Source organism: Chanodichthys erythropterus, chromosome 5, assembly GCF_024489055.1.
Source record: "Chanodichthys erythropterus isolate Z2021 chromosome 5, ASM2448905v1, whole genome shotgun sequence".
NCBI lineage: Eukaryota > Metazoa > Chordata > Actinopteri > Cypriniformes > Xenocyprididae > Chanodichthys > Chanodichthys erythropterus.
In genome coordinates this window covers 619,377-763,555 of record NC_090225.1, presented here as the reverse complement: position 1 = coordinate 763,555, position 144,179 = coordinate 619,377, and the positions used below count along the sequence as shown (strand labels likewise).

The following is a 144,179-nucleotide window of genomic DNA, read 5'->3' as shown; positions in this document are numbered from 1 at the left end:
ACTTTCACTTTGAAACCAGTTTTCAAAAGTTTACATTTTCAGGCCCCCAAAACGCTGCTGTCATGTAAATAAATGGCCAAAAGCCATAAAAAGTTTGATTTTTTTTAGTTAAAAATGGTGTGAAGTAAATGGCTCCTTAGTTAATAATCAAACCCTGGTTCACAATCCATTTTACTTACGTAATGTGACATGTTTTTCTGAAAATTTATTAAAAAGATAACTAAAAAAACTGTGTCAGAACTTGATTTTATCCACTGGGAATTGATTTGACCATGAAAAGAGTCAGTCATTTAGAGGAAAGGGGTTGATGATGTAATATGAATAACAGTCATTTTAAAGGAGAAGCAAATTAGTTTGATGAAAGCTTATAAAGATATAGATTTGATCATAATATTTGTTAAACTGTTCACAATAAGACCAGGCACATACACGGCAAAATCAAATCAGCTCATCTCAGAGTACATATGGTCCCTCTCTAAATAGTGTTAAAGTAACACTAAAGCAGAGTTAAAGTTAATGAGATAATTAAGCAATTAATGAAGTGATGATTGTGCATTAGTGATGAACACCTGCTGTTAACAAGCAGAATCACTGAAGAAAAGAGAAACACAAGAACTTCAACTGACTTCAGCCACAGCCTTGGGTCAGAGGTCACTCTTCCACCATAAATCGATGCATACAGCCGTCTGCCGGAAGCTAGTTATTATAGTTAATAAAGTTTTAAGTATGGATATTTTACTTACAAAACCCATCGCTTCTCTTCAGAAGGTCTTTATTAACCCCCTGGAGTCGTATGGATTATATTTATGATGAATGGATGAACTTTTTTGGGCTTTAAAATCTTGGCCCACATTCACTCCCATTATAAAGCTTGGAAGAAGATACACCTAGGATGGCTTGAGGGTGAATAAATCATGGGATAATTTTCATATCTCTTTAAGAAAGCAAATCTAATCCATTTTGATTTACGTGGCCCATCCAAGGACTTGATTTACAATGGTGATATTTAAAAAATATGATTGATTGATTTTAAGTCTGATTATGAGGCCTAGACTTTGAAGCTCTGAATCAGGACGCTGGTTAGTGTTTACTCACTGACTCCCGGATCTTTGCCCCATTGTCGCCCCTCAGACCCTAATCCGCCCCGGATTAACTACCCTCACATGGCATCCATACAGATCCGGATTTCATTTCCCCCGTGCCTGATGCGAGGAGAGTTTAGGATGAGTAGAAGTGAATACTTTACCTAATGAGCTTTTGAAGCAGGACGTGAGGTTCTACATGAGTTAAGGGTCATATGACCCAAAATCTGGCATAATGCTTACAAAACTCCCAAAGTAAAGAAAAACCAAAGAACATCTCAATCGTTTGAGAGCAAAAGGAGAGTTTTAGTCAAGTTTCTCCTGAGATAAAGACTCGTCTGTCTCCCGTTTCGGAAAAGCTCATTTTCTGGCTGTATAACGTATCTCTGTTCTGTGTATGGAGTTGGTGTGACAGTCTTGATGTTCACGGATTGATGGGCTCACCAAGACTCCAGCCTCCTCTTTTGAGGCCGAGCCACATGGTCCAACACTCCCAGCAGACACCGGCGCTGCAGGACACAACACCCACTGACCAGACAAGCTGGCACACAGATGGACACCGAAATACACGCGGAAAACACAATTCCACATTATCTTGATGGGGTCATGCCCAGAGCTATTGAGAATCCACTTGTGCTAAAGCAGAAACAACAAAGATAAGATCACGGTCATTTATAAAAATGCTAGGAAAGTGCAATTCCCCGAAGCATGACCGCATTGTTCCATTACACGCTCCTGGAATAATTCTTCGCATCAAAAATACTGCATCATCTGTCCCTGTCAACATAAACGATTTTTCAGTTTTTCTCATAAAGACACACATTCCCACAACTCTTTGGGTATCCAGGTGCAGAGTTGGGAAATTCTGCTGAACTTTTGGGGGTCAAATGTTTTAGAAACTCTCAGCGGGACACAGAGCTCGTAAGTCTTGTGTTTTAGCAACAGCAACAAGTGAAAGAGAGTTTGACTGCAGGATGATGGAGTTCATCGTAATCGCTTGTTTGTTGATTGAGATGATCTTGTAAGTAGTATTTTTTTTTTCTCTTTAGAAAAGAATTCCAGATCTGATTGGATGGTGGATGAAAGTTTAGGAAAGAGGGAACATGATTTATATAGAGTTTGTGAGAGAAAACTATATAAATACATGGAAAAAAATAGAAAAAATACTAGTAATAGAAATCTTATGAAAACACATTCAGGTTATTGTTTAATAAAAAAGGTAAATATAAATCCTATTTTTAGAACCATGAAAAAAGTTTGCATCAAAGTGTTTATAAAAATGTTGTAGTGATTTATTTTAGTATAAATACCTTTTGTTTTTCATTTTTAAATGCTATTTACCCCTCATGTTGTGTTCGGGTTCATTTGATCCGGAGAGGATTTTCCCTTTTTCCCGTTATCGCATTAGACTCAAATTTACAGGGTCTAATAACTTCACAAAAATTGTTTGATACCTTTTGTAATTTTTAAGTTTTTTTTTTTTTTAAATATTGTAAAATGACCGGCCTAAAAAATTGCTTATAAATCTCTTGTTATGCTACATTATCACCAAATATTGGATTCAATCTTTTTGTCAGCTTGTTTTCTTTCAGTTTGGACAGGAGTTTTATTTATTTTTGGAACTGATCGTTTTATCTGAGCTTATACCTCAGTTTTTGAGTGAAAAAAGTGTTTTTTTGTGTATAATTTTGTAAATTTGACAAAAAATATGAAAAAAAAAAATAGCACTTTTTATCACACAAATGTGCTTTAGTGTTTAACTAGAAAATTTATTTTGAAATGGTTTTATTTTGTTTTTATTTATCACAAAATGGCACAAAGTCACACTTTGGTGTTCATGGTCAAAAATGAGCGATCTGCAGAAAAATAACTTATAAATCACTCATTACGCTATTTTATCACCAAATATAGGATTCAATCTTTTTGTCAGCTTGTTTTCTTTCAATTAGGACAGGTTTTCTACTTATTTTTGAAACTGATCAATCATAGACCTCCTTTATCTGAGCTTATGTACCTCAGATTTTGAGTGAAAAAAGTGTTTTTTGTGGATAAATTTGTAAATTGTACAAAAAATATTTGATGACTTTTTATCACACAAATGTGCTTTAGTGTTTAACTAGAAATTTTATTTTGAAATGGTTTTATTTTGTTTTTATTTATTAAAAAATGGCACAAAGTCACACTTGGTGTTCATGGTCAAAAATGAGCGATCTGCAGAAAAATAACTTATAAATCACTCGTTACACTATTTTATCACCAAATATAGGATTCAATCTTTTTGTCAGCTTGTTTTCTTTAAATTAGGACAGGTTTTCTACTTATTTTTGAAACTGTAGGCCTCATTGATCTGAGCTTATATTGGTTAAAAAGGACCATCCATTGAAGATGAATGAGGGAGTCAGTCAGTGTTCAGGAGCGTTCATCATGTTCATGTTCACATATGTACATGTGGGCGAGCAAAAATAAAGGCCTCGGATCTGTGCATGTGTGGATACACACACACACACACACACACACACACGTTCATGAACTATTTTGAGTATTACAGGCTTTCTTTCTCACAGAGATGAACTTTATCCTCAGATCAATGAGGCTTATGATCAATCATTTTCAAAAAATAAATACAAAACCTGTCTGAACTGAACGAAAACAAGTTGACAAAAAGATTTAATCCGATATTTGGTGATAAAATAGCGTAACGAGTGATTGATAGGTTATTTTTGTAGGCCGGTCAGGAAAACCACAAGTGTGAATTTGTGCCATTTTGTACAAAATAAAAGCATTTCAAAACAAATTTCCTGGTTAAACATTAAAGCACATTTGTATGATAAACAGTGCAATTTTTATTTCATATTTTATGTAAAAACTGACAAAATTATCCACAAATAATGCTTTTTTTCACTCAAAAACTGAGGAACATAAGCTCAGATAAATAAGGCCTATGATCGATCAGTTCCAAAAATAAATACAAAACTTGTCCTAAATGAAACAAGCTGACAGAAAGATCAAATCCAATATTTGGTGTTGATGTAGCATAACGAAAGAGATTTCTAAACAAGTTTTTGCAGATCGGTCATTTTTGACCGGGAGCATCACAAGTGTGATAGTGTTTTCCACACAGCACAAGGGTTAAATAAACTCCATAATATTTTTAATTGCAAATCTAAATAAATATGAAAGAAAAAGGAAATGAGGTTTCAGTATATTGACCCAGCTGGAATGTTTTTGTGTTTTTAATGTGAGGCAGTGGGGGTGACGAGGAGAATAACAGGACACGTTTCTCAAGAGTCAACCCTCCTCCGGCTCAAGGTGAGAACACCTCCACACTTTAATCTGAGGACTAATGTAAAATAAACAACTGATCACTCGCTCCAGGAAAATCAGATGGTGTCTCCATTTGGGGAAACAAAGGCTTCACACGGTCTTTGATTTATATCTGTTTACACTCACATAGATCCACACCTCCACCACAGTCTGTCTAACGGAGAGCTCTGCAGCGAGAACATGATGGAACTGAATGATCAGCATCAGCAATCCTCTCTTCATCAGATCTGTCTGGTGTTGTTGGTTGTTTAGGCACAAACATGAAGTCAGATATATGATATTAACTCCTGCTGTCTCTCTCTCTAACTGTGCCAGAGAATTTCTCTCGACCAATCAGGACTGTACGAGCAGAAATAATTAAGATGAAAAATTATTTACATTTATAAACACAGGCCATTCTATTCCAGTTTTTATTACAGTGACGGAATGGAAATATTGTCCTGGTAATTTAATATTTTACCCATATTCTGGTGGAAACACTGAAAATGTGTTTTTTAATAAATGATGGTGTTCATCAAAGTCTCTTCTGATGCCAAAAAATAATTAAAAATCAAACATTCAACAAGATCTCTCTTAAATCTCTCTCTCGTGTGTGTGTGTGTGTGTGTGTGTGTGTTTTCACACTCTCACCGTCTCTGAATATGTGCTCATGATGTCCACTGGTGTGGCCAGTTGTGTGTTGTCACAGTAAATTACTCTGACACACTGGAGGAGTGACGGCTCTCGCTGGGTGGGATGAATGAGGAGGGTGTGTGTGTGTGTGTGTGTGTGTGTGTGTGTGTGTGTGTGCTGTAACAGTATTGGGTTTGATTCTGGCCCTCATCACAGGACAACAATTTCCAACAATTCATCTGGACTCTGTAGGAGTTTAATTTCTTTATATCAATCACATTAATATCTTAAATCGCCCATCATAAATTAATGCTGATGTTTCAAAGAAAATTAAGCCAGTCTGAATTGACATTTTTGCAAATTACAGTGTGTACGGAAAGTATTCAGACCCCCTTAAAATTTTCACTCTTTGTTATATTGCAGCCATTTGCTAAAATCATTTAAGTTCTTTTTTTTCCTCATTAATGAACACACAGCACCCCATATTGACAGAAAAACACAGAATTGTTGACATTTTTGCAAAAACTGAAATATCACATGGTCCTAAGTATTCAGACCCTTTGCTGTGACACTCATATATTTAATTCAGGTGCTGTCCATTTCTTCTGATCATCTACACCTTCATTTGAGTCCAGCTGTGTTTGATTATACTGATTGGACTTGATTAGGAAAGCCACATACCTGTCTATATAAGACCTTACAGCTCACAGTGCATGTCAGAGCAAATGAGAATCATGAGGTCAAAGGAACTGCATGAAGAGCTCAGAGACAGAATTGTGGCAAGGCACAAGGTTACAAAAAATGTGATACATTGTTTTTTTCAGGATTATTTGTTGAAAAGAACAGCATTTATTTGGAATAGAATCTTTTGTAACATTATAAATGTCTTTACTGTCACTTTTGATCAATTTAATGCGTCCTTACTGAATAAAGTATTAATTTCTGCTAAATGTATTAATCTTCTGACCCCAAACTTTTGAATGGTAATGTAGATATTTATATTTAAACAGGTCTGGAATCAGTATTTCACAGTGTAAAGGCTCATCCACAGCAAAGATGAGAATAATAACATTACCGATAAACATATAGCCTAGATTTAAAAATCGTTCTAGATTTAAAACTATAACAATAACGGCACAGAGGAACAATATCGTTGGAATCACTTTCAGAACGATTTTTTTCCTGCTGATGAACGATAAAAACTTTGACAGCCAATCAGAATCCATGTGATTTTAAAAAGCTTGAGAATTTAAAGGAATATTTCACTCAAAAATGATTTACTCCCCCTCAAGCCATGCTAGGTGTATCTGACTATCTTCTTTCAGAAGAACAAAATCGGAGGTATTTCCAAGCTTTATAATGGGAGTGAATGGGGGGCGAGATTTTGAAGCCCAATAAAGTGCATCATAAATATAATCCATACGACTCCAGAGGGTTAATAAAGGGTTAATGATGGGTTTTTGTAAGAAAAATATCCATATTTAAAACTTTGTGTCTCGCTGGCCTCTATTCTCATGAGTCTTCAGTAAATGATCTGTAATGAAGCTGATGCTGTTCATATCGATGGCTTTATTTCATACAGTGTTTGTGTTTTCCACTTTCCTCCTCATCTGCTCTTTCATGTCTATTCATAGCCACACGGCAGTTCTCCCCCGAGGATCTTCTAGTATTTAACATGCAAATCCTCCATTCCTTCTTTCTACTTGCTGATAAAGTCATTAAATCTAACTTTGCCCGCAGTGTTTTCAAACAAGTTGCAGTTTGGCATAAATTCAGCGAACACCTGAGGGTAATGTCGAGGGAACATTGTGTGCCAATAACATCAGTGCAGAAGTTCGAACAGGCTTCTGCTCGCCGTAGGTGAAGCCGGCGGGAGATTCGACTCTGTTGTGTTGTGTAATCGAGTCATTAGGCGGGCAGAAAGTTGAGCAAAGGGGAAGACGACGGTGTAAATCTGTCATTCGTTCACCTGCAGACTTGCATGCCGTGACCTGACGTCCGACTCAAACTCAACCCGCTCACAGACGAAGAGAAATATCACTGAAACTCATACAGTATGTGAGGTTGTATGATCTCTCCACACCTCCTCCTCTGAGCCTGGAGAGCGTGAAATGAGCAAACACTGCCCATAAATCTTTCAAACCCCCTATTTTTCCACCTCACCTGTCTCTCTCCTCTTTCCACTCCTCCGAAGAGAGCGAAAAATCTCGTCTTAATCCAGATTAAGTGATCGTGGTTTCTCTGCTTCTGAAGGTTGTCTGAGCGCCGCTGGATTAGTTGACATGGGGGTGTTTTGTTTGACTCAAACTTGGGCACAAATGGAAGTGGAAAATGTGAGGAACGTCTGTAAAAAAGGTCATCCTGTCAAGAGTTTCTGAGAGAAAAACCGTCTTGTGTAAACATAATAGTTATATGATGCTTTCAGAGTACATGAACGTTTGGACACATGTTTGTATTATGATGTTTTCCCACATTTTACATCAAATCCTCAAAACTATGGAATAACACTTTTAAGTATGGAAATTACCAAAAAATATGACATGAATGAAAACTCCAATATATGTCTATATTCCAGCTATATTTGTAAATAAATTGAAATATTTAGTTGCTTGTGTCCAAATGTTTGACTGCTACAAGCAAACAAACTTTTCTTCTTTCAAACAAGCGAGAGAACTTTTAAAGATGGAAGAGAATTTTCATCGTTTAAATGTTTTATTTCTCATACACAGAAATAGAGAAGTAGTCAGAAGACTTACAATTAAAGACTTATAATAGACTTATAATTAAATAATGCATTATTGCACATTTATGGTGTTACTTTTGTTCTTTCAGGGAAAGTTTTCCCAAACTGGGCTGCTGTCAGTTGATGAAAAGCTACTCATAAAATTTTAAATTTAAATAAATCACTTTAAAAGTTACTAAAAAAAGGTCAATATATGTAATTTGTTTACCTGCATGTCATGTGACCATTAACCGACATCAGAGCCATGTGAATGTGTTGTAAAATTTGCTGAAATATTAAAGGGTTAGTTCACCCAAAATTTAAAATTCTGTCATTAATGTCATGTCGCTCCACACCTGTAAGACCTTTGTTCATCTTCAGAACACAAATTAAGATATTTTTGATGAAATCTGAGAGCTTTCTCTCCCTTCATTGTCAGCTATATCACTTTCAAGCCCAAGAAAGATAGTAAAGACATCATTAAAGTAATCCATGTGACTCCAGTGGATTAACCTCAGTTTTATGAAGCAACATGAGTGCAAAAAAACCCACAGAATTTGCACACTCTAAAAAATGTTGGGTTGTTTCAAATTAACCCAATGGCTGGGTTTCTCCATATTTGACCTAAATTTAGGTTGAAACAACCCAGCATTTTTAGTGCTCCAGTATGCATTTACTAGGGAGTGTAGCGGTTCTCAGTAAAAAACACAAACCGTATCGATCTCCGCACACGGTTTGGCACGCACTCGCACCGCGGTTCATCTCATATCTGACGCATATTATGCATCTATAATATGGTTTGTTTAAGCCTTGTCAATTTAAAAATTCAAGCATAAGACACGTAAGAGAACTCTTGCGCGCTGTGAGAAGATTTGTGCACTCATTCAAAGCGTGTGTACATTGCGCAAATATTTAGTTTCAAGTCTTTCGCTTGAACGGACAAATTCACAAAAACATGATGTCGGCATGCCTGTCTTGGCGAGTATCCTAGCAAACATAGTAGGTTATGTCTTAAGTGAACGTGAACACTCGAGATGTGTTCAGTGTCAGTGTACTGATCCATGCATTATGTCTTAAAGTGACAGCAGCCTAATATTCCTGCTCTTTTTAATGTCAATCAAACAACAAAAGACAAGGAAATCACTCACTGCTCTTGACTGAATAGGTTTTGTAACTAAATAAGATTATATGCAATGTTGTTTTCCATTTGATTAGCTACTTTATTCAATTTCTGTCACTGAAAATTACTGTTAGATACGTGACAAAACCTGAAAAGCACTGTTTATTTTAGTTATATCTTTGCTTTACTGTATTTATTTGTGCTAATCTGCGGCCTCTGTGTTTTTAATGTTTTAATGAAGGAACATCAGCAGTATCTTCAGTCTAGCCGTTTCTCTCTCCTCATTGAGGTGCAGCCAGGTGCTGCTGTCACAATACAATCCACGTCTTTGCCAAAACACCGCTGAAGAGGTTCATCATGAACCTTCCCCTCCTACTTCTCTGCTTTTGACTACTTCACATTCTCTAGCGTCTCGCCGAGACTTTGCAAAGCTTTTATGCATCTCCTGATGAAAGAGAGCTGAAGTGGAGCCGCATTTACACAGGAGAGAGATGAGTGTGAACATCAGAACAGACAAGCGGAATAATGCATGGGAATAATGAGCTAACATAACTGTTCAGATCTTGTGAGTTGTGTTTTCCTGGGCTAAACTTGCTGACATAATGCTAGGGGGTGCTGTTTGGTTGCCAGGGTGTTGCTATGCAGTTGGTGTTTTCCAAATTGTTTTTAGTGCGTTGTTATGGGGTTGCTAAGGTGTTAGTTGGAGTGTTATAAGTTTGTTTATAGCTGTTATGATGTTATGACAGTAAATACATTTATGGTGTTACACTTGATTTATCAAACAATCCTGAAAAAATCAAATTTTCCACAAAATATGAAGCAGCGCAACTGTTTTTAACATTGATAATAATCATAAATGTTTCTTGAGCAGCAGATCATCATATCAGAATGATTTCTGAAGGATCATGTGACACTGAAGACTGGAGTAATGATGCTGAAAATTCAGCTTTGATCACAGGAATAAATTACAGTTTACTATATATATTCACATAGAAAACAGATATTTTAAATAATATTTAATAATATTTCACAATTTTTACTGTATTTTTGATAAAATAAATGCAGCTTTAGTTAGACTGTAATGTTGCTGTTTGAGCATAAACATCTGCAAAGTCACGACGCTCAAAGTTCAATGCAAATATTTACTTTTACAGAAATCCGGTTTGAACAATGTAAGGCTGAACACTTTCCTCATTTTGGCTGCGTGAGATTCTCCAGCTTTGTTGTTGTTGAGCTGTTAAAGCTCCGCCCTCTTCTGGAAAGGGTGGGGAGCAGCAGCTCATTTGCATTTAAAGGGACACACACAAAAACAGTGTGTTTTTGCTCACACCCAAATATAGGCAAATTTGGCAAGCTATAATAAATGATCTGTGGGGGATTTTGAGCTGAAACCTTACATCTTGTTAAAGGGGCATTATAGGTCCCCTTTAAAGCAAAGTTTTCATATTTAGCTTACACTAACTACATTACATTTATCTGTCAGGATTCATTTTTCAGTTTTTTTGTTTGTTACTGAGGAACAGTAAATGTTGTGTTTGTGTTGGATCATCACAATGTAAATAGATGATTGCTATAAAAAACAGTTTGTAACCACCACCTCTGTTGACTAATTATCCTGCTAATGACACATGGGGAGTGTTTGGGGTTTGTGTCGGGCCTGTTTGTGACAGTTTTAGTGCTAAAGTTTAACCACATTTCCTGCTTGTTCAGACAGAATGAGTGCAAGGATTTGCTCGGTCAGCACAAATGCGTAACCTGCAGTCCTCACATTACAGACATTAACTGGGAGAGATGTGGAAGCTTGTTTCTACCATGAAATAAAAAAGGTAATTGTAACTGTTTATCAAGAAATAAAGTTGGAATTGTGAGATATAAAGTCAGAATTGCGTGATATAAAGTCGGAATTGCGAGATATAAAGTCGGAATTGCGAGATATAAAGTCAGAATTGCGAGATATAAAGTCAGAATTGTGAGTCGGATTTGCATGATATAAAGTTGGAATTGCGTGATACAAAGTCGGAATTTCATGATATAAAGTCGGAATTGCATGATATAAAGTCGGAACTGCATGATATAAAGTCGGAATTGCGTGATATAAAGTCGGAATTGCGACATATAAAGTTGGAATTGCGTGATATAAAGTTGGAATTGCGTGATATAAAGTTGGAATTGCGTGATATAAAGTCGGAATTGCGAGATATAAAGTCGGAATTGCGAGATATAAAGTCAGAATTATGAGATATAAAGTCAGAATTGTGAGTCGGATTTGCATGATATAAAGTTGGAATTGCGTGATACAAAGTCGGAATTGCATGATATAAAGTCGGAATTGCATGATATAAAGTCGGAACTGCATGATATAAAGTCGGAATTGCGTGATATAAAGTCGGAATTGCGACATATAAAGTTGGAATTGCGTGATATAAAGTTGGAATTGCGTGATATAAAGTTGGAATTGCGTGATATAAAGTCGGAATTGCGAGATATAAAGTCTGAATTGCGAGATATAAAGCTGGAATTGCGAGATATAAAGTTGGAATTGCGTGATATAAAGTTGGAATTGCGTGATATAAAGTCGGAATTGCGAGATATAAAGTCGGAATTGCGAGATATAAAGTCAGAATTATGAGATATAAAGTCAGAATTGCGAGATATAAAGTCGGAATTGCAAGATATAAAGTCAGAATTATGAGATATAAAGTCGGAATTGCGAGATATAAAGTCGGAATTGCGAGATATAAAGTCAGAATTATGAGATATAAAGTCGGAATTGCGAGATATAAAGTCGGAATTGCAAGATATAAAGTCAGAATTATGAGATATAAAGTCGGAATTGCGAGATATAAAGTCGGAATTGCGACATATAAAGTTGGAATTGCGTGATATAAAGTTGGAATTGCGTGATATAAAGTTGGAATTGCGTGATATAAAGTCGGAATTGCGAGATATAAAGTCTGAATTGCGAGATATAAAGCTGGAATTGCGAGATATAAAGTTGGAATTGCGTGATATAAAGTTGGAATTGCGTGATATAAAGTCGGAATTGCGAGATATAAAGTCGGAATTGCGAGATATAAAGTCAGAATTATGAGATATAAAGTCAGAATTGCGAGATATAAAGTCGGAATTGCAAGATATAAAGTCAGAATTATGAGATATAAAGTCGGAATTGCGAGATATAAAGTCGGAATTGCGAGATATAAAGTCAGAATTATGAGATATAAAGTCGGAATTGCGAGATATAAAGTCGGAATTGCAAGATATAAAGTCAGAATTATGAGATATAAAGTTGGAATTGCGAGATTTAAAGTCAGAATTGCGAGATATAAAGTCGGAATTGCGTGATATAAAGTTGGAATTGCGAGAAATAAAGTCAGAATTGTCAAATTTCAAATTTATTTATATAGCGCTTTTACAATTGGTAATTGTTCAAAGCAGCTTTACATATTAGAAAGCACAGAAAAAGAGAAGTGGTTAAAAATAAACTGTACAAGCAAGCGTGGTAATATGTAACATATACAAGATGGTGCTACATTAAGCCAATGTCGGCTGACTCCCAGGGGTGGAAAAAACCCCCTACGAGAAAAACCCAGCGTGCTAGCACTGGGAAAAAAGTCCTAGGAGGGAAAAAACCCCTTGGAAGATATATATATGTAAATGTATATGGAGATCAAAATCTGAATTATACATTTTTATTATAGAGATTAAAAATAGATTATATATAAATATATATAAGCGGATACGGAGATTAAAAATCTGAATTATAGATGCAGCCAGAATTGGATCTTTAGGCCCATTGTCTCCTGGGCTACGTTGTAGTCAGGTCCAGACACAGGTTCTCCATCTGATCTGGATACGGCCTGGATCCAGCACCCGGCAAACCTCAGGATAAGCAGAGAGACAGATATTAGCGGAGATGCCATTCTTGTTCTGATGTACAGGTATATCTAGTGTTATAGGAAATGTTCTCGGTTCCGGCCGACCTAATTATTGCAGCGTAACAATCCTTTAACGGATTTGAAAAATGTTAATGTATTGATCATGTGTTATGTGTATGCAAGAGCAAAGAGATGTGTTTTTAGTCTAGATTTAAACTGACAGAGTGTGTCTGCTTCCCGAACAATGCTAGGAAGATTGTTCCAGAGTTTAGGTGCTAAATAGGAAAATGATCTGCCGCCTTCAGTTGATTTTGATATTCTGGGTATTATCAACTGGCCTAAATTCTGAGATTGCAATAGACATGAAGGACTATAATGCATTAAGAGCTCACTTAGGTACTGGGGAGCTAAACCATTTAGAGCTTTATAAGTAATTAACAAGATTTTAAAATCTATACAATGTTTAATAGGGAGCCAATGTAATGTTGACAGAACTGGGCTAATATGGTCATACTTTCTGGTTCTAGTAAGAACTCTAGCTGCCGCATTTTGGACCAACTGTAGTCTGTTTAAAAGCCGAGCAGAACAACCACCCAGTAGAGCGTTACAATAATCTAGTCTTGAGGTCATGAATGCATGAACCAACTGCATTTTTAATATATTTGTAATTGTTCCGCAATTGTGAGATATAAAGTCAGAATTGCGAGATATAAAGTCGGAATTGCAAGATATAATGTCAGAATTGCGAATTATAAAGTCAGAATTGCGTGATATAAAGTCAGAATTGCGAGATATAAAGTTGGAATTGCGAGAAATAAAGTCGGAATTGCGAGAAATAAAGTCAGAATTGCGAGATATAAAGTCAGAATTGTGAGTTATAAAGTCAGAATTGCGAGTTATAAAGTCGGAATTGCGAGTTATAAAGTCAGAATTGCGAGATATAAAGTCAGAATTGCGAGTTATAAAGTCGGAATTGCGAGTTATAAAGTCAGAATTGCGAGATATAAAGTCAGAATTGCGAGTTATAAAGTCAGAATTGCGAGAAATAAAGTCGGAATTGCGAGAAATAAAGTCAGAATTGCGAGATATAAAGTCAGAATTGCGAGTTATAAAGTCAGAATTGCGAGTTATAAAGTCGGAATTGCGAGTTATAAAGTCAGAATTGCGAGATATAAAGTCAGAATTGCGAGTTATAAAGTCAGAATTGCGAGATATAAAGTCAGAATTGCGAGAAATAAAGTCGGAATTGCGAGTTATAAAGTCAGAATTGCGAGATATAAAGTCAGAATTGCGAGTTATAAAGTCAGAATTGTGTGATATAAAGTCAGAATTGCAAGAAATAAAGTCGGAATTGCGTGATATAAAGTCGGAATTGCGTGATATAAAGTCGGAATTGTGAGATATAAAGTCAGAATTGCGAGAAATAAAGTCGGAATTGCATGATATAAAGTCGGAATTGCGTGATATAAAGTCAGAATTACAAGAAATAAAGTCGGAATTGCGTGATATAAAGTCGGAATTGCGAAATATAAAGTCAGAACTGCGAGATTAAAAGTCTCAATTACCTTTTTTATTTTTTCTATTTAGTGGCAGAAACAAGCTTCAATAGAGAAATGCTTGTTTGGACATTAATACAATTTTTATTTGTGTTTCTAACTGTTATGAAGGGTAGATTAATCAGAAACTGATTAGTCATTCATGTTAATAGCTTCATTATGAAGCTCAGTTTGTTTGTTCATCAAGAAACAATCCATGATGTGCCGTCAATCTGAGATGAATGAAAGCAGCTGTACTTTCTTCAGTGTTGTTATAGAAGTAGTTAACTCGTCTCGGCTTCTTCTTATCCCTCATGTGAAGATCACAGCGCGACTAGATTGTTAAAACACACTTCAACACCTTGATAGCACAACTTTATCAGTCTTTGAGTTTAATTGTCATCATTTCAGCACTTCCTTAATGTCCGGAGGGACTTTCTTTTTTTCTTTGCAATGTATTTCTGTCATGTTATAATTAAAAGAGCAGAGGTAGATGACTCATATCCTGAGTGCAATATGAAAGAAATGTGAAAAAAAAATAAAAAATGTGTGTGTGTACAAACGCCCCAGGTCTTAATATGAACCATATAAGTTAACTGTGGAAACATGTTGGTTTGTATGAAGAGATGATGCAGTGATAGACTGGAGGAAGCTCCGCTGAACTTACACAGATTCATTCTCAATCTGAATAGAGATAAGGTCTTTAAAGATATCCCTTTAGGAAATGCTGTTCTTTTGAACTTTCTATTCATCAAAGAAACTGAAGAAAAAGAAACATACAACATTCAACATTGATAATAATCAGAAATGTTTCTTGAGCATCAAATCATCATATCAGAATGATTTCTGAAGGATCATGTGACACTGAAGACTAGAGTAATGATGCCGAAAAAGCAGTTCTTTTAAATTGTAATAATATATATATATTTTTTAAAAATAGAGTTTTTACTGTATTTTTTGATCCAATAAATTCAGACTTGGTGAGCATAAAACATTAAAAAGTCTTACCAAGCCCAAATGCAGATGCAAAAAACATTTCAGAGCTTTGGTTTGATTTTAAAAGAGTAATGACCCAAATTCCAGTATTTTTCTTACATAAAGCTAATAAGACTTGAAATATATTTGTATGGACTACTTTTATGAGGTGTTTTGTTCTTTTTTGGAGCTTGACAGATGTGGTCATATGAACTGTCTCATGGAAAAGAACTGCATAAATGTTCTTCTTTGTGTTCCCCAAAATAAAAACAACAGCATATGGGTTTGGAATGACATAATAGAAAGTAAAAAATGTCATTTTAATTTTTAGGGGTGAACTATCCTTTTAAGAACTAGAGTGCAATAAAGTTTTGGTTCTAATGGAAACCTTTATATTTAACAGTGTATGTAGAATACTGATATGTTAAGGGTTATATCACACAGATTAAAGAAATCTTTTCCAGGTAACTTACACCTACAATCGTTTAACCGTGGTCAGTGCACATAAAGGCATGATAATGAGTCTCCTTAATTAAGTCTTTGTCTTAAATGGCTCATAAATGTCAGTCCTTGGTGATTTGTAGAGGTGACGGTTCTTAACCTCTGCCCTTTCCTGTCACCTCCGTGCATTAACAGTTCCTCATCCTTCTGCCCAGAGTCGTCTCTTTCCAGCCCTAGAACTGTGTGTGTGTGTGTGTGTGTGTGTGTGTATGTTGAAGCGTCCAGATTCTTCAGATGTCTGGGCTGCTGCTCTCTGGAGTGCTTGAAATAACTTGCATGCCTGTCGCAAGACCTCTGCAGCCGTGGAGAGCAGCACGAGCGAGAGTGTCCGATTTCTCATTTAGGCCTGATGACTCGGTTAAAATTTACATATATTATTAGGAACAATATTGGTGTAATTTATGCAAGCTTATGCAAACACTGAAGAATGGGTTACACTTTATTTTATCTGTGCACTTTGGACATTCTACCAACGATAAGTAACTTTGCTATTACATGTCAACGAACTCTCGTTAGAGTATTAGTAGACTGTTAGGTTAGGGTTTGGGCTAGTAGAATAAGTTAACTAATGAGTCTACTTATAACTCTATTTAAGTGGAAGAACTCAATGCGTACAGGCTGAAGGTAAACGATCAGGACTATTGGGGATTGTTCAAGGTGTTCCCTAAGGATCTGTGTTGGGTCCCCTTTTATTTACCGCTTTTATCTACATAAATAGTCTTAATTGTGATATTCAGGATGCAAATTTTAACTTTTATGTCGTGTATTGTAGTGCGCCCTCTAAACAGCAAGTCCTGCATAAGCTACAGTTGGTTTTTGATGTCATGGCTTCATACACTAAAACTGGTTTTGAATGCTGATTAAGTTATTTTCAAGCTCGAAAAAATAGCAAATAATCTTATTCCTCTCCAGACCTTACAAGCAAATGTGATTGAGATAGCAAAAGAGGAAGAATTTTATATATTCTTCAGTGAGCTGTGGATGTGACGACACTCAGATTCATATTTTCAGAACAAATTGATACTTGAGGTGCAAAAATAAATTGGAAATCACGGGTCATGTGAGTCCAGGTCAGATCTTAGATTTATAGACAAATCAATCACGGATCTTTCCTGGAATAAACAGGGTTCCCAACTCAATATCAGTCTTGACTAGAGACAAGATCCATTCAGATCAATGGATTTGGTTTGAAAACTCACAATGAGATCTCTGCTACTTTCTTTAAATGTTGTCTGAAAGGAAAATAAATGTTCTGAGAATTTTTGAAGCCATGTCATGTTTTGAGTGTTACATCTGTGTGTTACATGTTTTGAGTGTTACATCTGTGTGTTACATGTTTTGAGTGTTACATCCGTGTGTTACATGTTTTGAGTGTTACATCTGTGTGTTACATGTTTTGAGTGTTACATCTCTGTGTTACATGTTTTGAGTGTTACATGTTTTGAGTGTTACATCTGTGTGTTACATGTTTTGAGTGTTACATTCGTGTGTTACATGTTTTGAGTGTTACATCTGTTACATGTTTTGAGTGTTACATCCGTGTATTACATGTTTTGAGTGTTACATCTGTGTGTTACATGTTTTGAGTGTTACATCCGTGTGTTACATGTTTTGAGTGTTACATCTGTGTGTTACATGTTTTGAGTGTTACATCTGTGTGTTACATGTTTTGAGTGTTACATGTTTTGAGTGTTACATCTGTGTGTTAAATGTTTTGAGTGTTACATCCGTGTGTTACATGTTTTGAGTGTTACATTCATGTGTTACGTTTTGAGTGTTACATCTGTGTGTTACATGTTTTGAGTGTTACATCCGTGTGTTACATGTTTTGAGTGTTACATTCGTGTGTTACATGTTTTGAGTGTTACATCTGTGTTACATGTTTTGAGTGTTACATCCGTGTGTTACATGTTTTGAGTGATACATCTGTGTGTTACATGTTTTGAGTGTTACATCCGTGTGTTACATGTTTTGAGTGTTACATCTGTGTTACATGTTTTGAGTGTTACATGTTTTGAGTGTTACATCCGTGTGTTACGTTTTGAGTGTAACATCCGTGTGTTACATGTTTTGAGTGTTACATCCGTGTGTTACATGTTTTTAGAAACATCCGTAATAAATGTTTTATATTTTTAAAACCAAAACTGTTTGGTATTCAGTTGTTATATACTATGGAAGCTTGTTTCCGCCACAGAATAAAAAAAAAATGTAAAAGATCATTTTGAGTTTTTTTCTCAGAACTGTGACTTCTGAGAAAAAAGTCAGAATTGTGAGTTTATATCTAACAATTCTGACTTTATATCATGCAATTCTGAGAAAAAATGTCTTGTGAGATAAAAATCGCAATAATTATTTTTATTTCAGCTTGCATAATCTACACACTGCAAATGAACATAACCCATCGTTGTGCTCAAGTTTATTGCACTTCTTAAATGACTGTGTTATCTGGTTCCTAACTGAAACCCCTAAACAAGGTTTTGTTCTGCCTACTGTAGCCGTGAGGAAGCGCCATATAACGCTTGATGGACTGCAGTTTGAGACCGTCACCACAACCACTAATGGCATCACTAATGCTGCACCACAGGGCAATTTACTGGTAACGCTTGCTGTCCAAAAGTGCCAATCTCACAGTCAGGAACACCACAAGTTCCTTAACTGGGTTTGTCATTCATATGCATATAAAAGAGAGACCAAAAATCATATTTACACAGCTCTCCCCCTCTTACAGTAAGTGTGGCTGGTGAACCAAAACCATTTTAAATACATATTTTTTCCTTATAGGTTTGATCCCAAGCTAATGGTGCTATCAAGACCTTGAAGACATTAAGACTTTTTGAGCCAGTAAGCAACCGCATGGTAAGTGAGTTCTGCATGGGTAAGAATCATCACTTTAACTAGTTTGAAAAGCCATTCTGAACTTATTGAAGTCATCCATAAAAAAATAAGTTTCCAAAAAGGGGTTTTCACAGTCCAATCCTGCTCCTGGAGAGTTGAGCTCCAATCCTAATCAAACACATCTGAACCAGCTAATCAAGGTCTTCACTAACCCTGCGTCCCAATGTCAGTGTTGCCAGTCTGCGTTTTTCCCGCGGAATTGCTGTGCCGCGGGTTGAAGCGACTCCAAATAACATCATATTTAGCCCCTGGAATGTGAATTTTAATCGTGGATTTTACCCCTTTGAACTGCGATTTTTACTGGGAGACCCCCACTGAAATTCAATCGGGCTAATTGTGAGTAGCAATTGGGCAGGTTTTGTTGTGAAAACCTGGCAATCCTGCCCAATGTCCGTACTATCCATCCTAAATAGTATGTGAGATTTAAATAAGTGTGTCCCCAAGCACAGTATGTTGAAAAGAGTATGCCAGAAGTCCACTATTCCCGGTAGATTTTTGAAGTATGCATCCGTGCACACTATAAAGGCTATATTGCCTACAACCCATTGCGCTTTGGAGGAGGATTCAGTTCAGAACTACAAACATGAGTAAAAAGTGTTTAAAAACTACAAAAGATGGCGAATGTGCGCGACCGACGGGTTTAGATAGGTGTTTGTGTGGCCAGATTAACCTGGTAAAAAAAATATTTATTTAATGGTCCCACTTTATATTAGGTGGTCTTACCTACTATGTACTTACATCAAAAACTAAGTACAATTTACTTATTGTGTTCATATTGTATTGCAAAACAGTTTTGCTGCTATTGAGGTGGTTACGGGTAAGGTTAGGTGGTATGGCTAGGGTTAAGGTGTAAGGGATGGGTCAACAGTGTAATTATAAATGTAATTACATAAATTAATTACAGATGTAATTACATGCAGGTATTTTTAAAAATATAAGTTCAATGATTCAATGATTATTGAAGATTCCAGTATATACCCATAAGGAGAACATTGTTGTATAAATTTATATTTCCTTGTTTATTTGGCTATTTATATATATGTTAATGTAAATTGGATGTTTTCTTTTCCCTCCATTGTGTTATAAAGGACATACTGCATTTTTTTTAATTATTTTTTTTTTATTTTTAGTATGATTATGGTTGTGTGTAGTGCTGGTTGTTCTTGATGTGTACAAAAAAAATGTTCAATGTAAAAACATGTATGTACACAATAAGTGCATTGTATCAAATGATTAATTTAAATATAATTACATAGTAGTTAAGGCCACTTATATAAAGTGGGACCTATTTAATTTTATCCATGTTATATTTTATCTGTGAACTTTTAAAAAAGTTAATTTGGTCATTAACTTGTAAATGCAGGGATTAATATGAGGAGAGTCTCCGCATGAAAGACTCTCGAATGCAGATCAACGTGCTACTGCTTTTCTCTCCAATATGGTAGGAAATGAAATGAAATGTGGACAAGATGATTGACAGGCCAGTTTCCAGTGACAGGATGTGTGTCAGGATTCTTCACAAACAGAGCACATACTTTTAGGGGGGTGTATAAGTAGGTGAATTGGGGCGCAGCATAAATCTTCCAGGTAAGTGTGTTGGGGCAGTTGGAGCTAAACTCCCTCCAGAAGAACCATTTTTGTTTCCCTAAAACACGTTTCAGTGAAGAGTTTTTAACTGAAAACCTTTTTTGTGGAATGGAAAGATTCCATAGATGCCAAAAAAGAACCTTGATTTTTAAGATCAGGACTATGTGCTCGCTTGACTTTCGTATGTATCATTACAGGTGGATTATTGCACAAAACATGTTAAGAACACCTACACAGACAGACATTATCCTCCAATTGCTCCGTTCTCTATAATTTAAGTGTTCAAGTATTTGGCACACCTTAAGTCAAATTGCCCCAAACACCGCTTAAAGTGTTTTCTTAATGATTATAATGAATATTTATTCTCAGGAATGTTGCCAGGGAGATGATACTGTGCGTGACATAATGTTTTGCTAAGAATTCTTGCCCTCACAGTGACGTGGGGAGTGAATGTTTATTCTCCGTGTGAATAGTTTTTCTTTTCGTCTCCTCTCCGAGTAAAGCAAACTCTGCATTTTGGTAGGATTGTTTTGAAATCAAAAGCTGACCAAACAATTGTCTGACATAAATCATAACTGGCTGTCAATAGACAGAAGGGCGGCACACAGCAGGCTGGTCACGTGACTCCCCGTGGAGGTAGAATAACACCGGAGTGTCGACGGCCTCGCTGAAATAACTCAACATTAGCATAACAGCAGGACTGGGCTGTAATGAGGGTTTAGCATCTATTCGCTGTGTTCTGATACACTGACCTGAAGAAAGGGCCAATCTTTCTCAAGACGTGTTTGAGGCCAATCTTTCTCAAGACGTGTTTGTTTGTCAAATCAGCTTAAATAATTAATGTGGTTCAGATAACATAATATTTTGAGTTTCTGTTGATTAAATCAATCGCCTTCATTGCATTAACTCAAATTTTTAATTTCAATGAACTCAAAATTTTAAGGCAACCCGGTAACTTACATTTTTAAGTTAAACCAACAATAATTTTTTTTACAGTACTTCACTGCTAGTGTAAAAGTACGAGTATTATGCCTATTTAATCAATCATGAAAAGAATATATCTGTGTAAAATTGTTAATTAAACCATTCTTATGTAAATAGTTGCATTCAATTAGATAATTTACATGATAGTTAGTTAGATAGTAGTGTGTTGAAACTGGTGATTATGGTAAGGGGCGGGACATTTCCCAAACACAAATCACAACACACTGCTCCAGCTGACCAATCAGAGCACAGAAGGAGGGGCTTCATAGGGACTGGGAAGAGAGGAGCTGCAACAATGGAGAATAGGAGGAAAATAATCAACATTTAAGCAGGAAAACCTGTTCTAGTAGCATAATATATTCCAAATGAAGTGAACAATGCTAAATGATCTAGCTTATTTCCAGATTTATGACACGATGCTGATTTCTGACAATGTGTTATTGCATTAAAAGTGCAGTATGTAAGATTTATGTCCGCTAGAAGGCTATTCAAAACTAAGGTGTAGCTTGATGATGCCAAGTTTGAGCGCGGAATCTTGGGACATGTGGTCTTCACCTCAACGGACAGTGGAAAAGAATAGGGATAGGACTTCGGCAGAAATCATGTTCATGGATGTGATTATAAACGTTAATGTAGTGTGAAGCAGAGCAGGAGCGAGTGTTGTGGAGCTGAACGAGGAGCTGGAGCGATTGATCAACACACGCCTCACGAGCAGCGGGACTTTTATTATGACACAGTCGCCGGCGCCGCTGCCGCTTTTCCGGTCATGAGTATGAGGAAACGCAGCTCTGTTTATCATATTAGATTCATTTGAGAGTGTTGAAAATGATGTTATAACGTTACTCTGTGCGTTCGCTCGACGGCTGCTGAGAGACACTGTTACACACTGCAGTAAGATAGATCCATTTTACAATATCATATTAAATGCTGGATGATTGTGTTGATAAATGACATGAAATTAATTTTAAAACGTATTGTATGATGGAGAAAATGCTGTATTACTGTAACTAAAAATAAAGCTGCATCAGATTATGCTATGTTAGCTACTTCACAAAATAGTGTTTTTCTCTGAGGCACGGTAAAGCATGAGACGCGCCAAAAATCACGAAAATTAGATTTAAACAATAAAACTAAACGTGTTGAGCTATATAATAATAAATAGTTTATAAATATATCAAAACAGTTGTCTATTAAAGCATGTCAATATTAACGGTGTTTCCATGGTTTCTACAAAATAAATGCGGAAACCGAGGGTAACGCGGGTATGACGCAATTGACAGGCGACTCCTCACACGTCCCGGAGCCTTGATTAAAGGGATAGTTCACCCAAAAATGAAAATTTGACGTTTATCTGCTTACCCCCAATGCATCCAAGATGTAGGTGACTTTTTTTCTTCAGTCGAACGCAAATTATGATTTTTAACTGCAACCGCTGCCGTCTGTCAGTCAAATAATAGCAGTAGATGGGAACTTCAACTATAACAGTAAATAAAACTTGCTTAGACAAATCAAAATGAAACCCTGCGGCTCGTGACGACACATTAATGTCCTAAGACACGAAACGATCGGTTTGTGCGAGAAACCGAACAGTATTTATATAATTTTTACCTCTAATACACCACTATGTCCAACTTCGTTCAGCTTCCTGTTAGTGAGGTCAAAAAACGCGTTGTGATGACGGAAGTGATGTCTCGCCCATATACTTCAGTGAGCGCGAGACATCACTGCCGCTGTCAGAGCGCGATCAGACCTCACTAGCCGGAAGCTGAACGGAGTTGGACATAGTGGCGTATTAGAGGTAAAAAAATTATATAAATACTGTTCGGTTTCTCGCACAAACCGATCGTTTCGTGTCTTAGGACATTAATGTGTCGTCACGAGACGCAGGGTTTAATTTGGATTTTTCTATGGAAGTTTTTTCGACTCTTATTGTTCAAGTTCCCATCTACTGCTATTATGTGACTGACAGACGGCAGCGGTTGCAGTTAAAAATCATAATTTGCGTTCGACTGAAGAAAAAAAGTCATCTACATCTTGGATGCCCTGGGGGTAAGCAGATAAACATCAAATTTTCATTTTTGGGTGAACTATCCCTTTAAAATTGCAATTTTCTCACGATTTACAAACAGTTGCAAACATTTGGGATATTCTCAAGTGAACAAAATATATAACTCTGGCCTAGAGGTTTTTGGATATTTTACTGCAAAAATCTTACGTATTGCACCTTTAATATACTAGTGTTCCATGAACTGTTTTCTCTGTTGGTCTGATCCTAACATCTTCAGCTGGACGAATGTTGCTCGGAGGAAAGTGAAGAACAACCTTTTTCAGTTCTGTCTCTTTCTCTGTCCTATTGTGTTTGCTAAATGTGGCAGGCCTGTAAGACAGCCATAAAAACAATGTAAATCTGGCTCGGACAGGCGATGGGGAAGCGTGTGAAAGACTGTATAGTACATCTTTTATTTCACACCCCTAAACCTGTGGCCTGTCCCCTCCTTTTCCCGCTTCCCTCTCATTGCTTTCCAAACTGTCACCTTTTATGGGAGTGTGTGATGGCTTCACTGTGTATGAGTGAGAGAGAGAGAGGGAATCTGGGCTAGAAGGGAAAGAAAAGCAGTGATCGAAGGCCTCATTCACAGAGGAACCTCTCTCTTTCTTTAACAGCCTTATTAGCTGGAGTGAATGGGAACGTTTCTTTTATGAGGAAGGGGGAAAAACAGGAGGCTCGGGCAGCCTGGTGTAGAGCAGAGAGGGAGAGGCACATTCGCCACAGTTCCCTCCTCCTCCCCTAATCCCGCTCTCCTCCACAACTCTTTAGTTTTCTCCTTCGGATCGGTGAAAAGGGCCTGTCCAATGGAGAAGACAGTTTGGAAGGGGAGTGTGGAGCGCGGCAGGGGGCCTCTCGGTCTGTGACATTTAGGGGTCATTGATTAGGGAGCCTCCCCGTGTGAGCGCTGGGACACTGAGGGCTCCATGGGGGAGCTGCGCGAGGGAGTCCATCAGCAGTGCTGGGAACATAACGGCTCCGTATGCAACAGTATGGATGATATGTGGTGCAGCTTACACTGAGATTATTACAAGTCATTACACAGCTCTTTTCATGAAAGGCATGTCTGTCAAGCTCCAAAAAAGGAAATAATAATAAAATAATAATAAAAATATGCCCTGATTGATTGGTAGTTTTGTTTGTGTGAGATTAGAAAATAGCTTTTATTGCTCCTGAAATAATTCATTTATGAAAAAACATGAAGAAGAGTAAATTATGAAAGAACTTTCTGTCTTTTGTGGGTGAGGTGTGAAACTAACTGCCTTTTTGAGAGATTTAATAGCAGAAAACATTAAGAATTGAATCTGAAGCAGTATAGATTCATACTATGATGTTGAGTCAAACAAAAAGAAGAAAAAATGACTGTATTATTATTATTTAAAGTGTTTTAGATAGGCTACTTTATGTTTAGAGGATTTTAGACAGAAAATGTAAGAATATTCACTAATGGCCAAAGGTTTGAATAATTGAGGTTTCTGAAGTCTCTTAAGATTGCATTTATCTGATCAGAAATACAGTAAAAACAGAAAAATTGTAAAATATTTTTACAATTTAAAATAAGTGTTTTCTATGTGAATATATTGTAAAATGTAATTTACATCCACTAATCAAAGCTGAATTTTCAGCATCATTACTCCAGTCTTCAGTGTCACATGATCCTTCAGAAATCATTCTGATATGCTGTATTTTATTTTATTTATTTATTTTTTTTTTATAATATTTGAATATTAAGTAAATGCAGCCTTGGTGAGCACAAAATACTTCTTTTATAAACATTAAATTTAGTTATTCCAAACTTTTGACCAGTAGAGTAGTTTTTATAGTTTGGACTACGCACTTAAATTAAAAAACTTAATACACTCTAAAAAATGCTGGGTTAAAAACAACCCAGGTTGGGTTAAATATGGACAAACCCAGTGATTGGGTTGTTTTAACCCAGTGGTTGGGTTAAATGTTAGCCCAACCTGCTGGGTAGTTTTATTTAACTCAATTATTGTTTAAAAATGTCTGTATGTCTAGCTTAAAATGAACCCAAAATAGTTTGGAAATTAAAAATCAGACACGTAATTACTAGAGGAAACAATAATAATCAAAGGGTGAACATTTATTAATAAGCAATTTAATAAATGCTTATTGTATAAGTATTATTCATTAAGCTTATTAACCTGTTAGCGGTACACAATAGTTCAAGAACAGCGTGTAATTTACTTTTGGTTTGCCTTTTTTAGGCGTTTTAGGCAAATTTTACAGGAATGCTAAGAGGTTAATAAATGTTCATTTCCAACATATTTTGGGTTCATTTTAAGTGATCAATACAGTCATTTTTAAACAACACTTGAGTTAAATAAAACTGCCCAGCAGGTTGATCAAACATTTAACCCAACCGCTGGGTTTGTCCATTTTCAACCCAACTTGGGTTGTTTTTAACCTTGCCTAGCATTTTTACATTTCCTTACTTCGGTAGGCTTGGGTTGTTTTTGCGTTGTTTTGACCCAGTGGTTGGGTTAAATGTTTGTTGTTATTTAAACTCAACTATTGTTTAAACAATAATAATCAAAAGGTGAATATTTATTATCAAGCAATTTAATAAATGCTTATTGTTTAATTATTATTAATTAAATGTATTAACCTGTTAGTGTTACACTGTACCGCATATAGCATATAATATAACATATTTTGGGTTAATTTTAAGCAAGCAATACAGCAATTTTTAAACAATAGTTGAGTTAAATAAAACAGGTTGATCAAACATTTAACCCAACCACTGAGTTTGTCCATTTTCAACCCAACTTGGGTTGTTTTTAACCCAGCATTTTTTAGTGCACCCTGTTGTTTTCATAAGGCAAAGCATATCTCAACAAATAATGTTAAATAAATCTTGTCACGGTGCAATTTATTAACACTTTCAGACATTCTTTGTATGATAGAATGTTTTCAAATCTTAAATTCATGAAATGGAAAGAGTGTCATGACCCAAGTATGCATGCAATTTAAATGGCCCTGGGGTCTCCGAGACCCCCTAAGGGTTAATAATCCGACAGATCAGCCACTAGGTGGCGCCGCTGCAGTGAATGAATGTCATTCTGCATCGCTGGAGCTCAGAGGAGGAGGGAGACCCCAGTTCCGGACAAACTTTACAGGATTGCGCAGAACTGGTCGAGCTGCTCGTAGGGAGCCCGAGCTCTGCGGTCTGTGATTGGAGGAGAAAGACCGAGTCCAAAAACTATCAGCCAGGAAACGTCTCGAGTTTCAGGGGGGAGTGACATTTCTTCAGGGGGTTGGAAAGAGAGAGAGAGAGAGAGAGAGAGAGAGAGAGAGAGAGAAAATCTCTGTAAACCTGACAAAGCGTCTGAGAACAGCCAGTATCCTCAGAGACTGCGCTCATGTCACTGGATGTGTATTTTGGGATGGATGTTTTATTCTGTGTTTGTTGCGCGGTCGCGTCTCGGGTAGCTGAAGGCTGCAGCGCGTTTGCACGAGCCGTCTGGTGAAGCGACAACAACTTGGTTTACGGACGAAAAAAAGTTGCTGGGACGCGTATTTTTTTTTCCTCTGGAAGGATTTACTCAAACACGCACGGATACTATCAGTGGGTCGCGGTTGGCATGCGATCCTGTCGCTGGTGCGCTGCTGGATTTGGGAATAGGGAATAGTTTTGGTCGCATTCCTGTCTGGATTCGGCCCATGAGCTCCCTGTTTATATGCGGATCCTGAACTTCACTATCTGCTCCTTCTCTGTAAGTTACTTTTAGATTTAAAGCATTGTCTTTCATGAAAATATAACTTTTGTTTAGTTGTGACATTATTTCAACTTTACGCGCAAATCTTTTTTACGCGAAAACGATTAATAGTACATTAAATTAAATGCTGAATCTTCAGTTATGTGGAAATGCCATATCTTCATATGTCTTAACTATTTTTATGATCTTGTCAGAAGGTTATCAATATGTTTCACTTGGTGCATCTAAATGTTTTTGCCTTTTAAAGATAAAAAAGATAACTTTTTAAAGATAACTTGCAAGTTGTAAAATTATGAGTCTGTGCTTAGAATGAAACATAAGGCCATTTAAAAATGTAATTGTACATTAAAGATGCAAGCAAATGCTAATGCAATATGTGATGTAAAATCATAAAAAGTAAAAGTTGCGAATATTGCATGAGGTCAAACTTATTTAAATCCACCACTTAGGCTTGTAGTTCCTCCTAATTAAGTGTCATGAGCAAAATGAGGATTATAATACATTCATAATCATTTGTAATTTGAACGTGCACATTTGGAACACTTCAAGATTCGATTCGAATTCGATTTTTTAGGAACAGAAACGTCTACCTTTTTAAAGTGTCGTTTAATAATGTCAATTAAAGCATCATCAGGATGCCTCGAAATCTGTGGAGACAATAAGATTTATAAAAATGCAAAATATTGACACAAGTTTGCTTTAGAAAGTTTTCTTTGCCATGATTAAGAAGTGGGTTTTGGATTTTCCTATTAGTGATAAACTCTGAGGCAAACCTCTAAATGTTGAAATTAACTAGAATGTTGGGCTATTTGTAAAAATCTAACTCTAATCATAATATGGATACTAATTAGAGTTTATCTAATGATAAAACCAGTCTCTTCACATTAAAGTGATCTCCCGTAATAAAATCATGATAAACTCATTAGGGTTTTGTTTTGTAATGGGCCTCAATAAAGAACAATTCAGATGTAATCAGAGGACACAGTTCTGCCAATTCCAGTGTTTTTCTTCTGTGAATACTGATTTGAATGTGAATCGGATTCTGATTAACCTCGTTATATGCCGCGATTTATTTTCGAGAAAAGTTCTCTAAAGGTGACGTCATGTATTGGGAAATATTTTCCAAAATCATGCTCGTGCATCAAACCCGCGCATTGTGCATATCCAGCATAAGCAAAAAAGCGCCTTAAAAGTGCATTAATTTTCAAACCTGTTATATTCATTCCATGGCGTATGATTAGAAACGAGGAGCTCGTGTTACAGCATCAGATCCTGCATTGCTCACCTCTCACAGCTCCAGCATAACACCGCAGAAGAATCCGTCAATCATCTCAAATGCATTAAAGCTTTCTATAAATGCACGCGCACGATCACAGAACAGATCAATACCGCATTTACGCGCCAGATCTGCAGAGAATCACGTGTGCGTTCACTGACTGACTGACTGATTCCCGCGGTTTTAATTCCAATTTCAGTGGTCGTGTTTTGAATGTTTGAAATCACCTTTTCGCTTGTGCAAATGAGTCGTTTCCTTCAGAATAGCAGAAAATACTGGGTTAAAAACAACCCAAGTTGGGTTGAAAATAGGCAAACCCAGCGATTGGGTTGTTTTAACCCAGCGGTTGGGTTAAATGTTTGCCCGACCTGCTGGGTGGTTTTATTTAACTCAACTATTGTTTAAAAATTACCCTATTGCTCGCTTAAAATGAACCCAAAATATGTATGTATATATTATATGCGGTACAGTGGAACACTAACAGGTTAATACATTTAATAATAATAATAATAATTAAACAATAAGCATTTATTAAATTGTTTAATAATAAATATTCACCTTTTGATTATTATTGTTGCCTCTAATAATTATGTGTCTGATTTTTAATTTTAAACCTGTTTTGGGTTAATTTTAATCCAGCCATATAGTCATTTTTAAACAATAGTTGAGTTAAATAAAACTGACCAGCAGGTTGGTCAAACATTTAACCCAACCGCTGGGTTAAAACAACCCCAAAATAACCCAAGCCTCCCCCATAAGGAAATGTAAAAATGCTAGGCTAGGTTAAAAACAACCCAAGTTGGTTTGAAAATGGACAAACCCATCGATTGGGTTGTTTTTAACCAGCGGTTGGGTTAAATGTTTGATCAACCTGCTGGACAGTTTTATTTAACTCAACTATTGTTTAAACCCAAAATATGTTGTAAATTAAAAATCAGACACATAAAAACTAGAGGCAACAATAATAATCAAAAGGTGAACATAATATTTATTAATAAGCACTTTGTTAAATGTTTATTGCTTAATTGTTATTCATTAAATGTTAATTTCCAACATACTTTGGGTTCATTTCAAGCGAGCAATACAGTGATTTTTAAACAATAGTTGAGTTAAATAAAACTACCCAGCAGGTTGATCAAACATTTAACCCAACCCCTGGGTTAAAACAACCCAATTGGTGGGTTTGTCCATTCTCAACCTAGAATTTTTAGAGCGTACACTCCAGATAAAATAAATCACTGTTTACGTAATTAGGCTGTCTAATCTCTATGAAGCAGCAGTAGCTCTCGAGGCAGTGGCTGATGAAGGTGTAGTGTGTAGGTGTCAGACAGTAGGTAGGTCTAACGCATCAGAGCTTTGGTATGTCTGTGGCAAGGCTCGTTCAACTGCATTTTGACACGTGGGCCTTTAGTTCGTTCAGTATCTCTCTTCTCCATAACCATAGACTTATGCACTGTCTGTAAGTTATAGTCGTGCTTCAGAATCAACTGATTCGATATTTCGGGATTTTTCTAATGGTTTTCCCCTCATCTTCTCTCTTTCTCTTTGGACCCTGGACTATTAATACTGCGCTCCTCAGCCCAGGTGATTGGTGAGAATTCCAGTGAGTGACCGACCGTGCAGCCTGCAGTTCATGGTTGGGTGGAGCCCCTCAGATGGGATCCGTGTCCAGGGGGAGGCCGAGGAGGGGGGGACGGGATGCTGACGGGATGTCCGCCCGGGGGTGGCTTCTGGGTGCGCTCCTGCTTTTGACCCTGGCAACGGCATCTGTGGCGAGGCCGTCGTTGAGGATTGCTGAAGAGGTGAAGACCACGATTGAACCTGAAGGTAAGGAGTGATGGATGCAGGAAATCTCAATACTTCATTGGTGACAAGAAAACAGATGCTTCTTTACAATCACAGCTGCACCTATGTGTGAAAATATGTTGTTTTTATTGGGGGAAGTCTTGGGAAAATAAGGCATTTGGGCGAAAACAAAACATTGCAGAGCGGAATTTCTTGTGGTAATAGGTAGGATTCCTCATTGCTTTATAGGTCATTAGTTAGTGCAGATTTATGGGATTTAACTTTTCATAAACGGTTGTGTTCAGCCCTTCAAGACAGCCAGGAAAGTTCTGAGGAGGTGCTGGTTTGCAGTGAAGTGTGGTTTGGAGGTTTTATGAGTTGCTGTATGCAAACCCTCTTTTGCATGGAACATGTCTTTGAAACTCTGATAATTATGTGGAGAAAGTGGTTTAAGCATATATCGGGCATCTTTGAACTGCGAACCCTGAGGTTTTATAATGCATGGAATTATTCTTCGTATGGTATATTCACAACATCTCGTTCCAAAGAGTCGCTTTTGGGATTTTTGTGGCTCCGATCGTAATGTCTCTTTTCCTTTCTCCCCACATATCTTCTCTTTCTCCATCTGTCTGAGTTTAATGTTGTTCAGAGTTGAGGACCACACACATACCTGCTAGCTAGCTTGGCATGCAGACGCAAACCAACCCGTATTAGTTTGTTTGGGAAGAAAATAAACCATGCTTGCGTTCAGATTTGAGCTGAAATGAAACAAGAGATTTGCTCTTTTTGGAGGTTTCCTGACTTCCTTTTAACGGGATGTGGTTTGTCATCGTCTTCATTCCCAACTCAGAGGAAAAAAAGTGATTTTATTTGATTCTTTGGCACTTTCTGGTGCAGTGGCATGTCTTGGCCCATGTTGCACCATCCAGTAGTAGTTGTGATTATTGCTGTTAATGCTAAGTGGCCTGTTATGTTGTGTTGGATGAGTCTGCTTTTGTTCTTCTAGCTTTAATCATTATGTTAATTAAAGAGTTGTCAAACACAATCACCCCACCCCCCACCAAACAACACTGTCCAGATACCCTTTGACCTCAGGGTTAAAAGAGGTCCGTACATGCCCACAATAGGGTTAAAGGGAAAGTTCACCCTGTCTTTATTTACTCACCCTCATCTCGTTCCAAACACGCATGACTATCTTTCTACTTGGAATACAAAGCAAGATATTTTTAAGAATCTTTGCTCTTTCCATTGAATAGAAGCATATTGTTATTGATGGCTTTTGAGGCCATTATTGGACCTAAAAGAACAAAAAGCAGTATTTGAAGTCTTTTGGATTTGTAGTCAAAATCTTGATAATAATATCATGATGTTAATGTTTATAATATCCGTAGAAGGAAGTGGAATGGTACAAGGGTGAGTTAATGAAAGAATCTGCTTTTTGGATGAACTGTTCCTGTAAGAGTAAAGCCTCGCTTAACGTCTTAAACACAAAAAAAGTTCTGTTGCACAATATTGCATTGCATTGTTCTGCCATTTATCTTTTGTCCAAAGTCAGATGCTTAACTTTTCATCTAACGCTAAGTGCTCTATGTTGTGGAACTTTGTAAGACGATTTGCACTTATCATATGATGGAAGATTACGGGAGGTCATGTGATGGAGGATTAAGTGGCTCGAGTGGAGTCATGTGATGCGGATAGGTTTTGGTGAAAGGTGGAGAGCTCTAGTAGCCACACCAGTTTCTTGTCTTACAGACGCAACTCAAGTAGTCGAGTGCTTAGGGGGGGTTGTGCTAAACATGTTTACTCTTTGTACCAAAGAACAGTATATGTATCAATTCGACAGAAAACCCTGCCATTAAATGCCCACCCCTGGAGGGAAACTACAACAGCCCCCACTTGATGCATGCAAAGCCCACCAAGGGCTTGGTTGTGTTTCTGGGAGGGGTAATTGTTTAAGATAGCATATCAGTTTTTAGAATTCCTGCAGAGTTTCGCATGAGCTAGTTTTTCTGTTAAGGGAGAGTTATATGATAGAAATATTACATTACCTTCCTGAATCAGCAATGTTGCTAACTTAGTACATGCGTCGCTTCAATTTAGACGTGATAAAGGCTGGGAGAGTGGTTGGAAAACAACACATTGTGAAAGTGTGGGAAAGCAAACTTGGATCAAATGTAATCCGACAGGGCTTAGAGCACAATAGAGTTGAAGATCTTCGCCCTTTATTTTGTCATTCCCGGTCGCCCCATAAGGTTTGTGGTTGGAACCAGAGGTTCTGGCTAGGCTGACCCAATGGTGGAAAATGTGGACTCGTACATGCTTGGTTCGGATCATTGTTATTTGGATTGTGTGATTTATTTATTGTCATTGGAGTGGTTTTGCTGGTGTTTAGTGTGCGTGTGTGCCCGGTTGGTTTGGACAGAATTAGACACAGTCAAACGGGGCTTTGATGATGTTTCAAACATTGGCTGGAGATCCAAGCGAATCTTTCCGGCCATCACTCTTTTTCCGGAATCAGAATCGTCCCCAATTCCTTGCTCTCTGAGATTTTAGCCTGAGGGTTTTTCTCTCGCAACCCCAGACGTTCCTGTTCACTATGGGAATACTCAAACCCGTACTGTCAGAACTATGAGAGATGCTCAGCCGGTCGCTCAATCTGGGTAAGCGCGCCTTAAAGTGTCCACCTGCATACAGTTGGGGGTTTCCTGGGCGAATCATTCTCTGTTTATACTAAAAGTTTCTAAATCATGATAGTAAGTCCCTGTAATAAAAGTGTCAGCTCACACCCTTTGTTTATTGTGTTTTCTCGGGCGACCAAAGCCTCACTCTCCCACTAAACAAACTAAAAGTGTATTTTTTTATGTGGCAATTGGCTGCTGTCAACCCTTGCAGTGTTTTTTTGTTGTATATATGTCATTTATTTAGTTTATTTTCCTATTTTTGTCCATTTTTCCCCCTTGCAAATCTTTAGCCATTACTATGTGGTGCATTCTGAGTGGTTGTTAACACGTTTTTAGGTAGTTGATAGAGTGTTTTGGGTGCTAGGTGCTCTGTTAAAAACAAAAAGTTGACTAAACTTAAAAGCATTTTTGAGTTTTCTCAACTTCACTAATTGTAGTTGTGGCAACCGATCTTTTAAAGTTCCCCCAAATTAAACTGCTAGCAAGTACTAGTGCTGCACGATTAATTGTTGAAAGATCGCGATCTTGATTCAAACACCCAGACAATCTCATTCCTAATTGACAATGATTCGCCTGTGACTATTAAACAAATATAATCACACGGGCACATTCAAACCTGCATCGGTGCTGCTGCTGAGCCAGAGAGAGCCGTACGGCTTCACAAACAGCTTCTTTTGAACATCACACTATGGTTGTGTATGTTACAAATATTCAAATGATCACAAATGGGATAAAAGTTTATATTTCAGATATAAACACTGATGTCTACGGTAGTGATCAAAATAGAGCAAATTACCTTGATGCTTTAAATAAAGATTTTATCAATTACATTGTTACACCAGTAGGTGGTGACTGTTAAAAAAATGTTTTTGTCTTTGAATCATTCATTCAAGAGATTCGTTCAAAAACGCTGATTTATCCAGTAATGATGTATTTATGAGTGAGTCATTGAATCATTCATTCAATACAAATTTTTTATGTTTACATTATGACTGCAGCAATTAATATTTTGTCAGAACCTCTAGTAAATTACATGCTATTTTGTTTAGTTTGTCTGTTCAGAATCATGAGAGAATCATGATCTCTATTTGAAACAAAACAAAATCATTATTCTCAATAATCCAACATCAAAGGGTTAGTTCACCCAAAAATGAAAATAATGTCATTAATTACTCACCCTCATGTCATTCCACACCCGTAAGACCTTCGTTAATCTTCAGAACACAAATTAAGATATTTTTGTTGAAATCTGATGGCTCAGTGAGGCCTGCATAGGGAGCAACTAACCCTTTAAGACCTGAAGAACCGTGAGCGTATTTCATTGGAATCCATGAAAAACTTAGACACTAACTAGCACACCTCTCCTCAAGAAGCTGCATAATTGATAGCACAGAAATAGTATAGAACAGCTTATATAATAAAGTTTAAAGTTAGCAGTTAAATCCACCACCAAATTCCAGTGTTTATATGTGACTCCAGAGGATTTGGAGGGAAAGTTGGCCAATGAGATTTGCCCGGATGCTTGTGTGTCGGTCTGTTGCCGTGGGCACCTCTGAGAAGCCTGTGCTTTTGGCTGGGCATGCCATTGTCATGACAATAAAGCTTGCAGAAATTACAATTTGAAAGGCGATTGTGATTAGTAAAGAAAAGGAGTGGCTACGGAAGAGTGTTGGGATTTAACTGGAGTAGAAACGGGAAGGGGTGAGAAAATAAGGAAGGAGGGGAACGTGAAACGAGTAGAGTTAACTTGTGTGGGTTTTCTTCTGAACCCCTGTGATCTAATTAACAATGTTTGCTAAGGAAAGCTTCACTATTACTGTTTAAACAATTCCCAAAATAACTACTAAACATGTCCCACACCTTTTGTCCTGTAGAGATGAAATTTGTGTTTATTGAGGACAGATGTGTTAAGACTTTGTGGACCAGAATGTCATCAAGACTCGAGGGTGACTTTGGCCTTTAAGCAACCACCTAAAACACTATTTACTTTGTGTGATTTTAAAGGGATAGTTCACCCAAAAATGACGCTTCTGCTGTAACTCGACTTGCGTACAGCTGTCTGCTGGAAGCCAGTTATTATGGTCGTATGGATTATATTTATGATTGATGGATGCACTTTCTTGGGCTTCAAAATCTCTCCCAGTTGTGTTCTCCTGAAGATAGTCATATACACCTAGCATGGCTTGAGGGTGAGTAAATCATTTTTGGGTAAACTATCCCTTTAAGTAATGTTTATTCAAAATAATGAATAAACCAAAAGATTTTGGCTTTAATGTTAATGGAAATAGATTTGATAATTTAAGACATTTTTTATGTAATTACATTTGGCTTCAACATTTCTAATAGTTCCATCATGAACACCTAGATGTTTGCAACTCCCTGGTTTGGAAATACGGCAATAGGCTGTATACCTCTGTTATCAGAGCCATTTCATCATCGCATCTCATCCGACTGACCCCGGGCACTCAGTGAAGTCGCCAAGCAGCCGGAGACAGAAGGATGATAGTGTGAGAATTGGACAGACTGGTTCCTGTCACTGTTTGGTCGAGAGCCTAATTATCTGTTCTAGCAGAGGCGCAAATGAGACTTGGTGGAGCGGACGGGAAGTGCGAGACAGTCCGTATCCGTCACTCCTGACGGGACGTTTGATAATAACCGCCACGCACGGCACTGGTGTTCCCAGGAAAACACAGGAGAACAGATAGAGTCACACCTCAAGAAATTGAGTTTTACCGCAGTCGACTAAAGACTACGTTTATTGTGGCAGAGTAGGATGTTTCTCTGACCTTTCCCAAGAAGAAAAATCTGGAATTTGCAGGATGTCAACAGGTTGTGGATTTGTGGAGGGGTCTGTGTCTTGTGGACGGCAGGGGGTCGGTTGGCAGGGTGAGAGGTGAAAGGTCAAAGAGCACATCAGAGGTAGTGTTGATGGTAAAGAACAGATGTACTGGACCTGAAGAATAAAGGGAATGAAAGCATGTCAAATGTTTAAAGATGTTGCGGTTGCATCAAGTTCTTGACTCGGCAGAATGGACCAAATTTATCGCAGTGCTGTGAGAAAAGTTTGCTTAACCTTTGAATTACGAAGTGTCCATGAATTTGATCATTTGATCAACTAAAACTGGTTGAAATTGGCTGGTATGTTGCTGGTAAAGCATGGCGCTAGCAATGCCAATGTCAAAAGTTATTTCGCCAAAGTTGCCAAAGTTTAATTCCCAGGGAATTGTACTGAAGTGGTAACACTTTACAATAAGGTCCTATTGGATAACATTAGATGCATTAAATAACAATGAGAAATACATTTGTTACAGTATTTATCAATTAGTTTTAGTTCATAACAATTTTCATTGTTCGTTCATGTTAGCTCAGGTCCATTCTATAATATAAACTTGTAATGTATTAGTAAATGTCGAAATTGGCATTAATTAGCATTAATAAATGTAGTTTTCATTGTTATAGTTCAGTACAACTTTATTGTAAAGCATTACCATAACATGGAAAGTCAGTCTAAATAAAAGTGTCTGCCAAATTCATACATGTACCAAAACCATAAGTAATAATTTGGATGTGTTGGAGAGCTCTCTTGTCTTATTTCTGCATTTTTGCATGGCTTTTTCCACTTTCAGCATGCACAGCTTAATCTTTTGCACTGCTTAATTGGTTCAGTACCCATTAGCATCTTATCTACTCTCTATTTATATACTAAAAGTTTAGTGAGACTTGAATGTCCACTGGTCATCATCCAGAGTTTCCTAAGAGTATATGTAAAAAAACTGATCCACATGTGTTGGCTTTCTAACAGGACTTGAGTGAGAGCAGGCCTCGTTTTTTCAGGTTGTCTTTAATCGTACAATAGAGGGAAATGCGCAACCAATTACAGTTAAATAACAGTTGGACAAACAGAGGCCTCCGGAAGAGCAAGGCAATGAATACCGGTCCCATCAATCAACGGCAGAGTTCGTTCTGAGGCTGCACAGTCGCGAAAGGCATAAAGGAAAAGGTAATTGTTTCCGGAGTAGGAACAATACAGGAACTAAACTTGCGTAGGGCGATGTGCCTGGGGAGAGAGTTTAGACCTTCAAGCACACTCCAACCCCCCTTGAGGACTGAGCGCAAGTCATATGACTTTCCCTTCCTGCGGTGTGTGTAGTTCACACTCACAATAGGACAAGAATGTGCAGGAAGATAGGTAGGGTTGGGAGTGTCTGTGCACAATTATTTCTGATTCTTGACAAGTCCGACCATGTTTTTCCATACGTCTTGCTTTCAATGTTTATGTCTTTTTGTACACTTATAAAGCTGTTTAGTCTGTCTTAATTCATAGTTTCCGCTCAGATGCATTGGGTTATTGTTATATCTGCAGAAACATGAGGTCTCCTTCATACAGGGTCAGAAGCTTGGATCATGGTGTACTGGCCAAATTATTGGAGAATTAGTCTTGGGGATTCGCTGAACGTGTTTGTCAGTGAGAGAATGTGGCCTGGGTTTAATCATTCGGCTATGTTAATTGCTCAGAAATGTAATATCTGTGCTCGGATTGTAGATTGTTCAGTTCTCCTCTTTACTAGAATGTGTTGATGGCTTTAGTTTGAGGCAGAAAGTTTTGACCTCATTTGAGTGTGTAACAACATCAAGGCGCTGTTATGATTACTGTGCAGTGCGGTGTTAATCGTTGTTTATCATTCTACCCAAAAGATCAAGTGAATTAAACGGATAAAATGTCTTTCCTGAATTCCTCTCACTCTCTCTACAGCTCATTCTGACTTTCTGATTGAGTGTTTGATTTCTGTCCGTCTTGGCTTTGCTCTCAGTGGAATCTCAGGTGAACTGAAATGGATATAGATGGTATGTTTTGCTTGAACTAGCAAGTGGTCAACCAATATGGGTTTTATAATTTACCGAACACACAATCACACATACACTGGTTTCCATGTTTTATGGGGACTTCCCATAGATGTAATGATATTTATACTGAACAAACTGTATATTCTGTCCCCTAAAGCCCTGGGTATACTTTGTTTTTTTACACGTACGCTAATGTACGCGCACAATTGAATGCACGGCCTTGGAAAGTACTTCATTTAACTTGTAACGTATGTATAGTTTTGAGCAATCTCTCGCCACGAGTTTTAACCCATGTAAACATCCTTGTATTCTTTCATGCTAGAGTTGAGGGTACTTTCTAACCTCTTCGCACAATCTCTCGTCTATGTCGGCCTCCATTGTCGCTGTAGCTTGCATGAGTTCCTGTTCTTTTTATGCAGTTCTTCTTTGAGTACCTTTGTGAATCGACGCCCCCAGAGCACGGTTGCCACCTTGTGGATAAACTAATTACGTTTACGTAATTACTAACAAGTACGCTTCTGGTGGCGAAATTCACGTCGTGCACTGTTCGCTGACCCTTGCGTATGCATAAAAAGTGAACTATACTTTGGGCTTAACCCTATCTGTAGTTTTTCAAAACATTTTATTTAGTATGATTTATAAGCTGCTTTCCTCATGGGGGACCAAATGTCCTGATTTTTTTGGTCCCCCATGAGGAAAGCTTATGATTTCGTATGATTTCCAGGCACACACACACAGAGAAAAAGAGAGAGAGAGAGAGAGAGAGAGAGAGAGAGAGAGAACGTAATAAAAAATAATATAATAAACCAGCAATAATGGATTAATTCTAATGTGTGAGGTCAGGGTTGAAATGACAACCTGTCGGGAAAGGAAAACCGAAGGCTCTGTTTATGAAATGAACAAATATTGGGTCCTATTTCTCAACTGGCACCTCTTTCATGTCAACGCACTGCTAATGCCACTCTCTTTCCCTTTGGTACAGCTGCATGCTTCCAGAAACGCTCTGTATACACAATTCACAGCTAATGTGGACACTCTGAGGTGTCTTTATTTGGGATAGGCTTTTGGGTGAGCTGTTATTTAATTAATAATCTGAAGCCTCTTCTTCGCACTCTCACTAGGCACTCTAGGGATGTTGTTTTGGTGCAGTGTTTTTCATCTTACACTCTTGGTCTTTGTCTTTTTCTCTGCACCCTATCACCCCTTTCCTCCTGCCCTCCTCTCTTTTCCTCTTCGCTCTGCAGAGCCTCCAACCAAAAACCAAAACTCTAAGCCCACCCTGTGCTCGGTGCACCCGGGTGAACTGCTCAAGCTCAACTGCCCGCTGCCCGAGGCGGCCGCCATCATCTGGACCAAAGACGGCTCCTCGCTGGGTCCTGACAACCGCACGTTCATAGATCAGGAGTGGCTACAGATCCGCGACGCCACCCCTAAGGACTCGGGCCTGTATGCGTGCAGTGCCGCGGGCTCACAGGCCGGCGACGTGCTTTGCTTCATCGTAAACGTTACAGGTGAGGCGCTTGTCTACCACAGGTGGCGCCATCTGCAGAATAAGACTTTCATATTCGCAGATGAGCTTTCGGACGCCGTCTCTGCCTGAAATTGAATGCCGATATAATTCTGTTTGTCTTGTTTTCATTGCATTTTTACAGTTTGTCGCTCACTTTACAGTGCAGAGAGGTGGAAGATGTAGTCTTTAAGATCGCTTTGCACGTCTCAGATTTGTTTGTATTGTTTTTACCGCATTCGTTGGCTCTGTAAATTGAGTATTAAGATCGTATTAGTTGAAGTGCTTATTGTTTGCTTATGTTTTACTCCTTTTGTTATTGTGTTTTACAGACATTTTGTCTGTTTTAACATGTCACGTTAAAATATTTTTTTGAATATTATGTCTTTTTGACAGTTTGCTATCTATCATTCATAGTAGCTCTGATCACAATCGTGAAATTTTAATGAAAAATTGAAATGAGACAGCTTATGTTAATGTGTCAAAAATAGCAAATAATTGAATAATAATTGACGGTTAGAGGAACAAAGCAAGGTTACAGTATTCCCGGTACTCTCTGCAGATGCCATCTCATCCGGTGACGATGAGGACGACACGGAGCGATCGGACGATGTTGGGGCGGACGGCGAACAAATGCGTGAGTATCGGGACTGGGGGCCGATCAGCAGTTGTCACAAAGTTCCAAGAAAAATGTACTTTTATTCCCAGTGATATTTAGAGAAAATAAACAAGTGCTAGCTGTAGATGTAACACGTTTGGCGTATTGTTTTTTTTATTAACGAAGGTATACATTTTTTGCTACATTTCACTGAGGCAGTCTGCAGCGGAGTCTGATGTTAACTATGTCATCAAGCAATTCCAGCACAGACACATTCCCAGAATTCCAGGCCCTCTTTCCTTCTTCCTTTGTGTCTTTGTGCCCTCCCTTCTCAGGTAGCTAGTCAATAAGAGGCCTGTCTGTAATTTACCTGCTAAGAGATTGGGCTCCACTTTGAGAATGGCAAAAGGGAAAGACCTGAGGTAGAATATTAGTGAAGTATAGAAAAAGGAGAAATTGTGAAGATGTTGAAAGCTTTGTTAATCAATGGAGTGCTGCAAGGATGATGTGTTTTTGTAGGCCCGTAAGTTACCCGTTTCCCTTTGACAAATAACCAGTTTTGGATTATTGCATAAAATAAGCTCTGTGACCAACAAAAGTTTGATTTATGTAATAAATTTCACAAATAAACCCAACTTTTATGAATTTTGAAGCCTAAATACAATCTTCAGAAGTAAACTTAGGCACCAAATCACACAAACTACTATAATCACAACAAGGCTGTAAAAGCAGACAATTGAGTAGATGTGTTTTCTTCATGATGTGTAGTGAACGACCTATGCAGTCCCATTACAACAACCTTTTTAAAAAATCAAGTTTGGGTATTGGAGTGGGGGTACTGATTAGACCTTATTTCAGGCCAAAAATCAAGTTTGGGGTATTAATTAGACTTTTTTAAGGCTAAAAATCAAGAGTGGGTTATTGATGAGATCTTATTTCAGGCCAAAAATCAAGAGTGGGGTATTGATGAGACCTTATATTAGGCCAAAAATCAAGAGGTATTGATGATACCTTATTTCAGGCCAAAATGTAAGAGTGGGGTATTGATGAGACCTTTTTTAAAGCCAAAAATCAAGTTTGGGTTATTGATGAGACCTTTTTTAAAGCCAAAAATCAAGAGTGGGGTATAGATTAGACTTTTTTAAGACTAAAAATCAAGAGTGGGGTATTGATGAGACCTTATTAAGGCTAAAAATCAGGAGTGGGGTATTGATGATACCTTATTTCAGGCCAAAAATCAAGTTTGGGGTATTGATGAGACCTTTTTTAAAGCCAAAAATCAAGAGTGGGGTATCGATTAGACTTTTTTAAGGCTAAAAATCAAGAGTGGGGTATTGATGAAATCTTATTTCAGGCCAAAATTCAAGAGTGGGGTATTGATGAGACCTTATATTAGGCCAAAAATCAAGAGGTATTGATGATACTTTATTTCAGGCCAAAATGTAAGAGTGGGGTATTGATGAGACCTTTTTTAAAGCCAAAAATCAAGACTGGGGTATTGATGAGCCTTTTTTAAGGCCAAAAATCAAGAGTTGGTTATAGATGAGACCTTATTTCAGGCCAAAATTCAAGAGTGGAGTATTGATGAGACCATATTTCAGGCCAAAAATCAGGAGTGGGTTATTTCTGAGCCTTTTTTAAGGCCAAAAATGAAGAATGGGTTATTGATGAGACCTTATTTCAGGCCAAAATTCAAGAGTGGGGTATTGATGAGAACTTATTTCAGGCCAAACCCCCACTGACTTTGGGATGATAGAACCTTAAGTTCAAAAATTCTAACTCGTTTCCAGTTTTTTTAGTATGCAAAAGAGAAGCCGTGACAGGTGAGGAAAGGAAATTGACTACATTTCCACTGTTGAAACGAGTGCCATATCCAAGAAAATCTGTTTTGAGTTGTGCAAAACTAAATATTAAAGAGGGTTGTTGGAAAGAGGGGTGGAGCGAGGTTTTTCAGCTAATGGGCTCTGGTTTGGATCTGCACCAACACTTTTTGTGTAAGCTTTGGAGGTCTGGCCTTTGGCCGTGTACGAGTGGAGTTGAGGTGGGTGTGTGGGGGATCGGGGTTGGGATGGAGGGGTGTTTAGCATTGTGCTTGGGGCGGTTTCGGGCTCAGTGGGTTGGATTTCTGCCCAGCTGAACCACTCAGAACGCTTTGATATTTCTGTGCAAAGGGGCCTCAACAACAGCCGTCTCGAAAACACCAATTTTTCCCCCTCTCACGAGAAAGTTTCCTTTATTTGTGAGATGTGTTGCTCTCTGACGAGGTGTGCTGGAGTAGACAACACTGGGATTGTTTAAAGACTTAGGGTCTGGTTTACATGTTGTGTTTTTTTGTTCTTTCTCTGCTTAATTTGATAGAATTACTGTTTACTGATTGATCTTTGCAGATAACGGTGGTATTTGTTAATAGTCCCTTGTAGATTCCAAGAGTTTTTGAAGAAATAAAGCTTTCTGGAGCTCACCTGTCTTGGGGTGTCCCACCACATCCGACCCTACCACCCCAATGTCTGAGGGTCATACCCATCTTCTCAATGAATATCTGAACCGTTAACAAAGTTAAAAGGCTTACAGATATGCAGTCTGCTGTCTGCCAGGGCGTTGAGGTCAAAGAGAATGACCGTTACGAAAGAATTCCCACGAGATGAGATGAAAAAGTTGGGTGGTGAGGAAAGAAAACAGACGGACAGATAGACGTTGAAGGAAAGCCAATGCTTTAACGCTGAAGGGAAGATGTCTGTTTACACGTCTCATATCAAGTCATTTGCAACCTTCCGGTTAGCATGTCTGTCGAACAATAGAAATTGGATGTGATGGTCCAGTTCCTTCTTGGCAAGCCGCTGTGCTTTTGGACTGACTTGTTTTATCCTCCTTTTCTCTTGTGTATTTTCAGAGCAAAATGGGAATATGTTTTTATTTAAGCCGCTCACTGTGAGTTGCAGGGTTCCATTAAGCAGATGGGCGGTGCAGTCATGCAGCGCTGCGAGTGTGAATAACTGTTTCGATTTACATCCGTGGTCATGGCTTCCTGTTTCTCCTTGCTGAGATTCAGACGCCTCCTGCTTTCGCTCTCTTGGCAATGATCTAGTTCTTTTGGGATATATACATTGCTTTACTTTATTGATTTGCCATTTCTTTGTGTCCGTGTATTTGTTATTATTTATTAATATTATGAATTCATTTTTATTTGTATATTTTCTTTAGTTTAAGTTTTAGTAGTCAACCGTACAAGTGAAAAAAGCTACTGTTTTTTGCTTTGATCTTGAGTTTTTCCATAAACATAGATGCAGATGTCAGGGGCTGATCTATGAACGGCTGAAAGCAGATAAGAGAGGGGGTGTAGATAATAAACCTCCAGTTTTGCATGGATGTTTTATGTGATGCATATCAAAGCTGCATGTAATCTGACATCAAAGAAGATATATAGTGCACTGCAAGCGTGATTCTTGATATTTGGATGATGTAAATGGTTGGTTGTAATTGTTTCTTCTTGCCTGCAGGGGCGCCATATTGGACCTCACCGGATAAGATGGAGAAGAAGCTGCACGCTGTCCCGGCGGCCAACACCGTGAAGTTTCGGTGCGCGGCAGCAGGAAACCCCAAACCCAAAATGCGCTGGCTGAAAAACGCAAAACCCTTCAGACAGGAGGATCGCATGGGCGGCTACAAGGTAAGAGATCTTCACTAGTATGAGAATTTGAACTTATTGCATGGTCTTCAACATATACATTTAATAAGGCTTAATTACTAGTGGTTTTTAGAAAACGAATGGGTACCTTTTGAGTCAGAATTGTTAGTGTAAAACAGTTGGTGAAGCACTGACTCTTGGTTAAAGTGTAATAGATGTGTGTGGCGATTGGCCGATGTACCCCGATCAGCGTCTGTTTGCACTTTCGTCTCTGAAAACACAGCTGATCCACACAGAAGGTCACTAATGATTGAGCTGCTCACGCTCGATTGATCTGGACACTCAAAAATGAGCTCAGCGTCTGACTATAGACCATGAACTGGTTCATTCGATAATCTAGACTTGAATTACCTTTTATTAATGTTACTGACAAAATTACAATTTTTCTGATAATTCCTAAGTTTGAAATATATTAGTTAGTTTGGCTTTATATATATATATATATATATATATATATATATATATATATATATATATATATATATATATATATATATATATAAACATTTTATAGCCTGTTAGTGGGTTAGAGGAGGTCAGATTTGAACTGCATTACTAAAAAAAGAAATATCTAAATATTTCCATTGATTATCTTGGTCATGATTGGTGCAGCTAATGAAAACTTTTGGATTAATAATGAAGAAATATTATAATAATAAATATGAATTATTTTTAATAACAACAATAACTTTCAACATATGTGACCCTGGACCACAAAACCAGTCATTAGTCACATGGGTATATTTTTAGCAATAGCCAACAATACATTGTAAGGGTCAAAATTATCGATTTTTCTTTTATGCCAAAAATCATTAGGATGTTAAGTAAAGATCATGTTCCATGAAGATATTTAATAAATTTCCTACCGTACGGTAATATATCAAACATTTATTTTTGTGAGTGGATATGCATTGCTAAGGACTTCATTTGGACAACTTTAAAGGTGATTTTCTCAATATTTTCATTTTTTTTTGCACCCTCAGATTCAGCTTTCAAATCTCAATTTAAAAAAAAAAAATATTTCCTTATAACTGGTTTTGTGGTCCAGGTCACATATATGTATATGTGTTTTTTTGTAAACAAAAAAAAAGTAATAATTCAATGTGTCAGCAAAGATTTGAATTCCATTTTAGAGTATACAAAAAGAAAATCTTCATGAAAAAGTCACCTGTAAATAAGATATTAAATGCTTCATAAAATAAATGAATCATTGGATAACGTGCATAAACTAGAGTGCCTGAGGTAAACGAACCCTTATTTTGTCATCATTTGTCGGGTCTCTAAAGGCCGAGGCTCGAGCAGGGTTGTGGAGTGAAAGTCTCCATGGAAGAGACGCTGGATTTTGTGGCCTGCAGTCACGAGAGCGGCATTCCTGAGGTGGGGGCGGGAGCTCGCTCGTCTGTCGGCACGGCGATATTACTTTTCCCATGGTGCTCTCGCTCGAAAAACCCTCGTCTTCTGAGCCAATTTCTCTCTCTCCTGTTTGTTCTGTCAGTGCTGCTGTCAGATTTGCCCTCCATTTTGTAAGACGTCACACACAGGTGTGAAATTGAGGATAATAGGTGCTGAACTAAACCTGTTCAGAATGTGTCCTGGAAGTTTGTTTTTGATTTTTCCTTTTCCTGTTCAGGTCCGGCTCCAGCACTGGACTCTAATCATGGAGAGCGTGGTTCCCTCTGATAAAGGGAACTACACCTGCCTAGTAGAGAACGCCTACGGATCCATCAATCACACCTACACGCTGGATGTAGTAGGTGAGTCTTGTTTACATTTTCTCAGCAGGCCTCTTTGGATACTGGTATACTGGTATATCTTTAAGCGGACAACACAGCAACTGAAGTGGAGAGGAAAGAGAAGGGAAATTCTGTCTCTTATGCTTACCATGGCTGCATTTATTTGATCAAAAATGCTGTAAAACTGTGAAATTGTTGTTGTGTGGCTTTAAAAGACTTGGAAGGCTTAATTTTCATTTTTGGGGTGAACTGTCCCTATAATTCGTTGCTGTCTACACTAGTTGTTTGAGTAGACCTGCCCTATCTGACCTCAGAACCAAGCTATATTTTTGCATGCACACACCCTTGAACAAAACACAGACATGCAAGGCTTACACACACACACACACACACACACACACACAAACACACACACACACACATATATGCTCCCTATTTAGGGCCCCTGTTCTGGGTAAGTAAAAGCAGTCTTTCAGAAGGTCTCTGTTTTTCTTTGCTGTTTTATTACATGGCTGTAAAGCCCTTTTGTGTCTGGCTCAGTCTAATACTCTCATCACAGAGAAAACAGAGGAGAAAAGAGGCAGAGGAAGGGATTATGCTGTTTTTCTCTTGTTGTTTTCTTCACTTTAATGTCAGACTAACCTACCTGGGAAGTCAATGAAAATGACAAGATGAGAAAAAGGTTGAGAGAGAGAGAGAGAAAACATTTTCCCTGTGTCTCGCTGACCCTTCGAACAGGTCAATGAAAGTTGCGCCAGTCTGAACTGGCCTGCATTTCAAAGCTGGACAAAGTACAAAGCGCTGACACTTAAAAGAGCCAAAAAGACTCTAATTATTGCTGTTTACTGTGGATGTCGGCCAGATTCCAGCGCAGAAACTTCTACTGTAGATAACTTCCAACAATAGCCCCTTATACTAATTTGTGTGCACATTATATACTCATTTAAGTTTAGGACGCCCAGTCACCCTCCACTGGTACTGAAGTTTTCACCGTAACTTTTTATGATTTGACTTTTTTAACTTTAGTTAGTGTGTAATGTTGCTGTTTGTGCATAAACAACATCTGCAAAGTTACAACGCTCAAAGTTCAATGCAAAGAGAGATATTTTCTTTTACAGAAATCACTGTTTAAGGACTACAACAAGCTTCTTCCCGGATTGATGACATCACAAACCCTAAAATTTACATAAACCCCACCCCCGAGAACACACAACAAAGGGGGCGGGGCCATGTTGGGCTGCTTTAGAGAAGAGGAAGAGTTGTTTTTGTAAATGCCATCATTTTACGCCGGACTGCTTCACAAACGAGGGTCAATTCAACACTAAAGATGAACATGACGGCACATGCTAGTGGATGAGTTGAATCAATTCCACAGCAATTACATCAATTTATCCACTAACCATTCAGAAACGTCTAAAAGTTGTAACTTCTTCCTGAGTCTCTCCATCAGTGTCGATTCCGGTTTGAACAATGTAAGGCTGAACACTTTCCTCATTTTGGCTGCGTGAGATTCTCCAGCTTTGTTGTTGTTGAGCTGTTTTTTTTTTTTCTGAAAATGCAATGAAAAAGGCTAAAGTTAATGAGTTTTTGCTCACTTTGGGAGCATATTAATACTTAAATACATCTTCTGTAATATAAACCAGCAAAATCTCTAGTGATTGACGTTTCAAATGTAGTAACACATCTAGATATGGATTTTTCTCTCAGCCAATCACATGCCACAGTCCCCTCCCATGTATGCTAAGTCAGCAGCTTACCCAGAGTTCAACAGTCTCTCTGCAGGATGCCAGATCAGCCTGTAAATGCCTGGCAGATTATGCAATCAATCGATTGTGATTTGGTGGAGAATGCGGGCACTTGGCTTAACGTGTGGCTGACTCAATGGGTTTTTGGAGGAGGATCTGACCCTCAACCTGGTTTCAGTTGGGTTTTTGGAAAGTTGCTCGGTTAGGGTAGTGCACAAGTGGCTAGCAAGTGTTTTAGTGTTTTTGCACAAAATCAATCTAAAACACTTGCTAGCGACTTTCTGTCTTTCTGTATGGTATAGATCTTTGTGTGTGAGCAAAGTTTGTCTTGTTTCTCATCTGTTCTTCTTCTTTTCTTTTCACTGCCCATCTGTTGGGCATCTTTTATACTCTGCATCCCTTTAACCCCAGCCTTTCTCTTTTTCGTGCACCATTGTTTTGAGCTTTTCTTGTGCCCCCTCTTGTGCCCCTCAGTCCTAAATCCTCTTACATCCCCCGCAAACATTCGCTGCATGTCTGTGACGGTTGACCTCTCCACATCTCCTGTGTGACATCATGCTTGTGTGTCTGTGTACATCGGGGTAACCAGGAGACGCATCAGAATTACAGGGCGAGAGTAATGTTGTGTTGTGAAGACAATGATGTGTGTGTTAGTAATGTGGTTTAGTCTGTTTAGTTTGTGATTTTTTTCTCTGGAAAAAGTGATTCGGTAGTTCTAACTTTATCTAAAGCAGGATTATTATAGTTAACCAAAACTAAAACATTTCTGTTACTTGAAATAAACGTTAACTGAAATAAAATATTAAAATAAACTTATTTTATTTCAGCCAAGGAAACATTTCTTATTTTTATTTAGTTTAACTTGATGTATTAAAATTACTAAAACTAACTATAATTTAAAATACTAGGCCTATATAGACATTCATAAAAATTACAGACACAAGAAAATTGCTAAAAATTAAGTCTAAAAATATAAAAATAAACACTTTTCAAACTAATAACAAATGAGTGCTGTCAAATTGATTAATCGCAACTAATCGCATCTAACAATAAAGTATGTAAATATATAATGTGTGTGTGTATGTGTGTGTGTATATACATATATATATATATATATATATATATATATATATATATATATATATAGACACAAGCTCACACACATATATTTACAAACTTTTATGTTAGATAATCATGATTAATCGCATTAAGTTACACATACTTAAAAGTTACACATAATTACAAACTTTTTCTTAGATCAGATTAATTGCATCTAATCGATTTGACAACACTATAAAAAGATAATATTATCTTAATTATACTAAAATAACCCTGCAAAGTGATTGTCCTAATAATAGGAAACTTCACTACCAAGTATTTTTAACTTATCATAACAAGTTTACTCATCGTTGTGGCATTTTGGGCAACAAAAATCATATCTGATCATATCTAAGTGGGAAAAGGGAATAAAAAACGAGAAGGTTCCTGATACACCAATGCTGCAGGAACCGCAGCTGATATGCGGTGGACACTGAACATCTGTCTTATTTCCCCCCCCACTTTGCCTTTCTTCATCTGTGTTTGTTCAGTCCTTATCTGCTGAGATAATGCTAATGTTTTGTGAAGTCTTAACAGCAGTCTGATATGACAGTAGGTGTGGTGATCTGAATGCCAAATGTTCACGTATACCTTCACTATCTTACTGCGCAAATTGGGCTGATTAATAATAAAGGTTTAGAAAAATTAAACCCACAAACAACTACACTGAAGAAATTATATATTAATGTTCTGTTCCAAAAGCTTGTAAGCTTCCTAACTAGACACGGGAATTGAAAGATTAGTGAGTAAATATTTTTTGCTTTACACGTCAATTTGGTGAAATCTTAGACAGAGCTGCATGTGTTCATTGGCAGAGAAGGCATTCCCAGAATGCAGTGTGAGCAGCAGCATTATCCAATGGAAGTGTGTCATCCAAGGAAATGTAGTAGATGTTATTCAGTACAACACCTCAATCTAAATAAAATCTCAGTCATTTGGAAGCAACATGCTAACATAGATTTTAAGTTATTGAGTCTCTTGTGCAGTTATTGTGAAGAGAGGTGGTTTTGTTGCACAAATAATTAAATGATCCTAGTGAAGCTGTTCAGAAAGAGCATTTCAAATCTCTTATGAGGTTTTATTTGTCTTAAAAGGTACCTGCCTATGTAGACACTAACAAAAGTTTGGAACTATGGTGTTGTGCTGTTGCGAGTGTTTGTTGTTAATGTTCAGTCAGAATCAAAATAGTACATACACTAATGTGGTACAGTGTTTTGAAAGAAATTAAAATACTTTTATTCAGCAAGAATGCATTAAACTGATCAAAAGTGACAGTAACAGCATTTATAATAGTGATGTCAGATCGATTAATTGCATATAACATACAACTTTGTATATATATATATATATATATATATATATATATATATATATGTATATATTTGTGTGTGTATATAAATATATATACATACATATATTGGTGCAAACTGATTAATTGCGATTAATCACATGTAACAAAAGTTAATATATACATACACATATATTAGTGCTGTCAGATCGATTAATTGCGATTAATCACATATAACACAAGTTTTTACTTGCACACATATATTAGTGCTGTCAAATCGATTAATTGCAATTAATCGCATACAACAAGTTTTTACTTGCACACATATTTTAGTGCTGTCAAATTGATTAATCACGATTAATCGCATATAACAAAAGTTTATTTATACATACACATATTAGTGCTGTCAAATCTATTAATCGTAAATAATAGCATATAACATACAAGTTTATATATACATGCACACATTAGTGCTGTCAAATCGATTAATCGCATCTAACATTCATTTCTGAAGGATCATGTGACACTAAAGACTGGAGTAATGATGCTGAAAATTCAGCTTTGATCACAGGAATAAATTACACGTTACTATATATTCACATAGAAAACAGCTGATTTACATTGTAATAATATTTCACAATATTCCTGTTTTTACTGAATTTTTGATCACATAAACACAGCCTTGGTGAGCATAAGAGACTTTTTAAGAGAAAAATGTAAACTTTTGAACGGTAGCATTGCCGTACATGGTAAATATTCGCATAACAATGCTCATTCTTCTTGGTTTTTATCAGAGCGCTCTCCTCACCGGCCCATCCTTCAGGCAGGCCTGCCGGCCAACATCACTGTTCATGTCGGAGGCGACGCAAGGTTCGTCTGTAAAGTTTACAGTGACGCTCAGCCTCACATCCAGTGGCTGCAGCACATTGTGAAGAACGGCAGCCGTTACGGTCCCGATGGACTTCCCTACGTCCGGGTGTTGAAGGTAGGCTTGGTTTTAATGTTCAAGAGAACCTAATTTGGGTCTTTTATTTTCAGATGTTTTTATGCAGCTGATTTCTTTTAGAAAGGAAAACACTCTTTACAGGAGATATCCCTGTTTTTCTTATGCCATTTAATGGGTGGTGCTCCCTCCCTTTCCGCTCTCCTAACCTTCCTAAAGAGTACGAGAGATTGTAACAGGTTCCCATATGTGTGTTTTTGTCCCTCGTTGCGGCACCCTCTAGCGCTCGGGCATAAACAGCTCGGACGTGGAAGTGCTCTTGCTCACCAATGTTACGGAAGAGGACTCTGGTGAATATACGTGCCGAGTGTCCAATTATATCGGTGAGGTCAGCCAGTCCGGTTGGCTCACTGTCCTTCCAGGTAAAACCAAGAACGAGACGTTGATCCCCCGGCGTTCCTTCCCCCTTCTGCTGGTGTTTTGGGTTGTTTTTTTGTCGTCCTGGTGATCCTGGGAGCCGTTGTGGTGTGGTCTGGTGTTTTATTTTCCTTATTTTTTTGGTGGATCTTTCCTGGTGCCCCTGCCATCCAGCCAATCAGCCATGGAAACAAGCCTTTGGTCTGTCATTGCCACTGCCTTCCTGTTCTGTTCTGTGTCAACTTCCCATGTCTGTTTTTCCCTTTCCTTTATCACTTTCCTTTATTTTCTCTCTTGGCGAAAGGCAGTGGCTTGTTTTCCATGTTTCTTCACTTGTGTTTGCATGAACCCTTGAGGATCTGATGGGTTCACTTGCGTTGGGATCTACGTTTATGGCGATTTTTTTTCCTGCTCTTCCTGTTTGACGATCTTCTCTAACAAAGTGGAACATCTACCATTTCTGTAATGCGTAGATGGGAAATACAGCATTGAACATCTCTTTTTCTCTTCTTGGTATTTTGGGTCTGATTTGTTTCTTTTCTTCTTTCTTCCCTCCCTCTTCCAACATCTCCATCTTCCTCTTCTCCTGCGTTTCCTCCTCTGTTTCTCTCAGACGGCAGGTGTGAACACTACGGACAAAGAGATCGAGGTGCTCTACCTGCCTAATGTAACTTTCGAGGATGCGGGCGAGTATACATGCTTGGCGGGTAACTCTATTGGGATCTCCTATCACACTGCTTGGTTGACGGTGCTTCCAGGTATACACTCGTCCTCTACTGCTTCTGTACACACACTTCCTTTATGTCGACGTCACGTTGGTTGATATCGACGTTCATTGAGAGGAAACCAGAGGCACTTGGGAAGGTGTTACTTTAGAGTTTTTGTTAATATTTATAATTTTTATAGATTCTGTTTTCACTTTAACCCTCTGGTGTTCTTCGGTCATTTTTTACTTTTTGATTTTTTTTTTTTTTTTCTTATAATTCTTTACTTTATCGGACTGGAACGAAACTTGTCAAAGCTATGTGAACGCACAAAAAATCATGGACCTCATTTGAAAAGGTTAAATGGTCCTGAAAAAAATAGTCACACGTGCTCCTCGCGGTCAAAAATGAGCGCATTGGAAATGAACGGGAAGCAAATTTCATCTAGTGGAAACTTTTGGTACTGCAGCCAAACAAAATCTTACTGAAAGCTCATTTTTTTGAGATATCAAGCTTAAATTTGGAACTTAACTTACAGTTTTAGAGTAAAATTTGCTTTGGAAAATATATATTGTATATTTTTATGAAAATAGTATTTTTGTGTATTTTTCGTAACAATAAACGTAAAATTCTATAACTTTTTTTTTAAGTTCACTTTTTTAAACATTTCACTTCAGCAATAATATGCCAAGTGTTGTCTTCGAAAAAGAGACCTAATTTAAGTCAGTGCTCTAAAGAATTCAAGATCTACCACAGTTTAAGTTGGAAAATTTAATTTCTATGCTTGAAAAGTGAATAAATGGATTATAACTACTGCATAAATATAATTTAGTACAATAAAATGCAACATATTAAAAAAAACATTATCGAGCTAAAATATAATACAATAATTTCATTGAAATAAAAAAAGAGCACAAAGAGCACCAGAGGGTTCGATTTAGTTAAAGTTTTAGTAATTTTGTTGTTAAGTTTTTGTCATTTTTTAATTTAATTTTATTAAACTAAAAGATAATGAGAAATGTTGATTATATATTTTATTTTGTTTCAGTTAAGGTTTATTTTGTTATAAGTTACATAATTTCTTTTAATGTTTTTAGTTTTAATTAACGATAATAACCCCAGCCATTTTTCTAAAAATTGTACATTCTTGATTGCTGAACATTTGTTCAGCTTTGTAATTTATTAATTTTTTCATCAGATGTAAGAGTTATGAAATAATCTTTAAAAATCTCTAAAACTGCACCCAAGTGTCTCGAAATCCTTGTTTTTTTTTTTTTTTTTATCCTCTTCCCAACTAACATTTTACTGGATGCATGTTTGGAACGACATGTTTTGAAAGAATAGTTCATCTGAAATTAAAATTATGTCATTATTTACTCACTTTCATGTTTTTTTATGACTGACTTTCTTCAGTGAAACGAGAAATTTTCCAGATAACGAAAGAACTTGTGCATGTGTGAATGAGAGAGGGGGAATATGTTCTTGCACAAAACTATTGTATGACTATATTTGGCACAAATCATATGAACTAATTTAATGCTAATATTCCTAAATTCTTTTTCAAAATCTCCCATAGTGTTTAATTGAAGAAAGAGTCAGATGGTTTTGCAATGACATGAGAGTGTTAATGATGATAAAATGTTGGTTTTTAGGTGAACTATTCTTAAAAGTCTTTAAGCTCTAATAACTGTTTTATTCTCTAAAGAAAGTCTAACCTTCTCAAATGCTGGACTTTCTTAGTTATTAGAGCCACTTCACAACCAGTGTGTGTTTGTGTGTGTGTGTTTGAGTGTGTGTTTAAATGTACATGTCCACAAATTTAGTGCAGGTTTAACTAAATATTAGTGAAATGTTTCGTAGTTTTTGAAACACAAGGGCTGTCTGTCATCATGCACAAGGCAGTGTCAAGTGCGCACACTAACATACATAATGCAACAGCGTGAACCTCACTGCATTTTAATAAGAGTCCATTTCCTGACAAGGAAACAGACCAAATCTTTGACCGCAAATGGCACCACTTACTGGTGTGCAGTCAGACAGACATGTGTGTGTGTGTGTGTGTGTGTGTGTGTGTGTGTGTGTGTGTGTGTGTGTGTGTGCGACTGTATCCGTGAAGTGTGTATTTCTGAAGGACCTCAAGTGTCAGGAAGTACTTCAATACTGTGGTCATATGCAAACCATTTTGTAAGCATGTGTACGTTCACAGTGTCAGGAAATATACTGTGATGGAAAGAAAGATCACCGAGGAGATCTCTTAAATATCTCTTAGATCACATGAACTGCTGTTCACATTACTGAAGTTGATATTTAAATGAAAAGTTTCCTGAACATCTAAATAAAATCTCTGTCAGAGTGTCTTTTAGTAGTTAAGGAAAGATATTTGTAGATGTTTTTATAGTTTGAGTCAGAGTTTGAAGTGAGTGAGTGTGTGTTCATCTTGTAAGTCACCTTCATCTTTTCCTCTTTTTCTGTCTTTGTTATCTTTGGTGTAACCTTAATGTCCTTCATAAGCATCTTAACACTGTGCCGTGTCCAACATTAAGGTTTCTGGTGCAACATTCATCAGGCGTGCCTTAGTTTGTTTCCTCACATCTTAGTCCGATCCTTCTCGCTGCTCTACAGCCGAGCCAGACGCCATCGAGACGGACTACCCTCCGGACTACGTGGAGATCGCCATCTACTGCATAGGCGTCTTTCTCATCGCATGTATGGTGGTGATCGTGGTGGTTTGCCGAATGAGGACGTCGGCTAAGAAGCCTGATTTCGGGAGTCAGCCGGCGGTGCACAAGCTGACCAAACAGATCCCTCTGCGGCGCCAGGTAACAGAAAGTAGATAAAGAGTTCCAGAAAACTTATACACACAAACACTCACACTAATATTAGAAGGATTTGTCTTTGAAATGTGTAGTTTGGTGGTTTTATGTTTAGTGATTTGAACCAACGTCTTATTTTAAAGTACGCTCTTTAGAGTTTAATATTGAACTCTAGATTTTAAAGAACACTTTATGCCAAAAAGGTTCTATATAAGGAGAAATGTCTTGCAATACACTTATTTTAATTTATTATCTTCTGATAAAGTATTACAAAATGCTTAATTTATAAAATGTAATAAAAATAGTAAATTAATTAAAATTATTATCAGAATTGTTAAAAGATAATTGAGACTGAAGTAATTGAGAAGATAATTATATAAATTATATTATATAAAAAAGTTTGAGATTGGTAAGATTTTTAATGTTTTTAAAAGAAGTTTTGTGTGCTTACAAAGGCTGCATTTATTTAATTAAAAATACAGTAAAAACAGTAATATTGTGAAATATTATTACAATTTAAAATAACAGTTTTCTATTTAAATATATAGTAAAATGTAATGTATTCTTGTGATCAAAGCTGAATTTATGATTAAAAATACAGTAAAAATGGTGAAATATTATTACAATTAAAAATAGCTGTTTACTATGTGAATATATAGTAAAGTATAATTTATTCCTGTGATCAAAGCTGAATTTATTTGATTAAAAATACAGTAAAAATTTTGAAAAATTATTTCAATGTAAATCATCTGTTTTCTATGTGAATATATAGTAAAGTGTAATTTATTCCGGTGATCAAAGCTGAATTTATGATTAAAAATACAGTAAAAATTGTGAAAAATTATTTCAATGTAAATCATCTGTTTTCTATGTGAATATATAGTAAAGTGTAATTTATTCTTGTGATCAATGCTGAATTTATGATTAAAAATACAGTAAAAATTGTGAAATATTATTACAATGGAAAATAGCTGTTTTCTATGTGAATATATAGTAAAGTTTAATTTATTTCTGTGATCAAAGCTGAATTTTCAGCATCATTACTCCAGTCTTCAGTGTCACATGATCCTTCAGAAATCATTCTGATATGATGATTTGCTGCTCAAGAAACGTTTATTGTGTACAATATATTTTTTTAGGATTCTTTGATGAAAAGAACAGTGTTTATTTGTAACATTATAAACGTCTTTACTGTCACTTTTGATCGATTTAATGCAATCTTGCTATTAATTTCTTTCCAAACAAAATAAAAATAAAAATACTTACTGACCCCAAAAGCTTTCTATTTCAGAAAAATAATGTGGAAAAAACCTGTTTTCAACATTGATAATAATCATAAATGTTTCTTGAGTAGCAAATCATCATATTAGAATGATTTCTGAAGGATCATGTGACACTGAAGACTGGAGTAATGATGCTGAAAATTCAGCTTTGATCACAGGATATTAATTATTTCATACAATATATTCAAATAGAAAACAGTTATTTTAAATTGTAACAATATTTCACAATATTACTGTTTTTACTGTATTTTTAATTAAATAAATGCAGCCCTGGTGAGCAGATGAAAAATCTTACTGATCCAAACCTTTGAGCTGAATGAAAGTGTTCCAGTATTCTAGTTTTTAAAAGTTTGTTAATTTCAGTTTTGTACAGTGGTGATTTATTAGATGTTGTATTTTACTGAATAACATGTCAAGTTCTTTTGTTGAGAAGTTGAAGGTATTGAAAATGGTGGTAAGTTGGAAACATTCTTTAAAACCATGAAATTTCTTACATATTCTTAAATTTATGAACTGCATGGCTTTTAGGTAAAGTTACTTCAATACAGCCTGATACTTTTGATTTTATGCTATAATTTGTATAATGTCTCAGTCACAGATTACAGTAATGATGATGTTAAGGCACACACACACATACAGCTGTTAATAGTAAATGACTCCGTCTCCAAGACTCAGGTGATCAGCCATCCGTCTTTCCCTTTACAGGTGTCCTCTGACTCCAGCTCCTCCATGAGCTCTAGCACGCCATTGGTCAGAATCACCACTCGCCGTAGCTCCGCCCACGATGACCCCATCCCAGAGTATGACCTCCCCGAGGATCCGCGCTGGGAGTTCTCAAGAGACAAGTGAGCATTTATTAAATTCAAAGTGTAATCTTGCATCTTTTTCACTCATAAATCATTCTTATACACTCACAACCCCATTACGTCTAATTATTAACCTGTGACTTATGCAGGCGCGACGTACAATCAATCATTCACAACACATTTTTCCATTATTAGACCATCATTCTTGCAGAAATCAAATTTGTCATATTTTTCTGGAAGATATGAGCAGCTGTTTTGTTAGCATCACATGTTCTGAACCAGAAAAACTCAGACTCGCAGATTAATGTTTAATTGTCATGCTTAATATTTACGGAATGCTTCCGGCATCACTTGGAGATTTACAATGGATCGTGTTGCCAAATCCTTACAGATTTCTAATTAATGACTAAGAAAGCCTGTTTAAGCAATCTGTGACTAACATGGTGGTTTAAAAGGTACTTTGATTGTCTCGAGGATGATTTGTAAGCAGTTTGAGAGTTTAACATGCTATTATTCAACTCCAAACTATAACCAAGTCTTTATTTATTAAATTAATCGTGGAAACTCAACAAATGCATGCAGAGTTACTCATTTTATTTTTGCAGGATTATTAACACCATCATGCAGTGGATAACAGTCCTTACGTGCATGATAAATAATGGTAATTCTATAGGTGAAGGGAAGCACCGTTTCATGGAATTTTTTAACTTCCCACCCACTACAGGAATTGTTGCTCTTGGGCAGACGAGCTAAGACTTGTTTTTTTTGCGAGGAACGCAATATCTAGGAAAGACAAGATTTGTTAGAAACCATTTACTTGATATTAGCCAAACTTAAGTTATAAAGTTAAGCTATTAACTCTCTCTGTCTCTCTGCTGTCTTCATCCCTCATGACGAGCCCCAGGGCACATGCCATGCCGAAGACTGAGGAATGTTAGCGTTCGCGGTCGGCATGGAGGATAAACATAACATTGATTATCTGTGGTGGGCTGGAGTAGACAGAGGCCGCCATTGACCGTACGGCACAGAGGGGGATTGTGTTATCATAGCCACAGATCGGCCCCGGGCCCCGCTGCGGGTGTGAATGTTTACATAGCCCAGTGGTGGAGGGGCCGAGGACAGACCCAGCACCTGTCAATCAAAGGGTGACTGAGGGCCAATGGCAGGGCAAGAGGTCGAATGTCACAGTTGCCGTGAGGGATGAAGATGAAGTGTGTGTGGTTGTGTTTTTATGTGTTTATTTCCAAACTTGATCTAATTAGGGAACGAATTTGCTGGAAAATGCCATTGAAAGTTGGATAAATCAGATGAAATCTCATTTCTCAAAAGGATAGGTGGTTCATAAATATAATAAATATGTTTCAAATCTATGTCCTTGCAAAAAGTACCTAGTTTTTGTTGAAGGGAGCATGACATGAATTTTATTTGCATTATTTTAACATGTTCCACTTGTAATGTTAAAGGATTAGTTCACTTCAGAATTAAAATTTCCTGATATTTGCTCACCCCCATGTTTTCTAAGTAGAAAAGAAACGTCTCGGTTACAAAGGTAACCCTCGTTCCATGAAGGAGGGAACGGAGACGTACGTCGGACAGACCGACGAATAGGAATCTCGCTAGAGAGGCCAATCTACTTCGAGTGTAACTAAACGAGCCAATGCACATTGGCATGCAATCATATGCATCAGCTGCTCGCCTCGCAGCGCGGGTATATAATGAGCAGCAGGTGCGTTGCATCTTCAGGTTTTCGCTGAGGAGCCGAACCGGATAGGCGGCAGCATCAGCGGGGTACAGCGACTGTGGCGACGGGACGTACGTCTCCGTTCCCTCCTTCAGGGAACGAGGGTTACCTTTGTAACCGAGACGTTCCCATTCAGTCGGTCACGTTCGACGTACGTCGGACAGACCGACGAATAGGAATCCCTACCAAAGCGCCACAGGAGCTGCCCCCTTCCAGCGCTCTGTTGCAAGCCACCTGAACCCCCTTGCCTGAGGATGGTGGGACAGGGCTAACACATAGAGAGTCGATCACTGCTGTTCCCCAAAACCCATTCAGTGAGACTATTGGATAACGCTGGGAAAGCGTACCCTTCGCTGGGAAAGGAACGCTGCGGAAGCCACATCCTTCCCCGAAGGAGTTATGTGGAGAAGTACATATGGACTAACCCTGTAGGGCTGTGCTACATATGGAAGAGCTGGGGTGACTCCAACCCGATGAAGGGTAGGTTCTCCCAGAGGGAAAGACACGGGCTTCGTTTAGGAGCAACCGTGGAACCAACCATATGGGATCCCCGTAGGGTCACACATATGGAACCCAGCCTAAACCCGGTTCTCAAGGATACAACGGAGTATAGGCCTGGCGCCAGACGCTCCGCCACGTCGGCTGCCGAAGGGATATCGGAGGACTCGACAGGGTCTGCCTTGTAGGGACTCTCTGGAGAAAAGAAGCGCATGTAGCGCAGCAAGCCGACACTAAGCCGGGGCCTCTCCGTGCCTCTGACCTGTGGCGAGAACATGGGAGGAGACCGGCTCGACACGAAGGCTATAGTATCTAGCGAACGTGTTAGGTGTCGCCCAGCCCGCAGCTCTACAAATGTCTGTCAGCGAGGCGCCACGAGCCAGCGCCCAGGAGGATGCGACACCTCTCGTGGAGTGAGCATGCAACCTGAGCGGGCAGGGCACACCCTGAGCTTGGTAAGCCAGGGCGATGGCATCCACTATCCAGTGGGCCATCCTCTGCTTGGAGACAGCCTTTCCCTTCTGCTGGCCTCCATAACAGACAAGAGCTGGTCTGAGGTCCTGAGGCTTTAGGTTCTGTCTATGTACAGTCGCAAAGCGCGGACTGGACAGAGTAAAGCCAGGGCTGGGTCTGCCTCCTCCGAGGGCAGCGCTTGCAGGCTCACCACCTGGTCCCTGAAGGGAGTGGTAGGAACCTTGGGCACATAGCCAGGCCGGGGTCTTAGTACCACGTGGCTATCACCCGGCCCGAACTCCAGGCACGATTCGTCGACCGAAAATGACTGCAGGTCCCCTACCCTCTTGATGGAGGCCAATGCCACCAGCAGCAAAGTCTTCATAGACAGAATCTTTAAGTCTGCTGACAGCAAAGGCTCAAAGGGAGCAATCTGAAGTGCTCTCAGCACCAGAGTGAGGTCCCAAGAGGGTATGGAGAGGGGACGAGAAGGATTTAACCGTCTCGCCCCCCTAAGGAACCTGATGACCAGGTCGTGCTGACCAACAGATTTGCCATCTAAGTGGTCGTGGTAAGCGGATATAGCAGCAGTATGGACTTTTGAGGGTGGAGGGGGACAGCCTACGCTCCAACCCTACTGCAAGAAGGAAAGCACGACTCTGATCGAGCATCTTCGGGGGTCTTCCCGGCGAGAAGAGCACCACTCGACGAACAGGTTCCACTTTGGAGGCGTAAGCACGTCTCGTAGACAGTGCGCGTGCCGAAGTGATGGTGTTAAGTACCTCAGGGGGTAAGTCACCTAGAACCTCCGCATCCCGTCCAAGGGACCAGACATGGAGTTTCCAGAGGTCTGGACGCGGGTGCCAAAGAGTGCCCCGTCTCTGAGAAAGAAGGTCTTTCCTCAGAGGGATGGGCCAGGGAGGGGCTGTCGCGAGGAGTGAGAGTTCTGGGAACCAGGTCCGGTTGGGCCAGTAAGGCGCAACTAACAAGACCTGCTCCTCGTCCTCCCTGACTTTGCACAGGGTCTGTGCAAGTAGGCTCACTGGGGGAAACGCATATTTGCGCAGGCCCCGGGGCCAGCTGTGAGCCAGTGCATCTGTCCCGAGTGTCCCCTCGGTCAGAGAGTAAAACAACTGGCAGTGGGAGGTTTCTGGTGAGGCAAACAGGTCTACCTGAGCCTTTCCGAATTCTCTCCAGATCAGCTGAACCACCTGGGGGTGGAGTCGCCACTCTCCTGGCAGCGCAGCTCGTGATAGCTCGTCGGCCACACGGTTGAGCACACCGGAGACATGAATGGCGCGAAGCGACCTCAGATGCTTCCGACTCCACAGGAGGAGATGGCGGGCGAGTTGTGACATGCGACGGGAGCGTAGACCACCTTGACGGTTGATGTACGCAACGGTCGCAGTGTTGTCCATACGGACCAGTACATGCTTGCCCTGAAGCAGGCCTTTGAGGCGGCTCAGAGCAAGGCGTACTGCCAGCAACTCTAGGCAATTGATGTGCCAATGCAGATGGGGTCCCGTCCAAACCCCTGAGACTGCATGCCCGTATTACGTGGCACCCCAGCCGGTGGCAGAAGCATCTGTGAACACCACAGCATGCCGGGACACCTGTTCTAGGGGCACTCCTGCCCGAAGAAACAAGGGGTCCGACCACGGACTGAAGGTTCGGCGGCACTCCTGAGTGATTGGCACCCGGAATGTGCCGCGCTGCCACGCCCATCTCGGGACTCGGCCGTGAAGCCAGTGCTGAAGCGGTCTCATATGAAGCAGACCGAGCGGTGTTACAGCCGCAGCAGCCGCCATATGCCCCAGGAGCCTCTGAAAGAACTTCAGTGGGACCGCTGTCCTGCCATTGAATGTATTCAGGCAGTTCAACACTGACCGAGCACGTTCCTCTGTGAGGCGTGCTATCTGCTCGACCGAATCCAACTCCATACCGAGAAAAGAGATCCTCTGCACCGGGGCAAGTTTGCTCTTTTCCCAGTTGACCTGAAGCCCCAACTGGCTGAGGTGTCTGAGCACCAAATCCCTGTGTTTGCACAACTGATCCCGGGACTGTGCTAGAATGAGCCAGTCGTCGAGATAGTTGAGAATGCGAACACCCCGTTCTCTCATGGGAACAAGGGCTCCCTCCACGACTTTCGTGAAGACGCGGGGAGACAGGGCCAGCCCGAAGGGTAGGACTCTGTACTGATATGCTCGACCTTCGAACGCGAATCTCAGGAATGGCCTGTGTCGCGGAAGAATTGAAACATGGAAGTACGCGTCCTTCAGGTCAATCGCTGCAAACCAATCTCGGGGACGGATGCACTCGAAAATGCGTTTCTGCGTGAGCATTTTGAATGGTAGCTTGTGGAGGCTCCGATTCAAAACTCGCAGGTCCAAGATCGGTCGTAACCCGCCGCTTTTCCTGGGTACAATGAAGTAGGGGCTGTAGAACCCCGACCTCAAATCGGCTGGAGGGACCGGCTCTATCGCGTCCTTCGCCAGTAGGACTGCGATCTCCGCACGCAGGACAGGGGCATCGGCATCTTTCACTGTAGTGAAGAGGACGTCCCTGAACTTGGGGGGGGGGGAGCCGGGCGAACTGAATCGCAAAGCCGACCCTGATGGTCCGAAGGAGCCAGCGAGACGGACTGGGGAGCGCTAACCCGGCTCGCAGAGACCGTACAAGCAGGACCAAAGGGACCACCGGTGTACCCGCAGCAGGGCAGCGAGGTGGAACACAGGGACGCGGCTCGGGGGGCTCTCTTTGTGAGGCGGCCCGAAGCGGCGTCACAGTGTGCTAGGCAACACTTACCTGGCTCCACGGATGGACAGAGGGAGCAGTCGAGGCTTTGGCTGCCCGCTGCTCGCTGCTGTCCGCTGGCGACAGAAGAGGGGGATGAGAGTGGTGAGGTTTTTCTCCTCCCACTGCTCTCCAAACCCTCTTCAGACCTGGAAATGGAGGAACTGCTCTTTAAAATTTGGGTACCGCTGCCTCTTGGGTCAGTGGCGGAACAGAAACAAACCCAATAAAGGATTTACCACCTGGCCCTCCTCCAGGGGTGGAAGAGCAGCCCCACCCATCTCTGGGTCGCCCGACTCAGGGGTGATTCTCACCAACCAGTTAAACAGCTGCAGAGACGGGAGGCGTCATCTCCCCGCAATGGATACAGCAGAGCCTGCTGGGCCGGAGTTTCTTGCAGGGGACGACACCCTTGGCGACGAGCAGACTGAGGGGCGGCCCAAGAGGAACTCAATGGTTTGTCATGGGAAGCTCCCCTATCCGCTACTAACTGAGGAGAACCGCTGGGCTCAGTCCTCGACAGTGTCACCGAAAGGCCACCTCGTAAGATGGGAGCATTGAGAAAGCATTTAGCTTGACAACCTCTCACACCTCACAAGGTAAGCCAGGGGGCACTTCTGGACCACGGAGGTGGACATCGTCTGGCTGAGGGCCTGCGCCGTGACTTTGATCACGGTAGTCAACAAGCGCAGCTCAACCCCAGCACAGAACTACCCTCATGCAAAAAGAGTGCCTTGGCCTCACATGCAGGGTGGGTGTGGTCTGTGTACAGCCACCCCATCCAAGAGGGTAGTGAGAGAGGAAAAACTTATGCAGATTGGCACCTTTGGCATTCCATATTTATGGCACCAATATACCCCCATACTGCCAAGTTTTCCATGCACATCTGGAAGACCCAGGAAAGCATGGCTGTAAACTCTGAATCTGAGTCAGCATAAGCACACACCATTACAGTGGGCAGCGTCACCCTCATTTCCAGAGCATAACAGCACTCTCTCCGATGCTGCAATCGACGTCTGTCCCTCAGCTGGAGCTCTGAATGAAATGCTAGGTTCCCCTATGAAAAGGACCAGCAATCCAATCCAGAAACTGCACAGCTTGCAATGCGCTAGAGAGGGAGGGGCCCTAGGGGGTTGGTTCCCCGAAGGAACCCCTCAACCTCATGTCACCCAAGCCATATCAGCAAAGTAGACCTCTTCTGGTGCACCAGAGAGGGCGCTACAATGGAGATTACGCAAGGGAACCGCGCATCTAGAGCGCCGAGCGAGCGCTGGGTTGCCGTGACAACCCGCGCTGCAGCCCGGCAGCTCGACGGCACACGACACGCAGAGGAGCGAGAGGTTTGCTCTCGCTGATCTCCGCGGTCTCCCAGAGTGTCGGGCAGAGCCGCGGCTGTGCTTTTACACACAAGCGGCAGCTGGCCAACAACAGAGGGGACTCAAGCTTCCCGGAGAAAGAAGAGTCACGACCGGCGTGTCGACGTGATCATGTTCTCATATGAAAACATGAACACCCACGAACATCATTTCAGCACGCGCCCAGACATGCGAAACGGTGATCGTCAGTGAGGACAGGAACGATCGCATCCAGAAACACAAGTAGGATGTCGTCTTTAAAAAGACGCGAATCTACTTGTGTAAGCTCTTTCAGGGACTTTACTCTTTTAGAAGTGCTGAAGCACGCAGGGGAACGGCCACCGCAACACAGACAGGGATTGTGTGCAGCCTGTCATGTGCTTTCTCTCTCTTTGAAGGCGCTCACTCTTACCAACCGTAAAAACGGCTTTTCAGCGCTCAAAAGCGCACCGTACCGGCCGTGAGAACAGCCTTCTGACGCTGTCAAACAGCTATTTGCTCAAAAACGGCAAACGAAACAGAAAAAGAGAGGACGTCGACCCCGCTGCTGTGCTGTTCGCCCGCACTCGGAAAAAAAGAGAAGTTCAACCAAAAGCTTGACTCGTCTTCTAGCAGACACTCGCTTGCAGAGAACAGGAACAAACACCGTTCGGCTCCGAAGCGAAAAGCTGAAGATGCAACGCACCTGCTGCTCATTATATACCCGCGCTGCGAGGCGAGCAGCTGATGCATATGATTGCATGCCAATGTGCATTGGCTCGTTTAGTTACACTCGAAGTAGATTGGCCTCTCTAGCGAGATTCCTATTCGTCGGTCTGTCCGACGTACGTCGAACGTGACCGACTGAATGGGAATGAAGGTTTTTGAGGGAAAACATTCCAGGATTTTTCTCCATATAGTGGACTTCACTGGGGTTCAACGGGTTGAAGGTCCAAATGTTTCAGTGCAGCTTCAAAGAGCTCTACATGATCCCAGACGAGGATGCGTGAAGTGGACGCTAGTGCAAGACGAGCATTTGTGGTTAAAAAGTATATAATTGTTATTTTTTTTTTAGAAAATGTCCGATGGTTTCTCTAGATAAGACTCTTATTCCTCGTCTGGGATCATGTAGAGCTCTTTGAAGCTGCACTGAAACTGACATTTGGACCTTCAACCCGTTGAACTCCAGTGAAGTCCACTATATGGAGAAAAATCCTGGAATGTTTTCCTCAAAAACCTTCTGAAGAAAGAAAGACATGAACATCTTAGATGACATGGAGGAGAGTAAATTATCAGGAAATTCATTAATCTTTCAAAAAAAGTTTCTTTGCGACTCTCCATTGCACTGTGCCTCATTTACAAAATCTGCTGTCAAATGCTCCGAACAAACATAATCCTCCGATGTGATTCGTGCAATGTTAAAATAAACCATCCACTTGCTCCTGATGCTGAGATCCTTCAAAATCTGAACAGAGACACAAACCAGCTGTTTAAACTGGACGCATCAAAGCGGATGTTCGTTCACTCTTCCATTTGTCCTGTTGTCGACAGACTCAAGCGTGTGGAGTATGTCAGAAACTGAACACACATCTACTGTATCAGTGTAGACATCATCAGTGAATTTAATGACTGCTATCCAGTGTATGCAAATGTCAGCAACTAAATGGCAGTGGGCGGGGCCTATGATGCAATGATGTATAACTATTGGTCAGTGTCTTGCTCTGGAGGCAGTCATATGCAAATGTTTTGCCCCTGTGATGTTACAAAATCAGAAAAAAACAAGCCCTTTTTGGAGCTTGATTAAATAAATGCTTTGTTTGAGGAGGGCGTTTTTAAGCTATGAATCTTGCAGAATGATTTAATAATATAAAGACCTCTTATATGTCAAAAGATCAAACACTGTAAAATCGTAATAAAATAATATGGACTGTTTCGGCAATGACTTTATTATTGGCATTAGTTCTAGGACTACTTGTTTGGTTGAACAATGCATTTTTTTTTGTTCGATGTAATACACTTTACCCCTTTAAAAAAAGGTGGGCGTCTCCTAATTGATGTCTAAGTTACAACACTCTCTTAATACATGCTCTAATTTTTTTTGCACTTGACCAGAGCACGCTAGTCAAGTGTTAACCCTGGTATCCATCCCTCTCTTACACACTCTAAGAAAGTCTCTAAATCCCCAAAGGCATATTGTTACTCACCCCAGAGGAGCGTAACTCTAGATCTCCCAGCCAGACATTCAGCTGTCACACTCGCTAATGTCTAATGTAAGCTTTGCAACGGAAGGCAAAGGGCATCCACTTAACACCTACGAGTTACGTAAACACAACAGAGCAACACATGCACTCGCAACGGTAAATGTCGCGAATGCTTGCGTTTAGAGATTGTTTATCGTTGTCTCCAAACCTAGATTTAATTGCATCTGGTGACTGAAAATGTCTGGATGGATTGCAATGGGCATAAATAACTTCTATCAAGAGCGTTGAGTTTCTCTGTAATGTTTGTGGTCTTTGGTTTGTTTGTGCAGGTTAACTCTGGGTAAACCTCTTGGTGAGGGCTGCTTTGGGCAGGTTGTGATGGCTGAAGCTCTTGGCATCGACAAGGACAAACCTAAAGAGGCCGTGACGGTGGCTGTCAAGATGCTGAAAGGTAAATGTTTCTACATGAGTAAAATTGCACCCTGTTGAGCGTCCTCGGTCAACATTTACTCTTAGTTTGAACAGTATCTGAAGGTTTTTATTCATCCAGGCCTTTGCAGAATTTGTGTTCGGGCCATTTTTGCATTTAATTTAATTTATTTGAAAACATTTCACCGCTAATGGCTTCATCAGATGTGGGATGGTGGGAATTACTTGACATTTAACCTCATCGGCTCATAAATTGATGTGGGCGTCACCTTTCAAATGGTTCGAATTGCTTTTTACAAGGGAGCTGCCTCTCCGATGCTGTGAATCACAAAACTACTGGTTCAGATATGGATGGTACACGAGTGAAAGATCAAAGCCCGGCAGATACAGGCTACAAATCACACCAGCTCAGCAGACGGATAAAATTCACATGTGATATTCTACAGACCGCCACTTTTACACTGTTTTATGCAGTTAAGTGTTCGAAGACGAAGGGATGCAAAACATGTCAAGAAATCTCTAATAGCGTGTGCCTGCCCAGACGAGGCATTTGCTAAAACAGCTAAAAAGTCTTTCAAAAACACCAGACGGACAGACAGAGCACCACACAGACAGAATAATATTGTCATATGAACCACATGAGGCTAAAATATCAGTGAAAACCTGGACATTTTTCAACAGAAACAGTGGTGTTATGATCCCAGCAACACGCAAAGACAACTCACTGAAGCATCATCATGTCCTAACACTTGTTTATAACCATTTATGATTCATAACGTCAGGGATTCATATATAAATTTATATACTGACCATCTGCCATCTTGTAATTGTAATAATTAATATATTTTATTTAATTTTATATATATATATATATATATATATATATATATATATATATATATATAAATATATATAATATTCAAATTAAATGGAATACATATAGTTTAATTAGAATATTAAATAGTAAAAATAAGTATATATATATATATATATATATATAGCTGTAGATATCAGTATCGGATTTAATCAATTAAATAATTCATATATATATATATATATATATATATATATATATATATATATATGTTTAATTAGAATAATAAAAAGTAAAAATGACATATATATATGTATATGTGTATATATATATATATATATATATATATATACACATATACACACACATAGTATGCTAATTATACTTTATAATTATTAATTGTACATTGAATTAATTTAAACTGTTTTACACCTCATTACTTATGTAGTTTTTCATTTATATATTTTTATATTTACTTCTATTAATACCTTCTATTTGTACTTTAACAATTACTTTTTGTAATATTTTAGACATAATAAATGTGATTGTATATTGATGTCTATTTGGAGGCGTCTGGGCACATTTATCACAAATCGGCCAAATATCAAAATATTAAAAAATCCAAATTGATATTAAAGCTACTTGAAATAAGCTAAAGCTGCTTTTCCACCGAAATTACCTGGAATAATTTGTCCCAGGAAGTTTTTTCCCCCAGATCTGTTGCTGTCTGTGTTTCCATCGCAGTCTAAAGAAATTCAGCTGGATTTTGTTCTCCGCATTTAAGCTTAATGCATTTTTTAAACTCTGTTGTTGATTTGAAAAGCAAACTACTGTTACTGCACCGCAACAGACTTGTAAAAATGGAAATAAAATGCTGAGTGAACTCAACCAATCAGCATGTTCAGCGACTAAGTCCCACCCCTGAAAGTTCCTGAACTTTGAAAAAGTACTACCTCGTGAGCAGGGACTTTCTGAGGGGGAACAGCTTAAGAGTGTTTTAACTGGTTACACATTTACAGTTGAGTAAAAACTAAGAAATGAACCAGACTAGTTAATGCATATGATCTGAGAATGTGCATACGTTGAGACGGGGAGAAAGTGTGAGACGAGGTCTTTACTGTAGAGGCCTGCGCAGGGTTATTTGTTGGTGCTGAGTGATGCTGGTAGAGCTCGGGTCAAGAGGCCGCATAGCTGACCCGGCGCTCTCCAGCTGCACGGCTCTCGCTCTTCACCTGCACAAAGAAAGACCCTCACACTGAAAGAAAGAAAAGAGAGTGGGGGAGGGAGCGAGCGTCTCAAAAGAAGTTTTAAAAGATGGAGAGCGGGCTGAGGGGGCAGGGCTGCGCCGGAGAAAACACTTGAAACAAGAGCCCGTTCACTGCTTACACCTGGCTTAATTACTGGAACCTGAAAAACATTTAGAAACTTAAAGAAATGTACGTCCTGCCACGCAAATCAGTTTTTTTAGAGAAACGTTCGTGATTCTAGTGTGGAGTGCACAGCATTCTTAGGAGAAGAAACTGGAGTAAGATAAGACAGGAATGGCGGTCAGTGGATTGTGTCAGGTTCGCTCCAGTGGTCAGCAGGCAGATAATGAAAAGGCGACTGTCTCTAAGGTAATTACTCTAAATGGAAGAAACGCTTTTTAATTGTGAGGCAATGAAAGGAGAGCTGTGTGGCGGCTCTTCAGTGAAACACTAAACCACACAGACAGACAGTTACACTGGGACACAGTCTGGCCAACCCACTCATACAGGGATCTTACTTTTGCTTTATGTGTAATGTGCATATATATGAATATCATTTACTACAGTATACATGCAGAACACTGAGCAGAAGTGCATTGCATTGACCTTTCATTTTTGGATTTAAAGGGTTAGTGCACCCAAAAGTGAAAATTCTGTCATTAATTACTCGTGCCGTTCCACACCCGTAAGACCTTCATTCATCTTCAGAACACAAATTAAGATATTTTTGATGAAATCTGATGGCTCCGTGAGGCCTGAGCAATGACATTTCCTCTCTCAAGATCCATTAATGTACTAAAAACATATTTAAATCAGTTCATGTGAGTACAGTGGTTCAATATTAATATTATAAAGAGGCGAGAATATTTTTGGTGCGCCAAAAATAAAATAATATCTAGTGATGGCCGATTTCAAAACACTACTTTAGAGATTTATGAATCTTTTGTGTCGAATCAGTGATTCAGATCGCGTACCGAACTGCTAAAATCACGTGACTTTGGTGCTCCGAACCGCTGATTCGATTCATAACGCTCTGAATCGTCCTGAAGCAGTGTTTTGAAATCGCCCATCACTAAATAAGTCTTTATTTAGTTTTTTTGGCGCACCAAAAATATTCTCGTGGCTTTATAATATTAATATTGAACTACTGTACTCACATGACCTGATTTAAATATGTTTTTAGTACATTAATGGATCTTGAGAGAGGAAATGTCATTGCTCAGGCCTCACGGAGCCATCGGATTTCATCAAAAATATCTTAATTTGTGTTCTGAAGATCTTACAGGTGTGGAACGACATGAGGGTGAGTAATTAATGACATTATTTTCATTTTTGAGTGAACTAACCCTTTAACTGCCAAATTTTAAGATATTATTACTGAAAAAAAAAAAATAATTAAAATACAAAATAAACATTTTTAGATCATACCGTCACCATTTTGTGTATTTAATCTAAGATAATGTCAGAAAATTATGGAGTGCCACAATGCTCCGTGTTATTTTCAATATATATGCTGATACTTGGTAATATTATAAGAAAACATGGAATTAGTAATGCAGATGATACTCAGTTATATATTTCAACACGGCCAGATGAGGTCTCCGAATTATCCGAACTGGCAGAGTGTGTTAAAGATATAAAATATTGGATGACCAGTAATTTTCTTCTGTTAAATTCAGATAAGACTGATATATTCCCAAAACCCTTTTCACAGAATATCTTAAAGTACAATTTTCATTTAGAAGAATATACTGTTACTTCATCCTATTAGCTAGAGACCTGGTGTTATATTAAACTGCAACTTGTTTCATATGTTACAAAAACAAAAAGTGATGCATTTTCTGTAAAGCTGCTTTGAAACGATATTGTAAAAATCTCTATACAAATAAATGTGAATTTCCCAGTTTAAGACACCATTCCATTCTGAATCATTTATCATTGTTCTGATTCACATACTATTTTTACAATATAGTTTGCAGAATACAGTATATACTGTCAAGGGCTACAGGAAAAACGAACAGGATTTATTTAGGATTGTTCCAAATCATGTGGATTATTAGATTTTGTGACACAACAAAATGTATTTTAAATTTAAAATGTCTTTGTTTTTTTAACCTTTCTAGATGATGCAACAGAGAAAGATCTTTCTGACCTGGTGTCAGAGATGGAGATGATGAAGATGATTGGCCGGCACAAGAACATCATCAATCTGTTGGGGGCGTGTACGCAGGACGGTGAGCGATTCATTTTAACCCTAGCCTGCTGCGTCATATTTGATACATTCATTTCTAAGATCAACATAATCAAAACTTTGCTGAAAAACCTGATGTACATAATCGAATTACAAAATAAAAGGCCTTTTAATATCATTCATCATTTTTCTACTTCTGACTTCATCTGTATGAAAGAGTGTGGGATCTCTGACAACATCTCTCTCTCTCTTTCTCAGGTCCGTTATATGTCATAGTAGAGTATGCGTCTAAGGGTAACCTTCGGGAGTATCTGAGGGCCCGGCGGCCCCCGGGAATGGAGTACTCGTACGATATAGCGCGAGTATCGGATGAGCCTCTGACCTTCAAAGATCTGGTCTCCTGCACTTATCAAGTAGCCCGTGGCATGGAGTATTTAGCCTCTCAGAAGGTATCAGCACATCACACCATATACACATGTCATTTATCTTTTCATATATCGATGAATGTCACTTACATAGACTTTAAGTGCTGCTGGTCTCAACTACTTCATCAAATCTTGGAAGGTTATTCAAGAGTTTTTTTTTTTGTTTGTTTTGTTCTTAGAGTTTCTGATTTCTATGGAAGCTTGTTTCCACCACGGAATAAAACTATTTAAAAGAAAAGAAACTTTTTTTTTTTTTGTCACAATTCTCACTTTTTTCCTCAGAATTGGAAGATATAAACTTGCAATTGCTAGTAATAATGAGAATTGCGAGATATAAACACACAGTTCTGACTTTTTTCTCACAATTCTGACATTTTTCTTGCAGTTGCAAGTTTATATCTCACAATTATGACTTTTTATCTGGCAATTCTGTCTTTTTCTTGCAAGTCTGACTTTTTTCCTCACAATTTTAACTTTCTTTCTAGCAATTCTGACTTTTTTTCTTGCAATTCTGACTTTTTTCTTGCAATTCTGACTTTTTTCCTCACAATTCTGACTTTTTTCTTGCAATTCTGACTTTTTTATTGAGATTCTGACTTTTTTCTAGCAATTGCAAGTTTAAATCTCACAATTCTGACTTTTTTCCTCACAATTTTAACTTTTTTTCTAGCAATTCTGACTTTTTTTCTTGCAATTCTGACTTTTTTTCTCGCAATTCTGACCTTTTTGTTGCAATTCTGACTTTTTTTCTAGCAATTCTGACTTTTTTTCTTGCAATTTTAACTTTTTTTCTAGCAATTCTGACTTTTTTTCTTGCAATTCTGACTTTTTTTCTTGCAATTCTGACTTTTTTCTAGCAATTCTGACTTTTTTTCTTGCAATTCTGACTTTTTTCCTCACAATTCTGACTTTTTCTTGCAATTCTGACTTTTTTCTAGCAATTGCAAGTTTAAATCTCACAATTCTGACATTTATTCTCACAATTCAGACTTTTGTCCTCACAATTTAAACTTTTTTTCATGCAATTCTGACTTTTTTCTTGCAATTGTGACTTTTTTCCTCACAATTTTAACTTTTTTTCTTGCAATTCTGACTTTTTTTCTTGCAATTTTGACTTTTTTCTTGCAATTCTGACTTTTTTTCTTGCAATTCTGACTTTTTTCCTCACAATTCTGACTTTTTTTCTTGCAATTCTGACTTTTTTCCTCACAATTCTGACTTTTTCTTGCAATTCTGACTTTTTTATTGCAATTCTGACTTTTTTCTAGCAATTGCATGTTTAAATCTCACAATTCTGACATTTATTCTCACTATTCTGACTTTTTTCCTCACAATTTTAACTTTTTTTTCTTGCAATTCTGACATTTATTCTCACTATTCTGACTTTTTTCCTCACAATTTTAACTTTTTTCCTCACAATTCTGACTTTTGTCCTCACAATTCTGACTTTTTTTGCAATTCTGACTTTTTTTTTTTTGCAATTCTGACTTTTTTTCTGACTTTTTTCTAGCAATTGCAAGATTAAATCTCACAATTCTGACATTTATTCTGAGAATTCGGACTTTTTTCCTCACAATTTCGAGTTTATATCTCACAATTCTGACTTTTTTTCTCACAATTGCGAGTTTATACCTCACAATTCTGACATTTATTCTCACAATTCTGACTTTTTTCCTCACAATTTTAACTTTTTTTCTTGCAATTCTGACTTTTTTCTAGCAATTCTGACTTTTTTTCTTGCAATTCTGACTTTTATCCTCACAATTCTGACTTTTTCTTGCAATTCTGACTTTTTTATTGCAATTCTGACTTTTTTCTAGCAATTGCAAGTTTAAATCTCACAATTCTGACATTTATTCTCATAATTCTGACTTTTTTCCTTGCAATTCTGACTTTTTTATTGCAATTCTGACTTTTTTTCTGACCTTTTTCTAGCAATTCTGACTTTTTTATTGCAATTGCAAGTTTATATCTCACAATTCAACATCTTTTCTCAGAATTGTGATATATAAACTCGCAATTGCAAGTTATAAAGTCCTTTTCTGAGAAATTAAAGGCAGACTTCTTTTCTCAGAATTGTATGTATCTTGCCATTCTGACTATAACATGCAATTGCAACTTTATATCATGTGATTCTGAGAAAAATAAGTCAGAATTGTAAGCCAAAAAGTCACAATTACCTTTTTTTCTTTTTTATCCGGTGGCCGAAACAAGTTTCCATAGATTTCACATCTTCCTGTCCCTACATGTGACTTTGAGAAAAGCCTCTAAGGCTGGTTCTCGGCCATAATAAACAGAAATGGATCAGACTTCATGCTAATGGCTTCTCTAAACTATTTATAGAATTGAAATCCAACAGATGAATATATAACAAGCTTTTTTAATGCAGTTAATTCTTACATGCATGTTTAAAGAGTGCATATAATAAGCAGCGTTTTTCATACGGTCAATGAATGGATCACAGCAGATGTGCACGACTCTCTAAGCCGGTCACAACGCTCTCACTGCGAACATGCTAACTAAACACTGTCATCACGCTCGCCTTCCCGTCTGGAATGCACACAGAGCCTTATCGTGCTCTCAGAAACTCTCGCACGGATCCACCCCGCGGTTTATCCCTGAAGTACCTAAACGTTCCTGTAGTGTGTTGTTTGTGTCTGCGTGTGTGATGTTTGTCTGTGTTTCCGAGATGAAGTCGTGATGATTTATGTTCTTTCTATCTTTCTCCATCTCTATGGCAGTGTATACACAGGGATCTGGCTGCCAGGAATGTGTTGGTCACAGAAAGCAACTTCATGAAGATTGCAGACTTTGGCCTGGCCAGAGACGTCCACAATATAGATTACTATAAAAAGACCACAAATGTGAGTTTCATTTCGTCAGGTGACACTCCTCTTTACCTTTATACACATTTCCTGTTGCTTTTTATCTTGGTATGCGATCTTTTGTCTGTGTTTAAAGATGCATGTGATGCACACCATTACTATCTGTTGTGTTGATGTTGAAAAAGGTTGAGAATTACTGTTCAAAGGTTTCAGAGTTTTTAAAAGTTGGGATAAGCTCCTGAGTGAGGACGCTTTTGGCACATTTTTCCTTACTGTAAATTTTAAATGCATCTACTAAATGTTAATTTTGTCAATGTTTAAGTGTACACAACCATATAAATGGCCTCAAATCCAATATACATGATCTAAAAGCTACAAAACTCCAATTTAGATCTCATTGGGTCTTGAATCTTCCTTTATATAGATATATTCAGGCTCGACTCCTTTCAGCCTCTCGCCATCTCTTTCTTTGTTCTCTCACCTTTTCTCTCTTTCATTTCTCCTTTTCCCCCTCTGTTTATCTGCCACATCCCCCCCTCCCTCCTCTCACCAGTCTTGGCATGATTTGCAGATTCCCAGGCAGTCGGCGTGTAAAGTGATTTCAGCTCTTTGCTTATTTGGCCCTGCCCTCTTCTCTTATTCCAAAGCTTGTTGTTCAAGCTCATGAGAAAGAAATGTTAGTGACAAACCTAAACACATTAGCATAGCTTTAACTCCAATTCCCACCATTATACCAGTCTCTAGCCCATCTGTGATGCTTGTTTAGGCTGTAATTCACTCATCCAAGAGTTTAGGTCATCAGACGTGGCGGAGAAAGAGTGTGTGAATCTTGATAGCATCGTAATCATTATTACATTTGGGTCAATGTTCACGAAAGATCAACATGAAATCAAAATTGACCCTATTTAATAAATAAACATAGTATTACTGTGCATGATTCAAGTGTCAAACTCCACTGCTCAAGGGCCACTGTCTCCAAACAGCTCCATAACACCTGTCTGGAAGCAATCCTGAAGACCTTGATTAGCTGGTTCAGATGTTTAATTAGGGTTGGAGCTAGACTCTGCTAAGCATTGGCCCTCCAGGAACTGACTTTGACACTCTTGTTCTAGTTGGTCATTTATGGTTGTTAGATGGTTGATCAGCTGGTTGAAAAATCAGCAGGAAATTCAAATGATCAATGGATCCTGATGGATCATGCTGGTTAGAGCTGGCTGGACCAGTAGAAAACCAGCTACCATGTCCAAAAAAATTTGCCTTTCAACCTTTTACTGGTAGGACTTGGATTTTACAATAGGGAAGTAAATGTTAACAGCAACTTTTCCCAACTTAAAGGGTTAGTTCACCCAAAAATGAAAATTCTGTCTTTTGACCTTTTCTGACTTTTGTTCATCTTTGGAACACAAATTGAGATATTTTTGATAAAATCTCCATCCCTCCATTGACAGCTTCGCAATTGCAACCTTGACGCTTCAAAAAGTCCATAAAAACATTGTAAAACTAATCCATATGAATTTAGTGGTTTAGTCCAAATCGCAGCTGCGTAACATTGGTTCTTGCTGAAGCTCAAACGTGCTGCGTAACACGAGAATGAACCTCATTGGTTCTTGCTGAAGCTCAAACGTGCTGCGTAACACGAGAATGAACCTCATTGGTTCTTGCTGAAGCTCAAACGTGCTGCGTAACACGAGAATGAACCTCATTGGTTCTTGCTGAAGCTCAAACGTGCTGCGTAACACGAGAATGAACCTCATTGGTTCTTGCTGAAGCTCAAACGTGCTGCGTAACACGAGAATGAACCTCATTGGTTCTTGCTGAAGCTCAAACGTGCTGCGTAACACGAGAATGAACCTCATTGGTTCTTGCTGAAGCTCAAACGTGCTGCGTAACACGAGAATGAACCTCATTGGTTCTTGCTGAAGCTCAAACGTGCTGCGTAACACGAGAATGGACCTCATTGGTTCTTGCTGAAGCTCAAACGTGCTGCGTAACACGAGAATGAACCTCATTGGTTCTTGCTGAAGCTCAAACGTGATGCGTAACACGAGAATGAACGTCATTGGTTCTTGCTGAAGCTCAAACGTGCTGCGTAACACGAGAATGAACCTCATTGGTTCTTGCTGAAGCTCAAACGTGATGCGTAACACGAGAATGAACCTCATTGGTTCTTGCTGAAGCTCAAACGTGCTGCGTAACACGAGAATGAACCTCATTGGTTCTTGCTGAAGCTCAAACGTGCTGCGTAACACGAGAATGAACCTCATTGGCTCTTGCTGAAGCTCAAACGTGCTGCGTAACACGAGAATGAACCTCATTGATTCTTGTTGAAGCTCAAACGTGCTGCGTAACACGAGAATGAACCTCATTGGTTCTTGCTGAAGCTCAAACGTGCTGCGTAACACGAAAATGAACCTCATTGGTTCTTGCTGAAGCTCAAACGTGCTGCGTAACACGAGAATGAACCTCATTGGTTCTTGCTGAAGCTCAAACGTGATGCGTAACACGAGAATGAACGTCATTGGTTCTTGCTGAAGCTCAAACGTGCTGCGTAACACGAGAATGAACCTCATTGGTTCTTGCTGAAGCTCAAACGTGCTGCGTAACACGAGAATGAACCTCATTGGCTCTTGCTGAAGCTCAAACGTGCTGCGTAACACGAGAATGAACCTCATTGGCTCTTGCTGAAGCTCAAACGTGCTGCGTAACACGAGAATGAACCTCATTGATTCTTGTTGAAGCTCAAACGTGCTGCGTAACACGAGAATGAACCTCATTGGTTCTTGCTGAAGCTCAAACGTGCTGCGTAACACGAGAATGAACCTCATTGGCTCTTGCTGAAGCTCAAACGTGCTGCGTAACACGAGAATGAACCTCATTGATTCTTGTTGAAGCTCAAACGTGCTGCGTAACACGAGAATGAACCTCATTGGTTCTTGCTGAAGCTCAAACGTGCTGCGTAACACGAAAATGAACCTCATTGGTTCTTGCTGAAGCTCAAACGTGATGCGTAACACGAGAATGAACCTCATTGATTCTTGTTGAAGCTCAAACGTGATGCGTAACACGAGAATGAACCTCATTGGTTCTTGAAGAAGGTCAAACGTGCTGCGTAACACGAGAATGAACCTCATTGGTTCTTGCTGAAGCTCAAACGTGATGCGTAACACGAGAATGAACCTCATTGGTTCTTGCTGAAGCTCAAACGTGCTGCGTAACACGAGAATGAACCTCATTGGTTCTTGCTGAAGCTCAAACGTGCTGCGTAACACGAGAATGAACCTCATTGGTTCTTGCTGAAGCTCAAACGTGCTGCGTAACACGAGAATGGACCTCATTGGTTCTTGCTGAAGCTCAAACGTGCTGCGTAACACGAGAATGAACCTCATTGGTTCTTGCTGAAGCTCAAACGTGATGCGTAACACGAGAATGAACGTCATTGGTTCTTGCTGAAGCTCAAACGTGCTGCGTAACACGAGAATGAACCTCATTGGTTCTTGCTGAAGCTCAAACGTGATGCGTAACACGAGAATGAACCTCATTGGTTCTTGCTGAAGCTCAAACGTGCTGCGTAACACGAGAATGAACCTCATTGGTTCTTGCTGAAGCTCAAACGTGCTGCGTAACACGAGAATGAACCTCATTGGCTCTTGCTGAAGCTCAAACGTGCTGCGTAACACGAGAATGAACCTCATTGGTTCTTGAAGAAGGTCAAACGTGCTGCGTAACACGAGAATGAACCTCATTGGTTCTTGCTGAAGCTCAAACGTGATGCGTAACACGAGAATGAACCTCATTGGTTCTTGCTGAAGCTCAAACGTGCTGCGTAACACGAGAATGAACCTCATTGGTTCTTGCTGAAGCTCAAACGTGCTGCGTAACACGAGAATGAACCTCATTGGTTCTTGCTGAAGCTCAAACGTGCTGCGTAACACGAGAATGGACCTCATTGGTTCTTGCTGAAGCTCAAACGTGCTGCGTAACACGAGAATGAACCTCATTGGTTCTTGCTGAAGCTCAAACGTGATGCGTAACACGAGAATGAACGTCATTGGTTCTTGCTGAAGCTCAAACGTGCTGCGTAACACGAGAATGAACCTCATTGGTTCTTGCTGAAGCTCAAACGTGATGCGTAACACGAGAATGAACCTCATTGGTTCTTGCTGAAGCTCAAACGTGCTGCGTAACACGAGAATGAACCTCATTGGTTCTTGCTGAAGCTCAAACGTGCTGCGTAACACGAGAATGAACCTCATTGGCTCTTGCTGAAGCTCAAACGTGCTGCGTAACACGAGAATGAACCTCATTGATTCTTGTTGAAGCTCAAACGTGCTGCGTAACACGAGAATGAACCTCATTGGTTCTTGCTGAAGCTCAAACGTGCTGCGTAACACGAAAATGAACCTCATTGGTTCTTGCTGAAGCTCAAACGTGCTGCGTAACACGAGAATGAACCTCATTGGTTCTTGCTGAAGCTCAAACGTGATGCGTAACACGAGAATGAACGTCATTGGTTCTTGCTGAAGCTCAAACGTGCTGCGTAACACGAGAATGAACCTCATTGGTTCTTGCTGAAGCTCAAACGTGCTGCGTAACACGAGAATGAACCTCATTGGCTCTTGCTGAAGCTCAAACGTGCTGCGTAACACGAGAATGAACCTCATTGGCTCTTGCTGAAGCTCAAACGTGCTGCGTAACACGAGAATGAACCTCATTGATTCTTGTTGAAGCTCAAACGTGCTGCGTAACACGAGAATGAACCTCATTGGTTCTTGCTGAAGCTCAAACGTGCTGCGTAACACGAGAATGAACCTCATTGGCTCTTGCTGAAGCTCAAACGTGCTGCGTAACACGAGAATGAACCTCATTGATTCTTGTTGAAGCTCAAACGTGCTGCGTAACACGAGAATGAACCTCATTGGTTCTTGCTGAAGCTCAAACGTGCTGCGTAACACGAAAATGAACCTCATTGGTTCTTGCTGAAGCTCAAACGTGCTGCGTAACATGAGAATGAACCTCATTGGTTCTTGCTGAAGCTCAAACGTGATGCGTAACACGAGAATGAACCTCATTGATTCTTGTTGAAGCTCAAACGTGATGCGTAACACGAGAATGAACCTCATTGGTTCTTGAAGAAGGTCAAACGTGCTGCGTAACACGAGAATGAACCTCATTGGTTCTTGCTGAAGCTCAAACGTGATGCGTAACACGAGAATGAACCTCATTGGTTCTTGCTGAAGCTCAAACGTGATGCGTAACACGAGAATGAAACTCATTGATTCTTGTTGAAGGTCAAACGTGATGCGTAACACGAGAATGAACCTCATTGATTCTTGTTGAAGGTCAAACGTGCTGCGTAACACAAAAATGAACCTCATTGATTCTTGTTGAAGGTCAAACGTGATTCGTAACACGAGAATGAACCTCATTGATTCTTGTTGAAGGTCAAACGTGATGCGTAACATGAGAATGAACCTCATTGGTTCTTGCTGAAGCTCAAACGTGCTGCGTAACACGAGAATGAACCTCATTGGTTCTTGCTGAAGCTCAAACGTGCTGCGTAACACGAGAATGAACATCATTGGTTCTTGCTGAAGCTCAAACGTGCTGCGTAACACGAGAATGAACCTCATTGGTTCTTGCTGAAGGTCAAACGTGATGCGTAACATGAGAATGAACCTCATTGGTTCTTGCTGAAGCTCAAACGTGCTGCGTAACACGAGAATGAACCTCATTGGTTCTTGCTGAAGCTCAAACGTGCTGCGTAACACGAGAATGAACATCATTGGTTCTTGCTGAAGCTCAAACGTGCTGCGTAACACGAGAATGAACCTCATTGGTTCTTGCTGAAGCTCAAACGTGCTGCGTAACACGAAAATGAACCTCATTGGTTCTTGTTGAAGGTCAAACGTGCTGCGTAACACGAGAATGAACCTCATTGGTTCTTGAAGAAGCTCAAACGTGCTGCGTAACACGAGAATGAACCTCATTGGTTCTTGTGAAGCTCAAACGTGCTGCGTAACATGAGAATGAACCTCATTGGTTCTTGCTGAAGCTCAAACGTGATGCGTAACACGAGAATGAACCTCATTGGTTCTTGCTGAAGCTCAAACGTGCTGCGTAACACGAGAATGAACCTCATTGGTTCTTGCTGAAGCTCAAACGTGATGCGTAACACGAGAATGAACCTCATTGATTCTTGTTGAAGCTCAAACGTGATGCGTAACACGAGAATGAACCTCATTGGTTCTTGAAGAAGCTCAAACGTGCTGCGTAACACGAGAATGAACCTCATTGGTTCTTGCTGAAGCTCAAACGTGATGCGTAACACGAGAATGAACCTCATTGGTTCTTGCTGAAGCTCAAACGTGATGCGTAACACGAGAATGAAACTCATTGGTTCTTGCTGAAGCTCAAACGTGCTGCGTAACACAAAAATGAACCTCATTGATTCTTGTTGAAGGTCAAACGTGATGCGTAACACGAGAATGAACCTCATTGATTCTTGTTGAAGCTCAAACGTGATGCGTAACATGAGAATGAACCTCATTGGTTCTTGCTGAAGCTCAAACGTGATGCGTAACACGAGAATGAACCTCATTGGCTCTTGCTGAAGGTCAAACGTGCTGTGTAACACGAGAATGAACCTCATTGGCTCTTGCTGAAGCTCAAACGTGATGCGTAACACGAGAATGAACCTCATTGGTTCTTGCTGAAGCTCAAACGTGATGCGTAACACGAGAATGAAACTCATTGGTTCTTGCTGAAGCTCAAACGTGCTGCGTAACATGAGAATGAACCTCATTGGTTCTTGCTGAAGCTCAAACGTGATGCGTAACACGAGAATGAACCTCATTGATTCTTGTTGAAGCTCAAACGTGATGCGTAACACGAGAATGAACCTCATTGGTTCTTGAAGAAGCTCAAACGTGCTGCGTAACACGAGAATGAACCTCATTGGTTCTTGCTGAAGCTCAAACGTGATGCGTAACACGAGAATGAAACTCATTGGTTCTTGCTGAAGCTCAAACGTGCTGCGTAACACAAAAATGAACCTCATTGATTCTTGTTGAAGGTCAAACGTGATGCGTAACATGAGAATGAACCTCATTGGTTCTTGCTGAAGCTCAAACGTGATGCGTAACACGAGAATGAACCTCATTGGCTCTTGCTGAAGGTCAAACGTGCTGTGTAACACGAGAATGAACCTCATTGGCTCTTGCTGAAGCTCAAACGTGATGCGTAACACGAGAATGAACCTCATTGGTTCTTGCTGAAGCTCAAACGTGCTGCGTAACACAAAAATGAACCTCATTGATTCTTGTTGAAGGTCAAACGTGCTGCGTAACACGAGAATGAACCTCATTGGTTCTTGCTGAAGCTCAAACGTGCTGCGTAACACGAAAATGAACCTCATTGGTTCTTGTTGAAGGTCAAACGTGCTGCGTAACACAAAAATGAACCTCATTGATTCTTGCTGAAGCTCAAACGTGCTGCGTAACACAAAAATGAACCTCATTGATTCTTGCTGAAGCTCAAACGTGCTGCGTAACACAAAAATGAACCTCATTGATTCTTGTTGAAGCTCAAACGTGCTGCGTAACACGAGAATGAACCTCATTGGTTCTTGCTGAAGCTCAAACGTGCTGCGTAACACGAAAATGAACCTCATTGGTTCTTGTTGAAGGTCAAACGTGCTGCGTAACACGAGAATGAACCTCATTGGTTCTTGCTGAAGCTCAAACGTGCTGCGTAACACGAGAATGAACCTCATTGATTCTTGTTGAAGCTCAAACGTGCTGCGTAACACGAGAATGAACCTCATTGGTTCTTGCTGAAGCTCAAACGTGCTGCGTAACACGAGAATGAACCTCATTGGTTCTTGCTGAAGCTCAAACGTGCTGCGTAACACGAAAATGAACCTCATTGGTTCTTGTTGAAGGTCAAACGTGCTGCGTAACACGAGAATGAACCTCATTTGTTCTTGAAGAAGCTCAAACGTGCTGCGTAACACGAGAATGAACCTCATTGGTTCTTGTGAAGCTCAAACGTGCTGCGTAACATGAGAATGAACCTCATTGGTTCTTGCTGAAGCTCAAACGTGATGCGTAACACGAGAATGAACCTCATTGATTCTTGTTGAAGCTCAAACGTGATGCGTAACACGAGAATGAACCTCATTGGTTCTTGAAGAAGCTCAAACGTGCTGCGTAACACGAGAATGAACCTCATTGGTTCTTGCTGAAGCTCAAACGTGATGCGTAACACGAGAATGAACCTCATTGGTTCTTGCTGAAGCTCAAACGTGATGCGTAACACGAGAATGAAACTCATTGGTTCTTGCTGAAGCTCAAACGTGCTGCGTAACACAAAAATGAACCTCATTGATTCTTGTTGAAGGTCAAACGTGATGCGTAACACGAGAATGAACCTCATTGATTCTTGTTGAAGCTCAAACGTGATGCGTAACACGAGAATGAACCTCATTGGTTCTTGCTGAAGCTCAAACGTGATGCGTAACACGAGAATGAACCTCATTGGCTCTTGCTGAAGCTCAAACGTGATGCGTAACACGAGAATGAACCTCATTGGTTCTTGCTGAAGCTCAAACGTGATGCGTAACACGAGAATGAAACTCATTGGTTCTTGCTGAAGCTCAAACGTGATGCGTAACACGAGAATGAACCTCATTGGTTCTTGCTGAAGCTCAAACGTGATGCGTAACACAAAAATGAACCTCATTGATTCTTGTTGAAGGTCAAACGTGATGCGTAACACGAGAATGAACCTCATTGATTCTTGTTGAAGCTCAAACGTGATGCGTAACATGAGAATGAACCTCATTGGTTCTTGCTGAAGCTCAAACGTGATGCGTAACACGAGAATGAACCTCATTGGCTCTTGCTGAAGGTCAAACGTGCTGTGTAACACGAGAATGAACCTCATTGGCTCTTGCTGAAGCTCAAACGTGCTGCGTAACACGAGAATGAACCTCATTGGCTCTTGCTGAAGCTCAAACGTGCTGCGTAACACGAGAATGAACCTCATTGGCTCTTGCTGAAGCTCAAACGTGCTGCGTAACACGAGAATGAACCTCATTGGTTCTTGTGAAGCTCAAACGTGCTGCGTAACACGAGAATGAACGTCATTGGTTCTTGTGAAGCTTAAACGTGCTGCGTAACACCAGAATGAACTCCTTTGGTCAAGAAAACATGCTTGAGCTTCCATTTACCACAACTGATGTGTGTGTTGATGAATGTTTATATGTGAATGAAAGCCTAAACTCAATCTGTTCATCATATGAAGCGATTGTGTCTCATCAGAATATTTGGACTAAACCGCTCAATTCATATGGAGGAATATCATTTTTAGGCAAACTATCCCTTTAATTCACCAGTACTGCATTAGTCCTGATTTATTTCTTAGCTCTTATCAAGGTCACCAAGATCTGGCCATGGAAATTTTAAACATAGTTTGGCATTATTAAAACAACGAGCAGAGCCCAGATTGAGCGATACTGATGACTGATTAATGGCTGGGGTTAGATTCAATTACACTAGTTCAACCCTGTTTAAATAAAACACTGTGAGCCAGGAGATTGTGAACTCGGAGCCCTTCCTATTGGATCTAGCACTGTAAATGCCATTGACTCTTGTATCTTCTCCACCAGCCTCAATTTATAAACCCGCAATGACTCCTTTGGGAAATTAGAGTTCTGCGATACGTCCCACCAGGATTTAATTCCCAATCATTACTGGCTGTTTGGGGCTTAATGAAATTTCAGGCTAACAAGGGTCTCGTGCAGATAAAGATGTGAGTTGGATGTTGTTGTGTGTCGACCGTCTTTGACCTTTTCTCCTATTGATGTCTGTAGGGTCGTCTGCCCGTGAAATGGATGGCTCCAGAGGCGCTGTTCGACCGAGTATACACGCACCAGAGTGATGTGTAAGTCAACCATTTCATTTTTAAGTAGAGATATCATGGAAAACAAGATTATTATTGAGCTTTTGCTGAGGTTTATGACCCAAACTCTTCATTGGTCCATGCATGTTATTTACTGAACCTAAGTGATGGCAAATAAACCTCACACATCACAACCATAAGCATGTGAACATATGATGCACATTTACATGTAAGTGCAACTGTATATGTGAAGAGTTGAGCCGATTATTACGATATTACTTCTGCACAGTGGTTTTGAAGGAACGCTTTTGAAAATGATACTGTTAGAGATGTTTGTCCTTTTTCAAAAAAATTGAAAAAGTGAGTTTTCGATAGATTTGGAGAGCAGGAAAACACTTCTACTGTGGTTGGAGTCGCTGTGTGATTGTATAAAGCGAGTAGTTTGGGAATGAATAGGAACTGCTGGCAGGTGAGTTCAGGGAACGAGAATTGATTCCCTTCTGAAAAGTGGTGGAAAGTTAAGGAAGTGTTTTTGCTAGGCGGAGAAAGAAGAAGGGCTGTTCGCGGCCAGCGCTACACCGAAAAGCGAGAGATTTCACGCTCGACTTGCGGCCAGTGCCGTGTTACTAATCTGCGCAGCTTCAAAGCCCTTCAGACTCTCACCTCCCAGAGCCTGGACGGAAATGCCCACGATCTTCCCTTCACTCCGTCCTCTCTCCAGCTCTTCTCTGTCTCATTGTTTTTTCTTTTTCTGAACACTTGAAAGTCTCTTCCCCTCTTTTTATTTTCCATAGAGTGAAATAATCCTGTTTCTTGTCATTTGAGTTTGCGTTTATCCGTTCGTACATGCTTGTTTCATCTCATTTTAAGCTTACTTCTCGTAAAGAGATGAAACGAACCGGAAGTTACGCTTTGGTGCATGTTGGATTTTCAGGCAGCCTCTGCGGGACGTTTTGAAGTTTTGGTCGTGTGCTTGGGCTGCAGTCATTTCTACATTCTTTTGTTATTAATAATCTGATCTTTTGGTTTGCACCCAATCAATCTTTAATTTGTCTAGTACTTAATGCATTGGAATGCACAAAAACAGACATTATCATTTAAGATTTTGGCCATACTGTCCACCCCTAATGAAATATGTTGTAAGTGTGTGTGTGTGTTGTGGTCATTATCTGTGTGTCCGCTCTTTGTGTGGTCCATGCAGTAAAATGAAATCAATAGCAAAGAGACTCTTATTGATGGCAAACTCTTGAATCTTTTGTCTCCGCCAAGGTCCAGAGCTCTCTGATTGGCTCAGAGGCAGACACAATCTATATATGACATCATATTAAGTGAATACATAAATTATAATAAAAATTGGCATGTTTTGACAAACAAGACCCCCGGGGAATGGGATGATGTAAGTTGCAGAGCTTGCAAAAATGGAAATATGGATGCATGTGTGTGGATTTCCTGTTTATTTAGGGTGTTAAATTGATGGCTTTTATGGTTAAGGTTCATCCGGCCTCATGCAAGGTCAGCTATATTAGATTAGTAAGGTGTCGCCCATGATATATATATACATATATATTGTGGCTCAGTTTGTGGCTCATTGATGCACGTGGGGAGCGAAGGCTGACCCGTGTGGTCCGATCCAACAGACGAGCTAATGTAGCTCAAATTGCTCCAGAAGTTAATGCTGGTTCTGATAGAAAGGTGTCACAGTGCATCAGTTTGTTGCGTATGGAGCTGCAGACCAGTCAGGGTGCCCATGCTGACCCCTGTCCATTACAGTTAAGCATGTTTTCTTCATGCAAAATATAATTTCTTATTTTTTTCTTTTAATTTTGAGGTGAATTTTTGTAAGATTCAATCATTGCTAATTGGCAAGCAAAGTCTAGTAGAATAGTAGATGCCTGTATTTTTCCATGCACGCTGATTGCGGCTTATTGCATTGAAGCGTGAGGGTTCAAGAGGGCATTGCAATGACCCTTTCTGTGCTCTCAGTGTGAGTGATTGATCATGGGGAGGTTAGCCGCGGTTACATGGGGTGACTGAATAGAGTTGATGAATTTGGCAAACATGTCAGAGAAGATGCGGCGCTAGATAAAGACGAGAAGAAGACAAACAAAGTAACTGATTATGTAAACAAACACATGGACAGGTAACCGCAGGAGTAAACCAAAGCAGAGAGTCTTTGTGCTTTGCTTTGTGTATTGTGATTGCTACAGGTCACCAGAAAGATACATTGTGTTGCTCAGAGAGACTTAAAGGGATAGTTCAGCCAAAAATGAAAATTCGGTCATCGTTTACTCACCCTCAAGTTATTCCAAACCTGTATTAGTTTCTTTCTTCTGTTGAACACAAAAGAAGATATTTGAAGATAACCAGACAGTTGACAGATCCCACTGATTTCTATAGTCAATGAGGCCCATCAACTTCAAAATTCTTCAAAATATCATCTTTTGTGTTCAACAACTTGAGGGACGAAATATTGGAGTTCATATTGAGTTTTGATTGCAAACTTTGGTATCTGAGAACATTTTGAGACATTTTCTTGGAATTTTTTTTTTTTCAGGAGAAACATCTGAGAAGCAGAAGTCTCATTTTGCTCTTCTTTGAATCTCATTACAAGAAGCAATTGAGAACTTACGGAGATCTCGCTTTTTCTTTTCTATAGTCTGCGTGTGTGTGTGTTTGTAGAGATGTTTCTCAAGCACATTGTGTAATGCATTGATGATTTTAAACCATTATATCTTGTGATTGTGAAACGCTTTTACTAGCTCAGCAGGATAAATAAAAGCTTATGCAGATGATAAGGATTTCTGGCTCTGCATGACCGTTGGCCTATTTTGGGACCCTTTCAACTCTCATATGATGAGTCAAAGGTGTGGAACCCTCTGAGAAAACTCTTATCATCATTTGAGTATATTTTGTCCCCCCCGGTCTTAGATGAAGCAACATGGAATTGGCACGTGATGAAAAATCATTCCCCGCTGCAATCTTCCGCCCTCTGAACGTTTGTTTCCTGTGGGTCTCGCTAATGTTTGTTTTGGCTGGACAATATGTGTCATTGTGGCGTTCCATGGAGGACAAAAGCCAGCTTTGAGTCGTGTAAGAGCGGTCCCACAGTCTGAGACGCTCACAGAAAGACCGCATTTAGACCCCAACAGCTACTGCGTTGTTGGCGCCAACAAATATCGCCACTGTAAATGGATCAAATTTGGATTTTTGGCTTCATTTCACAGAGCGTTCCTCATCCAAATTTTGGGGATAGTGAAGTGATGGTACCACAGAAGAGGCTCCCTTAAATAACTGTACAAAATGCTGATTGTTCAACATTTCAATTGCATGCCGATATACTCTGACTGTATTTACAGTCAAAACACTGATTGAAAGTGTAATATGAACCACAAGAGGAACGTGTTTGCTGTGCGTTCTACTGGGAAAGTGATCTGATGAATGTGTTTTTGTCTCTTCCAGCTGGTCGTTCGGGGTCTTAATGTGGGAGATCTTCACGCTCGGCGGTTCTCCGTATCCTGGAATACCTGTCGAGGAGCTGTTTAAGCTGCTAAAAGAGGGTCATCGCATGGACAAACCTGCTAACTGCACCAACGAGTTGTGAGTGTTCATTTCTCAAACATGGTTTACATGGTTTGTATTAGCAATCATTACTAATCACTGAAATCTATTTGAATTTGGAACAATTTAGCATGGCTGTTAGTTTAAGCCACACTTTTGTCATTTTTACTTGCATTCAACATGACTAGTTAAACTAGTGTCCTGCTAACCTTTTTTTCTGATTTGGATTTACCTTTTCAGTGAGATAGTTAGTGGTCGAGCACTGAAGGTGTGTAGGCACCTATTGTATCCATTGTCTTTCTTCTTCTCCTTACTTTGTGGAAGTCAGCTTATAGGACCACTTGTGGGAAAGTTATGAAATTTGGCACACTGATAGAGGACAGTCTAAATTCTCACCATAGCAAATTTGAAGTCTCTAACTCAATCGCTCTAGCGCCACCAACTGTCCAAACTTGCACTTATATTTATGCTAATAACTTTTGAACCGTAAGGGCTAGAAACAACATTTTTCCTCTGATTTTTCCGCCACTTTTTTGAACTCCTCCTCGGTCGTTGCTCCAATTTTCACAAAAATTGGACCAGATCATCTTCAGACCATGTCAACAAAATGTTGTGGAATTCAAGTTGATTTCTCAAACCGTTTTCAAAAAACGTACAAATGAATTTCAAATATCGCTTGCGAAAATAGACGTAAGGCTGTATCTCCTCAATGCTTTATCATATTCAGACCAAACTTGGTCTATGTTATCACAAGTATGACCTGAGGCCACCTACTGGTCTGGAGATATGAAAAATTTATGTTTTTGCTTATAACTTCTGAACGATTTGTCCTAAAATCATAAAAGTGGTCTCGTTAGATTTGATGATACCATTTTGAATTTTGTAGTAAAATACTGTATTTTATGAACGCATGAACATATCATAACGAAACTTGGTATGGGTCATCAGCTCAAGGAATCTGAGAAGTTTTGGGATAGCGCCACCTAGTGGCGAAATTTTGTTTTTACATTCTTATAACTTTGGATGTGGTTGACTTATTTTCAGTGGAGTCATCCCAAATCCTTAAAGAGTCCAAACTTGCTAGGTTTATGGTTTGTGCAATGTTGTGATTTAGCATTTAAACAACATTCGCAAATATCTTAGAAACCATTCAGATCGAGTCAGATCGAGACGAAACCACCATAGGAAAACCGAAAACATAGGTCTTTAACTATACACCAATGGCCAAATGTCAAAATTTTGATAGTAAGTGGCAAAAAAAAAAATAAAAATGCAATCAAAGTCAGGTGTCGGTATTTTTTTATGTGTTCATACATAAAAAATATCTATATATCCTAAACGAAAATGAGATATTTTCACCAAATTTGACACGCTTATGTATGGGGTCATTCTGAGGTTAAGAATGAGGTAATTAGTTTCCCTACTAATCATATACTTTTTCTGCCTTTTTAGGTAAGCTAGCATCCTGTTAGTCATTTTCTTTTCTACCATTGTTTTTTGTCTTTATGCATTTAGTGCAATGCATTTTTGCATTTCATAAGTAAAATGATACAATTCTGTTTATGTCGACTTGAAGCTCGTTTCTCAGCTAGTGTGAATTAGCTCTACTCTTTGCAGCTTCTGAGAACATCCGAAAGATTGTAATGTCACAGTGGCAGTCATTGGTCAGCACTGATAGCAATGAGCTCCTTCTCTCCCTAATCTACCAGCCATAATGTCAATGACCTAACAAACTTTCACCTTGATTTACTGCCGAAAATGAGACGTTGCAGTAGTTGCCCTTTCATCGAACCAGCTATATTCACCATAGCATGTCTGATTACTCAAATGGTTGCACCAAAAACAAAGCAAAGAAATAAATAGATGATGTCACATTGTCTTTTCTCAGGTACATGATGATGAAGGACTGCTGGCATGCGATCTCCTCCCACAGGCCCACATTCAAACAGTTGGTTGAGGACTTGGACCGCATTCTCACTTTGGCAACCAATGAGGTGAGACGCGCACACAATTACACACGCTGAATAAACAGACTCCCAACCATTCACGCTTTCCCTATAGTTCTGGGATTCATCAAACCCATGCCAACACTGGCTCCAGCTCACAACGTTTCGCAAGATCCGCAAGGGGAAGGAAACCGCTTTTACAGGTCGAGAGTTGCACGCGCTTGATTTCATCCAGTTTTCGAGCTCGGACCTAGCGTTGCTCAATTGTCAGATTGATTCCTGTGTCGGAACGCTAGACGATACTTTCCGTTCTCTAGCTGTCATCCATGATATCCGTGTGGTGGGATGAGGGATGGAAATCTGTCAGAACTTGTCGAAGGGGGGATCGAGGCGTGGAACAGAGATGATGCCAAAAGACCCGCTCTTGCTCGCCGTTTTGAACTTTAGAAATGTAATAAAGTGCCTCTGCTTTCTTCCCCCCGTCTTAAACTGCTCACAGATGTGAAGGTCTTTAGTAATGTGAGCTGCCTTGTGTTGAGCAGCGAGAGTTCAATCCAACACTCATTTTCAGCAACCTAAAACCCCCCTCTTCCTCTAGTCAAATAGCTTAGTACCAGCCACAAAGAGAAAATGGCTCCAATTTTGTTTGAGGAATGAACCAGGAAAAACATTCTTCTGTACATTTTTCTTATACTTGTATATTCGAGTGCATTGGATGTTTATGTGATGTATTTCAAATATATATATGTCTTCAGGTGTGGTCCCTTCTGTTACTGATTTAGTGAATTTCGATATCCAGATATTGGTTGGACTTGACGACGTTCTGTTCAGACGTGGTTTCCAGCTCGGTTAAACTCGGATTGAGTGTTCTAACATTTGAGCGCACTTTATGTTGAAGGAAGCGAGTGTTATTGCTGGTGAACCACAGCGGAAAGTATTATTTGAGTTATAAATAATTGTTTGATTATAAACACTGGTGTTAAAAAGATTTATTTTTAAGAAATTAATACTTTTATTCAGCAAATTGATCAAAAGTGACAGTAAAGACATTTAGAAAAGATTTCTATTTTAAATAAATGCTGAAAAAAATGTAGCACAATTTCAACAAAAATATGAAGCAAAACTGTTTTCAACATTGATAATAATCATAAATGTTTGTTGAGCATGTGACACTGAAGTAATGAGTATTTCAGGAAAATTCAGCTTTGATCACAGGAATAAATTACATTTTACTATATATTCACATAGAAAACAGCTGTTTTAAATTGTAATAATATTTCACAATATTTACTGTATTTTTAATGAAATAAATTCAACTTTGATCACTGGAATAAATTATACTTTACTAGATATTCACATAGAAAAAAGCTATTTTCCATTGTAATAATATTTGAAAAATTTTACTGTATTTTTAATCATAAATTCAGCTTTGATGACAGGAATAAATTACATTTTACTATATATTCACATAGAAAACAGCTATTTTCCATTGTAATAATATTTCACAATTTTTACTGTATTTTTAATCATAAATTCAACTTTGATCACAGGAATAAATTACATTTTACTATATTTTCACATAGAAAACAGCTGTTTTAAATTGAAATAATATTTCACAATTTTTACTGTGTTTTTAATAAAATAAATTCAGCTTTGATCACAGGAATAAATTACATTTTACAACATATTCACATAGAAAACAGATATTTTAAATTGAAATAATATTTCACAAATTCTACTGTATTTTTAATCAAATAAATTCAGCTTTTATCGCAGGAATAAATTAAATTTTTACTAGATATTTACATAGAAAACAGCTATTTTCCACTGTAATAATATTTCACAATTTTTACTGTATTTTTTAAATGCAGCGTTGTTGAGCAGAAGACACTTCTTTCAAAAATATTAAAAAATCTTTTGAAATCAATATCACAAGTAGGTTTATGTTAATATGAAAAAACTATATATACAAATATGTAAACTATGTATAGACAAAAAAAAAAAACTAAAAAAACCCTTGCAATTTCACTAAAAATGTCAAAACTAAAATCTTATTCAAAATATGAACAAAAACTATAAATGATACTAAAATAAAATGCATTTTTCTCCTGGAGAGGGTTCTCCATTCCTAATTGTCTAATTGAAATATAATTTGGCTGCAGCTGTTTTAATGATCATTTCCCCTCTATTAAATGCAGCAGCTCTAGTTGAATCACGACCGGTCTCTTCATGTGTATATATACTGACAGCTTCATCTGTGTGTCTGCAGGAGTATCTGGACCTGTGCGCCCCGGTGGAGCAGTACTCTCCCAGCTTCCCCGACACACGCAGCTCCTGCTCCTCCGGAGACGATTCCGTCTTCTCCCACGACCCCTTAGCAGACGAGCCCTGCCTTCCCAAGTACCAGCACATCAACGGAGGCATAAAAACATGAGCCCCTTCAACGTCCTCCAGACCCACCACATCCAAGCTACACCTCCAGTTCTCCAAAAGAGTGAAAGACTTTTACCCACAGCTCACTTCGACCCACCCAGAACCGTACGCTGCCTCAAGACTCCCGGCGAAGCTCCCGCTGGACTTTGGGAGTGTGCCGAGGGAGGCTGAGACTCGGCCTCAGTGCTGCTTTTCCGGAAAGAAACTGAAGTGTGTGAAGCGCAGGTGCTTTTTTTTTTGTGGAAACACACACTTGCGCGCACAAAAACACGTGACCAAGCTCTTAAGAAGAGGACGAGGACCGAAGAAAAGTGACTGTTCCCAAGGGCCCACCTCTTTGCTTATTTTGCTGAATTTTTTTCCGTTTATGTTGGAATTCTCTTCCAATCTTGCCGTCATTCCGTTGCTTGGCATTCCAGGAGTCTGTGTTCCCAAGTGAAATGAAACGGAGCACGTGGACAGAACTCTTAGGAGACTAAAACCAAGACAAAAAGGAGAAAATAGGAAACGAGTACTATATGGAAACAAGAAGAAGAAAACATATCACTGCCTCCGGTTGGATTTTACAATGTTTTTATTTTGAAATGCTCCGTTTTTACCGTGATAACGCAGTTATCGTACACAAGCCCAAGCAGTTATCCTTATTGGTTAAAAAAAAAATAATAATACATGGTATATAGTGCTGGGTATATTTGTAAATATATTCAAATATGTAAAAATATATATTATATATTTACAATGAATTATTTTTTGTATGGACTTCCGAACAATTCCTCCCCTTTCCCTCTTTTTCAGTCAGAAATGGATGTAGACATGTCTAGATGTTTTTATTACATTCCCATTCGCACATATACAGCAGGACTCGACATTAAAGACTGCATGAAAAATGCATTTTTGTGTGTGTGTGTGTTGAGGTATTTCCTGTTAAAACAGGAAGTTTCTTTTCTTTGTCTTCTATTAGGAGTTCACTAGCATTTTAGATGATCTCAAAACTAACAAACATGCACTAAAAGCCACAAAACTCTTATTTTGGTGTATATGTTCCAGACACATTTGCTGGTTTGAATCCGGGCGTGGAAAATCTTCCTGGAAATGTTTATAATGTCGGGTCCTGCTCAACTCTCACTTGCTGACACAGTCACGTATTGGCTTTCAGGGAAAGAGATAGTGTGTTAATTTATTGACTTGAAAAGAATCAAAAGGATAAAAAAAAAAAAGATCAAAATAATAAAGAGATAATAATATTAATGATGACAGTAGAAACGATAATGATTCATAATGTTTATTTTGTAATTTAAAATGACATTTCAGTGAGGCAATGGTACAAAGAATTATGTGTAGCTGGTATCGAAAGATTTGCATTTCTTACGTTTTTTATATATATATATATATATATATATATATATATAAATATATATATACATACACACACACACACAAATGTGAATGGTAAGTTAAAATGCAAAAGTAACATACATTTTTATAGTCAGCTAATCCCTTTTCTATAGTAGAGGATGTTGTTTTTATCCGGTTATTTTACTCACACTGAAGTTTGCATTTGAATTTGACAGAATACTGAAAAAGTTTGCAGACAGTATATATTTTTTGCAGTTTTACCCACATCAGCTCAGTTAAATCATTTAGATCAAAACACAAAAGTATTAAGAATTGTTCAAGTGTTTCATTTTCTTCCAGACAAATGAGATGAGGTTGTTCTCAACAAATGTTCCTGACAGATTTGTAAAATTAAAGATGGAAAAAAATGAAATGTGTGTGATTTGTTTTTACACGACTGCATGTAAGTTGCAAGCACATAGACATTGTGTTAGTTGTAGTATTTATGTAGAAAAGAATTAGAATTTGAGATATCTGCTATTAATTTAAAGTTAAAGCTATTTTGGCATATGTGAGAACTTGTTGAGATCTTTAGATGAGATTATTGGGGTCTTTTTCTTACAAGAATCACCTGAAAAGCAGATGTTAACCTGAGCAAATCAATCAAATTTGAGATCTCCTACATGACTTTTCATTTCTGTAGAAACAAGGATTCCCCGAAAAAAATGCCATTACAGATTATTTTCTTCTTTGTTCTTCATGTGAATGCACAGATCCAGGGCCGGATTTGAGGAATCCTGCAATATACTGAACATACTGTACACATGCATTTTATTTCTCAACTGTTTACGTTCATTTAAGACAAAACCGACTACTTTTGACATATTTTTGTGTGAATTTATCCATTCAAGCGCAAGATGATGTTAGGGAGATAGTATTTGCACAACTGTCTGAGACAGAGCTTCAGATGTTTAAACTTTCCACACAGCGTGCGAGTAATGAATTAAGTTCTCTTTGGCTTCTTCTTGCGCTTGAACATTTAAATATACAAGGCTTAGTCGTTCATGATGAAGCAGCAGTGCCCCATCAACTGTTAGTTCACGTTCATGTTCTCTCAACATTGCACATACTCGCCAACGCCGATTTTTACTAGCATTCGGTGCATGCCGAGTGTTAATTTTTGGCCCTGGTTTTAGACTTTTTTGTGATCTTTAGATGAGACACTTTACTGGGGTCATGGGACAATAACTATGGTGACTGAAACCTGTCATGACCATCAGTGACACGAGCATTCAGACCCCATTACTGGTCTCCACCAGCCTGTATGATCCCCTTAATGAGAGACTGCGATGAGCATCTGCCGCATAGAGTTCTTCAGCTCGGAGCTGTTGAAATACACGAGGAGACCCATCAGAGCACCATCTCAATCTGCTCGTTCTCGTACCCTCCATCTGTCAGGAGGCTGTTTGCACAAGGTCCAGTCCTCTGGAATGTCAACATGAGCCGGGCGTGAGCAGACCCACACTCACGGATAACACACCGGTGACGCTGGAAGGGAGTTAATCAGTGACATTGAGCAGGAACCCTACGCTTTCATAGCTTCGCAGATTCATCCGTTCATAGTATTTTCAGTGTGGCGATTGTCTACAGGAGAGAAATGTGAAAGTTTTACATGGAGGTATAGGTACAAGCTAGTCCTCAGATTCTCCTCAAAGGTTAATTAAAAAATGATCAAGTTAAGATATTAAAGCTTGTCTCTACAGGGCTTAATAGAGTTTCTGAGGTTTAAGAGGAACAGCAGATGTGCAGCTACTATCATAAACTCCAGTCTTCATGATGGCCAATAAAAACAGCCATAAAGAAACGCAGTCTCATAAATGAGCTTTAATTGAAAATGATCTTGAAATGATGGTCTCGTCTTGATGTTTTCCTCATATGCTGAGGTGGAGAGTGATGCTTTGAACGTCAATAATTCAGAGGTTTTATACTAAACAATGACATTAGACATAGTCTAGAAATATCTAATGTAGCGGTGGGCGATATGACCAAAATCTTATATGAGAAATTCTTTTCACCATTTTCAAAACTAATACTAGCCTAAAAATCCCTCAAGCTTACTGAAGACAAATAAAACAGACAGATAAAGAGCAAAGAAAACTACAGAGTAATGAAATAGACCTACCTGAAAAACCTCAAGCACTAGAAATAAGAACTGCTACATAAAATGAAGTCATCAAATGTATAAAAAACTATGCATAGTATTTACTGTGTAAATTAAATATTCTTTTATTCTTATTAAAGTTTCAAAAGTTATTCAGTCAGGAGCAGTGAGAGATTGTTTCTCTTTTTGTTGTTTGATTAACATTAAAGGGTTAGATCACACAAAAAATGAAATTTCTGTCATTAATTTTTCACCCTCATGTTCATCTTCAGAACACAAATTAAGATATTTTTGATGAAATCCGAGAAGTTTTTTTTTTTTTATCCTCCATTGAAAGCAATGAAATTATCGTCCAGAAAAGTAGTAAAAACATCGATAAAACAGTCATGTGACTGCAGTGGTTCAACATTAATGTTATGAAGAGACGAGAATACTTTTTGTGTGCAAAAACAAAACAAAAATAACAACTTTATTCAACACTTTTCCTCTTCTCTGTCAGTCTATTACGCAGTTGATGCAGTTGCAGCGCTTTCGTGTTTATGTCCGAATGCTGGCTAATTATTGGTCGGCTCCTGTGCCAGCATCACACGCATGCCTCGTGCTGGTCACGTGACCAGGCGTCGGCTAATACTGAACAACCATTTAGAGTAGAACCTGGAAGCGTTGCAACGAAAATAGACCCTTTTCACATTTCCAGGTTTCTCCGAAGCAGAAGTCGTCATAGTTGGGTAAAATTCTATAGCGGTGAATGAGAGAATACATTAAATATATTTTTTGTGTTTCCATTTGCTCAAATAGCAAAAGAAAAACTCCACAACAGTGTTTTCACAACTTTCATAAATAGGAAAAAAATAGAGAGCGATTGATAACGGCAGTTAAAAACACCAAGGGAAGCAGGTCGAGGAGATGACGAGAAGACGCCGGATGGCAAATGTATTATTAATGGCACTGATTAAACCCACTGCTTATCACTCAATAAAACAATCACATTGCTTAGTGTTTTTGAACGTTTTGATTTTGTTTGGTTTAATAATTAACATTACCTTTGCAAGTCTGACTCTCACTGCGCATTCAAATGCTTAACAAGAAAAACACTTCATGTGACAAACAAGCAATTCTGTACATATTTATTAAAGCATACTGTGTGGAGATACGCAAATGAGCCCAAAATATGAACGCAACACGTTTATAAAAACGGGTTCCTCTCGTGTCCTCTCAAGAAAACGCTTAATGCACTTAGACTGATATTAAAGAGACCAAATTCTATTTACAAATAAAGCACATGCAGAAAAAACAAAATATAAACTTTCAGTATCACTTAAAATGCAAGCATTTTATACATTTTCTTCATAACGGTTTTATAAAGGTATGAAATTGCTTAGTGTGGTTGTCATTTGTTAAAATAAATATAAAAATACATTGTGTTCGTGTCCGTCTGTCCGCTGAATTTGACCCATAATCTAGATTCTCCTCATCTGTGATCGTGGAAAAGGGGGATTACAATGACAACAGTTGTAGGCCTACTCAATATGCTCGTTTAAGCACAATTTAAATGTTTCCAACAAATAAATGAATCGACTTTCTCAGTGTGTTGATCACATAGATTTATTTGGATATTTATACGATGGCTGAAGCAGCGGCGAGCGTCCAGCGCGCGACACGGTAAACAGATCAACATTGTAAACGAAATTCTACAAAACTTCAGTGAAAAAAAATAAATAAATAAAATGATCATGTGACACGATAAAATAGCTTCTATTCCCTGCAAACGATACCATTAAAAATGTTAACGTTCCACTTAATGGCAGAAACAAAACAAAAGGTAAGCAAGAATCCGTATTAATTTCAGTACGAGTAATAGAGGGCGATCCTGTCAAAATGGCGGCGCGGCCCGGCATGCAACGAGGCGTGACGTCAGTTCGATTTTCTATAGTGTAGCAGAATAACAGGTAGGGAGAAGAAATTGTTGAATAAAGTCATTTTTTGTCGCTTCAGGTAAATTTGGATGCTGTCCCTTTAAGACTGGCTGCACAGATCCAATAAGCCCAGAACAAACCCAGCCGGGCAGTTTTTGTTCGTCGGCCGACTACGTTTTTTTTCAGTGTGTTCTGCACCGTCGGCTGAAGTTGGTCCTCGACAGCTTCTTTTTTTGGCCGATTCGACATGTTGAATCAGTGTCGGAGCTCGTCGGTCCGTTGGGCCATCTGATCATTCTGATATGGATTTCTTCTAACGGAGGCGCAGAATGGACGTGCTACTCGGCCGTCAGGTGTCGAGCGTCGGTTTGGTGTGTCTAAATGAACTTTGGACCTAGTTGCTGCCGATGTGAGCCAACCCCGCAGTCTGCTTTCATCACCACTAGTTCGTCGGCTTGGTGTGTTCCTGCCTTTATACTCGTGCATTGTTCTTTCTCAGTTTCTCAATTCTTTTTCAACTGTTTATATTGACTTCCTCCCCAGCAAACATTGGCCTGACGGTAACGTCGTGTCCCTGGCCAAAAATAGTTGCCATAAAAATATGCAACACTCCTAAAAATGCATTGTTATGTTTCATAACATTCATTTTGGAACTATTTTTCAACCATGACGGAGCGTATTCTTTCAACGTTCATTAAACGTCCAATTGTTTGCTGGGTTAATACATAAATGACTCTGTTTACTTGCAAACACGTCACTTTGACATGTAGGTATGTGTATTTAACTGTTCAATCCCAATAAAAATCACTGTTTAGTTCTCACACGCTGTATGAGCAGCATATCACGTTTGCGTCTCTCAGAGCATATATCCTGCTGAAATTAGTTCTCGTTTGCTACTAATTGCGATTCTACGGTTTAAGATCAACTTTTTTTGAATCCGCAGTGCTTAAAAACACATGCAAACAATAAGCTTTATTCCCGCGATAGCGATGTTAGTCCAAAATCAATAACGGTTGACAAATGTCGTGTCTACCACTATATCGTCCACCCCTAGTCATAGATAATGTCTGTGTTTAATTAAAGTGTCCTTTTTATTTCAACAACTCAAAATTAATCCGTTCTGGAAATTAATTTGTTTTAGTTTATTCTGGGCATTGTGAAAGTTATGACTTCGAAATCTGCTACGACTAAGTTCAAGACCAATTTGTAAGTCTTTTTGACAGATTCCTTAAAAATAACTCGCATAAAAGAGTCATTTGCTCATGAATCGTCTTATTTTTGCATTGTTTTGCATTGTCATTAAAGAAACCAAAAATAGTGCAAATCATGTTGTAGATAAGAACTAATTGTAATTTAGAACTGGTTCTCAAATCCTAACCTTGCTTTTCTGGGTGATATTTGCTGGCGGTTTCAGCTTTAGCATGACTTAATTAGTCTGTGGCTTGCGGATCAGAGACAGCTGCTCGTTTGAGCGGGAAAACAGACGGGCCAAAGAATCCAAAGGTTCATTCAACACCATATAAAAGAAGGATGACCTCCTTCCCGCTCCTGTTCCCTGCAATTTTTCCCTCAGCTAATGCGCAATATCTAAAGTCATTTACCTGGACACAGTGTCTATTGTGTGGATAATTAGCTTGCCGGCTGCAGGTTGAAGGAGGCTGCCCTTCCAAACACTCAGGAATGTCTGTGCTTGTCTTGGGGTTAGAATGTAATTAAATCAGTTTTCTTCTTGGCTGTGACTGAATGCCGACTACCTGTGAGGACAAGAACTTCTCCCATCTTGTCCTGGCAAGAAACACTAATTCCAGTTTCCAACTAGCATCGCCCCCTAACTGTCTTCGCCGCTTTCTACTGCTTGTTCTTGTTCAAGTGCCCTTGGCCAAAACAGATTAGACAAAAAAAGTTCACAGTAACTTGTTCTGGACTTTCAAAATAAATTTACTTGGCTAAAAAAACCTAAATTTAAAAGACTAATAACTATCATCCATCCTTTCCCAAAAACTGCTTATCCTCTGTAGGGTCACAGGATGAAAGCTGTAATGGAAATCATGATAATTATAAATTAATTTTTTTCCAAGCTCCTGGAGGTGACTGGACCAAAGCAGAGGGGAAAAAAGTGAGTTCTAAGGAGAGCGAGAGCTGAAAAGGTGCTTTGTCCAGGGCTCCAGGTTGACAGAGGTGTGGTCCCATCAGCGGTTGTGGTTCTAGGCGGACGTCCAGGCCCGCGCTGGCACACAGCTGTGCCCAACACCTCAACACAGTCCAACTCTAACTGGAACCAACCCCTGGATGGAAAAACAAACAGTACTCCTGTGCTCCATTCCCATGAGGAATAGAGTCTTAGTGTCCCTCGTGAAAAAGAAGTTTAGATTGTCCACTTTAGACACTCTACTAACTATAAGTAACTTTGCAACTCATTAGAGTATCAGTAGACTCTTAGGTTAGGACTGGTTTGACTTGTAATTGCAAAGTTACTTCTAGTCAGTAGAATGTCTGTTGGGAGCATCAAAATAAAGTGTTTTTATGCCTCTTTCACAAGATGTAATATCAGTCTCTGGTGTCCCCAGAATGTGTGTGTGAAGTTTCAGCTCAAAATCCCCCACAGATCATTTATTATAGCTGGTCAAATTTGCCACATTTGGGTGTGAGCAAAAACACGCAGTTTTTGTGCGTGTCCCTTTAAATGCAAATGAGCTGCTGCTCCCGCCCCCTTTCCAGAAGAGGGTGGAGCTTTAACAGCTCAACAACAACAAAGCTGGAGAATCTCACGCAGCCAAAATGAGGAAAGTGTTCAGCCTTACATTGTTCAAACCGACACTGATGGAGAGACTCAGGAAGAAGTTACAACTTTTAGACGTTTCTGAATGGTTAGTGGATAAATTGAGTGGCTTTTTGTTTATTAATATTATATTATCTGAAAGTACAGTTTTTAAAAAATATACTTTAAGAATTGAAGTATTCTACAAGTGCACATTCGGTATGATTAAGTGCACTTAAAGGTCCCTTTTGGGGGTAACAAATTAAGTAAAGGTTAAAGTCACCATGAAATCAAAATGGGCAATTCTTGTTTTTTATTTTTCATGGAAGATTGCAGTATATTTATTATACATTATTTATCCATGCACATCTTTTTTTATTCATCTTCTCTTCTCTGATGACGTGTATACTGGCATGAGATCCACCAATAGCAAACCACAACCATCCAATCAATTCCCGCCCTACATTTGTTCTTGTTTGCGAAGCAGTTTCAGTCGGATATACGTCACAATAGGGAAGAAAAGACTATCAACTTCCATTTCCAACATGTTCTCCAACCAGTACGCCTATATAGGTTGTTTGTCACTTCCCTGAAATACGACCTATAGGAGCGTTTACTAAAGTTGCGGCCCTATCGACAACAGCACACTTTCATTTTAATGCATTGTTCCTTTTATCTGCGTCATATTTCGGGATTTGCGGAGCTCAATTGGCAGAGCATTGCAATATATAACAATGTGCAATCATGTGATCGTGGGTTCGATCCCAGGGAACGCTTGTGCTCATAACATGCACTATAAATCACTAAGGTTAGGTTTAGGGGTGGGGTGGGTGTGGTCGTTAAAAAAAAAAAAAAAAGAGTTTTGCTAAATGGAAATAGGACAAATGGTGTAAAAGTCCACACATTGCATTTAAATGAACACGCATTTTGATTAGTAATGTCAGTCATAACAGGCGTAACACGACACTGTCATTATTTTTAGGCCAGCTAGAGGGCGCATGACTTTAAAACATAAATATGGGTTGTAATAAGGTGCTCTGCCAATTTTAAGAACACCAAGATGTGCCACAGCACTTGTGGACTGGAAGGTTTTATCCTCTGAATTTATGTTGGCCGAATGAACATCGTCAAAAGTGATTTATGATGTTAATAACACATATGCTGCGTCTGTCAACAACAGACCGTGTTTCACTTGGAATTCTGAATGCATGATTGCGACTGTTAAAGTCAACAACCCACCAATTTTTATTTTCTTAATACTTGCTCTGTTTGTGCACAATTCATTGTTCCACTTGAAATCACATGAATATCCTGTTTCATTCAGAAATGCGTCAGATTATGGAAGTGAAATGGGATTGTATTGACTCTTTTTTCCCGTTTGCTTTGATGGTTCTGAATCGCAGCAGCTTTAAATCCATTCGATCTCAACGACTGTGTGGTTTGAACCTCAGCGGAGGATAGGCAGATGCTGGTTTGGAAGATGATCTCAGTTTGGCTTATTTAATGGTTAGCAAATGGAAGTCAAAATGGAAGAGAAATTAGAGATTTCCGCATTGTCTACGCTTTCAGCGTTCATTTTGTTAGAGTGAGTGAATGTGATAGAAATCAATCCCCTGAGGATGTTTATATACATCAATAGCCTGTTTTCTGTGATTATGACGACGGATGATTCATGGTGCATTTAGTATGAGATGAGAAATGTGAACCATATTAAAAGGGGTTTGTGAGTGAGGGTTCAGTCCGTCACACCAAAAGCACCAAATAAAAACCCCTCGCTGATGGACGGCATCCAGACCAAGCAAATTATGAGAAAACTCTTTTTATATGAACCTCAGTCACGCAAAAACACAAAAAACACCTCTTGGTGCGGCCTGGAGACTGTTTGCTCTCTGTGTGCAGTGATCCATCCAGAAATACATCCACAATTAATACTTTTATTCATCAAGGATGCATTAAATCGATCAAAAGTGACAGTAAAGATATTTATAATGTTACAAAAGATTTCTATTTCAAACTTTCTATTCATCAAACAATATGAAGCCTCAGATGTTTCTTGAGCATCAAATCATCATATCAGAATGATTTCTGAAGGATCATGTGACACTGAAGACTGCAGTAATGATGCTGAAAATCACAGGAATAAATTACACTTTACTGTATATTCACATAGAAAACAGTTATTTTGAATTGTAATAATTTTTCACAATTTTACTGTTTTTACTGTATTTTTTGTAGTCTTGGTGAGCAGAAAGAAGCCTTTGAATGGTATAGTCTAGCTGTCTCTGCAAATGAAAGTGGTATATTATAACATCACTTCACCTTTAAAAATAATCCATCTGGCCCTTTCCTTAATTCAACAATATAAAGTTGTCTCAATGCAGCTCTTGTGGAGTCACATCGTTTCCATATGGGAATCGTCCGGTCATGCGTGCTCCTCGCGGCCGAGGGTCAAGGCTGTGGACGCCCTTTCATTGCCTGGTTGCTGTTTACCCCAGTGTGAAGTGCTTCCCCATCTCGAGCCGGTTAGTGACATAATCTGCACTTAAGAGCAACACAGTGCAGACCATAAACACCAGCACTTAGCTAATAGCAGACATGTGGCAGCTGGCTCTCTCTCTCTTCATTGGTACCGTCAGAGTTCTAGGTCAAGGCTCTGAACTGCAGTAGGTGTTCACAAACCCCTAGAGGTTCTCAGTGGAACTGCATGGGTTCATGAGATCATAATGAAATACTTGTGGTAAATCAAAAGTCAGTCTTCTGAGTCGTATTACTCTGATATATTCATATATATTCAGTATACCTGACTTGGGAGAAGAAGAAAAAAACTCCATATTTAAGCAATAAAATCAGACTTCTTTAGCCCAAATCACTATAATGCTGGGTTAAAAATAACCCAAGTTGGGTTGAAAATGGACAAACCCAGTGAATGGGTTGTTTTAACCCAGCGGTTGGGTTAAATGTTTGACCAAACCTGTTGGTCAGTTTTATTTAACTCAACTATTGTTTAAAAATTACTGTATAGCTGGCTTAAAATGAACCCAAAATAGGTTGCAAATTAAGCATATTAATAAGCTTTAGTAAATGAACATTTATTAATAGGTTTACTGAATAATAATTAAACAATAAACATTTATTAAATTGCTTGTTAATAAATATTCACCTTTTGATTATTATTGTTGCCTCTGGTAATTATGTGTCTGATTTTTAATTTCCAACATATTTTGGGTTCATTTTAAATCAGACATACAGTCATTTTTAAACAATAGTTGAGTTAAATAAAACAACTTGGCAAATATTTAACCCAATCACTGGGTTTGTCGATTTTCAACCCAACTTGGGTTGTTTTTAACCCAACATTTTTAATATACTGATTTTAAATGAAACTAAATGGGACAAATATTTTTTAATTCACTGGATAAAATATTAATCTCACAATATTGAGATCCAATGATTTACTTTTCTATTTTCAGTTGCTGTTTCTAAACCACAAATCATTTAAAAAATAAAAGTGACTTTTATCAAAAAATTTCAAGAGTGCTGCAGTAACATTTTGAGAAACTAAAACTGAAGAAACAATGTTTATTTATGAAAAATGTTTATTTTTATGAAGAAGATTGTCTTAATTGTTCATCACTTTCAACCCAGTATTTTGTAAAATCCATTAAAATAACAAAAGTCAGTTCCTTAATGATATCATCATACAGGAAGTGACATCATATTGGAGGGAATTCAACAGCAAAAGCATCAGTAAGTACAAGATGGATTTCTGTGATGTATTGTGGTGTTAGTAGGTTTATTGCACTCAAAATCACTACAGAACTAACCTGACCTCCATCTTGTTTATTTTCTTGCCATTGTGCAAATAATCAAGTTGCATTGAATTAAGTCTAGGGGCAGAAGTATAGAAGAGAAATACACTGAAGAGAATTTTCTGGTAAGATTTTCAGCTTATAGTTTATATATGTGCATGTTCTGGATCTCGATGCATGAAGCAGCTTGAATCTCTGGCCCTTTAGCTTGTTACTAGACGTTTGTTTATTGCATTTGAAATGACGTCAGTTCTGTCAGTGATTGTCGGATTAGTCGAATGGGAACTTACTCTGTTGACCTTCCCCTGATTTTAAATGCCCTTGACGCCCCTGTGAATGAGTCTTAAATAGATAGTGGGCTGGAAACACTGAGGTCACGTATATGTTTTGGCAGAGTGACAGAACAGAAAGTAGAACATACAATTCCTCCATAGTCTGAGAGAACCGTGTAATGACCTGCATAATTACTGTCAATACTGATGTGACATTATAATCATAAACTCTGTGTGTACAACGGTGGGCTAGCAACTTGCCTGAATACGCTCAGACCGTTAACAGTTTTAGTGTGAAATTACAGTATATTCCAGGTTAATAATTTAAATTTTTGATTTTGTTAATATTGTTTTTCTGTAGAAAGACATAAATAGTGATGAAAGCCAAAATATTGAACATCACAGATGCATATTTACTGAGTAATCACTGTTTTGTAGAGGAGGGTCAAAATGGGATTTGGAGCAATTTAGAGGTGTTTAAAAAGGACTTTATAAAGATGGCAGCATCATTATTTTATTTTTACACAGAGATTGGTAGATCTATTAGTGAAATCTGTTGACTTTATCAATCTTTGTTTCATTATATGCCAACAGTGACAGCTCAAAAATGGGAACGAAGCACTTCTCGTGTTCTTTTGCTTCAAGTTTGCATGCCTGAAACTCAAGAAGTGTTAAAGATATATTAATATCCTTTTAGATTCTGGTTCTTAACAAACTTTTCTATTGGTATCTTCATTTTAAAGGCCCTCGATGGTTCAATCCCAGAGATATGGAGATCTTAATGCGGCTCCATGAGTAAATTGTACACATTTTCAGTGGTCAAAAACTAAATGTGGGTCACTTTGTCTACAGCTGATGCTTTTTTCTTTTAAAGAGAAATATCTGAAGAACAAATAATATTTGAACAAGAAATGTATTTTGTTACCCCCTATCAAAAGAATTGCATAAAGTATAACTCTAGAGTACTGGACATCCATTACGGACATGCAAACTTGAGGCAAAAGAACACAAGAAGTGCTTTTTACCATTTTTGAGCCGTCACCGTTGGCATATAACGAAACACAGATTGATGAAGTCAACAGATTAACCTAATAGATCTACCAATCTCTGTGTGAAAATAAAATAATGATGCTGCCATCTTTCTAAAGTCATTTTATCACACCTGTAAATTGTCTCCAAATCTCAGGTGAAAATTGTTTTTTTGACCCCCTCTACAAAACAGTGGATTACTCAGTAAATATACATCTGTGATGTTTAGTGTTTTGTCTTTCATCACTATTTATGCTTGTCTTTCTACATAAAAAAAAAGTTGGGGAAATTTTTGAAATTTGGTTGATTTGACATGAAATCATTCAGTAGTTCAGAGTAGGACTTCTCTTGGACTGCACATAAGATGTTTCTTGTAAAATCTACAGTATTTTACTGGCAATTTTAATCATGTTTCTTTTACAATTTCACTGTGAAAAATATGCTTTTTTACAGTATAAAAAGTATACAGTATTACTGTAAACAAAAAAAATATCATTCTGTATTTCTAGAGTGCATGCAGTTTGTACTATGAAGGCACCCAGCATGCAGAGTTTTTTGATGCTTGTTGGTTTTGTCTGTGCTGTTGAACGTATTTTTGGTTCACATTTAGCAGGTTTATGGTTTATTTTTGAAATGTTGATTTAATGTTGTAAGGGTTTTCTTAATTGTTGACTGTCACCATGTGTCTGTGCATCATTATGTGATGCTTTTAAGAAAAACAATTGTGTTGCATGATGATCTCAGTTGCTTCAAAGTGATGAAAAAAGTTTAAATTTGCTTAAATAATGCGGAAAGTTAAATCTGCATACTCACTCGTGCTAAAAAATAGTTTGACTAACTTAAAATGAGCCAATTAGCTTATTTTATATTCTAGTTTGTCATCATTTTATCAAATGTTTTCATTTGTCTCACTTCTGACTTAGAAATGTGAATATGAATATATTAGGCGAATGGAACACTGATCACAGTAATGGTGACTTCAAAACAATTACAGTGGTAAGCAATTAAAATTCTTACAGTGGCATGATTGAAGACAACTTTATAAAACAAGAGCAGTAAATTACTGTGATGTTCACATCATTCTGCTGCTGATTTACAGTAGTTTTATAATAAAATTACTCAGCATGCATTGATTTCACAGCAAATTTCTGACTACAGTAATACTCTTTAATCCTAATTATGCATGATTATATTGTCAGTTGCATGTTATTGTTTGCATTAGGCATTGTTTTTTCTCTGCTGTCAGAAATGACACACCATTTGAGAAATGATCATTTTAGCTGGTGGAATAAGAGCATTTTATGTGCACAAGTTATGGCTGACATCATCAGCAAGAACTAAGTGAGTTAAATAAAAGTCATGGACTTCATATCTTTTATTCTGCTGAACATTTGATCAGATTTAAAACTGGGCTCAGAGTAATTCTCCATGATTTAATATCTGTCGAGTAAATCCTGTAAAGCTCTACCCTGCCGAGAGACTCCAGACAGGAGGCCTCTGGTTAGTGATAACTGTAGTTAGTGTGTGTGTGTGTGTGTGTGTGTGCTGGTGTTATACACACACTCCAGCCTGAGTGATGTCAGTCCTCTGACCGCAGCATTTCCCGTGTAAAGATAAGCAGTGAAATGCACTCTTTCTCCTCCGTTTCAGAACCACCAAACCAACATCTGAGATGCTGCGATGTGATTGGTCCGCTGGTTAGTCCAGTTATCCAATCACATCCTCTGCTGAGGCAGTCACATGAGGTTTTTGCTGTGCATTGAGGGATTTATTGAGTAAACGTGTTTCCATCAAAGTTTATGTGCAAAAAAAATGTATCCGTCCCAATCGAGTGTATATGTTTTTTATGTGCATTTTTAAATTTTATGCACATCTTGCCATTTCCATCCAGCATTTTTTACACGATATCCTAAAATTCACATGAAAATAGGTGGATGGAAACAGTATATAAAACACTATATAAGTAGAGGTTTGTGCGCTTTTTTTGTATATACATATTTTGATTATGTTTATCCCTTGTCTTAGAACTATATTACAATTGATAATAATTTTTAGTTGAATAGTTCTGGATCTAAAATCTAAAATGTGTCGGAAGCTGTAGTTATATTGCCCAATAAACACACTTGACATCTTTAATTGTGTGTATAAATAATATACTGAGTACGTAAACAGATTCGCAGTGAAGGGAAGTGATGGATTTAGTGTGGAGGATGTGTGTAGCTTTAGGTAAATAAGAGCGTTTGTGTCAGGAACGTTCTCATTCACGCTCTCCACCCGCTGAGCGCTGAGATTGTGTTGGTCTCTTGGTTTGAAGGGTGTTGTAAATTTAAGCGTGGTGTTGGGAAGTGCACAGGTCAGAGGAAAGGCTCTTTATCACAGTGGCAGGGCAGTGGACGTCCTGTGGATGTTCAGGCGCCAGAGACCCAACGGACTGGACATGTGCTCTCCCTGTATGAGACCCTCCGGCCATCCCTTACACATGAGCACTGCTGAAGAGCATGACAGAGACCCTTCAGAGTGAAACTGGATGTTAAATGAGACAAAATGTAGGATGAGACTTGATTTGATCCATTGGGGTTTGACTGGATGCTGAAAAGTGTCTCTATATGACAGAATAAGAGCTGAATCAGCTGAAACGGACAGTCATTTCACAGGTGAAGTGAGTTATATTTTAACTAAAGAAACACAAATATTTATTGAATCTTGCAGAGTAAGGTCATGTAAAGGTCTCTTAGTTGATTAGTGAGGTCAACTAGTATGTAGATATACATTTTTACTTGATTTTTGTTTTGTTTTTAAAGACATTGTACCATGGTAATACCATGTTTTTGCAAATATACCATGGTAATGCCATGGCTGTATCGAAGTATTTTCTGGAGTACCATATAAATCCCAAAAGTACCATGGTATATCACATAGTAGCATGGAATTATTATTATTTTTATTTTATTTATTTATATACATGGTTCCATAATAGTACAATATTCTAGATTATCTGTATATTGTAGACTACAGTCAAAAGTTTGGAAACATTACTATTTTTAATGTTTTTTAAGTCTCTTCTGCTCATTAAGGCTGCATTTATTTCATAAAAAATATAGAAAAAAAACAATAATATTGTGAAATATTATTACAATTTCAAATGATTGTTTTCTATTTTAATATACTTTAAAATATAATTTATTCCTGTGTATTTTCAGCATCATTACTCCAGTCTTCAGTGTCACATGATCCTTCAGAAATCATTCTGATATGATGATTTATTATCAATGTTGGAAACAATGTTGTGCTGCTTCATATTATTTTATACTTTTTCAGGATTCTTTGATGAATAAAAGGTTAAAAAGAACAGCATTTATTCAAAATCTAAATATTTTCTAACAATATAAATCTTTACTATAATTTTTGATCAATTTAACACATCTGTGCTGAATAAAAGTATTAATTTCTTTAAAAAAAAACCCTCAAACTTTTGAACAGTATAGTTTATTGTTACAAAAGATTTCTATTTTAAATAAATGCTGATATTTTTTTAACTTTTTATTCATCAAAGAATCCTGAAAAAGTATAAAATAATATGAAGCAGCACAACTGTTTCCAACATTGATAATAAATCATCATATCAGAATGATTTCTGAAGGATCATGTGACACTGAAGACTGGAGTAATGATGCTGAAAATTCACAGGAATAAATTATATTTTAAAGTATATTAAAATAGAAAACCATCATTTGAAATTGTAATAATATTTCACAATATTACTGTTTTTTCTGTATTTATTATGAAATAAATGCAGCCTTAATGAGCATAAGAGACTTTGTTCAAAAACATTAAAAATAGTAATGTTTCCAAACTTTTAACTGGTAGTGTACATAAATGCCATGGTATATCACATAGTACCCTGGAATTACCATCACTTTACTATAGTATCATATTGTTTTTGGTGTGGTAACACAATACACTAACACTAGAACTATCTATTTAAATAGTGATTTGAAACAGAGGCCAGATGTCCATCAGGAGAAGTCATTTGGAGGGTTGTGGTGTGGGTCCTGTGGGTTGGCATGAAACGCTGGGCATGAACCGCACAGACCCTTGAGACCTGCCCGCTGTAACACTCTTAAAGTGTGTCCTTCGGGCCAGTGAGGGCCAAACCACGACCTCGGAGACCACACAGACCGTCGGTGATCACGCATGAGTGCGCACACACAAATAAACACGCTCAGAAATGAACGACAGGCCAGATCTGCTCTCAATGGACACACGGGCGTCACGCTTTACTGTCCGCCTTCGCTTTTTGTTCTTATTGAACCGTTTAGAGCAGGAGTGTGTGCACTGCTGTTCACAAAACTCATCACCCCATCTAAACACACACACACACACGCAGCGCTCAGTCTGACAGCGAAACAGAAGGACCTTTGTGAAGTGTGTTGCAGGCGTCATGTGAACACATGTACCACATATTTAATCCTTATAATGAACACCATAAATCATAGACTGGGTAAATATGAAAGGGGTGAATCATGTGTGATAGATGTTATTCTCTGTGTGGCTTTAAGATTGTTAGCACACTGTGTATTGATAGATTTTCTGAAACCAAATCTGGACTTGGAAGTGGGGATTTTACAAATGACTGTAATTACAGCTGGCACTGATATCCTGGATGCCACATGCTGAGAGATCTGGAAGTGTTTGTGTGTGTGTGTGTGAGTGTTAGTAAATGCGTTGTTTGTTTGTTTTTTAACATGAAATATTATATAAATTGGACATTTAATATTTTGAATGTTGTACTACTAAAGTTTCTACTGAAGTTTGAGGTTTTTATGTTTTTGAAAGAAATTAAAAAAGCATGGAATTCTTATTATTTTTATTGTATTTTATTTATTTTTATACATGGTTCCATAATTATGAAATATTCTAGATTATAACAGTAATATTGTGAAATATTATTACAATTTAAAACTATGGTTGTTTGGTGAAACCAAATCTGAAACTCTGAAAAACTCACAAATGTTGCATTTATTCAATCAAAAATACAGTAAAAAATGTAAAAACTGTAAAATTGTGAAATATTATTACAATTTCAAATGTGTTTTTTTATTGTAATATATTTTAAACTAATTTATTCAAGTCACATGATCCTTCAGAAATCATTCTAATATGATGATTTGCTGCTCAAGAAACATTTATGATTATTATCAATGTTGAAAACTGGAAACTTTTTAAGGATCAAGTCCAAAAGAACAGCATTTTATTTGCAATATAATTGTTTTATGGCATTATAAATGTCTTGATCAATTTGATGCATCCTTGCTGAATAAATAATTTCTTTAAAAAAACTTAATTTAGGAGAACAGCTGTTAAACAAACATCTTTCTTTGATTTGCTTTCGATTTCTCTTATAAAGAAAAGCGTACGTACAAACATCAGCAAATTGGAGAAAGTTTGGAGAAAACGTGTGCATGTAATTTATGGCAAAGGATGTTTGGTCTCTCTCCCTCGCTGTGGTAGGAAGTGTGAAATATGTGTTTGCTTTAAGAGAGCGGTTATTTTTCTCTGCTTCCAAATGGCCAACACAAACACACACTCATTCACACGCTAATGAACACAAACACAGATCTGGACTCAATACAATCACAATTACACACAGGGTTTCAATCACTATTTTACAACTTGCATCTAAGCATTCATTTGTAATATAAATTATAAATGAGCATGCATTTTTTTAGTTTGTTACATATTATTACATTATTTTAGTACAATGTACAATTACTCTTCAGGTTGTGTGATATTTGCAGGTAATTATGCTATCAAGTCTTTGTGTTTGCACACAGTGGTGTTCATTTTGGCATTGCACTCGTTGCCTGTTGAATAATTTCCATGCGAGTTCAAGAAGTTCAGAGCCGTTAACAGAGCAGTTGGTTTGACCATAGACTGCCCTTGTTTCACTGTGGTGTCATTTACAGCATTTAATAAACTACCACTCGAAATTTAGTCATTTTATGTTTTCAGCAGAATTACGCTTGAAGTGCTGGTTGATTATGATTTGACTTTTTTTACTTTAGTTAGTGTGTAATGTTGCCGTTTGATCATAAACAACATCTGCAAAGTTACGACGCTCAAAGTTCAATGCAAAGAGAGATATTTTCTTTTACAGAAATCACTGGTAGGGACTACAACGAGCTTCTTCCGGGATTAGTGACATCACAAACCCTGAAATTTACATAAACCCCGCCCCCGAGAACACACAACAAAGGGGGCGGGGCCATGTTAGGCTGCTTTAGAGAAGAGGAAGAGTTGTTGTAGTCGAGTGTTGTTGTCATGCCGTCATTTTACACCAAACGAGGGTCAATTCAACACAAAAGATGAACATGACGGCACATGCTAGTGGATGAGTTGAATCAACTCCACAGCAACTACATCAATTTATCCACTAACCATTCAGAAACGTCTAAAAGTTGTAACTTCTTCCTGAGTCTCTCCATCAGTGTCGACTCCGGTTTGAACAATGTAAGGCTGAACACTTTCCTCATTTTGGCTGCGTGAGATTCTCCAGCTTTGTTGTTGTTGAGCTGTTAAAGCTCCGCCCTCTTCTGGAGCAGCAGCTCATTTGCATTTAAAGGGACACACACAAAAACGGCGGTTTTGAATCATCACAAACACAGAATCACAGTGGTGAGTTTTGCATCAGGGTTTAAAGACGCCACAGCATTGCGCAGCTTCTGGTTGTAAAAATTGCCGAGATTTAAATTTCCAAAGAAATGGCATAAGCCGGACGGCTTACGTATAGCGGTCCATAGAGTGTATTAGTGCCCGCCCCCTTTATCAGCAGTGCTGAAAGTATTTTTTCCATTTATTTTTCCCATTGGTGTTTTAAAAAGTTATTCATTAAAGAGTTATAGGCCATGAACTGAGACTACAAGGTGATTCACAACTCTACATTTTGGGTAATGTAGTTTTTCACTATGAATTCCGCTGTTAAACACGATTATTTTAAAACTAAGATGAAATAATGTGGGCTGACATCTTCAGCAGAAGCAAAAGCTATCAATTAACAACCTTCAGCTCACAGTAGGTCTGCCTTTAAAGGATTATTTAAGTTATCGTTCAAAGATCAGTTGAACCTGACTGTTGTGCTCTCTATATAGACAGCCGACATATATATCTATGACTAAACCTGTGTTTGTGTTTGTGAGTGTTCTAACTTCAGACATCAAATCAGTTTTTTAGTCGCCATATGCGTAAGTGCAGTGATAAACTCGTCTTGTGCAGCCAAACATGACTTTCTACCCCTCACGCCCCATTACTGCAGTTTTACAGTGTGTAGAATATCTCTCCATATCATTCCGCCTCCATACTTCCAGGCTCCTGTGCACTGGAATTCTGGGGTGATTATCAGGGGGAGGTAGTGTTTCACTGGCCCTGCTGTGATGGTATCTCTGTGGCCTCTCGAGTCGTTCTCTACAGACAGGATGGTGCCACCGGCTCCGGAACCAGTAATGGGCCAGTCGCTATAATACCGCCACGCTATTTCTGTCCTAAACTCGTCGTTACAGGCTGTCAGACTTGAGATTGCCACTTGTAGATCTCTGAGAATAATTTCATGATCCATTAGGTCAATCCCCCCTTTTTCTCAGGCATTCTGGATAATTCTGTGGCGTTTGCTGTAAGGAAACTACTATAAGGATGCTATAGACATGAATGAAATACCCAAAATCTAGATTTTCATCAGATGTGCAATAAAACAAAATTGATTTGGCTGTTAGCTGTCTTTAAATTCATTATTTCCATTAGGGCTGGGTTAACCCTCAAGTGGCGGTCAAAAATGACCAGATTTTCTTTCTTTCTTTTTTTTTTTTTTTAAATTTCAGTGAATTGTATGTACTATATTTTAGTTTGATAATGTTTTTATTTAATTTTTTTTGTATTTAATTTTTTTGGTACTAAATTATATTTATGGAACAGTTATGATCCATATTTTGACCTGAAAATGAAATATTCAACTTAAACTGTCATAAATTAAGTTTGGTCTCTTTTTAAAGCAGATTATTCCTGAAGTGAAAAAAAGTTTAAAAAGTCATTGAATTTAAATTGAATGTGAAAAAATGCGTAAAATACTCTTTTTAAAATTTTATATGAAATATATTTTTAAATGTTACTATGAAACTGAGAAAATCAAAGCCATAAATCTTGTTGTGTTCCAAATTTGAGGTTGATATGTCAAAAAATGAGCTTTCAGTAAGATTTTGTTTGCGTGCAGTACCAAACGTTTCCACTAGAGGAAATTTGTTTGCCATTTATTTACAATGTGGTCTTTTTTTAACCATGAACAATGGAAGTGTGATTATTTTTTATCCTTTTTGAATCATTTCAAACATGTCCATGATTTTTTTGTGTTCATATAGCAAGTGCCGAAACCTTTACCAAGTTTCGCACCATTCTGATGAAGTAACAAATTATAAAAAAAATTAAAAAATGAACCTATATTGAGATCGATCTTTTTCAGTTTATGACTGAATAAAACCTCACTAAACATCATTCACAAATTATAAAAATAAAATTATCATGTACCTGAAATATTTCCAAATTAATAAATATTGTATGTGAATTGAAATTAAATTGAATTCTTAGATCTGTTTCAATACCAAGCCCTCCTTTCCAAACCCAAGCCCTCTCTCGATTTTATTCCTAGACTTTTTAAAACAGGATGACGGGATATATTTATAGGATGAATTATAAATACAGCGATCCCAGCAGCTAGTTGTTTTGTGAGGGTTACATGTGGGTGAATTTGGTAAAAACAACACCGCTGTCATCTGCAGACGAATCTTCATCTGAGAACGCTGAGCATATGGTGCCGTTTGGTTGAACTCTTTCTTGAATTGCTTTTGTTTAATTTCTCATGCGCCTGCTTGAGAGAATGCAAAGATATTTCTGTTTATCCTGCTAATGGAATTTAGATTTGTTTAATGGCTTTGAATAAATGTTTATGGTCATTGAGAGGGAAAATAAATCACGCCGGTGACGATTTCAAGAATGAGCAACACCAACAGACGCTCTGCCAACAGTAAACACTGCTGATTTTGCAAACGAGATCTCGAAGAACAAATCACAAATGTTTAGTCTCATCTTATTTATCTCTGTGATGACATTGTTGTGTGTATTTATCGCTCTGTTCATATGGCGCCATCTTCCCTCGAGCGACATCTCATTCGGGCTCTGGTATCACCTCATAACCGTGATTGTGAGACACTGCACATCTGCAAGATGTCACATTTAGCCAATAAAGCTAACATAATCGCCATAGTTCATTGAAATAGGGAGTGTTGAAATATATATTTGTGCAATGAAACAGAAAAACTTGGAGAACTGATTTTAGAATTACTTTTCAAGATGCCTGTGTTGGAGATTCTTTAGTTCTTTACAGTTATGAAAGCTTTAATGGTTCACTGAGAAAAGTGTCATTTATTTACTCAGCCTGGTTGTGTTGTATAAAATCCACATGCTGTTGTTTACTCAATATTCTGAAATGTTGTTATACAGCACTTTTCCATACGACAAAAAAGCTATCATAAAACCTTTCGTGTGAAAACTTGGAAAACAATGCATGAGCCATAAGAACTGGACAGTTACCAGCTGTCATTTTATGGAAAAGTGCCGTGTAAAGATGCATTAAACTTTATTCTTTTACATTGCATGCAAAAAATAACAGCATACAGATTTGGAGTAACAAAAGCTGTTTCCATCCAAAGTTGCATGTTTAGCTTATGCGCAAAAGTGGAATATGGCATTAAACATTTGCCAATGAAGTACCATTTCCATCCCATTCATTCAGTAAATGCTGAATGAATGAATGAATGAATGAATGAATGAAGCAGTGGTAGAGTTAATTAGATACTTAAGTGATTAATTGAGTGAATTGATTGTTTGATTATTGAAGACATCTGATGATACAGAGCAGAATCACTGAAGGAAAGAGAAACACAAGAACTACAACTGTCTTCCAGCCACCGCCTTAAATTAATTCAACTGAAAATACATGAAATCTCTCTTATTACAAACCAGACTGGCTTTATTTCTGTCATTTGTCTACAGTTCTTTTTGAGAATCAACAGAGGTTTAGGTGTTAAAGTTTTATTGAAAATGTTTGGTCATCGTTACTGTGATCAGTGTTTCATTTAGTTTTGCATGAGCATTCATGTCAGATTGTGGTTTTTGTAAGTGTTCACCAGAAGGTATAATTTGTTACAAAGGAAACCATAAATCATGTATTACATTATTCACAAACCAGTTATTTAAGATCTGTCAGTGGTTCATAAGATCATTTAGGAAGTGTAAGTAAATGATTAATAAAATATTTAAATGTACATTTATGCATCTTATTGTTTAGACATATAGTATTAGTTACTTAGTGTATTCATAAATGCTTTATTAACACATATTCCTATAGTGTCAAAACTACCTCGGTATTAACTTTAAATCATTAGAGAACAGCAGTGCAGAAGATCGCTGAACCTTTAAATCTGATTTATAAAAGCTTTACAAAGCTCACTTTAAATAAGCTCACAAAAATAGTTAACTGACCACTTCTAAATGTTTTATAATTACCTTAATTTTAATCATGAATTGCAGTAGGAATATGTGTTAATTAAGCATTTATTAACACACTGAGTAACTATTACTGTGAGTCTAAATAATATGTACAAATGAATGTTTATTAATCATTTACTTACACTTTCTAAATGATCTTATGAACCACTGACAACTCCTAAATAACTGATAAATAATATATAAACTTATAAATATACTTTGTAAATAATGTAATATGAAAAATAAAATGAAAAATTGATTATTAATAAAGTATGAAAATACAATTATTAAACACATTATAGATATGCTTATTAATCAAGAATAAAGCATTTATAGCTGTATTTATAAACTGCTTACTAATGTCCATTAATGCTTTATAGGTGATGAATTAACTAATTACTAATGCTTAACTAATGCTTCATAGCGTGCAGTTATTATAAAGTGTTACCAAAATACATACAGACATACAGAATCAGCATATGAATCTCAACAATGGTGACATGCTTCATGCCAAATCAGGACAAAAGCACACACATCACCTGCCAAAATATGCTCAAAGATGGGTGCTCGACAAAAAATATTAATAAAAAGCAGAAAAAAGTCGGCACACCAAAGCTCCAAAAATAAGAGAAAAATTTAATATAAGACTCACACGGTTACGTTTCGAGCACTCAGGCTCTTCGTCAGACGTCCTTCATGACACAATAGCCAACATAGTATAAAACTCATTCATTGCGGCATGAAGCAAGTGACCATTGTTGAGATTCATATGCTGATTCTTGATGTCTGTGTGTGTCTGAATTCCCACACCAGAATGTATTAAAAAATCAAAATTCAGAATGTCTGATCTGTGGCATGGAAGTATTGTTGGTGAAAATCTTTTAATAACCAATAACCTCTTTCGGTCAGTGATGAGTTTTTTTCAATCATTTTTATTTTTGATGATGAAAGCTATATAATCTGATTATCTTTGTTTATGGCTTCATTTGCAACAAATGAAGTGCTTTGGTGAACACTTAAAAAAACCACAATCTGACATGAATGCCCATGCCAAACTAAAGGAAACACTGATCACAGTAATGGTGACCAAACATTTTCAATAAAACATTAACACCTAAACTTCTGTTGATTCTCAAAAAGAACTGTAGACAAGTGACAAAAATAAAGCCAGTCTGGTTTGTAATGAGAGAGATTTTATGTATTTTCAGTTGATTTCATCTAAGGCAGTGGTTCCCAAACTTTTTAGCGTGGAGTACCCCTTCTGCGAACCCCCTCTCTTCCACTTCCACTGCAGTCACACCTTTACCATTAAGGGACAATATTTGCCCCCTAAATTGATTTTCCAGTGCATATTTTTACCTTTATGAATGACTTTATAAAATAAATAATGTTTTGAATAAAAATGTTCAATAGAGAAATATGCAATGATGGTAAAACTAAGTAAAACTTTTAAATATTAAACTAAAACCTCCAGTAGGTGGCAGCAAGTCACTGTTTTTATGAGTGAGTCATTGAATCATTCATTCAGTAACGAAGCAAGTGGCTGTGAATGAATCATTGAATCATTGACTCTCATGATTCGTTCAAAGACGTGTGTTGAGTTCTGCTCTGGTTTTCGTCAAAAACTATTATTTAAACTGCAAAATAGAGTAAATACTGACAGTACTGTGTTTAAAATGTGCATTTTATTTTTTGACCTGTTGTATAATAATGTCACGTTTGCAGTCATGTGGATATTTGGGAACAATTGCGTTCTTGCTCGTTATCATCATTAAATACAAGAACGCGCACACGGCATGCTTTTGTATCGGAGAAAGTTTGAGTCTTAAATCGAAATTAATCCACTATCTGTGTCTATATTTGTTCTTCATGCGAGTAAGTGCTCAATCCCCACTTTTACAAAGGTGCATTGTCGAGAACGGCAGTAATTTAGTGCGATTTAAGGCAGCAGATTCTGCACGCGATCTATCCTATGCTGCTTGTGTGGATACAGTCATTTTTGACTGCAAATGATGAGGTAACTTGATTAAATGTGCTGGATTTACGACATTTTTGCAGTTAGATATACATGCTCTATTTTAATATTATTTTAATTAAATGAACTACTCAGCATTTTGTTCGTGTAATTTGTCACCTCACGTACCCCAGTTTGGGAACCGCTGATCTAAGGCGGTGGCTGGAAGTCAGTTGTAGTTCTTGTGTTTCTCTTTCCTTCAGTGATTCTGCTTGTTATAATCAGTTGCTTTAAATAATTGAACAATCATCACTCAATTAATCACTTAAGTATCTAATTAACTCTAACACTGCTTCACTGTTACTTTTAACACCCTGCTGGTGGTTCCCATATGAACACTGAGCAGTGTTAATTTAACACTGTGTTCCTTAGACAAATACAGTGATGTTTTCAAAATGCTCAATTTTTTTTCATCAAAGCACCTGGTCTAGCTGTTGTAGTAGTATGTCAGTAAGCTTCTTGACCTCTAGGCCCTGGTGCTATCAGGTTCAGTTATCGAATGACCAAATAAAGCTTCACCAAGCCAAGAAAAAGAGAAGTGATCTCGGCAGTGAAGGCTTGATCAGCGTTCCGTGCCATCAGATAGAGACAGAGAGGGTGCTTTGGCAGACCTGATTTCCAGTCAGGCACAATGGAGCTCAGTGTCATCCGGGGACGCCTGCGACAATCAGGCTTTTAAACTGACCACCAGCGTGAATGGAGAGCTGCAGTGAGGAGGGTCTGTGGGCAACTACAATATTTATCTGGTTAACTCAATTTAAATGGATAACCCCTGCTCTCTGAAGATAGAGTTTGCTCATGATTAAGTGCAGCCAAGCAGAGATGAGATCGAAACGACTTGATTTCCTGCAATACACAACAGCTACGGACAGACAAAAGTAATATAACATTCACAAGTTAAGGGTGGATTAATGTTTTTGGAGAGAAGTTTCTAATGCTCACCAAGGCGGCATTTATTTAATCAAAACTACAGTACAATTGTGAAATATTATTACAATTTAAAATAACTATATTTGAGTATATCTGAAATATAATTTATTCCTGTGATGCAAAGCTGAATTTTCAGTATCATTACTTGTTCCTCATAATTATTATCAAACATTTCTTCTTATTATCAATATTAAAAACAGTTGTGCTGCTTAATTATTAGGGGTTCAATCCTATTGCAATTGTTAAAATTTCCAAGGATCAGCATTTTTGAAAAACCTACTTTTGCGAACTAGTTGTAGGTTTTTGACCCATGCAGCAAGATACTCTGCAGTCTGATTGTCAATAGTTATCAAAAAAAAGTTGAAATTCTGATTCACGGTCTCTGGGGGCCGCCAAAACGTTTGATGTGGGTGGAGCCACTTTTACTAAAATGGCTATAATTCGTGAACAGAATGAGATATTTTCACCAAACTTGGTACACCTATGTAAGAGCTCATTCTGTGGTTGTGTGAAAAAGGACGCAGCAACTAGCCACTTGGTGGTGCTATAACAGAAAAAAAACCCTGAAAATGGCTATAACTACTTCACCGTTACACCGATCGACTTGAAAATTGGCATACAGTGTCTTTGTCCGAGGGGCCACGACATTGATTCATCTCAAAAAACATGTCTACCATCAGCCAATTAAATTTGAATACTCAGCAACAAAACTTGGTGGGCATGTTCGACTCATGGTCCTAGAGGTCTGTGAGAATTTTGAAAAAAAAAATTGTCCAGTATGTGTCACTAATGAGTTTTGCATCTCTGTAATCACGTGATGTTGCACACATACACTAAATATTTATATAATTTGTTAGATCTCCTTATACTGAACAAATTTACCTCAAGAACCACTGCTGTCAAAAATCAAATCATTCATTAAACATGTAAAAAAAACTACTTTTGCAAACTAGTCCTAGGTTTGTCGCTCTATTTGGAAAAAACAATGCAGTACAATTGTATGGACTCTCTAGGTCAATAATTAAAAAAAAAAAAAAAGATATTATATGGTTAGATATAAAAAATGTAATTTAGAAAAGGGCCGTGGCAAAATATACTCAAAAGCTTATAAATCCTACATGAAAAACTCACACATGTGACATAAAATTGTAAACAACCATTCAAACTTTTATGGAGATCAGAATATAGGTGGTGCTATTACTGTTAAAAAGCTTTAAAAACCATATATTTCCTGTGATAAATTGCCTATTTTGGCTATAAATTGTCTTTTCCTTCTATGATTTAACATAATGCCTTTTTACACATTGGCTTAAAGGTCTTATTATTATTTATTTATTTATTTATTTTTGGGAAACTGGGCATAACAAAAGTATTAATTTTGTTAAAAAAATAAAGTACAGACTGCAAATCTTTAACAGTATTAACTATAAAGAAACAATAGCCTATAGTACAGCTTGTCATATTCAGTAGAGATGCAGAGATGTGAAGCTCTAGCTTTCATTGAGATTTTGCTAAAATGTAACTACACCACAGCCCAAACATGCTCAAAACAGACTATTTGGCTGAAAAGTTATCATAGACTTACATTAACTGAAGGAGCCAGATACCAGAATATTACAGAGCCCAGCAACACCCTAGAAACATCCTGTCCAGAGCAAATGCCACTCATATTTTATTGCAAACTGTAAACATCTAGTTTGCTTCTAAACATATTAAACCAGTTATCTTATTTAGCTGAGCAAAGACTTTTAAATGACAGACTTTGAAATATATTTAAAAAATATATTTTAAAAAAGTGTTATTCTAATAATGTTTACTGTTTGTATTAAAATAGCAGATTTTAAAAGTAAAGGTTTGCCAGTGTAGATGCATGCTTAGATTTGGACTGAAATGGACTCTGATGTCTGATTTTAAATCAGTGCTGTAACGGCCAGCTTGATTACAGGAAATAGTTTTGTGTTGAGGGACCCTCAAATTCTCCTATCAGATCCAGCGCTCCGTGAACCTTACAGACGCTGTTCGCTGGAATGACTGCAGGAAGTATGGAAGCAAACTGCACATGAAATTTGCACAAAATTACTAAAAATTGCAACAAAAGCAATGGTTCCAATGCTACGGAAGTAGGTCCTTTTTTGAGAAACTTTTAGGGCAGGCGTGCTGGAACATGCTCATTTCTGCACTGTGGGTAATGTTTTATTTTAGGCCGTTTACTGCATAATTCCTCCATTACGTTAAACTGATGCCACAGCAAACACAGGCTTATTTCTGACGCCAACAGTGTCATTAAACTAAGATGTCGTATACAGGAACATGTTATAATTTCAAGTCTGATCCCAAGCCATGTCGGCACATGCAAGACCCAGCAGACTGTAGACAGGAAGGTTTGAAATGACGTGTTTATGGGTCATTAACAAATAAGTGAATGATGAAAAATGGTTTATGTGCTAAGTCTGTAAACCTTGCATTCATGATGGTTTATGTATATTATATAAGATATATGAAAGGAATCTCTCTTGTTTTTTTCCAAATAAGTAAGTTTTGCCATTTGCCATCCTGAACTGAATATTTTTTGACTCCTCCAACAAAACAAACAAACAATGAATGAATGAGACATTTAAAACATTTTCATCATGAAAGGGACTTTTTTTTTGTTGACAGTTTTGAACTGTTCACATTTTTTTCATATTTATTTGTTTCATTTCATTTTAATTTAGTTTGTTCCATCGCCTCCTTCCCATTTGCACAGAATCCATGAGCTCATGGTGTGAGATCACACAAACTGCAGTTTAATTTATTTTCTGTCAGCTACTAAAATGCTAACACCTGGGCACGGGCTGGTACCACCCATCGCTTCAGTCTGGAGGGATTACTTGTGACTGATTCAGTTTTATTTGTTTGCGATTAGAGGGTTTTTTTCTGGAATGTTTCTGTTTTATTTGGAGGACGTTGCCCCGTCATCACCCTCCATCATACGGCTTATGTGTTGAGTGTGTGTGTGTTCATTTAAAAAGGGTTGGCAAGGACTGTAATTTTATTAGCCATTTCTAACAAGTACATTGGACCGCTCTCATGTTTGACTCTCATCATAGGGATAAACCGAAGGGGAAACGCAGGATAATTCGGGGCAGGAAAAATATGAGTAATTTGATTTTAACAATGACGGGGGAGTGAAGTAAAACATGGCATGATAAATCTGGCCTAACAGTTAAAGTCGTCCATAACTGATCTTAAATACGGACCTCATGTCAGACGGTTAAACTAGACTTTTACATTTACTGACCCATGTCAAAAGAGCCTGTGATATTCTGGTCTTTATGGCTCGAGTACGTCCTTCAATAAAAGTCTGTGGACTTCTTTCTGTCTTAGCAGATGATGAAGATGAGGACTAAAGATTAATGGGGTTAAACTGAGGTTTTTCCACCTCCAGGTGTGAAAACAAGTGTGTAAGAAGAGGAGTTGAGTGGATGAGTGTTGAGAGTTTTATGGCCCAGAGAAGGTCAAACTGATCCATAATCTTCATATATATATAGTTAGATAAGTTTAAAAGTTTGAGGTCTGTAAGAGTTTTTTTTTTTAATGTTTATTATTTTTTTATAATGTTTGTTATTTTTCTTTACATTATATTTTTATTTAAAAAAAATTAAATATTATGAAATATTTTTACAATTTAAAATAGCTGTTTTCTATGTGAATATGTAGTAAAATGTAATTTATTCCTGTGATCAAAGCTGAATTTATTTTATTAAAAAATACAGTAAATATTGTGAAATATTATTACCATTTAAAATATCTGTTTTCTATGTGAATATATAGTAAAATGTAATTTATTCCTGTGATCAAAGCTGAATTTATTTTATTAAAAATACAGTAAAAATTGTGAAATATTATTACAATTTAAAATATCTGTTTTCTATGTGAATATGTAGTAAAATGTAATTTATTCCTGTGAGCAAAGTTGAATTTATTATATTAAAAATACAGTAAAAATTGTGAAATATTATTACAATTCAAAATAGCTGTTTTCTATGTGAATATGTAGTAAAATGTAATTTATTTCAGTGATCAAAGTTGAATTTATTTGATTAAAAATACAGTAAAATTGTGAAATATTATTACAATTTAAAATATCTGTTTTCTATGTGAATATGTAGTAAAATGTAATTTATTCCTGTGAGCAAAGTTGAATTTATTATATTAAAAATACAGTAAAAATTGTGAAATATTATTACAATTCAAAATAGCTGTTTTCTATGTGAATATGTAGTAAAATGTAATTTGTTCCTGTGATCAAAGCTGAATTTATTATATTAAAAATACAGTTAAAATTGTGAAATATTATTACAATTTAAAATAGCTGTTTTTATGTGAATATGTAGTAAAATGTAATTTATTTCAGTGATCAAAGTTGAATTCATTTGATTAAAAATACAGTAAAATTGTGAAATATTATTACAATTTAAAATAGCTGTTTTCTATGTGAATATGTAGTAAAATGTAATTTATTCCTGTGATCAAAGCTGAATTTACTATATTAAAAATACAGTAAAAAATGTGAAATATTATTCCAGTGTAAAACAGCTGTTTTCTATGTGAATATATAGTAAAATGTAATTTATTCCTGTTATCAAAGCTGAATTTTCAGCATCATTACTCCAGTCTTCAGTGTCACATGATCCTTCAGAAATCATTCTGATATGCTGATCTGCTGCTCAAGAAACATTTATTATTATCAATGTCGAAAACAAATGTGCTGCTTCATATTTTTGTGGAAACCAGGATTCTGTTATGAATTGAAAATCTTTTCTGTTTGAAACAGAAATTTTGTGAAACATTATAAATGTCTTTACTGTTGCATCAATTAATGGATGCTTTAAAAAAAAATATTAATTTCTCTCAATAAAAATTACTGCCCCCAAAGTTCTGATTATGTTTTTGTGTATAAATATGTTTATATTATAAGCATTTAGTTAAAAAAAAAATTGCATATATATTTCCCCAAAGTAAGTAATGCAAGTTACATTTTTCATGCAGGACGTTTAGTTTATTATCAGTTCTCATAAGATTATGAAAAGCATTGATGTTAAATATATTTTTGATAATAAAAGAGTCTTGTGGCCTGGACCCCTGCAGAGGGCCGCGGAGCCAAGAGTCTTTACACAACCGTGAAAAATGAAGAAGGAATTGCAAAATATCTGGCCGGTCAGTTTGCTATTGTCTTCTTGAATTATCGTATCGTATAAGCATGAGAAGGCATTAAACACATGACGTATTGAACCTGACTGATGTATAAGAATTCACAATAGATCTGAAACTGATGACTGACCTTTTTTTGTAAAGTCATTTGGACGTGTTTTTGTAAAGTCTGTTGCAGTAACAGGAGCTGCCGCGTGTGGCAAAAGAATATAATACATCGAATATTTCAAACCATGTAGTGAAAACTGGGTTAGCGATTGATAGAAATGTGTAAAGTGAGAGATCTATTACAGTGAAATATAGCTCGGTCGGCATACGACACCTCTCAATTACCTGAACTCTTGAGAAAGTTAATAAAAGTTCATAGTTATACTGTTATATGAGGATTGCACAGCAGCCAATTATAATAACAGACCTGTGTGTGTGTGTGTGTGTGTGTGTGTGTGTGTGTGTGTGTGTGTGTGTGTGTGTGTGTGTGTGTGTGTGTGTGTGTGTGTGTGTGTGTGTGTGTGTGTGTGTGTGTGTGTGTGTGTGTGTGTGTGTGTGTGTGTTAAGTGAGGGTATGAATATTGTTTTAACAATTCAGTTCATTATTGCTTACATATTTGGGGCATTTGAAGAAAGTTCAGCTTTTGGCTCTGTTCAGAATAGCAAACTACTATTAATATTTTTGCAGTAGAAATATGTAAAATAGTTTCTATGTACAGTATAACTAATGGACTATTTAATTATTTAGTATGATTGATTGTCTGCTATCGCTTCACACTGTGCCTAAGAAAAGTAATACTGTAAAACATCATTTGGCTTATTACAACAACAACAACAAAATCGCTATAAAAATGGAAAATTTTAAAATGGAAAAATCTAGATTTTTTTTTTAAAGTTATTTTGTGGCCATTCTTTCCATGAAATTTAATTTAATTTAATTTTTTTTAATTATTTTATTTATTTTATTTTATTTTATTTTATTATTTTATTTATTTATTTATTTTGTAAATTAATTGCATTTTTTATCACATTTTAAAATGTTATTTTATTTTATAGTTTTATTTCATTTAATTTTCATTTCATAATGTATTTTTTTATTTTATTTTATTTTATTTACATTTTATAATTAAATAATAAATTAATTACAATAATTATAATTAATTATATTATAAGTATAATTAATATAATTAAATATTTTATATTTTATAATTTGATTTAATTTAATTTATTTTTAATTTATTTATTTATTTTATTTACATTTTTTATTTATTTTATTGTCCTTATTTTCAGCTTTTTTTGTGGCAATACAAATGTTTAGTTTATTAGTACATTTAGTGTCCCTTTTCAGACATTTGCACTTTCAGTAAATCTATATTTTTGTTTTATTTTTTTGTTTAGTTTTAAGTCATTTTTACAAGGACAAATATCCCAAAACTTCAAATGTTCTGCATCATCAGTCCTTTCCAGTCGGTTTTAGTATTTTTAGTCACGTGTCATTTATAGACGAGAGCCTTTTGAAACAAGAAAATGTGTGAGACGCAGAGCAAACATCTTCCACCTTCAGGAAACTCTGATACATGAAGCGATGTCTGCCACAAGTGCTTGTTATGAATAACGGTTACTTGTAAAGGAGTTATTTAAGATATCTGAATCTTCCCTGAAGTGTTTCACCTCTCTGTGATTGCTTTTTTCCCGTGCCAAAAGACGTGCCGTGACAGAGGGCCGTAAAAGAGGAAAAGTGCTGCGGGACGACAAATCTGTGCCCAGATGTCAAACCGTGAGCCCTCGCCTCCTGGAGGTGATCAAATCCAAAAGACTTAGGGTGTGTTTACATGACAACGATGTCCTAAAAACAGAAAAGGTTTTCCTTTGCGATTTTCATGTACAGACAACTGTGCTGTCAAATAGATCCCTGTTCACACGGATCCGCGAAAGTGATCAAAAACGCTGTATTGAGCTCCAGGCCAGTAGATGGCGATGTCATTTTGTAAAGAAACACTACGTGCCTTTTCAAAAACTTACACTTTGAAACCTGTTTTCAAACTTTTTCAGGCCCCCAAAACTACCGTGAAAAATGAACGGCCAAAACTAATTAAAAGTTTTACGTTTTTAGTTGAAAACTAAAGCTCTCCTCTACAGTAAAGCATTACGTGTTCATCTCCAGACACCTTCAGGGATGTCTGTGAACTCATCACTTACCCAAATAAGAGTGAAATTCGAGAGCATAAGGAAATTCACAAGGCTTCATCTATATGATAATACATCCTGTCAACCAATCACACATTTATTCAGACTGAATGTCGGGGCTTTCCTCCGTCGAATTGTACAGACATGTCAGAACATTCCTGGTGCCAGTCTGAAGCCCCGTAAGATTTATTATTCCTGCTAAACTAAAGCAAAAAACAAGTGAATTAAACAGAAAATCATTACAATATCTTAAAATAGTACTACTTTGCAACAATATGCACCATATCTGGAGATTATGAGCGGGGAAAACACCTGACTGGTCACATTACACCCAATAACATTCCATATTATGGAAAATACATGCTAATTTTGACACTAATGTCACCACTATTGTGCACTTATAAAAATTAAGAAGGGGATTTTCACAGCAATGCCATTTAGAACCAGTTAGATTCCCCAAAAAAACTTTCAGTGAACAGTTCATTTAAGAATCATATGTGTGAAGGACATTTCAACCATCTAAAGAACCTTTTTGCACTATATAGAACTTTTTGTGCAATAGATGTTTTTGAGTCATTAATGCTTTTATTTTAGGAGTGTTTTTGAAGAATTCCAAATCCAAAATGTCATTGTATTAACATCGTAAGATCGTTTCTCTGAACTGACTTCAGTTTTCTTGATCATTTTAGCTCAATGTCTTTGAATAAAATGGTGTTTTGTTGATTTTTGGTGGATGTATGAAGTTAGAAGGCAGTAGTGTTGTTATTCAGCACTGTAAGTCTAAGTAGATGGCAGAACCATTGGCAGCGGTGGTCTCTCTCGTGAGGAACGCAGCCCAGGTTAGTGAGAGTACGAGACCTCCATACCCTTGAGGTAATTCAGTGACTATATGACTATGTGATGACAGAGCCGAGGATATAACATGAGCAAACCCACTCTAACTCTCGCACACACACTGTTATTATTAAATTGCAAAGTATAGTAAGGAAAAGTCAGTGGAAGAGAGACATCAGGAAGGCAAGGGGAGGAACTTGACGAATGAAGGGCATGGGTGGATTGGGTTTCCGTCCGTCTCGCCCAGCCGACGGCACTCATGTTCATTTTTCAGCGTGTGTTGATAAGTCTCCCCCTGTGGGCGACGGGGGCTAAAGTTTCCACCCCCTGACAAATGACGGCACATCCATCCCCAGTCCGTCCCGTCTGTCCCCACCTGTGCTTTACAACCTCATTCAAACTACTTAATGCACATGTTAAACGAAGATGTAATTGGACTGGAGGGCTGTCAGTGTTTATGACACAAGATTTATTTTTATGAAATGCTTATCAATCCTGCTAGATTCCCAGTATATTTCTAGTTTTTAACGTCTTTTAAAAGTCATTTTACTGAGATTGCACTCATTAAGAAATTAAAAAAATGCATAACTTTTTTATTTCCAGTAATTCCCATGATTTTTCTTCATGGATGGAAAGCATAATGTTTAAATTTCTTTAAATTCACAGTTTTTCCACAAATGTGGGAACTTTAGAGTGCCAAACTGCAGCTTTTAGTATTCATTGACATTGCAAGCAATAGTTTATTTTGTGTAATAGTGTAAAAGATTTTTTATGGACCATAGAGTATGTTTTAACCATTACTAAGTGAAGATATGAATGGGTCAATGATGTGATGATTTTTTTTTGTCCAAATGTCTAAATAATAATTAAAAACAAAGATATGACATCCAAAGTATGTAAGGCAGTACAACTAGATCTCTTTCATTGAATCCAAAAGGTTTTATATTTTAAAGATTTTGAAGTGTCAAAACGTCATTCGGTTTAACCGTTCAATTGTGATTAAAATATCTTAAAATGTAATAAATGTATATATTTTTTATTCTGGCATGATTTTATATCATCATATATCAACATAGTGCAAAATGATATTAAAATTATGTGTAGAAGTCGTTGCTTTGTTATGAGAAAAAATGTCCGGAAAAATGAATGAATGTCATTCGGAGTAACCAATATAAAGGGACCATTTTGGATCAAGTCATGTGACAGGATGTGACATCATTCAGACACCTGCAAAGGACCACATGGTCGTGAAGCAAAGTAACTAAATCTCTCTTAACTATTTGATAAATTCATGTTTTCTCTTGATCATACGCATGTCCCGAAACATCAACCACTATAAAACATGGAAAATGTTGTAATATTTTAAAAACTTGTGCTAAATATAAAATGTTTGATTGTCCTTTTGTTATCTAGATATCAGCCTGTTAGCATTGTTCGAAAATATCGTTATTCGGTAAAACGGAAATTTTGGTTAAAACCGAATGACTTTTTTGGTGACAAATTTTGTCCATCTTGTAAAAAAATATAAAAGCAGTGTTAATTGATTATAAAAACCACATAATCTCATTGTTAACACTTAATAAAACTTCAACATTTTTACACTTTTTTACACATTTTTACACTTCAAAAGTTTTTTACACTTTTAAAATCCTTATTCGTCAATGACCCAAATATGCATTTTGAAAGGAATTTGTTTCATACCATACCTGTTAAAAGTTCGGATACACTTCATTAATGTTGTTTGTTAAAGTAACCATCACTATTACTTATTTTATCAAACGCTTTTGTTTATACTGTATATTCCTCAAATCATGCAGCTTTATAAGCAGATCAGTCCTGTGCTATTAGTTTTCTAAGCAATCAGTTCATATAGCGATTTTCAAGATACATATTTTTTTAAAGCAGCTATACAGAAAAGACTTGTTCAATGTTGTTGCAGACGGACTTATCCTTTTGTTTACAGAAATGATCTCACATTGAAATCTTCATGCAACTGTTCATATAAATGATAAGCCATTGAAATAAGGTTTTGTTAGTCATCCTCCGTTTCATTCAGACTCTCTCTTACAAGTAACAAAGTCTTTCTTGCTTAAATCCAGCTATTCTTTTCTCCAGGCGTGCAGACACACGTTATTATGTGTAGTGAAGGAGCTCCACATTCATAGTTCACAGAAAGACAGTTATATAACTTACTGTACTGTATGTCTTATAATATACAATAGGGTCCAAAATCCAAGATCATGCATTCTTTTATTATACAACATTTGCATTATGATGAAAGCTGAACTGGAAAAAGTAACCTGAATTACAGTGTGTTAGTGTTTCATTTGTCTTTTTTGCTTTAATGACAGTAACACTGGAGTTGACATGAACAAAACCTAAATAATAAAAGCTAAATAATGTTCTTCAGTTCACATGGTCAGTGTGTGACAGAAATACTGAAGAGTATTAAATATGTTTTCTTCATTTTATAATCAACGAGTTTACAATGATTTAAAATCCATGTCAACACAAGCAGTTTGATTTACAAATCGGTTTCTTCATTGAAACCTGCACTCGGACAACCCCAAACTTTAATTCGCTGTTTTTCGAGGTCATGACCGCTGGATGATCGGTAAATCTGCACAATTACAAGCTGAATATTGTTGATATAATCGGGGCAAGAAATGGCTCACAAAATCACAGGTTTTCACTGCTGGCTTTTGTCGGGAAGAGAACTTTGTGTCCATATCTCACTGGGAATGGAAGAAGATTGGATAACTGGACTGTGCTTTCATATGTGCTGGTAAATCTCAGAGCTTCTGATGTGTTTATGTCAAAGGTGTGAAGTGTGGGATCACTGAGGCATTGTGGATTTCCCATATTTTGTATGTGGAATCATAGAAAAATGACCTTGTTTACACCTGGTGTTAACATCCATCTTATGAGATGTACTTGCAATGATTTCCCTGTATTTTTGTGTTTTTTAAGCAGCATTGTGATGATGGAAATTATGGGCCAACAGATCTGTCAAATGCATGAATGTAAATGTATAGAATCATTAAACTGCAAGTTGCATTTGAGACTCTTCTTAATAGCAGGTGTAAATGACCTCTTGTGATCAGACACCTGAGACGGATGTTAATTTCAGGTGTGAATAGGGTCAGTGCATACTGTGACTCGTTCTGATTTTCTGAAAAGGCTTGTGAACACGTGGCAGGGGTTTCACCATGATTAGACAGCGATACCTGGATTGTGATTGCAGGTGTAACCGTTCACCTGGTTTAGAGCAATCTGTGACACCATTCACTGTGTGAAAGCGGAAAGCAGATATGGGTGAGTGTTGCTGGTGCTGGGTGGCAATATGGAGTTCAGGTTACAGTCCGTCCTCGCTGTCTGACAGTGTGTCTCAGCAGCACGTGGGAATGAGCGAGAGGAGAGGGAGTCCCTGCTTGACTCGCGGGTGAGAATCTGCTCTGCTATTGTTTGGAAAGGCATAGTATGTCAGTCCTGAGATCATATCACTGTGTGTGCTATATTTATGACTCTTAATTATGTCTGACACACGGAAGCTGCACATCTTATGTATGTGTGTATATATATATATATATATATATATATATATATATATATATATATATATATATATATATATATATATATATATATATATATATTATATATAATTATACACACACATACATTATGGCATGCCATTTAGGAAATTATTGATTATTGTATTTGAAGTTTGAGTATATGGAACGAAAGTCTGAATATATGGAACAAAAGATTGAAAATATAGAATGAAGGTCTGAAAATATGGAACGGATGTCTGAATATGTGTAACAGATTACAGAATATATGTAACAAAAGTCTGAAAATATGGAACAAACGTCTGAAAATGTGTAACGGATGTCTGAATATGTGGAGCAAAAGTCTGAATATATGGAACGAAAGTCTGAAAATATGGAACAAACGTCTGATATGGAATGGATGCCTGAATATATGGACTGAATGTCTGAACATATGGAATGGATGTCTTCCATATGTTCAGACTGAATATATGGAACGGATGTCTGAATATATGGAACGGATGTCTGAACATATGGAACGGATGTCTGAACATATGGAACGGATGTCTGAATATATGGAACGGATGTCTGAATGTATGGAACGGATGTCTGAATGTATGGAACGGATGTCTGAATATATGGAACGGATGTCTGAATGTATGGAACGGATGTCTGAATGTATGGAACGGATGTCTGAATGTATGGAACGGATGTCTGAATATATGGAACGGATGTCTGAACATATGGAACGGATGTCTGAATATATGGAACGGATGTCTGAACATATGGAACGGATGTCTGAATATATGGAACGGATGTCTGAATGTATGGAACGGATGTCTGAATATATGGAACGGATGTCTGAATGTATGGAACGGATGTCTGAACATATGGAACGGATGTCTGAACATATGGAACGGATGTCTGAATGTATGGAACGGATGTCTGAATGTATGGAACGGATGTCTGAATATATGGAACGGATGTCTGAATATATGGAACGGATGTCTGAATATATGGAACGGATGTCTGAATATATGGAACGTTTGTCTGAACATATGGAACGGATGTCTGAACATATGGAACGTATGTCTGAACATATGGAACGGATGTCTGAACATATGGAACGGATGTCTGAACATATGGAACGGATGTCTGAATATATGGAACGGATGTCTGAACATATGGAACGGATGTCTGAATATATGGAACGGATGTCTGAACATATGGAACGGATGTCTGAACATATGGAACGGATGTCTGAACATATGGAACGGATGTCTGAACATATGGAACGGATGTCTGAGTATATGGAACAAAAGTTTTAATATAAGGAACGAAAGTCTGAATATGTGGAATGAAACCTGAATATATGCAACGTATATCTGAATATATGGAATGAAAGTCTGAATATATGTATGAATATATATAATGTATACATGTATAACATACATATATAATATATAATATAATATAACATATCCGTCTTGCTGACTGAATGAAGTTTAGTCTTTAGGCAGAAAATAAGAAGCATCTATAATTGCAGGATGGAAGAATAGAGTGGCGTTTCATAGAGCAGATTGTGTATTTTTCACAGCTTCAAATTGGGCCAGGCTCAGCTGAGGAACGCGATACACCTGAGAAACCCCTGGGAGAAATGCTCTTTTGTGTCCCGCGGTGAGATGGGGGGGCCGAAGCGTGTGCTCACTGAAAGAAACGTATGATTTTACACGCCTCACAATACTCCCACAAAACAAATCAACAAGCCTCACGGAAAACAGTATCACATCCTGCAGCATTCACAGTGACAAAACACATCCAATTTCTCCTCAAAATGTCACTGAAAAGACATACAATAGTAATTTAAGTAGGTTTTGAAATGATTGTTTTGTGTCGTGACTGATATTGATGGAGTTACATATCTCACAATGTATGTGCATGTTCCGGAATGTTTTCTGCCTTTGTTCATGTGAAAGTTGCACATGGCAGTCCTATAGGTTCCTTACAACAGCAAGAATAATAGACAATGTGCCCAGCGACTGTTTTATGAAAAAGATTTTAGGACATCACTTTATTTTGATGGTCCACTTTTGACATTCTTCTAACTATAAGTAACTTTGCAAGTACATATCAACCAACTCTCAGTAGAGTATTAGTACACTACATGCTTAATACTCTACTAATTAATCTGCTTAATACCTGCCAACAGTTTATTTTGATGCTCCCAACAGACATTCTACTAACTATAAGTAAATTTGAAAGTGCAGGTCAACTATCTCTCACTAGAGTACTAGTATCAGTAGAGTATTTATAGAGTATGAGTAGACTGCATGTTTAATATCTGCTAACACTTTATTTTGATGCTCCCAACAGACATTCTTCTGACTATAAGTACATTTGAAAGTGCAGGTCAACTAACTCTCAGTAGAGTATGAGTACAGTACTAGTAGAGTATTAGTAGAGTATCAGTAGAGTATTAGTAATATGAGCAACCTTGCAAGTACAGGCCAACCAACTCTCACTAGAGTATTAGTAGAGTATTAGTAGAGTATTAGTAGAGTATTTGTAGAGTATTAGTAGAGTATTAGTAGAGTACTAGTAGAGTATTAGTAGAGTATTTATAGAGTATTATTAGTATAAGTAACTTTGGAGAGTACTAGTAGAGTATTAGTAGAACTAGTAGAGTATTAGTAGAACAGACAAGTAACTTTGAAAGTACAGGTGCACTAACTCTCCGTAGAGTATTAGAAGAGTATAAGTAGAGTATTAGAAGAGTACTAGTAGAGTATCAGTAGAGTATTATTAGTATAAGTAACTTTGGAGAGTATTAGTAGAGTAAGATTTTAGGACAACACTTTATTTTGATGGTCCACTTTTGACATTCTTCTAACTATAAGTAACTTTGCAAGTACATATCAACCACCTCTCAGTATAGTATTAGTAGACTACATGCTTAATAATTAATCTGCTAACACTTTATTTTGATGTTCCCAACAGACAAGTAACTTTGAAACTACAGGTCAACTAACTCTCAGTATAAGTAGAGTATTAGTAATATAAGTAACCTTGCAAGTACAGGTCAACTAACTCTCAGTATTAGTAGAGTATTAGTAATATAAGTAACCTTGCAAGTACAGGTCAACTAACTCTCTAGAGTAATAGTAGAGTATCAGTCGAGTATTAGTAGACTGTCTGCTTAATATCTGCTAACACTGTATTTTGATGCTCCTAACAGACATTCTACTACATATCAACTTATTCTAACCCTAATACTCTAGTCTACTAATACTCTAATGAGAGTTAGTTGACATGTAGTTGCAAAGTTACTTATAGTTAGTAGAATGTCTAAAGTGGACCATCAAAATAAAGTAACCAATTTTGGATTAAAATTGTTTAAGGGAGAGAATATATCTTTAGTTCTGTTACATTTTCCATATTTTTTTTCATATTCATCTATCATATTTAATCACAGTGTTTTTACAATATTCATTGAGCATGCAATAATTTTCTCATACTGCTGTAAAGTGCTTTAATAAACATCAGCACGTTTCAGTACCTCATTATGGTAAAGAAAACATGCTGCTTTCTTAAGAAAATATATATGTGGAAGAGCTGCATGTGTAGATTTCACATTCTTTCATTTCTTGTCCTCTGAAGTTTGGGGTAATGACTTACAAAAGAGCATAATGCTCCATTATATGTCTAAAACACTGTCTTTTTCATTTCTAGCTATTATGTCTCATTTCACACTGCGTTTGATCTTCTGCAGGAGCGGTTAGAGCATGTTACTGTATCCTCAAGGATCTTCAGAACTTCACCAGTTTTTTTGCCAGAAACATTTTACAAGGCAGCACATGGTTGTCAAATCTGTAAGAAACGTGAGACTCTAAAGTCATAAAGGTCAAAAAAATTGCAGGAAAGATTTTTTTTTTTTGCAGTACCTCATCATTTTACCCTTTTCAGCCTTAAATCTCATAATGACTCGTACAGAGTGTTTTGTCCAAATGATCTCAGTGCCCGCAGAGCTGACTGAGGCTTCTAGAACAACCTGAACTTGCAAGTTACACAAGGAGCACAGTGGAAAAAAGGATGGGAAGAGAAATTTGTTTTTGACATTTTCTTCAGAAAATTTCAGGGGCATTTTTCCTGAGCAAAACCTACCATGATGCTAGTGTGCTGCAATGCAGATGCGTACTGGCTCAAGTCAGTTTGAGGCATCATTCGTGACTGTAGCTCGACTACAATCAATAACAAAAGTATGAACAATAGTAATAGTGATGCTTGTCTTAGTAAACAGCAATAATAACACAGTGGGAATAAGCTGCACAGAAACAATGGAGTGAAAGGAAATGCCTGCAGGGGAGAAAAACTGATGCTTATTGAGTTTCATATGTTCATATTCATGTGTTTATGTTTCCACACAGCGTCATTCCAGAACAGACTGACAAGACCGTTTTAGTCAGGAAGATCCTGCTGGCTGTTTGTGTGTGTGTTTTTCTCCTTTTATTTATTTGAGTTCCTATATGTGATTTCTTAACTGTTTTTTAGTTAAATTACAATAGTTGAGTTAAATAAAACTACCCAGCAGATTGGGTCAAAAATTTTATCCAACCGCTGGGTTAAAACAACCCCAACCACTGAGTTAAACCAACCCCAATCGCTGGGTTAAAACAACCCAACCGCTGAGATAAACCAACCCCAACTGCTGAGTTAAACCAACCCCAATCCCTGGGTTAAAACAACCCAATCACTGAGTTAAACCAACCCCAATCGCTGGGTTAAAACAACCCCAACTGCTGAGTTAAACCAACCCCAATCACGGGGTTAAAACAACCCATCCACTGAGTTAAACCAACCCCAATCGCTGGGTTAAAACAACCCCAACTGCTGAGTTAAAACAACCCCAACTGCTGAGTTAAACCAACCCCAATCTCTGGGTTAAAACAACCCCAACTGCTGAGTTAAACCAACCCCAATCGCTGGGTTAAAACAACCCAACCGCTGAGATAAACCAACCCCAACTGCTGAGTTAAACCAACCCCAATCGCTGGGTTAAAATAACCCAACCGCTGAGATAAACCAACCCCAACTGCTGAGATAAACCAACCCCAATCCCTGGGTTAAAACAACCCCAACCACTGAGTTAAACCAACCCCAACCACTGAGTTAAACCAACCCCAATCGCTGGGTTAAAACAACCCAACCGCTGAGATAAACCAACCCCAACTGCTGAGTTAAACAAACCCCAATCCCTGGGTTAAAACAACCCAATCACTGAGTTAAACCAACCCAAATCGCTGGGTTAAAACAACCCCAACTGCTGAGTTAAACCAACCCCAATCACAGGGTTAAAACAACCCATCCACTGAGTTAAACCAACCCCAATCGCTGGGTTAAAACAACCCCAACTGCTGAGTTAAACCAACCCCAATCTCTGGGTTAAAACAACCCCAACTGCTGAGTTAAACCAACCCCAATCGCTGGGTTAAAACAACCCAACCGCTGAGATAAACCAACCCCAACTGCTGAGTTAAACCAACCCCAATCGCTGGGTTAAAATAACCCAACCGCTGAGATAAACCAACCCCAACTGCTGAGATAAACCAACCCCAATCCCTGGGTTAAAACAACCCCAACCACTGAGTTAAACCAACCCCAACCACTGAGTTAAACCAACCCCAATCGCTGGGTTAAAACAACCCAACCGCTGAGATAAACCAACCCCAATCACTGAGTTAAACCAACCCCAATCGCTGGGTTAAAACAACCCCAACTGCTGAGTTAAACCAACCCCAATCACAGGGTTAAAACAACCCATCCACTGAGTTAAACCAACCCCAATCGCTGGGTTAAAACAACCCCAACTGCTGAGTTAAACCAACCCCAATCTCTGGGTTAAAACAACCCCAACTGCTGAGTTAAACCAACCCCAATCGCTGGGTTAAAACAACCCAACCGCTGAGATAAACCAACCCCAACTGCTGAGTTAAACCAACCCCAATCGCTGGGTTAAAATAACCCAACCGCTGAGATAAACCAACCCCAACTGCTGAGATAAACCAACCCCAATCCCTGGGTTAAAACAACCCCAACCACTGAGTTAAACCAACCCCAACCACTGAGTTAAACCAACCCCAATCGCTGGGTTAAACCAACCCCAATCGCTGGGTTAAAACAACCCCAACTGCTGAGTTAAACCAACCCCAATCTCTGGGTTAAAACAACCCCAACTGCTGAGTTAAACCAACCCCAATCGCTGGGTTAAAACAACCCAACCGCTGAGATAAACCAACCCCAACTGCTGAGTTAAACCAACCCCAATCGCTGGGTTAAAATAACCCAACCGCTGAGATAAACCAACCCCAACTGCTGAGATAAACCAACCCCAATCCCTGGGTTAAAACAACCCCAACCACTGAGTTAAACCAACCCCAACCACTGAGTTAAACCAACCCCAATCGCTGGGTTAAACCAACCCCAATCGCTGGGTTAAAACAACCCCAACTGCTGAGTTAAACCAACCCCAATCTCTGGGTTAAAACAACCCCAACTGCTGAGTTAAACCAACCCCAATCGCTGGGTTAAAACAACCCAACCGCTGAGATAAACCAACCCCAACTGCTGAGTTAAACCAACCCCAATCGCTGGGTTAAAATAACCCAACCGCTGAGATAAACCAACCCCAACTGCTGAGATAAACCAACCCCAATCCCTGGGTTAAAACAACCCCAACCACTGAGTTAAACCAACCCCAACCACTGAGTTAAACCAACCCCAATCGCTGGGTTAAACCAACCCCAATCGCTGGGTTAAAACAACCCCAACCACTGAGTTAAACCAACCCCAACTGCTGAGTTAAACCAACCCCAATCGCTGGGTTAAAACAACCCCAACTGCTGAGTTAAACCAACCCCAATCTCTGGGTTAAAACAACCCCAACTGCTGAGTTAAACCAACCCCAATCCCTGGGTTAAAACAACCCCAACCACTGAGTTAAACCAACCCCAACCACTGAGTTAAACCAACCCCAATCGCTGGGTTAAAACAACCCAACCGCTGAGATAAACCAACCCCAACTGCTGAGTTAAACCAACCCCAATCCCTGGGTTAAAACAACCCAATCACTGAGTTAAACCAACCCCAATCGCTGGGTTAAAACAACCCAATCGCTGAGTTAAACCAACCCCAATCGCTGGGTTAAATCAACCCCAACTGCTGAGTTAAACCAACCCCAATCACAGGGTTAAAACAACCCATCCACTGAGTTAAACCAACCCCAATCGCTCGTTTAAAACAACCCCAACTGCTGAGTTAAACCAACCCCAATCGCTGGGTTAAAACAACCCAATCGCTCGGTTAAACCAACCCCAATCTCTGGGTTAAAACAACCCCAACTGCTGAGTTAAACCAACCCCAATCGCTGGGTTAAAACAACCCAACCGCTGAGATAAACCAACCCAAACTGCTGAGTTAAACCAACCCCAATCCCTGGGTTAAAACAACCCAATCACTGAGTTAAACCAACCCCAATCCCTGGGTTAAAACAACCCAATCACTGAGTTAAACCAACCCCAATCGGTGGGTTAAAACAACCCCAACTGCTGAGTTAAACCAACCCCAATCACAGGGTTAAAACAACCCATCCACTGAGTTAAACCAACCCCAATCGCTGGGTTAAAACAAACCAATCACAGGGTTAAAACAACCCAACCACTGAGTTAAACCAACCCCAATCCCTGGGTTAAAACAAACCAATCACAGGGTTAAAACAACCCAACCACTGAGTTAAACCAACCCCAATCGCTGGGTTAAAACAACCCAATCACAGGGTTAAAACAACCCAACTGCTGAGATAAACCAACCCCAACTGCTGAGTTAAACCAACCCCAATCCCTGGGTTAAAACAACCCAATCACTGAGTTAAACCAACCCCAATCGCTGGGTTAAAACAACCCCAACTGCTGAGTTAAACCAACCCCAATCACAGGGTTAAAACAACCCATCCACTGAGTTAAACCAACCCCAACTGCTGAGTTAAAACAACCCCAACTGCTGAGTTAAACCAACCCCAATCTCTGGGTTAAAACAACCCCAACTGCTGAGTTAAACCAACCCCAATCGCTGGGTTAAAACAACCCAACCGCTGAGATAAACCAACCCCAACTGCTGAGTTAAACCAACCCCAATCGCTGGGTTAAAATAACCCAACCGCTGAGATAAACCAACCCCAACTGCTGAGATAAACCAACCCCAATCCCTGGGTTAAAACAACCCCAACCACTGAGTTAAACCAACCCCAACCACTGAGTTAAACCAACCCCAATCGCTGGGTTAAAACAACCCAACCGCTGAGATAAACCAACCCCAACTGCTGAGTTAAACAAACCCCAATCCCTGGGTTAAAACAACCCAATCACTGGGTTAAACCAACCCAAATCGCTGGGTTAAAACAACCCCAACTGCTGAGTTAAACCAACCCCAATCACAGGGTTAAAACAACCCATCCACTGAGTTAAACCAACCCCAATCGCTGGGTTAAAACAACCCCAACTGCTGAGTTAAACCAACCCCAATCTCTGGGTTAAAACAACCCCAACTGCTGAGTTAAACCAACCCCAATCGCTGGGTTAAAACAACCCAACCGCTGAGATAAACCAACCCCAACTGCTGAGTTAAACCAACCCCAATCGCTGGGTTAAAATAACCCAACCGCTGAGATAAACCAACCCCAACTGCTGAGATAAACCAACCCCAATCCCTGGGTTAAAACAACCCCAACCACTGAGTTAAACCAACCCCAACCACTGAGTTAAACCAACCCCAATCGCTGGGTTAAAACAACCCAACCGCTGAGATAAACCAACCCCAACTGCTGAGTTAAACCAACCCCAATCCCTGGGTTAAAACAACCCAATCACTGAGTTAAACCAACCCCAATCGCTGGGTTAAAACAACCCCAACTGCTGAGTTAAACCAACCCCAATCACAGGGTTAAAACAACCCATCCACTGAGTTAAACCAACCCCAATCGCTGGGTTAAAACAACCCCAACTGCTGAGTTAAACCAACCCCAATCTCTGGGTTAAAACAACCCCAACTGCTGAGTTAAACCAACCCCAATCGCTGGGTTAAAACAACCCAACCGCTGAGATAAACCAACCCCAACTGCTGAGTTAAACCAACCCCAATCGCTGGGTTAAAATAACCCAACCGCTGAGATAAACCAACCCCAACTGCTGAGATAAACCAACCCCAATCCCTGGGTTAAAACAACCCCAACCACTGAGTTAAACCAACCCCAACCACTGAGTTAAACCAACCCCAATCGCTGGGTTAAACCAACCCCAATCGCTGGGTTAAAACAACCCCAACTGCTGAGTTAAACCAACCCCAATCTCTGGGTTAAAACAACCCCAACTGCTGAGTTAAACCAACCCCAATCGCTGGGTTAAAACAACCCAACCGCTGAGATAAACCAACCCCAACTGCTGAGTTAAACCAACCCCAATCGCTGGGTTAAAATAACCCAACCGCTGAGATAAACCAACCCCAACTGCTGAGATAAACCAACCCCAATCCCTGGGTTAAAACAACCCCAACCACTGAGTTAAACCAACCCCAACCACTGAGTTAAACCAACCCCAATCGCTGGGTTAAACCAACCCCAATCGCTGGGTTAAAACAACCCCAACCACTGAGTTAAACCAACCCCAACTGCTGAGTTAAACCAACCCCAATCGCTGGGTTAAAACAACCCCAACTGCTGAGTTAAACCAACCCCAATCTCTGGGTTAAAACAACCCCAACTGCTGAGTTAAACCAACCCCAATCCCTGGGTTAAAACAACCCCAACCACTGAGTTAAACCAACCCCAACCACTGAGTTAAACCAACCCCAATCGCTGGGTTAAAACAACCCAACCGCTGAGATAAACCAACCCCAACTGCTGAGTTAAACCAACCCCAATCCCTGGGTTAAAACAACCCAATCACTGAGTTAAACCAACCCCAATCGCTGGGTTAAAACAACCCAATCGCTGAGTTAAACCAACCCCAATCGCTGGGTTAAATCAACCCCAACTGCTGAGTTAAACCAACCCCAATCACAGGGTTAAAACAACCCATCCACTGAGTTAAACCAACCCCAATCGCTGGGTTAAAACAACCCCAACTGCTGAGTTAAACCAACCCCAATCGCTGGGTTAAAACAACCCAATCGCTCGGTTAAACCAACCCCAATCTCTGGGTTAAAACAACCCCAACTGCTGAGTTAAACCAACCCCAATCGCTGGGTTAAAACAACCCAACCGCTGAGATAAACCAACCCAAACTGCTGAGTTAAACCAACCCCAATCCCTGGGTTAAAACAACCCAATCACTGAGTTAAACCAACCCCAATCCCTGGGTTAAAACAACCCAATCACTGAGTTAAACCAACCCCAATCGGTGGGTTAAAACAACCCCAACTGCTGAGTTAAACCAACCCCAATCACAGGGTTAAAACAACCCATCCACTGATTTAAACCAACCCCAATCGCTGGGTTAAAACAAACCAATCACAGGGTTAAAACAACCCAACCACTGAGTTAAACCAACCCCAATCCCTGGGTTAAAACAAACCAATCACAGGGTTAAAACAACCCAACCACTGAGTTAAACCAACCCCAATCGCTGGGTTAAAACAACCCAATCACAGGGTTAAAACAACCCAACTGCTGAGTTAAACCAACCCCAATCGCTGGGTTAAAACAACCCAATCACAGGGTTAAAACAATCCAACTGCTGAGTTAAACCAACCCCAATCCCTGGGTTAAAACAACCCAATCACTGGGTTAAAACAACCCAACCACTGAGTTAAAACAACCCAATCGCTCGGTTAAACCAACCCCAATCGCTGGGTTAAAACAACCCAAACGCTGAGTTAAACCAACCCCAATCCCTGGGTTAAAACAACCCAATCACTGAGTTAAACCAACCCCAATCGCTGGGTTAAAACAACCCAACCGCTGAGTTAAACCAACCCCAACTGCTGAGTTAAACCAACCCCAATCCCTGGGTTAAAACAACCCAATCACTGAGTTAAACCAACCCCAATCGCTGGGTTAAAACAACCCAACCGCTGAGTTAAACCAACCCCAACTGCTGAGTTAAACCAACCCCAATCCCTGGGTTAAAACAACCCAATCACTGAGTTAAACCAACCCCAATCGCTGGGTTAAAACAACCCAACCGCTGGGTTAAAACAACCCAATCACTGAGTTAAACCAACCCCAATCGCTGGGTTTAAACAACCCAACCGCTGAGATAAACCAACCCCAACTGCTGAGTTAAACCAACCCCAATCGCTGGGTTAAAACAACCCAACCGCTGAGTTAAACCAACCCCAACTGCTGAGTTAAACCAACCCCAATCCCTGGGTTAAAACAACCCAATCACTGAGTTAAACCAACCCCAATCCCTGGGTTAAACCAACCCCAATCCCTGGGTTAAAACAACCCAAACGCTGAGTTAAACCAACCCCAATCCCTGGGTTAAAACAACCCAACCGCTGAGTTAAACCAACCCCAATCCCTGGGTTAAAACAACCCAATCCCTGGGTTAAAACAACCCAACCGCTGAGTTAAGTATGAACAATAGTAATAGTGATGCTTGTCTTAGTAAACAGCAATAATAACACAGTGGGAATAAGCTGCACAGAAACAATGGAGTGAAAGGAAATCCTTGCAGGGGAGAAAAACTGATGCTTATTGAGTTTCATATGTTCATATTCATGTGTTTATGTTTCCACACAGCGTCATTCCAGAACAGACTGACAAGACCGTTTTAGTCAGGAAGATCCTGCTGGCTGTTTGTGTGTGTTTTTCTCCTTTTATTTATTTGAGTTCCTATATGTGATTTCTTAACTGTTTTTTAGTTAAATTACAATAGTTGAGTTAAATAAAACTACCCAGCAGATTGGGTCAAAAATTTTATCCAACCGCTGGGTTAAAACAACCCCAACCACTGAGTTAAACCAACCCCAATCGCTGGGTTAAAACAACCCAACCGCTGAGATAAACCAACCCCAACTGCTGAGTTAAACCAACCCCAATCCCTGGGTTAAAACAACCCAATCACTGAGTTAAACCAACCCCAATCGCTGGGTTAAAACAACCCAACCGCTGGGTTAAAACAACCCAACCACTGAGTTAAACCAACCCCAACTGCTGAGTTAAACCAACCCCAATCGCTGGGTTAAAACAACCCCAACTGCTGAGTTAAACCAACCCCAATCTCTGGGTTAAACCAACCCCAATCGCTGGGTTAAAACAACCCAACCGCTGAGATAAACCAACCCCAACTGCTGAGTTAAACCAACCCCAATCCCTGGGTTAAAACAACCCAATCACTGAGTTAAACCAACCCCAATCGCTGGGTTAAAACAACCCAATCGCTGAGTTAAACCAACCCCAATCGCTGGGTTAAATCAACCCCAACTGCTGAGTTAAACCAACCCCAATCACAGGGTTAAAACAACCCATCCACTGAGTTAAACCAACCCCAATCGCTGGGTTAAAACAACCCCAACTGCTGAGTTAAACCAACCCCAATCGCTGGGTTAAAACAACCCAATCGCTCGGTTAAACCAACCCCAATCTCTGGGTTAAAACAACCCCAACTGCTGAGTTAAACCAACCCCAATCGCTGGGTTAAAACAACCCAACCGCTGAGATAAACCAACCCCAACTGCTGAGTTAAACCAACCCCAATCCCTGGGTTAAAACAACCCAATCACTGAGTTAAACCAACCCCAATCCCTGGGTTAAAACAACCCAATCACTGAGTTAAACCAACCCCAATCGGTGGGTTAAAACAACCCCAACTGCTGAGTTAAACCAACCCCAATCGCTGGGTTAAAACAAACCAATCACAGGGTTAAAACAACCCAACCACTGAGTTAAACCAACCCCAATCGCTGGGTTAAAACAAACCAATCACAGGGTTAAAACAACCCAACCACTGAGTTAAACCAACCCCAATCCCTGGGTTAAAACAAACCAATCACAGGGTTAAAACAACCCAACCACTGAGTTAAACCAACCCCAATCGCTGGGTTAAAACAACCCAATCACAGGGTTAAAACAACCCAACTGCTGAGTTAAACCAACCCCAATCGCTGGGTTAAAACAACCCAATCACAGGGTTAAAACAATCCAACTGCTGAGTTAAACCAACCCCAATCCCTGGGTTAAAACAACCCAATCACTGGGTTAAAACAACCCAACCACTGAGTTAAAACAACCCAATCGCTCGGTTAAACCAACCCCAATCGCTGGGTTAAAACAACCCAAACGCTGAGTTAAACCAACCCCAATCCCTGGGTTAAAACAACCCAATCACTGAGTTAAACCAACCCCAATCGCTGGGTTAAAACAACCCAACCGCTGAGTTAAACCAACCCCAACTGCTGAGTTAAACCAACCCCAATCCCTGGGTTAAAACAACCCAATCACTGAGTTAAACCAACCCCAATCGCTGGGTTAAAACAACCCAACCGCTGAGTTAAACCAACCCCAACTGCTGAGTTAAACCAACCCCAATCCCTGGGTTAAAACAACCCAATCACTGAGTTAAACAAACCCCAATCGCTGGGTTAAAACAACCCAACCGCTGGGTTAAAACAACCCAATCACTGAGTTAAACCAACCCCAATCGCTGGGTTTAAACAACCCAACCGCTGAGATAAACCAACCCCAACTGCTGAGTTAAACCAACCCCAATCGCTGGGTTAAAACAACCCAACCGCTGAGTTAAACCAACCCCAACTGCTGAGTTAAACCAACCCCAATCCCTGGGTTAAAACAACCCAATCACTGAGTTAAACCAACCCCAATCCCTGGGTTAAACCAACCCCAATCCCTGGGTTAAAACAACCCAAACGCTGAGTTAAACCAACCCCAATCCCTGGGTTAAAACAACCCAACCGCTGAGTTAAACCAACCCCAATCCCTGGGTTAAAACAACCCAATCCCTGGGTTAAAACAACCCAACCGCTGAGTTAAACCAACCCCAACTGCTGAGTTAAACCAACCCCAATCCCTGGGTTAAAACAACCCAATCCCTGGGTTAAAACAACCCAATCACTGAGTTAAACCAACCCCAACCACTGGGTTACAACAACACAACTGCTGAGTTTGTCCATTTTCAACCTAACTTGTTTTGTTTTTAACCGAGCATTTTTCAGAGTGTTCATTATGTTAGCAGTATAAAGTGGCAAACAGAGTAGCTTCTTCAGCAGTGATTAGCTGTCAGATTTAACAGGAAGTAGCAGGGAGATATTTCCCCTCCCATGTGTTTAGTATACGCTCCTCCGACACGTTCTGTCCTGCCCCGGCCCGAGGGGGTCCCGCCTGCCGCTCCCGCACACAGAGGGGTTATTGTTCTCTCACTACCTGAGCAGGGGCAGGCCGTCTGTCAGAGGGTGTGGAGAGACACAAACACACGAAAAGAGGAGGTGAAAGTTAAACAAGACAGAGTTTAAAAACACAGAGAGAAAGAAGTTAAGACAAAAGAATGAGTGAAAAGGCCCTTCAAATAAATTTTTTTCTCTATATTAAATAGGCAATGTGGCATCTG

General features: G+C 38.4%; 1 protein-coding gene across 2 annotated transcripts; it reads left to right on the top strand.

Annotated features, from left to right (window-relative positions):
• The first annotated feature begins 26,530 nt into the window (after positions 1 to 26,530).
• fgfr2 (fibroblast growth factor receptor 2) lies at positions 26,531 to 92,748 on the top strand. 2 transcript variants are annotated; one of them, XM_067385574.1, is made up of 18 exons: positions 26,531 to 26,999; positions 29,858 to 30,105; positions 38,834 to 39,100; positions 39,659 to 39,733; positions 43,192 to 43,361; positions 45,010 to 45,133; positions 50,038 to 50,228; positions 51,217 to 51,361; positions 53,930 to 54,126; positions 56,109 to 56,248; positions 65,559 to 65,680; positions 69,843 to 69,953; positions 70,169 to 70,359; positions 73,077 to 73,199; positions 83,032 to 83,102; positions 86,520 to 86,657; positions 88,507 to 88,612; positions 90,834 to 92,748. In XM_067385574.1, the coding sequence occupies exons 2-18, from the start codon at positions 29,934 to 29,936 to the stop codon at positions 90,996 to 90,998; spliced, it is 2,508 nt and encodes an 835-aa protein (XP_067241675.1). In that variant the 5' UTR covers positions 26,531 to 26,999; positions 29,858 to 29,933; the 3' UTR covers positions 90,999 to 92,748. The 2 variants fall into 2 exon arrangements, with proteins under 2 accessions (XP_067241675.1, XP_067241676.1); XM_067385575.1 differs by lacking the exon at positions 51,217 to 51,361 and adding an exon at positions 50,470 to 50,608.
• The last annotated feature ends 51,431 nt before the right edge of the window (positions 92,749 to 144,179 follow it).

Coding starts and splice junctions, on each gene's coding strand:
- fgfr2 (XM_067385574.1), top strand. CDS start 29,934: ATGGGATCCGTGTCCAGGGGGAGGCCGAGGAGGGGGGGACGGGATGCT. Junction 51,362..53,929: donor TTGGTTGACGGTGCTTCCAG/GTATACACTCGT, acceptor GCTGCTCTACAG/CCGAGCCAGACGCCATCGAG. Junction 65,681..69,842: donor GGCTGTCAAGATGCTGAAAG/GTAAATGTTTCT, acceptor TAACCTTTCTAG/ATGATGCAACAGAGAAAGAT.